The 134,827-nt window shown below is 37.3% G+C and overlaps 6 protein-coding genes and 3 non-coding genes across 21 annotated transcripts; 1 reads left to right on the top strand and 8 right to left on the bottom strand.

Moving 5' to 3' along the window:
- Window positions 1–651: 651 nt before the first annotated feature.
- tbc1d30 (TBC1 domain family, member 30) lies at window positions 652–32,332 on the bottom strand. 4 transcript variants are annotated; one of them, XM_028451456.1, is made up of 15 exons: window positions 31,755–32,332; window positions 25,664–25,828; window positions 17,423–17,484; window positions 15,407–15,472; window positions 13,788–13,913; window positions 13,527–13,712; window positions 11,690–11,759; window positions 10,640–10,738; window positions 10,383–10,551; window positions 8,448–8,553; window positions 8,261–8,367; window positions 7,155–7,294; window positions 4,584–4,808; window positions 4,411–4,473; window positions 652–2,165 (listed from the first exon to the last, which is right to left on the bottom strand). In XM_028451456.1, the coding sequence occupies exons 1-15, from the start codon at window positions 32,185–32,187 to the stop codon at window positions 1,177–1,179; spliced, it is 3,006 nt and encodes a 1,001-aa protein (XP_028307257.1). In that variant the 5' UTR covers window positions 32,188–32,332; the 3' UTR covers window positions 652–1,176. The 4 variants fall into 4 exon arrangements, with proteins under 4 accessions (XP_028307257.1, XP_028307258.1, XP_028307259.1 ...); XM_028451457.1 differs by lacking the exon at window positions 4,411–4,473 and having other exon boundaries at window positions 31,755–32,331; XM_028451458.1 differs by lacking the exons at window positions 25,664–25,828; window positions 31,755–32,332 and adding an exon at window positions 21,733–22,135.
- Window positions 32,333–37,091: 4,759 nt separating this feature from the next.
- LOC114465245 (inhibitor of nuclear factor kappa-B kinase-interacting protein) lies at window positions 37,092–45,243 on the top strand. Of its 2 annotated transcripts, XM_028450125.1 has the most exons (4): window positions 37,092–37,464; window positions 37,525–37,642; window positions 42,638–42,859; window positions 44,141–45,243. In XM_028450125.1, exons 1-4 carry the CDS (start codon window positions 37,307–37,309, stop codon window positions 44,690–44,692), a joined length of 1,050 nt encoding a protein of 349 aa, XP_028305926.1. In that variant the 5' UTR covers window positions 37,092–37,306; the 3' UTR covers window positions 44,693–45,243. The 2 variants fall into 2 exon arrangements, with proteins under 2 accessions (XP_028305926.1, XP_028305925.1); XM_028450124.1 differs by lacking the exons at window positions 42,638–42,859; window positions 44,141–45,243 and adding an exon at window positions 39,904–40,819.
- An 866-nt stretch (window positions 45,244–46,109) lies between these two features.
- LOC114465292 (cytoskeleton-associated protein 4-like) lies at window positions 46,110–49,892 on the bottom strand. Its single transcript, XM_028450214.1, has 2 exons — window positions 49,305–49,892; window positions 46,110–47,547 (listed from the first exon to the last, which is right to left on the bottom strand). Exons 1-2 carry the CDS (start codon window positions 49,860–49,862, stop codon window positions 46,372–46,374), a joined length of 1,734 nt encoding a protein of 577 aa, XP_028306015.1. The 5' UTR covers window positions 49,863–49,892; the 3' UTR covers window positions 46,110–46,371.
- A 3,848-nt stretch (window positions 49,893–53,740) lies between these two features.
- On the bottom strand, window positions 53,741–69,381 carry LOC114465847 (ADP-ribosylation factor GTPase-activating protein 3-like). 2 transcript variants are annotated; one of them, XM_028451120.1, is made up of 16 exons: window positions 69,172–69,381; window positions 65,002–65,120; window positions 63,897–63,969; window positions 63,693–63,824; window positions 62,381–62,467; window positions 62,195–62,282; window positions 62,055–62,114; window positions 61,213–61,259; window positions 60,981–61,135; window positions 60,437–60,568; window positions 60,234–60,362; window positions 59,997–60,143; window positions 58,753–58,879; window positions 58,553–58,640; window positions 57,558–57,688; window positions 53,741–55,698 (listed from the first exon to the last, which is right to left on the bottom strand). In XM_028451120.1, exons 1-16 carry the CDS (start codon window positions 69,238–69,240, stop codon window positions 55,681–55,683), a joined length of 1,602 nt encoding a protein of 533 aa, XP_028306921.1. In that variant the 5' UTR covers window positions 69,241–69,381; the 3' UTR covers window positions 53,741–55,680. The 2 variants fall into 2 exon arrangements, with proteins under 2 accessions (XP_028306921.1, XP_028306922.1); XM_028451121.1 differs by lacking the exon at window positions 62,055–62,114 and having other exon boundaries at window positions 69,172–69,380.
- A 1,698-nt stretch (window positions 69,382–71,079) lies between these two features.
- pacsin2 (protein kinase C and casein kinase substrate in neurons 2) lies at window positions 71,080–107,440 on the bottom strand. 7 transcript variants are annotated; one of them, XM_028449797.1, is made up of 12 exons: window positions 107,269–107,439; window positions 88,602–88,695; window positions 87,781–87,937; window positions 86,791–87,026; window positions 83,939–84,094; window positions 83,674–83,849; window positions 82,053–82,173; window positions 79,536–79,583; window positions 77,842–77,969; window positions 76,132–76,266; window positions 74,666–74,859; window positions 71,080–73,715 (listed from the first exon to the last, which is right to left on the bottom strand). In XM_028449797.1, the coding sequence occupies exons 2-12, from the start codon at window positions 88,656–88,658 to the stop codon at window positions 73,603–73,605; spliced, it is 1,521 nt and encodes a 506-aa protein (XP_028305598.1). In that variant the 5' UTR covers window positions 88,659–88,695; window positions 107,269–107,439; the 3' UTR covers window positions 71,080–73,602. The 7 variants fall into 7 exon arrangements, with proteins under 7 accessions (XP_028305598.1, XP_028305599.1, XP_028305601.1 ...); XM_028449798.1 differs by having other exon boundaries at window positions 74,666–74,856; window positions 107,269–107,438; XM_028449800.1 differs by lacking the exon at window positions 76,132–76,266 and having other exon boundaries at window positions 107,269–107,437.
- Window positions 107,441–108,691: 1,251 nt separating this feature from the next.
- On the bottom strand, window positions 108,692–122,755 carry ttll1 (tubulin tyrosine ligase-like family, member 1). Of its 2 annotated transcripts, XR_003674375.1 has the most exons (11): window positions 122,323–122,755; window positions 120,995–121,118; window positions 119,277–119,485; window positions 118,995–119,175; window positions 118,782–118,919; window positions 118,015–118,123; window positions 116,109–116,252; window positions 115,813–115,899; window positions 114,546–114,709; window positions 109,401–109,831; window positions 108,692–109,305 (listed from the first exon to the last, which is right to left on the bottom strand). XR_003674375.1 is itself a non-coding variant. In XM_028451437.1 (10 exons), the coding sequence occupies exons 2-10, from the start codon at window positions 121,105–121,107 to the stop codon at window positions 109,702–109,704; spliced, it is 1,275 nt and encodes a 424-aa protein (XP_028307238.1). In that variant the 5' UTR covers window positions 121,108–121,118; window positions 122,323–122,755; the 3' UTR covers window positions 108,692–109,701. The 2 variants fall into 2 exon arrangements, 1 of the variants encoding a protein (XP_028307238.1); XM_028451437.1 differs by having other exon boundaries at window positions 108,692–109,831.
- Window positions 112,331–112,417, bottom strand: trnay-gua (transfer RNA tyrosine (anticodon GUA)). Its single transcript is given in 2 exon segments — window positions 112,331–112,366; window positions 112,381–112,417. It is a non-coding gene; the product is annotated as a tRNA-Tyr (tRNA).
- Window positions 113,568–113,654, bottom strand: trnay-gua (transfer RNA tyrosine (anticodon GUA)). The gene is given in 2 exon segments: window positions 113,568–113,603; window positions 113,618–113,654. It is a non-coding gene; the product is annotated as a tRNA-Tyr (tRNA).
- trnay-gua (transfer RNA tyrosine (anticodon GUA)) lies at window positions 114,026–114,112 on the bottom strand. The gene is given in 2 exon segments: window positions 114,026–114,061; window positions 114,076–114,112. It is a non-coding gene; the product is annotated as a tRNA-Tyr (tRNA).
- Window positions 122,756–134,827: the final 12,072 nt, after the last annotated feature.

Here is a 134,827-nt window from a genome sequence, read left to right as displayed (position 1 = left end):
TGGGTAAATATTGGTGGAGTGTAGATCATGTATTAGATCATTATTGTATGTGTAGTTAATGTTGATCTTGTTATTGTGAATCCTGTTGAATAAAATGGTTTTTGTTGTTTTGGTAAAATTATGTCAGACATGAAAAAGTGGGACCCACAAAACGACAGAGAAATAATGCACAAAATGACTCGAAAAACACATAAAACAACAGACACACAAAATAAGAGGAAAATATATAAAATTACTGTACAAAAAAACTACAATGCAATTTAAAAAATCAGAGGAAACAAAAAAAAAAAATCACAAAACTGCAAATAATACACAAAAGGACTAAAAAAAAAAAACATATACGGTGACAAAAAAATGTACAACACAAATAGAGGAAATTACTTTAAACAGATTAAAAAATACAAAATGACTCCAAAAACTAAAAGCAATGACAAAGACACAAAAAACAAGATATAAATGTATAAATAATGACTCCGAAAACCCCAAAAGCAACAACAAAAACACACAAAATAGGAGGAAAATATGCAATGACAACAAAAACACACAAAATTAAAACAAAAAACTAGAAGAAAAAAAAAAAACAATATAATATACTTATATATATATTTTCACAAGTAGTTAAAAGATAAGATCAAAACATGACTCAGCAAGTCCATTTCTCGTCAAACTTACACACAGAATGAGTTTTTATTTATTATAGATCGGAAAAAAAGAACAAGTGCTTCAGGATATCATAGAAATCATTCACAGGTGTTTTTTTTTTTTAGCAGTCAGAGTTATAGACGGTTCAGCTTCAGGCTATGGATGGCTATTGTGCAAAGTTATGGGGAGAAAATACACATTATCAGTCAACGTGATCTCTATAGTGGGAGGAAATGTGTCGGGAAAGAGACGCTCGGAAAGACTCCGCCTCCAACCTGCCATTGAAGAACTTTTCTTCTGCGTAGGCCACTTTAAAGGGCTTCATATCATCCCAAATTCATCTGATTTGTTTCAAAACACTGAGAAATCAAACGTGAGCTACTTTCTTCTTGAAACAGGACGAGGGGAAACGTCGTAGGAGGCAACGTGGCGTAGGTGCACCATCGTGGAGTTTCCAGCATCACTCCCGTGTAATTCTATTTGAGTAATATGTTACGGTTTCATTTATTATAGCATCAGTTCCGTTAGCCGCCATCAGCGCGCACCCGTGACATTGCTCCGGTTCAGCTGAGGGAAGAGGACCGTGGGCGTTCTGGCCGTGGGACCGTACAGACCCAGGTTCCTCGCCGCCGTAGATTTACGCGGCTGCTTAACGCAAGGAAACGGAGAGAACACCTGCTGTTTGGGTGTGGAGGTGGCTGATGGGGGCGTGGCTATGAGGGATCTGGTGGAGGAAGAGATGGAGGAGAGGGACGGGGTGGAGGGCGAGCAGGTTTTATAAAAGGTGGAGGAAGGTGGAGAAGATAAGTCGGAGACTGACGAAGAGGATGGGAGGAAGGATGGTGGCGGAGGAGTGTTGGAAGAAGTCTGCGTGGGAGAAGGTGAGCGAGGCGGAGATGGAGGTTGAGGGATGAAGGACGTGGATGGAGATAAACGTGCATCGATGGAGGTGTTCTGGTCTGGATTTGATTGTTTGGAGACTTTGGTTCTGCTTGATGAAGGTGGTGGAGGGAGTAGAGGGACTGGAGCTACTGGGTCACACTCAGGCGAGGGTCGGGCCTGGACCTCCAAAGACTCCATCTGCAACACCACCTCCAAAATCTCCACCTCTGTCGCCTCGTCCGTAACGGAACAATCCGGGGATGGAGGCACGGAGGAGCTACTTTCTTCTTTCTGCTCATGCTCTCCATTCTCCTCAGTCTTCATCACCACCTCCTGCTCCTCCTCCTCTTCCTCACTCCCCATCACTGACTCTCCTTTCTCCTCATCTTCCCGTTCCTCCGAATCACCAAATCCCAGCTGAGCTCGAGCCCGGGCGACGTTCCTGCGATGCTGACGGACGTGAGCGCGCCACGGAGAGCCTGGAGATACTGAGCTGATGGAGGAGGAGCCCTGACCCCGGGTCAGAGGTGGGGGGCCGGTCCCGGGTCCTCTGTGTGATCTGCGTCCCAACAGGAGGTGGTTGATGACAGAGCTGGACGGGTTAAGCTGGGAGGGCAACACCCGTGTGGCGGGACATTTATCTGGAGGGTGTAAACAAACACAATCAAACATTAACGCAGGTGTTTTTAGGGGAAACTGAGCATCAACACCACGTGAAACCACAGCAGATTAGTCCCATTACCAGGATTTAGTCTTGTCCCAGGAGGAGGTTTGTGTGGTTAGTTTGTTTCTAATGGGGTTAGAAAGGGGCGGAGCATTTACAGTACATGTCTACATGAACTTAAGCTCAGGATAATTCAATATACCCAGATATAAATGTACGCATCCTCTGGAAGCCCATTTCCACCTGTAAAAAAATTATAAATGAATAAAATAATAATTAAAAAAAAATTCTTACGTCATAATTTTGAGATACTGAGTGACTTAGTATCTCATAATTATGACTTAAGATTTAAAAAACATTTTCTTATTAGCACCTTAAATGTACATATTTTTTTAATTCTTAAGTCATAATTATGAGATACTTAGTGATTTCAGATTTTTTTATTATCATTTTATTTATTTACACCTTAAATGTACGGAATTTTTAAAAAAAATTCTTAAGTCATAATTATGAGATACTTAGTGATTTCAGATTTTTTATTATTATTATTTTATTTATTTATCTTTTTTTTTACTGGTGGAAATGGCCTTTCATACCATAGCATCCATTCAAAATTTTACAATTAAAAAAAAAATACATTTCTACAAAAATTCTGGGCTTTTTTTTAAACTGGAAACTTTCCATGTGAATTAATAAGACATTTTTTAAATTAAAAGTTGACCCCTAACAGGGATGTTAAATATAGTTGGGAACTTAAATAAATAATTTCCATAGAAAGTCTATATTTTTGAATATACCCAAAAATTCCCGAGCTTACGTCGCCATGGAAATTGACATTGCTGATTAGCAACCCTAGTTCCTAGGTTGGTTTTTAAAGATTGCACACATATCTATATTAGTTAATTTTTAAAAACCTTCTGGCCTTAGATATAGCAAGAAACGGTTTTAAAACAGTGGCTTTGTTTAAATTTCAACATTCCAGGTTTAAAAAAAAAGGTTTAAAACTAGAAATAAAATCAAACTGATTAGCTGCTATTTGAACAATAACCAGCAGAGGGCGCCAAACTGAGGTTTATTTATAGTAATAATACATTTGTCACACCAGCACATGTAAAGACATTTTTACCATTTCATCAAATTCTATAGTTTCAGCATGAAAACAGATCAAAGTAAGAGATATTTTCTGATATATATTATGGAACATTTGGATTATAAAATCATGGTTTCTGCATAGATTATGCAAATTTAGTGTCATGTTTTTCTTAATCGTTGATGAGAAAAAATCAAACCTGTAGAGGAGACCCTTAAAAAATAAAACCCACCACCAGCTGCACCAGGGTGGGACCAAGCAACACCCGTAAAAAGTCATTAGCAGCAGTGTGAGAATCCAAAGAGTTGGAGTTTTGTTAATAACTTTAAATTAAAGAAACAAAAAGAGCAACTATTAACATTCCTGAGTTCTATTAGCAGATTTCCAGTATGTTATTATTTCCCTCGAAAGCTCTAATGTTTAATTTTTTTATTTATACACATGCAGTCATGGAGGAAAGTTATAGAATTTGTTAGGAATTTTTCTAGAAATGACACCATTTCTCCCAGAAATAGTTGCAATTACCAATGTTTCTGGTATAAACATGTTTATTTTCTTTACGTGCATTGAAAAAAACACTAAAATGCAGAAGAAAAAAGCCAAAATTTACATAAAAGAAGAGAAAAATCTACAAAAGAATGTAATGTATATCCTTCATTCTAACTATCCTGTGTTGCATGTTCATATTTTTCCACATTTTTTTCCAGAACCTGTTACTTACCACAGGTGAGTTTACACGAGCATCACATGCTTGAATTAAAATAATTTATCCACAGATTTGTAAGGGTGCAAACAAATTTGTCCGGTCCAGTTTTTTAAAATTTTGTGTGAAATTATGTACATTTTTGCTTTTTTCTTCTGCTTTTTTGTGTTTTTTTCAATACACATAAAGAAAATAAACATGTTTTTACCAAAAACATTTGTAAATGCAAACATTTCTGGGAAACTTCCAGAGGTTTTAATACTTTGTCTTCACTATAGTGATATTAACATGAACATTACTTTTAAAATGAATTTAATTTGACTGGAAATCTACGTCAGAACCCCACAGGAAATCCCTGGTTAGTGGTTTTTAGATTCAAACCCAGTAGAAAAGCTTAGAGTTTGATCCCAGTTTGATTATCACATGTACCGTCGGTAGCGCTCTGTTTACTGGATACTTCCTCAGGACTGGTGGCCACCTCTGGTTCAAGTTCTGTAGGTCACACCACGTATCAACGGGAGTCGGTGCGTCTCATCATGACTTAATAGTGATTTAATATCATAATAATGTTAATAAATCACACGTGTGACGCTGAAACCGACCTGTGCGTATGTAGAGCTGCATGGCCTGCTGCTGCTGCCTCCTCTTGATTCTAGCGTACTGCTTCTTCAGGGCGTAGATGTCGGTGCTCATTCTCTCCATCATCATGCTGTTGATGGCGGCCTGGTGGTCGGCCCTCGCGCTGACCCCCCCGGCCCCGCCTCCTCCTCCGGAACCCACAGCACCGGGGCTCAGCTCGGCCATGTTTCCCTGCTCTGCTCGCTGCTCTGGACCAAAGAAATTTAAAAAACGCACACGATTGGATGGAGGAAAAATACAAAAATTAAAAATACACAAAATGAAAACAAAAACACAGCAACAAAATCACAGAAAACAACTAAAAAAAACATACACAATGACAGAAAATACACAAAATTACGCCAAAACACACACACTATGACCACAAAATTAGACATAATGACAACAAAGATATAGAAAACAACAAAAAACTTACACAAAATGAATCCTAAAAACACACAAAACAATTACAAAAATACACAGTGATTAAAAAAACAGAAAATACACAAAATGACTCCAAAAACACATAGTACAACCACAAAATTAAACATAATGACAACAAAGATATAAAAAAACAGCAATAAAAATAACAGACAAAGAAAACCATGCAAAAAAACCTGAAGATTCACAAAATTACTCGAAAAAACACACAGTACGACCACAAAATTACACATACCAACAACAATGATAGAGAAAACAACAACACACTCAAAATGACTCCAAAAACACACAATAAAAAAAGTGATAAGGGAAAAACATGCAAAAAACCACAAAAAAAACCCCAGAAAGTACACACAATACGACCACAAAATTACACATAGTGACAACAAAAATATATAGAACAACAAACGTACACAAAATTACTCAAAAAACAATAACAAAATAACACAGTAATAATGAAAAACATGCAAAAAAACCAAAACACAATACGACCATAAAATGACACATAATAACAACAATGATATAGAAAACAACAATGTACACAAACTTACTACAAAAAACACACAAGTCAAAAATACAAAAAACAACAACAACAAAACCATAGAAAAGAACAAAAACAAACCAAATACACAAAATGACAACAAAAAATGCAAATACACAAAATATCTACAAAAAAACCCCACAAGACAATAAAAACACAGAAAATGACAGAAAATACACAAAGTAAAATTGCTCATGTCAGAAAAAACATTATGTGACTTTGACACATATTTACATGTTAAACAGGGAGTGGAAATATTAAGTATAAGAATCTAATTTCAGAGATGGAAGCAATCAGAGATGAAGGATTTCAGAGAAACACATTTTTAAGCTTCTTTTCACTTGTTTGTGCTTTAATCAAGGTCAGCAGAGCAGGAAAAGGCTCCACAGGGGGATGGGGGGGTTCTAAAGCCCCCAGACTCCAGATTTTCACTTATACAACATGAAACAGTTTTCAGTAGCACAAAAAAAAACATGCAAAAGTGAATATTAAAATACTCGATTTGAAAAACTACCACTTCTGTGATTTGACTTGGAATAATAAAAAAAACATCCTGTGGGAAAATTTTTCCTGTTTACCGACAGAAAATAATCAATAAAAATATTAACAGTGACACATTCTGTCCTTTCAAAATAAACCTCCAGAAGCAAACTTATGGAAACCAGCACATCTGACCTGCATTCATCCTCAAACTGGACGTATTTCTTAGAATTTTAATGTTTTTTTATTAAATCAAAAGTTACATTTATTTTTATTCTATTTCTATAGTTTAAATAAAATGTAATAAAAACAAGCAATAAAAGTATATGTTGTAAGTACAGTATATTCATAGTTAAATTTACTGAATAAATACGTCATTTAAAATAATAATTTAATAGAACATTTAAATATAATTTAGTTAATCATAGTAGTGTACCACCTGAACAATTTATTTTTAAGTGTCAGAAAATGTAGGTTAGGCATGAATAATACAATATTTTGTTATTCTTTTCCTATTTTATAGACTTTAATTTTCATCAGGATCAGAAAAGTTTTATCGTCAAGTAGAGATTTAACAATACAAGGAATATGACTTGGTGGATGGTGCAAAAAAGAAAACAGTACAATAATAATAATAATAATAATGTTAATAATAATAATAATCAGTATCAATATTATGTCATAATAATTCAAACGTCCGCGTGATAAACTCTGGTAATTAAACAAATAATCAACAGCAGGGATTCACCATCATTATCACACAGGGTTTAACCACATTTTAAAGCCGTCCCATGGGAAACGTAGCCCCGCCCCTTTACCTCATCACCCTGCTCAGCCTGTGTTGCTACGTGCTAAGCTAACTGAAACATGTGGGACTAGTCTCTGGTATGGAGATCCATGTGAAACAGTTTAATAATTAATTACACATAACACAATCTGACTTCTTTAATTATTTTGCTAAAATGAAAAATCTTAATTTAATTTGCAGGATATGTATTTTTTAATCAATTAAATAACTTTTTAGAATTTGATTTCCTTTTAATGCAAGTTTTTTTAAAGTCACAACCTTCAGTCTACTCCATCCATTCCTCACCTTTGAGGTGTCTCTGGTATCGGTGCAGCTCGGGGGCCAGGAGGCCCCCCAGGGGTCCTAGACAGCCCAGCGCCGTCACCACCGAGTCTTCATCGTCCATGTCAGCATCGTCATCACTCTCCCACCCACCCAGAGCATCACTGGGGGAGGAAGTGAGTGAATTACACACAGAGTGGGAGTAACGGGTTGATTTTAGATGAAATCATTTAATGTGTTTAGATGATAAAGTCTGAATATTATTAAACTTTTATTTTTGTTTTAGGCTCTTATTTTTGAAAACCTGTTTTCCAATTTAATCGTTTGTTTTCTTGAGTCTGATTTTATTTGGTTTTTACATTTTCAATCAGGTTTTAACCCAACAAAAATATCTTAAAATCTGTTTAAATTCATCTTTAATTTTTATTTTTCTGCGTTTATTTATTTTTATTCATTTATGTATGTTATTTTGATTTAGTTATTTATTTCACTCATACATTCAAGTTTTTTTTTTATTTTTTATACACATTGCAGTTTATTTTAAGTAAGTTTTTATCAAGTCAGAATTTTTAAAACCTAGTTTTTTTCATAAGTCCAGCTTTGGTTCAAAATGTCAAGGCTTTTAAAGTTGTTTTAAGTCAATCTTTTATTATAAAGTCTGGGTTAATTTATCTCAAGCTTTTGTCAAAGTCAGAAGTTTTGTATTTATGTCAGGTTTGTTTAAGTCAGACTTATATATATGTTTTTAATCAGCTTTTAATTTAAGACTGAAGCTTTAACATTGCTACAGGATTTGTAGCATCAGTTCTTGACAAATGCAGCATGTTCTCAATCCGTGTATCATTCGTTCATCATGATGTAACAAAAACATAAAAAATGAAATAAAAACACTCAATATTTGATATTTGTTTCCAAAACCAAAACGAAAAAATGGAAACGTTTTGTTTTTCAAATTCAAGCTCTTTTGCTTCGGTACAGAAAACGAAAAACAGAAAACTAACACCTTCCGGGTCATGATACACGGATTGTTCTCCTACAGTCTGGGATTGAGGCGTTTTATGGCGACTGCTCAAATAAACAAACTAACCTTTAAGAATGTAGTTTGAGCAACTAAAACAACAACGACAAACCTTCCATTGGATTTGACTGAGGTAGGGAAGGGAGTGATGTTGTAGGTGTATTTCTCTCTCAGCTCGGCCAGCTGAGGGAAGGGAAACACGGCCATGGAGTAAACCTCCTGGAAACAGGGACACAGGAACATATTAATGTCGCTCTAATTATTACTGTACGTGTGGGGAGGTTTAACTTCAGATTTACCTGCATGAGCTCAGAGGAGTCGACGAGGTTGTGCTCCAGCATCTCCTGAGTGAGGCAGCCCATGGTGCTGTAGAACTCGTCTGCGGTCTGGCAGTACTCAATCCGCCTGGAATCAGATCAATAGTGAAGGGTCAGAATCAGGGAAATTAATAAAAAGATATTAATCAGAGCCGTACAGTGAGAGAGTTGTGACAACTATTGTAGCGCATTGATGCTACAGCAGATGAGACAGTTTGTGATGCACAAGACGTTTAAATAATCATATTGGATATTATTATTATTATCAGCGTATCTAGACCCATTAACGTGTGGTGTTTTGTAATGACCCTCCCCCTTTTTTTTTTTTAAGAGAATTAAAGAACGTTCAAAGCAATACATACTGTATACAATACATATTAACTAATTTTTTAACCAAATGAATGTTCGCCTTAACTAGGTCAAAAAAGCAGATGAGCTAGCTTCTATGGTGAGGAATACAGATTAAAAAAACACAAAATTGAAAACAGTTACAGAAGAAAGGTGCATCATTTATAAATGATGACATCAATTATTAAACTCACTTAAATACACAAACAACTGCTGACAAATGAACAACAAAAACACAGGCAATGACTCCAAAAACTCACAAAAATAACTCCAAAAACAAAGAAACTATTTATGGAACTACATAAACCTATATCGTATATACACATACTTATGACGGAGTACTTTATAAATATTGTCAATCAATGTAGTTATTGATGACAAATTACTAAAAATCCCAGTTATGTCACTAGGAATCAATGGATTCGAATGGGCCGCCAAATAACTTCCGGGACAAAGTCAGATGAATCACATGACGGTCAAGCATTTTGGACTTCCGTTGTTGCAACTCTCTCTCTATACGGCTCTGGTATTAACCAGTCCAAACAACAAAGCCTCGCCCCTTTGACTTTAGCCGCTACGTGCTAAGTTAATCAGCACATTTACAGTACGCAACACATAAATCGCAAAAATGTTCCTCTTTGCTTTTCCGTCACCATCAAAATGACAGCATTGGTAAGAAATATGAAACAGCCACAGCGTCAAACATTGACACATTGTGACGATCATTAACTAATTCAGTGGTTCTCAACCTTTTTAGCCTGCGCCCCCAAAATAAAGGTGCCAGAGACTGGGAACCCCCACCTGAACACATCCAGAAAGTTTATTATTATTATTTGCTCTATAGTATATAGTCATCTTAAAGATGTAAATCCTCATTTTAATCGGAAATAAAATGGGTTAAAAGTCACCAAAAATGGTGGAAAAGGTGGTGAAATGGGATTTTAAAAAACTGAAATTGGTTGAAAGTTGCAAATTAGAGTGGCCAACTATGGACAGAAAAAGTGGTTATAAAAAAAACGAATGGTTTAAAGTGTCAATATTAGAACAATTAGTTTAAACTGGCAAATAATGGGCATTGCAAATTATGAATGTGGTTAAATTGGCAAAAAAATAAGCATGAAATATGGTGAAAAGAGGTTTAAAGTGACAATAATGGGTAAAAATATGTGACATTAGGCAGAAAGGTGGTGGAAGAGTGGTTATAAGTGCTGAAAATGTCTTGAAAGTGGAAAAATGTGCAGAAAAGGCATTGAAATTTTTTGATGTGGCCGAAATGGGAGTAATGTAGCAAAAATACATTAAAAGGAGCAAAAATATGGCAAGAAAAAGTGATGAAAATAGGTTAAAATATGGTAAGTTTGGTCTATAATTGCAGAAAAAGGGTAAAAATAAACAAAAATTGGCTCAAATTGTTCCAAAAATATTGTTCGTTTCTTGAAGGTATCTGGAGACCCGCTCCCAGTGTCTTGTGACCACAAATGGGGTCCTGACCCCAAGGTTGAGAACACACTCAGATGCTCAGACTAGCTAAAAACAACCATGAAGTGAAAGTGAAACATCTGCACCCACTCTCCCAGATGCTCCCAGATGGCGAGGGCGACCCGGAACAAAACCTCTGAGCCCTCAAAGAACACCGAGTCCCAGATCTTCAGTACGGTGGGGGCCGGCAGACAGGTGGCGAACATGGTGAGGAACCACTGCATAGTGAACACGTTGGTTAGGGGCGGCTCGTAGCTGCCTGCAACACACAGACGACCGTGCACGTGAAGAAAAACAAAACAAAAAAAAAAAGCAGCCCTAAATCATCAGATTAAAGAGCCGCCAACCTCCTGCTTCCCGATTGGCTGCTTTCTGCAGGTGGTGGAGGTGCTGAGATAGGCGGGGCAGCTTGAGACGCAGCAGATCTCTGAACACGGCCATGTCCACTGACACGAGGACAAAACACATGGAAACAACTCAGATTCACAATGCTTTCTTTTGAAAACCAAAGTGACAAAATAAGGAATGTTTTTTTGGCTGTATTTCTAAAAGCAGATCCAACATAATAATATCAGCTTAAATCGTGTCTTGTAGAGATGTAACGATTCACTCAACTCCTGATACGATTCAATTCACGATACGATTCTCTCACGATTTATTTTACGAAATGGGACTGTACACAAATGATGACTGAAAAATATTCTTTTTTTTTTTGGGAAAAAACTAGAAAATACTGTATTATTTTCCTTTTATTTTTCATTGTCAAAAGAATCCCTCGATAAACTATTGAAAACAATGCAATTTAACTAAAAATAAATCTTGAATGAAATAAATAAAGGAATAATACAAATGAAGAAGAAGCCTATTAATTTAAATTCTGGTTCTATAGTAAACAATGGAAAACTGCATAATAGTTCTTTTTCTTTTTAAAAGTGCAACTGAAAAAAAACAGTCATTGCACTGTATTTACATCAGATATTTGTTTAGACCAGCAGAGGGCGCTGGTAACCCAGTGATCGGTTGGCATACAGATATTCTTGCAGTGAAGAAGAGATGCTATTCGCTAGCAGACAGAGCTAATAAAAAAACGTGACTTACAGATATTCACGTAATATTACAGATATACTTTCGGTGCTAAAGGGGTAAGGAATCATTTATTAGCATGTTCAAAAGTAGAAGGCGGCCAGAAACAAAGTAGTAGCAGATTCCGCCAGCCGCCTACGCTTCTGGACAAGAGAAGGATACATATATAGCGCTCTCTGCTGTTTAAAAATAGTACTGCGATTCAATTTTCAGAGTACCGTGATACCTATGAATCAATTTTTAACTGCCTTACGATTAATCGTTACATCCCTAGTGTCTTGTGTGTGTTTGTGTGTGTGTGTGTGTGAGTTTACCTGAGAGCGCCCGCAAGTTGTTGGCAAAATAACTTTCAGGCAGCACTTTGTCGATCAGATAGATCATCACCTGAACACAGAGGAACAGGAAATCACTCATACACTCGCTCTACCAGCGTCACCACCAGGCCGTGACTCAGCGTGAAGTGAGTCAGCAGCTGATTTTAACAGAAACAAATGCATCATTCTGAACTCCACAGTGTGTTAAACAACTCATTTATTTAACACATGGAATCAGAAAATGTCTGTGTGTATTTGTGTAAACATGGTATCTACATGTGAGGACTGAATAACAGGTCCAATATCAGCCAGAAAACAAAATATCGGATTTAGACTGCATCTCCAATATATATTATAGTTATTCAATTGTAGAATACTGAAGATATTGTATTAAAGGTTAAAATGTATGTAATTAATTGGTTAATAATAAATGGGTCAGTTTTTCTCATCCCTACTGTTTCTGACTATTGTTCTCTGTTTGAGTAAAATCACTTGATCAAGCCTTTTCTAACATTCCACACTTCAAATAAGTAATAAAAGCATGTATGACTCGTGCTGATATCGCATCGTATCGACCAATACTCAAGGCAGCAATATCGGTATCGTATCGGAAGTCAAAAAGTTGTATCGGGACATCCGAACCTAATTTCTACACAATGATTCAGGTTTTCTGTTATTTCAATTTTATCCTGTGGGCTGAATTTGATGCTCTAAAGGGTCGGATTTGCACCCCGGGCTTTGAGTTTGATACATGTGACATAGGGGGTCACTTCCTGTAGCTTTAGAAAATAGCATCACTAGCTAACGGAAGTCAATCACCATCTAAAACGGTCACCACTTCAATCAGAACACCACAGCGTGAGCAAAAACACCAGGAGCTCCGACAACAATCCTGATATATAAAGTAAATAAAAACACCAACTCAAGTAATTGACTTCTAATGTCTTCTAAATTAGCATTACATTAAGTTCTACAAGCTGAAAAAATACAAATATTGAAACTTAAAATACATTTTTCATTAACAAATTAATATTCAAACCCATTTTCTTATGTATTTGAATTGTCATTACAAGGCAGAAAGCATCAATCACATTGTAAATAAGTTTCAAATTTAGGAAGATGGTACAAAAAGGGACATTTGAGAGAAATAAACTACGTTTAACTGCATTTATGAGAGCATAAAACCAATGATAAATAAGTGTCAACCTCAAGTCCCGGGGTCCAATACCGGCTCTTTAGAGCAGGGGTTCTCATCTGGTCTCACCCTGGGACCCACATTTTTCCACGGTCATTAAACCACGACCCATTTTTTTTTTTTTTTTTTTTTTAGAATTCAACCAATTAAATTTAGTTTTTCAAAAATAGCTGTTGAAAATACACACATATATAATGTTTTTTTAAAACATAAATCTATATATTTTTCCTTGCAACATGCATTTTAGAGCATGTTTGTCAAAAGAAAAGGTTCTTTCAAAATAAAAGTCCAACATGAGAGACATTAAGTATTTGCTAATTTTTGACCAGCTGTCCATGACCCACCCTATACAGGTCTGCAACCCACTTTTGGGTCCCAACCCACCAGTTGAGAATCTCTGCTTTAGAGCATCAAATTTGGCCCGCTGGAGAATTTAAAAAAACATAAAACATTTTGAAAATGACAAACTTTTTCAGCCCCTACAAATACAAAAAATAAATTAAAATCCTATATGTTTGCAAAGCTCAGTTTTCCAGTTTTTTTTATCACATGACGGCAGTTTTTTTTTATCTCATATTGTTGAAAGAACTCAATTTTTCCCAAATCTGGCAAAATTCAATTGGATTCAAAGTGTTTGGTCACCTTTAGGGCGTCACTTTCACTCCCCTCCGTTACTTCCAGGATGAGCGCAGCCAGCACGTTGAACCCTTGGCAGTATCCCACACTTTTATTCCAGCGGGCGTAGGCCAGCAGCACCCTCTTCAGCACCACCCGGTCCTGCTCCCCCTCCTGGCCGCAGTAGGAACTGCAGCCTGTCCGGTGCAGATCCTGAGGAGAAGACCACACGCAGATTGTCCTGACGTGTGTGTGTGTGTGTGTGTGTGTTGGAAACAAACAAACTACCTTCACTATTTGAATCCCGAGGGAATCATCGTCTGGGTTGCTGCGCTCGTTGAAAGCAAAGCGAAGCGTTTTGTCCCAGTCGATGGAGATGCTGTGGAGATACTGGTCAGCCAGCGTCAGCCACACCTGAGGGGAGGCGAGAGACACACACTTCTGTTTTTCCTCCTGAGCTTTAAGGAAAGCCTTGCTCACTTTTTATTGCTCCAAGAGGATGGAAACTCTTATGACAGTAGGGGGCCAAAAACATGTGATTTATCACCAATCTGAGCATTAATACAGGAAAGGGTTTTAGTGGTCATTGTGTGTCTCAATGTTGTTGTTTCATGTGCTTTAGTGTCATTTTATGCTGTTTTGCTTGTTCAGTGCATTTTTCTCTTATTTCGAGTTTTTTTGTTTGTTTTTGTTTTGTATATTTTTGTTGTCATTTTGTGTGTTTCTGAAGTCATTTTGTGTATTTTTCTGTCATTTCTAAAGGTTTTTTGTTGTTTTGTGTGCTATGAGTCACTTTATGCATTTTTGTTGTCATTTTGGAGTCATTTTTATGAATATGTGTTGGTGTGTTTCTATTGTCATTTTTAAAATGTATCAATCATTTTTTTAGTATCATCATTTGTTGTCATTTTGTGTTCTTGGAGTCATTTTTGTGTATATTTGTCATCATTTTGTGTATTTCTGTTATCTATTTTTAGATTCATCTGTCATATGTTTGTGTTTTTTGTGTGTTTGTGGGGTAATTTTGTATTTTTTCTGTCATTTTGTGTTTTTTGAAGTAATTTTCTTGTATATTTGCTGTCATTTTGTAAATTTCTCTGTCGTTATGTATTATTGTGCAGTAATTTTTCTGTACATGTGTGTGTGTGTCTGTGTGTGTGTGTGTGTGGGGCGGGGGGGTGCATTTATTTTAAGGGCCACACAAAATGCTGTAAGAGGACAGTCTCTTCTTCTATGGTTTTCACATGTCACATGTCTGACAGGATGAAAGTAATCATTTCCCTCTCAGCTCCTCCAAAGCCGACAGATAAAGCCCTAAAATGTAATGAACGAAGCTTTAGGGTTACATAATGACAGATTTCTCCCCCTCACTCACATGTTTCTGTGGGGTTTTAACCCAGAAACCCAAAAACCAGGATTGAAGAAAAAGGCTCTTCTTCAAGAAAAAGAACAGAGAAAGTTCACTGGACGTTTCCAGCTGATCACAGAACACATGAGGAAGAACAAATCTAGACTTTTTAGTTTGTCCTGGAGCTCTAGTTTTTCACCGAATTACTTTCGCGAGGCTGTGCTTGATTATTGACAGAAGTGTCTCATTAGTTCTTTGTAAATAAACACAAATAATAATGTTTTTAACCAAAATAGCAATGGTCCCTAAACACTGGGTCATTAAAACATTAAATGTTGTGTTATAGGTATTTTATTTTGGAAAAAAAAGCTCTCATGCAATAACTTTGGCAAGTATGAAAAACACTGTACTAAAGGACGAAACAGTTTGAAGTCCCTTACTTTTCTCAGCATTTATCTAAAAACCTATTCCTGTTTTTAGGAATATCAGCCAATCACGATGGGTTAAGGCCTAATGAGAGCTGGTGATTGGATGAACGCAGAGTAATGAAGCTACAAACCCTTTTCCTCCACTCCTTTGGTATCCCTGTTGGAAGCCTTGCCACAGCTTTGAGAGCATCGTACCACTGTTAGAGAGAAGAAACTATCATTAAAAACACAGCAGTGTCGTGCATCAGCTACATGACATTCAGCCACATTCAGCTTGTAGACACAGTAAAGATGGATTGCTACACTTCATATTTAGGATCTGAATTGGGAAAATGGATTTTCTTGTTGCAGGATTATTTAGGAAACTAATATATATATATACATACATAGTTTGTCACTTCTCTGAACTAACAACAACAAACAGAAGGTCCAGTTTACATAGGTTCACCAAAACTGGACGATTAAAGCTGCTCAAGATGTTTTTTGTTTTTTTTTCTTTAAATCGCATGAAGACAGCTAACCTGGCCAGAGCCAGATTGATGTGTAGCCCCTCCCCCTAACTCGAGTTCTCCACATTGATCTGGGTCTGTGTCTGGTGAATCCTATCGGAACCAGGGAGGGACATGAACAGAATGCTTGAAGCTGATTGGGCGAAACACCTGTCCACCATGATTTGTTTTAGCCAAATGATGATGTCGTCATCAGCATGTGCCGCAGAGACGCTGCTACAATAACAACAAGGCTCCGCTGGTGAAAACGTTCTTTTGGGATAGTAATGCTGAGGTCATTATGTCGTTGAGTGCCATTTTTGCAACATGAGTATGTGAGTTAAGGACACGTCAACCATCCTCCTGCATCAACATCTTTCTATTTTGATTCAGAGCGATGCTAATAGTGGTAGCCCAGCTAGTTCCTCTCCCCACAACTGCGCATGCGCCAGTTTTGCTTCGGCGCTTCTGCCTTCGTCACACCCAGAAATCCCACCCTAAACCACAACACTGTCTCATGATTGTTTAGAATCGGTTCAGTTCAGTTTTGAAAGCCAAATGCAGGAACAACACAAGATGGATTCTGGTGTTAGTGAACACCAGGAGAATCCATCTTGCAGGCAAGGTTAGAAGACATAGGCTGTGTATGAATACTGAATGTGGCTGAATGTGATGTAGCTGATGCACAATCCGTACTGAACACAACAAACTCAATGAGTATATACTGTCTGGCTTAAGTATACTTCCAAGTTTCCCAAGATGCATTTGGAACCTACGACGACAAAAACCTGAATCACACTGAGGATAAATATCTATTGATTCTTCACCTTTGAAAGTTCTGAAAACATTTTAAGTGAGAAAGTGACCAAGTAGAATATCAGCATGTGCTCATTTGATCCCTAAAACTCATGGAAACACATTTAATTCTGACGTTTCTGAGATTTTCGGAGACCCTCCATTGTGCTACTGACAAAACTTCTGGTTAACTTCAAAACAAGAGCCCTATTACAGAAGCATTAAGAGCTAATGGAAGACAAGAACAGATGCTTTTGTTTTGAAAAGGGGATGTTTGACTTTTAGCTTGAAGTCGGTCCCAAGACGATTTTACATTTTGCTCGCAATGCATCATGCGGCGGTTGAGTATGATTAGTGTGCCACGGTGCATAAACGGTCCACATATAGTACCGTATACATCCAGGTTTTTCTCACTTAATCAATATTTTCATTATTATCTAATGTGAACGCACTACATATTAATTTTGATGTCAGACTTCAATTTCAGCCACATTCTGATCTTTCAGTGAAAGCCTCAGAATAAACGTCTGCTACTGTTTTTCAGCAACTTTCAGTGAAAACACCAGAAATGTGTTAGGAAGTCACTTTGGCAGAGTTTTTAGGCAAAAACACAAGAAATCACAGTAAGAATAAAGTAAAAACACTTTGCATCTGTCTACAGGACTACACGACCCACAATGCAATGCAATGCATGACACTTTTGTGACAATTTCCAGAAATGAGGGGCAAATTCAACCATTTATATATTTTATCGAGCAAATGATCTTTGATTTATTAACATATGAGGCCTCCACCGTGTCTTCATCTGAGTGTGTGAAGTGAGAACCGTCAGATTGAGGATCGTAGAATGTTTTCCACTCTAACCTGCTGGAAGCCGTTCTTCCCCAGTGAAGGTTCAATGGTAAACTTCAGCCTCGTGTCGACACCTACAGACAAATGGAGAAGCGGTTACTCAAATAAACACAGTTTTAACATATTAGCAACAGAAAAAATAAACTTATCAGGTAGGTTCCACATATAAAAGTAGTTTTGATCAGATTCCTTCCAAAAATGAAACTTAGTTCTGTTTGGATTTTGTCCCACGTGAACATTATAGTCCAGTTAATTCAACAAAAATATTAATATATTTTCAGTTTTGTTCACGTTTGCTTTTGTTTTGGGTTTTTTATTAGTCATAGTCGAGTTCAGGGGCGTCAAACTCATTCAGGGGCCAAATACAGACAAGTTTAATCTCATGTGGGATGCAGATTATAGGAGGAAAACGAGCAAAACTATCATTCATGTGCCCTAGTATGCACTTCCACCTATAAAAGAATTTAAAGTATGTAAAACACCAACAATATCTAAGCAATAAGTGACAGATACCCAGCAGGATCTTACATTTCCTTGATTTTGTGACCAATTATTAATTAATTTTGGCAGAATTTAGAGTATTTGCAACAATTTGAAGCTAAAAATGACCGCCATCATGTGATATAAACGTGTGAAAACTGAGTCCTTGAAAAAATGTGCACTTTTATTGAATTTGTGTATTCGGAGGTACTGAGATATACTGTATACAACTGAATTAGGCAGAGTATCACCATCTTTTTGTTCCGTGTACCCCATTTTTGTTCAATAATTTGTACCCCCTCTTCATATCAAAGTACTGTAACCCCATCATTTTACATGTGTTTGTATTTCTGGAACAGCAAGCTCTCCTAAACCTTTATAAATGTGTCTCAAACATGGCTTAATCTACAAATTTAAAACAGTGAGAGGAATTTAAAGTGGAATGTAGTTCATCTACAACTTTTATGTGATTACTTCAACAGTAAATAAATACAGTCTCCTTTGTAATGGCTAATAATTGTCTCCTATACAATATCCTCTACAGCAGTGGTTCCCTAACTTTTCCCACAGTCCCGTACCACTTCAGACATTTAACCTGAAGCCATGTACCCCCTACACCTGCACGCTTAAAAACATATTCATGTAATGTCATGTACAACGTAGCCCTACAGTGAAAATCTGGATCTTTAGACCAAGGGTTCTCAACTGGTGGGTCGGGACCCAAAAGTGGGTCGCGGACAGCTGGTCAAAAATAAATAAATGCTTAATGTCTCTCATGTTGGACTTGTATTTTATTTTGACAGATGCTGTGAAATGCATGTTGCACAAGAAAATATATAGATTTATGTTTAAAAAAGATTATATATATATATATATGTGTGTTTTCAACAACTATTTTTGAAAAACAAAATTTTTTTCGATTGAATTCTTAAAAAAAAAAAAAAAAAAAAAAAAAAAAAAAAAAAGTGGGTCGCGATTTAATGTCCGTGGCAAAATGTGGGTCCCAGGGTGAGACCAGTTGAGAACCTCTGCTTTAGACCATCAAAGTCTGCCAGCAGGAGAAAATTAAAAAGACAGAAAAAACATAAATTATTATCCAGATTACCAAATAATTCTTATGCTGATAAATCAGCTCAGATATCTAAATACACAAATTCATACTATATTCCACAATATTTGGAGAATCGCAATTTTCCCATACTTTTTTCCCAATGCCTGCAGTCCATTTAAATTTAAAATTGTTCAAAGAAGTCAATTGTTCAGCAATTATTTAACATAAGTTCCACAAATTAAATAAAAGTATGTCTAAAAAAAAATAATGACATTTGAAAGAGAAAATCCTGCAAGGACTGACATGTCACTTATTGCTTGGATATTGTTGGCGCCTTACATGCTTTATGTATGATTTATACGTTGTGTAAAGAACAAACTTTGGTACATTAATCAGTTTTTTTTTTTATTTCTATTCACGTACCCCCATGACAATGAGTACCCCACTTTGGGAACCTAGACTCTACAGCATAAAATAATCCTGTTTCAATAAATTACAAGAAATTTGATTATTTTATTTAGCAATAGTGCTGTTAGTTTGTGGTGAATTTGTCAAACATATATTAATATAGACTGGAAAGGAACTTTTTAGGAACACTCCCTGATTATTTTTTAATTAATTGGTAAATTTTCCCGAGTACCCCCTGCAATGTGCTCCTGTACCCTTAGGGCAGGGGTCTGCAACCTGTGGCTCTGGAGCCTAATGTGGCTCTTTGACTCTTATGCAACGGCTCTCTATAGCTTTAAAAAAAAAACTATTGAAATAATTTTTTTTAATTTTTTTTACAGAGGCTATTAATGATTAATGACAAATAAAATCAAGATATGACAATTTATTCCTACTTCACCTCCTGCATCATCTACAGACCATCAACTTTCCTGCACCTGTAACTAACCTTACGTTTTAAATCCCTGGTAAGACAATTAAAACGACATAAACACTATTCTGGAAGTAATTACAGATTTTATTTGTGTGGGGACAGATTCATTTAACCACCAATGTGCCGGTTAAATATGCATGTTTTATGTGTGGCAAGAAATTAGCAATTAGCATGCGTTGATCACATAATAATGCCTTTTAAATGCATCAACTAAAAAAGAATCTTCTTTATATAACATTGTGTTCATGTAAACGGAGATGAGTTTGAAGATGCAAGATACTGTTTCATATCTTGATGTCAATTTATTTTATTTTAAACTATTTTAAGTTGCCATTCACATGATCGATAAAAATCAACTCAAATTAAATCAAACATTATTCTATATAATTTTAAATTTATAGAATTTAATACACTGTTATGTCTTCATTGAGAAGGTTTTTTTTTTTTGGCTCCGAGAGGACTTTAATCCAGGTGAGATGAGGTTAAATGGCTCCTTGTAGAGTAAAGGTTGCATACCGCTGCCCTGTTTGAGAACCAGTGGTCTAAAAAAAAAAAAAAAATAAACTATGTGCGCGTGTGTGTGTTCGTGCGCGACCCCATGTGTCGCTGTCCTTCCCAAAGCAGTGCTGAACCATCCTTTAAATCAAATTAAAAACCCCAAAACGCGTATTTACATGATATATGTGGTTAAAATCATCCCAAACCACAGATGGAAATTAAATTGTGATTCGTGGTGAAACAGCAGCTCCGTTTGAAAACACTTCCGTGTCCGCGGAGGGATTTTAATTCACACACAAACATCAATAAACTAAAGGTTTAAAACACAACAGCACAATAATAGTGGTCATAATGTGAGTTTAACCTGTACAGTCCGCCTCTGTCGTCTCGTCATCCGCCATTAGTGAACCGTTTATTCCCCGGTGTCCTGAGAGGATTAACGCGGAAAACACCTCCTACTTCCCGGTCAGATTATTGTAAAGTAGCCGCACTAACCCGGACCACTGGACAACCTTTTGACTACCTCCGCATCAAACTAACGTTTAAAACGATCCGCACAAATAAATAGGACTTTTTATAATGACGTCAAATTATTTTAGATGAAAACGACATTATAATCATTATTAATAATATTGCATTTTTAATAAATAAGTTACTATGGTTATAAAATTACAAATCACATGGATCTATTTAAACTGGGACGCTATTTTGAATACTCAATATCAGTACCACAAATGACAGAAAAATACAGAAAATGACCACAAAACACACACAGTTAAATAACACACACAAGGATACTCAAAAAATACACAAAAGACTCCAACAGAACCAAACAACAACAAATACACAATCACACAAAATGACCCAAAGTAAAAAAAAAAAAAAAAAAAAACAATTACATACAGAGGATACTAAATATATACAAAATGAGTCCAACAACAACAACAAAATACACAAAATGACCAGAAAACTACACACAATAGGACAATGAAAACACACAGTGATACCAAAAAACAGCCAAACCCCTTTGTTATTTCCTGTTGATGTTTGTGTGCCCTGAGTTTATACAAATAGTTTTTTTATGTTATAAAAAGTCTCAAAATGTTAAGGAGTCCACAAAAAACACCATAAGCCCAACCGAAGCAAAAAATATAACGCAAAAAAAAAAAAAAAAAAATTAATAGAAAATATGATCTGATGTGTATGTCCATTACTAATTTAAAATTGTATTAATTGTATCATTAAAGATAATTAATATATGCACACATAATGGAGGCTGCTCAGTCTTAAACGTCTTTAATCTCCAGGTGACCCCAGATGGGGTCCCGGCACCAAAGTTTGAAAAGCCCTGGATAACGCAATGTCTACGGGTTGTCCTGTGGTGTGGCCCGCGGACCTTATGTTTAGCATCACCTGGCTCTAAGGTGCACAGCAGCCGCGGGGCGATCCTGGATATTCCGTTCCGTTTCCGCAGGACGCTGCTGATGATGTTACCGACCCCTCCCGGTCCCTGCTGCCGCTGCCTCACCCCCACCCTCGGCCTCCTGCCGGCGGGGAGCCGCTCCTGTCTCATCCCGGAATCAGGCCGCCTTCAGCCGGCTTTCACCTCATCGCCTTCCGCCGCTTCAAACGTGTCCGTCAGTGCATGAAGGAGCAGTTATAGTGACGACTTTACCGAGCAGAGCCGCGGTTAAAAACCCACAAGGTTCATAAAAATAAATCAAATGCAGAAACAAAAAGTGATGATGAGGTTTAGTTTGGTGTCTAGTGTCCTCATCTTCATCCTCTGGTCGGTGCAGCGTCAGAGATGCTGGAGACGCTGATAGAGAGAGAGTGAGGGAGGGATGGAGGGATGAGGTAATGGAGGAGGATAAAACCACTCATCACTCCCTCTACTGGTGGCTCTGATACAACATAAATATTCATCCCAATAAAAAATAAAATAAAATAAATCAACCCAGTTTGTTTTCAACAGGGCCAGACCACAATAATCCAAGTAAAAAAAAAAAACGTAGAAAAATAATTTATTTGTTCTATTTATATTTTAATTATTCTCGGAAGGACATCAACGCTGATATCCATAGTTTCTGAGAAATACGTTTATGGATAATTATTTTGAAATGCGAAAAAAAATACCTAACTAGTCTTTTACTATGGTCTACTGCCAGTGGTCATTCATATACATTAATGCATATAAGTCCCTCCTTCGTCCTATAGACCCTTATACAAAAGGAAAACAATCGACGACTGCACCCAGCCAATAGGCTTCGACTTCCTGTTTTTGAGACTGTCAATCAAAGTGAATGTAGAACTGTACACGGAAACAAGGCCACGCGTCACAACAGCACACAGGTAAATATGATTTTGGCTCTTACCTGAACCATAGACCTACATCAATGAGACCCGATGCGACCTTGTTATGTTCCGCGACGCATGTGCAGAAAAGTAGAGGCGTGGCTTCAGGTAGATTGAAAGAGGCAGTGGGAGGAAGTGGAGTTGTTTAGGGCGGGACATCGAGATGTTTCTCAGAAACTCTGGATAGCAGCTTTAAGCTAAATTAAATCTGGTTTTTAAGGATGTTGAGTTAAAAAAAAACCACCCTAAACAAAAAAAAATAACAAGTAGTCATCATCATTTTTAAAACTCTTACAATTAAAAACATAATCTTCAAAAATCAATCCATCCTCAGAGTTTGGTTGAGGAAGTTTATTCCAAGGGTGGCATAGGTTTTTATAGGAAAATGCAAATGGAGAAAGTAGTGCAATTTTAACCATTTAAGCTTTATTACAACTAAGTTTATCAACACTTTTTTCTTTTATTTGTCCCCCTCAATGTGTGAAGTGCATTTCTAAAAAAAAATATAATATCCTCCCAGGCTAATCCAAACCCTGTCAGCATTTAAATCTTACATTTTCACTCTTTTAATTCAATCGATTCAATTTAGTTCCTTTATTTTTCAGTTTATTTTGTGTTGCGTGCTTTGGCCATTAGCCGTTTTTAAATGTGCTTTATAAAGAAACATATTTTAGTGATTATAACAGAGAGCAAAGCATTGTGTTACAAACGCCGGGAAATGAATTATCTCATGCTGTACCTTTAATCCCTTTTATTTCTACAATTTGCAAAGTCACGTCTCTTTCTCCGTAGCTATTGTTTCAACTGCCACTGACTAAAAAGAAGGAAAATATGCTAATATGAGGCTATTGGATGAGGCTTCAGGCTCCATGACCTGTTGATTCAGCATTAATAGGTGAAATCAGAGGCAACAGTGCAAACAGTGATAATAACACTCAAGAACCCAGTGAAATCAGGCGTGATTATGTAGCACAGGCTTTTACACGTCTGTCCATTTCTATTACACTTGATGGACATTCAGCCACTTGTTTTGAGGCAAAAACTATCGTAGAAACATGTGATATTGTTCTATAACATGATGGTGAGGGTTTAGTCTGTGTGCAGGCGTTTCCGTTTCAGAAAGTGGAGTTAGTCATCATATCATGTGATTTCATAGTGAGTTATTTTCTCTATTTGACCACTTGTTTACATTGAAAAATTGTGTGTAAATCCGTGATATTGTCTGAAATGTGAGGGTATATTCCATCCCATATTGCATTTTACGATAAATTTCATTTAGGAAGAGGAAGTGAATGACATTATTTTTTGTCCATTTTCTGTGATCATGGAAAACTTAAAATCAATATGTTAAAAAGCAGTTGTTTTTTTTTTTTCCAACCAATTTAATGTTTTTTAAGCTTCTTTTTTAACAGTATGTGCAGCAGCTGTTTCGTATTCCTTCCAAACACACATTTTTATGGGTGAGGACATTATAGGAAACTTGAAGTTTTCCATTCTCTGCGTTCCACGTATATTTGCAGACAGAAAATGTGCCGTCTGTCTCTGAGATTGTGAAGGAACTTCAAACCAGTGAGTACCAGTATTCCACATGTTTGGGTTAGCTTAGCACGTAGCGGCGCTGGCTGAACAGGATCAAATGGTAACAAAGGTTGGGATGGAACTTTATGCTACAAATTGTCTATTTGACCAAGAAAGGAAATAAAAAAAACATAATATAATACAAGGATGTCCAGAAGAGTAGGTGGCGGGCGGAATGGCCTTCTATTTTCTTTCTGGCCACCTTCTACTCTTAAACATGTTCATAAATGGTTCCTCACCCCTTTAGCACCGAAAGAATATCTGTAATATTACATGAATATCTGTAAAAGTCAGGTTTTTCTATTAGCTCTGTCTGCTAGCGCGTAGCATCTCTTCTTTACTGTGCAGAATAGCTGCATGCCAACCAAACACTGGGTTACCAGCGCCCTCTGCTGGTCCAAACAAATACCTGGCGGCTGCAACTGAAGGAAAACAATCATTCTCTCTAAACATTTCCCCAATAATAAAATAAATCTTAACACATTCACAACATTACTGAATTCAACTTAATTAAATAAACATTATCTTTAAGAAAAATTCAATAAAGAAAAGAGTCGCTGGTAAGTATAATTCACAGACCAAATTTGAAAAAAGTAGATTTTGAAGGGGTTTTTAATTCTTCTCTATGGAATTGAATATGTATTTTTTTCATTCATTATCAATATTATCATGAATTAAAAGTCCTGCGTCCAGGGTACTGGGTTACAAAACTCACAAATTTAAGGGTATATGTAATATATACAGTATTATGAATATTAATGTTCTTGTGTTAGATATATTATGAATGTTAATGTGCCTGATACAACTAAATATATTACCAAAACCAACTACAAGCAAACCACACAAAAATGATGTTAATCATGCAGATACAGTACAGCATTCTACAGAGAACTTCTAATACACCAAGCGCCTATACTACTGCTATACTATAAGTTGGTACATTTTCAACTGGAAAGAGGTATACTGATAATGATGCTCAATTCTTTGTCATCATTACCATGGATACCAGATTTCAACTTGTAAATGCATCATGTTTACAAAAACTAGGTGAGAAAATACAACATGGTAAAAAAAAAGTTCTACAAAATAGAAGAAAAGTCACAATTACACTAATATAATGCACCAAAAGCCACCATATAGCATTATTTTTGCAAAATCTACCGGGAGTGGGGCTGCCCCTCGACCCCCCTAGATGTTGCGCGTGATCGAGCAAGTTTGAACCTTCTACTTTTTTTAATTTACACCTAATACTTCTCTGATAATATCAAAGCTAAACTTTTCTGTCCCAACAACTACACTAAAACCACACAGCATGTCATGTTTAAAGCGTAGTAAAGTAAACCATCATTCCTCCATAACTCGTGACTTCTACATGAACTGCTGAGGTAAATAAAGAGCCGTGGAGTCTTACGTCGTTTCTGTGAGACGGCCTGGAGGCAGGCGGTGACGATGTCGTAGTTCTTCTGCAGTTTGTGGCAGAGTCGGTCGCGTCTCTTCAGCTGTCGGATCAGTTTAGTCGACTGCAGGGCGGCTCTATACCTCACCTCCTGGATGATGGAGCGCAGCTCTGCTGGGGCTGTGAGAGACGAGAACACAAGACAAAGGTTTGGTTCTCCTGTCTGCATTAGCTTTACACTGATTAAAAATTAAATAACCCCCAAATCATCACAAGAGATCATGAAAACACTGAATTTATTAGAGAAACAAAGAAGTGACTTAAAGGATTAAAAATCGTCCTACAAATTAAAAACAAAACATTTTCACTTTAAGTGTAAAAGTTCTCTAATCCAGTGGTTTTAAACTTTTTCAGCCCATGACCCCCAAAATAAAGGCCCCAGAGACCCCCACTGTAGCTGAAGGTGGTTGAAGACAGACATGAACATTGAAGAACAGTCATGTAGAGACAAGGTCACCTATAAGGGGGAATAAAGGGGAGAGATTTTTGGGGTCCATCCATAAAGTCAGCAAAATGATGGTCCATTGTTCTATGAATCTGTGATAACCACATTTATTTATTTATCTGAAAAATATCCACTGTTATACATGAAGTTTATTACTATTTGGGCCATAGGATAGTATGATAATATTAAATATATAAACCCTTGTTTTCAAACTTAAAAGTGACCAAAAATGGTGGAAACGGTGGTGAAATTGGATTTGAAAAACCACAGAAATTGGTTAAACGTTCCAACTTAGAGTGGTCACAAACTACAAATGGACAGAAAAAGTGGTAAAAAAAAGGTTTGAAGTGTCAATATTGGAACTATTAGTTTAAACAGGGAATTAATGGGCATAATGAATCGTGACTGTGGTTAAATTGGCAAAAAATAAGCATAAAATATTGTGAAGAGGTTAAAAGTGACAATATTAAGTCAAAATACGCAACATTGGGTAGAAAAATGGTGTAAAGGGTTGTAAAGTGCCAAAAATGTCTTGAAAGTGGAACAAATGTGCAGAGAAGGCATTGAAATGTAAAAGAGAAGTGGCAGAAATTGGAGTAACAAAAATCCATTAAAAGGAGCAAAAATATGGCAAGAAAAAGTGATGAAAAAAGGTTAAAATATGGCAAGTTTGGTGTAGTGGCAGAAAAAGGCTAAAAATCAGCAAAAATGAGCTCAAATTTTTCAAAAAAATATTCTCAGTTTCTTGAAGGCATCTGGCAAACCCCTCCTAGTATCTCGCGGCCCCAAATAGGGTCCTGACCCCAAGGTTGCAAAGCCCTGCTCTAACCTACAGAGTAACTTTTCACTGGTTTGTTCTTTTCCAACTTTTTCTCAGCAAACATATTTAAATTAAATAAAAGCCTTAGAGGTATTTGAAGGTATTTTTATTTGTCGTAGCCACATTTGAAGCATATGACACATAAATTTGACTTCTGATGATGCAGGAAGTCAGAGGAGAACATGCAAACTCCATCTAAGTACACGCTTCACAAGCCAATTACAGAACACAAAGGAATCCTACATCATTTTACATGGTTTTAATAGCTTTTATTCTGAAAATGTAATGAAACTCAGAAACTTTAACCACGTGATTATGAGAACATGTCTCACCTCATTAAATTAGAAATACTGATGGACCTCAGAGTTTATTAAATATGTAGTAATCACATTCAAATAATGTAAAAGCTGCTGTGGCTACTTATTAACACACCTCTATACTGCATGTTTTATTCTTTATCAAAGTGAGATTAGGTTTAACACTTCTCAGGTTTCTGAGCGTTTAGGTTTAAAGTTTACTTTAGATTACGGACTCTCCTCCAAACGCAACAGAAAACCCTGTTTTGCTGTATTTTGTCTGTTCCCTGAGCCGTTATCGGAGCGTTTCCTCTTCCTGAGTGGCATTGTATGACTACTAGTGCTAATGACGCTCACGTGTGCAGAGGGCAAACAGTGAAGTCTCAGTGTTTGCACTGAGGATTCCTTTTAACCAGGAAACACCATCGCAGCATTCCACCAGGCAGTCAATGACCTGGAACCATCGCAGTGAGAGTGTGGACCTTGTTTTGTATGTTTTTGGAGCCATTTTGTGTATTTTATTTGTCATTTTATGTGTTTTTATGTGTTGTTACATCTGTTTTTGTTGTCATTTTATGTGTTTTTCTGTGTTGTTACATCTGTTTTTGTTGTCATTTTGTGCACCCTGTTGTTTTGCTTGTTTTTGGAGTTGTTTTGTGTATTTCTGTTGACATTTTGTGTCTGAAAATCTGCATTCCACGTTCAAAGATGCACTGATAAGTGATCTCAGTGAACCATGGCAGAACAAAACCAGCAACGAATCAAGACAAACAGCATCGACTGTTTTAAATACAACTCTAGATCATATTCATCTCGATCCTAGGTTCCCAAAGTGGAGTACACAAATTGTCATATGGGGTACATGAATAAAAAAAAAATTAATTGTAAACTAGAATATAAATCAACCAGCAGTCCATGCATTACCACTAATTACACATTAGCCGATGTACCCATGGTGACAAAGAAACAACCTCAACAAAAAAGCACAAATTTGATGAGAGCTACATCGCTTTACCGATGTACATTCCTTACAGATTATTCTTCTTTTTCTTTTTTAATTATAAATCATTATTCCGCAACAGAATAGGTCACATTCAGAGACTGATCTTACTGTAGGGTTACATTGTATGTGACATTACATCAGTTTTTTAGGTCGTGACCCCATTTTAATATCACACATATTTTTTCTTTCTTCCGAGAATTAGCTTTTGATAATGTTTGTTGTTGCCAAGATTAGTGCATAAAATAAAAAGATGCATTTTGTTTGAACTACATTTTATATTTAAGAAAGTGAAAGCATATAATATAGTAATTATTTTGTGTGTGGTGTTATAATTTTAAAAACAATAATAATCCAAACATTTAAAAAAACAAAAAAAAATTATCAGTATTTTTTTTATTATTATTATAAATTACTAGACATTTCAGGGGACCTCATTGAATTCCAGGTGACACTACATGGGGTCACGACCCCAAAGTTGAAAAACACAGCATGTGCAGCAGTGGAGAGTACATGGCTTCAGGTTAAATGTCTGAAGGTGTACGGAACTATAAAAAGTTTGGGAACCAGATCAATCCATGTACGTTCGTCGTTCCTTGGCTATGCCATTTCAAAACCAAATCAAAATAACAAATAAACAGTGGGGTTATTTAGTTTTTCTGATTTAAAACCAAAACAGAAATACAGAAAAACCAGATAAGCAGCGTTTTTCAGTTTTTTGGGTTTTAAATAATAAAAAAAAAAAATTTGTTCTGTTTCCCAGGTCCTGGACCAGGTCTCCTCACACAATAGGACTGTTTAGGATTTATTTCAGCAGTTTTCTGATCCTGCTCATGTTTTCATTCAGTCTGTGGAGTATCAACATAATAAACTGGTGACTGACTATCAACTGTGAGGCTGATGTGATGAACAATAGATGTTAGAACTTCTACGATTTCACACTTTTGCAAAAACACTTAGAGTTTTTTTTAGAGCAGTAAAAAATGTTATTTTGCACGCTATAAATACCGCTAACAGCAGCCGTCAACACACACGGAAGTTGATCATAAGAAACGAGGAGCACCAGTAGAGTCATTACACCACCTCTGGTTCCACATATCATGTGCATGTTTTACGTCACATACATTTTTTGGTTTTGATTTATTTACATATTAATAACGTCTCAATTCACTAGTAATGTGACTTATGCGTTGCTTCTTTTTTTGTCCGGGAGCAAAAGTCCGCCCAGTCACAGTTTATCTGGTTACTACACGGTTTTGTAAAGTTAGCAGATATTCACAGATTCGGACTTCCAGCATTAATAACTCTTTAACAAAACATCATTGACACAAATTACACCTCTGCCATCAGTGTGAGGTGGACAACATGATACAAGATCATTTTTTATCAAACGCAGCAGAGTAAAAGTCAGTCTGTCGGCCGTTCTGTGTGGTGAGATTAAAACATGAAACTCTCGTCCTAGTTTCTCCCGTAAATATCCAAATATCACGCAAACAAAATTAGATTTAATTTTAAAACAGAAAAACGCTGCTTGTTTGGTTTTTGGTATTTTCTGTTTTGGTTTTAAGTGAGAAAAACTAAAAACCCACACTGTTTATTTGTTATTTTGAGTTGGTTTTAACAGGGAATAACCAAAGAACGAAGGGTAAACGGATTAGTGCTGATGAATATGATCTAGAGTTGTAATCAAAACATTTGATGCTGTTTGTCTTGATTCGTTGCTGCTGGTTTTGTTCTGCCTTGGTTCACTGAGATCACTTATCGGTGAAACTTCGAAAGTGGAATGTAGAATTTCAGACACAAAATGTCAACAGAAATACACAAAACGACTCTAAAAACAAACAAAACAACAGAGTGCACAAAATGACAACAAAAACACATGTAACAACAGAGAAAAACACATAAATAAACAAATAAAATACACAAAATGGCTGATTTAGATCAGACATGGGAAACCTTTATCACAAATATGTGATTGTATCTGATCTGAGGGCCACTTCATCAACTTTTAGAATAATGACCAATCTGAGCTTTATGACAGGAACGAAAAGAGGGTATATTATGTATTTTTGGAGTTATTTCATCTGAGTGTGTTGACATTTTTTGTATTTTTCCGTCATTATTTTTAATTTATTTTATTCACAAATTGTTTTGAGTAGTGAGACTATAATGTGATATGAAGGCTTTCAGGTGTTTTTGTGTTAGTTATTGCAGTTTAATCAAATGGTCCTTTTTATATTGTGTATGTTTTATGATTTTATACATTAGGTTATTATTTTAGATATTTTTCTTTTGTTTTCAGCAACATTTTGAGCGATTAATCATTTATTTTAAACTTCTCTAAGATGTATTATTTGTTTGGTTCATCAAGGAATAGTTTTCCATTTATTACGTTACTTTGTTAGTTATTGCAGTTTCTCTCAAACAATTGTTTAAACCAAAGAATACTTTTTATTTTGTGTACGTTTAATGATTTTATTTATTAGGCCGGGGTGTCAAACTCATTTTTAGTTCAGGGGCCAAATATGGGGCAGTTTGATCTCAAGTGGGCTGCACATTTTATGCAGGAAAACAAGTAATATAAACATTATTGTGCCCTAGTTTGCACTTCCATGTAGATATAAAACACAAAATATGTAAAAAAAAAAAAACAAAACGATTATATTTAAGCAATAAGTGACAGATATCAGTCCCAACAAGATCTTCACTTGAAATTTCCTAGATTTGTGACCAATTCCTATTTAATTAAGGAAAATGTTATATCATAATTTGAGGAAAATCAAAACATTTTGTAAGATATAAGCACCGGGAAAATTGTGAGCCTTGCAAATATTGTTTAGTTTCATTTACACAATGATTCATGTTTTCTCTGTTATTTTTAGTTTCTCCTGCGGGCCGAATTGAATGCTCCAAAGAGCCGAATTTGGCCCCCGGGCCTTGAATTTGACGCATGTATTAGGCTATAATTTATTTTGGATTTCAGCAACATTTCAATTTGTTATATTAATTATTATACATTGTTGTGTCAGTTAATACAGTTTCTATCCAACAATTGTTTTAATCAAAAACTACTTTTCATATTGTGTATCATTGATTTTACATATTAGGCCATATTTTTTTTAAATTTTATATATTTTTCTTTGGTTCGACACAGCATTTTAAGCATTTTGGGGGAAAAAATACTTTTCAAAGATGTATTATTTGTTTGGTTTGTCAGGGAATAATGTTCTCTATATTACTTTTTCAATAATAATAATATTTTTTGTGTTAGTTATTGCAGTTTCTATCCAACAATTGTTTTAATCAAATATTTTTAATATTGTGTATGTTTATGCTTTTATAGGCAATAACTTAATATATTTTTCAGCAACATTTTTAAAATTTTGTAACATTTTTCAGTTCCCTAAAATTCATTATTTGTTTCGTTATAGTCCGGGAATAGTTTTGATGTTAATGGAGTTTCCCCATGCCGCCCTGGCCCTCACCTTTCTGGGACAGGTAGCTCATCTGCAGCCTCCTGGTGTGCCTCTTCTGGAGCTCCTGCAGGAAGCCGGAGCCGGAGTTACTCCGACCCAGGAAGGCTTCGGACCCGGACGCCTCTGTGGAGCTGTCCCAGCTGTCCACCGCCCCTCGGCCGCCCTCACTGTACGTCTCGTAGAGCTCCACCAGCAGCCGGTCCACGATGGAGGTCCTGGGAGCCCAGGCTCCATCTCTCCGGGACTCCCCGTCAACGACCCCCTGCTGTATGGGGACGATCCCCTCACCTCCACCTCCTCCACCGGGACACGTCCACCGCTCTGAGCCGTAGAAGTCACTCCCTGAGCCGGTGAAAGAGTTCACAAACACTCCACTCTCTCCGCCGTCGCATATGTCAACTTCCAGAAGTTCAACGTTGTTCAGTTTCACGTCTAACGCCATTTTTTTTTATTTTATTCACGATAAAGTTTCCATAAAATGTTTTTCTGTGTTTTAAATAATTCTTCCTGTGCGACAGGTGTCATGTTGGAGACGCCACACCTGAAGTCCTAAAGTTTTTAGGAGTCAGTGGAGGAGGATGGAGTTCCTGGAGCAGTCCATTGCTCACCTGAGGAAAGGTAAACAATAAGCTCGAGCTGTGGCTTCCTTTAGGAAGGGAGTGTGGAGTGCTAAACCCCTCCCCCCCTGGTCTGATAGGAACAATGGTTCAGTCCAGCCTGTGAACTTCACAGCAGTTGATAAACTACAGCAGGTCAATGTGTCAAAAAAAAATGACAAGTAATAAGTGAAGTGTAACCAGTTCACGCCATTGTGAAAATACTTTATGTTTTTAATCTTTACACGGATTGTATACGATAGGATTTTTGTGAAATTATTATTTTTATTTTTTTTAATTGTATGAGTCAAAGTCAAAAATCAGCTTTATTGTCGATTTCCACTATATGTACACAACATGTACAGTAATTTAAATTGGTTCACTCCAGTGCAAAGCTTCTTAAAAAGGCCATATGTAGAAATTGCAAGCAATTTCTGCCACCACCAGGTAGCATATTACTTGACAGTTTTTTTTTTTTTTTTTATTGAATAGGATAAAACCTATTTTTTGTTACTGCAAGTTTGCATTTATGATTATTATCGTTAAAAATATAAAGAAACACGAGTGTTTGTGTGTGAGCTTTATTTTATTGATGTAAATCTAAACAGCAAAAAACAGTCAAAAAGGAAGCAACGTCAATTTATTTAGTGCGTATATTTCATCTAATAGACTACTACCATCTGAAAATATGGACTTGTACGCAGCGGTGATGCTAGTGAACATTACATCAAACTGTATAAAGACAAGGCTTTGACGCTGAAGATGGCTTAGTTCAGGGACAGCTCTGCTGTAAATAGGCTTATACTCACCCAACAGGTGGAAAAAGGTACTACAGGTTGGCCGGGCCGGCAGTATTTGTTAATGCATATATAAATATGTAATTCTTTTAAAAATCACATATGGCATGACAACTAAGGATAAGTTTCTTAGCACTCATACCTAGGTATTTCAGACATACTTAAAAGTTGAAAATTCACAATAATTCTACTTATGGCCCCTTTAAGGCTTAATTTGCTCTACTATGTCCTCTACAGGACAAACAATGTATAACAGGCAAATATAGCAGTTGACATTAAGTATGCAATGCATGTCTTATTTTGTCTATGTTCATGAGCAGCATTATTTGAATGAAAAATACTGGCATTATGGAAAATATAATTTTTTTACTATAGTGGAGTATCGGCAGTAAAAGTGATTGTGTAACTTTTTTAGACACTATTTTATTTATTGATGAACACGTAAAAACAATACATATAGAATAAAAGGAATGTCACAAAACAAGTTAGTTTCAAAAACAGAAAGTAAAATTTCAATAAAACATTTACACATTAAAATGTTTCCATCTATAAGCTACATATATATACATATGCACACATATACCTATACATACTGTACATATATTTATATACATAAACAATGCAAGGGCAAGGCAAACTTATTTGTATAGCGCATTTCATACACAAGGCAACTCAATGTGCTTTACATGATCAATTAGGGCAACAGACAACAGCTTAAAATCAATAAGAAAATTAAAGTCAGCAGCAAGACATTTAAAATTATCAACACATTATAACAACAACATGACCAAAAATCTATCTCTCAATCATACACAGTAGAGAAAAAGAAAAGCCTTGAACTTTGGATTAAAAATGTCCACATGTGATGTTGACTTCAGCTCTGCTGCAGTTTGTGCCACTTCTTTGCAGCATAACAACTAAAAGCATCACCACCATGTTTACTGTGAGCTGTGGGCTCCACTATCTGACCTGTGTCCATAGATCTGAGAGACCTGCTGGGTTCATACCTGACTAACATCTCACTGATGTATTCTGGACCAAACCCATTCACAGATTTATACACCAGCAGCAGAACTTTAAAGTCTAGTCTGAGGCTGACTGGGAGCCAGTGTAAAGAGTTTAAAACTGGACTAATGTGTTCTGACCTCTTTGTTCTGGTTCAGACCCGAGCTGCAGCGTTCTGAACCAGCTGTAGATGTTTGATGCTCTCTGCTGATCACTTTAAATATGTTCTTCAAGGCCTGTGTGACTGGTTTCTCTCTTTCCCAGCGCTCCGTCCATGAGGCTGGCCTACAAAGACCTGGAGCAGCAGAGGAAGCTGGGCGAGCAGAAGCTGAAGGGTTTGGAGGGGAAGAAGAGGGAGCAGGCGGAGCGTTTGGGAATGGGCATCAGGAGGTAGAGTGAAGAAGATCTGCTCTCCTCCTCTTGCCTCTAACTCACCTTTCCTCCTGTGCACAATGGCATTTCTCACTCAGTGACATCAGACATGCACATTATTGAACAAGAGAGGCAACAGACCCTTCAAGGTCTATTTGTTCTCCTCCAAGTCCCAGGATGACAGGTGGGCGGGGCTTAAGAAAGTAGAGCTCATTAGTCATCTATTTCTGTTGGTTAAAGTGCGTCTGATTCTTTTGATTTTTACACAATGGGGAAGTTATTCCTTAAAAGGATCATCCACTGTTTTTACAAATTTGGCCTAAAACCTTTGAAATGTAATTATAAAAGATCTATGCTTAATGAAACATATTGCACCATATCCAATTTTATTACCTTTAAAAACGGGACAATAGAAAACATTTCATTGTTTTCTATTGGAGTGAAGCATTCAGCCTGATTTAGAGATAATTTAACAGAAGATAAAAACAGTTAAAAACAACAAAAAATGATCTATGACCAAAGAGGGCGACAGTTCCAACTCTGAGGTTTTGGTACTAAACAATAAAGCAGGGAAAAAGAGCTCTCCTTAGCGACCTTTACTCTCCCTTACACAGTGTTCTGACATGCTCTGGTGGTTGAAGTTAGTGAGTAAATCACGAACTGTTGAAGAACTCCCACCCAGAAGTGATTCTATCCTCAGTCCGTGATTACGTATGAGGACTTTTCAAAGGTTGTAGGCCACTCTTTAAAGGTACGGTAGGTATTTTCCTCCAGATACACATTTAAAATTTTTGGTTAAAATTGTCTAATGTCCTGACAGAATTTAAGATCTTATGTGCTCTGAAAAAGGAGTGAAGAAAATCCGTCATCTGCAGCAGCTTCGACCAATGAAAAAAGACGGTTAGTTTTTTATTAACCAATCACGTCTCCCTGTCTCCCTGCTCGTTCTCGACCTCTTGCGTGCACAAGCTCACACTGATAAGTCAAAATTGAGTTTTTAGTCACGTTTTTTGATGTACAGGTATATATTGATAAAGTTTAGTGTTTACTTACCGCTGAATGAGTCATGAGACGATGTAGTGTCTACACAATAACAGCGATGAGCTTAGGTCTGGAGCACCAGCGCCCGTGCATCTGAGTGAGGGGCGTGGCTTTAGAAGGAGCACAGAGGGGAGGGGGCGGGTCAAAGCGCAGCACTCGGAGAACATTACTTTCAAAATCATGCTAGTTTTCAAAAATTGCCTACCCTGCCTTTAACAGAAAAATGTGTTTAAACTTTGATGTATCAATAATCTATTTCTCAGAAAAAAATGTAAACTTCCAACTTGTCAGAAAGCAGAAGTTTGATGCATGAAGGTCACTTTATCATTTCTTTATGTCTGTGGCTTTGAACACTTTTATATGAGACGCTGCTGTGTTAGTTTGTAACAAAGTGTGTTTTTCAGAGCCACGTCCAGGAGAAAACAGGAGCCGACGCCCTTCTCTGACTCAGGAGAAGCTTGGAAAAAGTTTGGAGATGACGTCAAAGCCATCTCATTTGACATGTACTGTATTTTATTTATTTATGTCGACGTCTTGTGTCCTTGGAGTCATGTTTGGCATTTTTGTTGTGGTTTTAAATCATTTTTGTGTATTTTTTGGAGTTAATTTGTTTTTGTGATTTTTCTTTGTTTTAAAAGTGATTTTTGATGTTTTGTCTGTGTATTTCTGCTTTTTTGCATTCAATTTGTGCTGTCTTTTATGACTCATTTTACAGTATTTATGTAATTTTGTGTATTCAAATTTTTTTTGTCATCTTGTGGGTTTTTGGAGTATATTCTGTGTATTTTCGTGTCATTTTGTGCGTTAACTTTTGACCAAGGTCATCCGGTTGTCCATGTGTGTTACAGTTTGACTGTTTGTCAAAAAAAATAAAAAATCAGAACAAATCCATGAACCAAAGAACCTCCTCCACCACTTCAAAGTCAGTGTTTTTCTACTTTAAATGAGAGAATATGTTAAAAATAAAGGAAAATAACATTTTAATGAAAAAAACTTTTTTTTTAAATAAGTATCAAGCTTCCAGCAACAATTTGATTAATCATATAAATCAATTTTTGAAGCAGATACAGACTTGTTTCAAGATTAAGGGAAGTTTTATTGGAGCAAATTAATAAAAACACTAAGTTTATACATCAAATGTTTTTATTTTCTACTTTTATGTACTATAAAACTATCACAATTCTTTTAAAAGCTCTGTTTTCTACCGAAACCACAACGTTTTTCTAAATAACTCATTTCTGTCAAGAAGTCGATCTACAGACATTACTAATCGAACCCAAATTACTCAAATGTTGGCTTACGTGGCTCTGTGATGCGTTCAAGCTACTCCTTCCGCTGTCGGAACGATGAAACTTTTTTGAAACGATAATATTAACTTACAGGATAAACTCTATGGAAAGCTAAAATTTTTCAGATAAAATACAATAAATGAACTCACTAGAGATCGAAGGTAATCAAGCTCATTTAGTTACTATAATATTATATTGGTTGGAAATGTGTTGTCATATTTACGAGCAAACAATGGGTACCTGAACGCTACGTTCCGTTAACAAACTGGGAAACAGAAAAGTATATTTTATTGCGGTTTCACGTAGAAAACGCGGCGTTTTCCCTCCTTTATCAATAGTTATTCTTTAATTATGATCTTGTTTCCAAACTGGGTATTTTTATTTACTTTAGGACGAAGAAAATAACCCGTTTTTCTCCCAGTTTGGCCTTTTAAACCTGTCCTAAAGCCCAAGGAAGGAAAATGAGTGGCGAGGTGAAGCAGAGGAAGAAGAATTCACATGTAAACTCAGATGGAAACCACAGAGACACTGGAGATAAAAGCAGTAAAAGTTCCTCTAAGGTGGACTTAAAGAGCAGCTTCTGTTTAGTGCTGCTGGTGGTGTGTGGAGCTCTGAGCTGGTGAGACATCACCTCATTTCACTTTGTTTCTTTGTTTACTAGTGTTGGTCTCTGTTTCAGGATGGTGCTCCAGCACAGCCGGAGGTTTTCCCAGATGGAGGAAGAGTTCAGATCCCTGCAGAGAAGAAGCTCCAGCCTGATGGAGCTGAAGGAGGAGATGATGGAGGTTTCTCAGAAGGTTCGACTCACCCTCAGACACTTTTAAATACAGTACTAGTCAACCATTTTTGACCTGTATCTGCATTAGTTAACGACAAGTTCCTCACAAAAGTTCACTTTCCTTTACTTTGTTCACATATGTATAAAGTAGGTGTTTTCAACCTTGGGGTCAGGACTCCATTTGGGGTCGCAAGACACAGGGAGGGGGTCGGCAAATGCCTTCAGGAAACTGAGAATATTTTCTGAATAATTTGAGCCCATTTTTGCTTATTTTGACCCTTTTTCTGCAACTACACCAAACTTGACATATTAACCTTTTTTGTCATATTTTTGCTACATTACTCCCATTTCTTACCTTAAACCCTTTCCACCACTTCTCCCACCTAATGTCACATATGTTGACCCATTATTGTCACTTTTAACCTCTTTTTACCATATTTCATGCTTATTTTTGACAACTTGTCATGTTATTTGCCATTTTAAACTAATTGTGCCAATATTGACATTTTAAATCCTTTTCACCATTTTTTTAAATTCATTTTTGGCCACTCTAATTTGCAACTTTTAACCAATTTCACCACATTTTCCACACATTTCAGTCACAGTTTTAACCCATTTTATTTCTGATTAAACTATTTACATCTTTAAGATGACTATATACTATGTAGTGAATAATGAAAAACTTCCTGGATAACAGTGGATATTATTCAGATAAATAAATGAGGTTATCACAGATTCATAGAACAATGGACCATCATTTTTACTGACTTTATGGATGGACCCCAAAAATCTCTCCTTTATTCCCCCTATAGATGGTCCTGTCTCCATGTGACTGTTCTTCAATGTCTGTGTTAAACCACCTTCAGCTACAGTGGGGGTCCCCAGTCTCTGGAACTTTTATTTTGGGGGGTGGGGGTCACAGGCTGAAAAGTTTGAGAATCCTTGATTTAAAAATAGATTTGTTCATGTCCAAGGGAAACGACTCAATGTACAAACTAGTAGCAAATAGTCTAAATACTCAACTGTAACAACAAGAACTGGAATGAAACATGTTTTTAACCTTAAAATGTCTCCTCAGCATCCAAATATCATTAAAGAACAAAAAGTTAATAAACGAGACACCATATAGTCCGATCGTAAAAATGAAAAGCGTTCCAAATATGAACAGAAAAGTATTATATGATGTTAAAAAATATCCTAAATAACTCAAATAATGCGCAGCTGTGGTATCAGCGGTACCTCCAACTAAAACAGTAGCAACCATCATCATCAAGAGGTTTTCTGAAACTTTTATGAGTAACAAAACCACATTTTTCTATTCAAAACAAATGTATTTGGTATTAACTCAACATTTTAGTCAGAGTTTTTTTAATTTGGTGAATTTTGTTGTAAAATGTCAGTGACCGCCCTCTATGTGTTAAAACCAAGCTTTTACAATTGGATTTTGCTATTGGCTAAGAACAAGATCATGTGATGTTCTGGGGACATCTTGCGTTACAAACACGCACTGTAAGCCCCGCCCCTTTTATAAAAACTAGTATCTGTGGGTTCTTCCATCTGTGGTGAATAGAGAGGCATATTGATTAATGAGCAGCTAGTTAGCATAGCATAGATTGTTCTTTGGAGATTTTATAGAATAAACTGGGCGTGTCTTAAAGTGTAAGTACACCGTAAAACCATTTTTTCTGCTGACTACATATATCAATAAGTATGAAGTAATTTAGTTTAATGATCCTAGTCCCACTTTTCACATTTTAGTGAAAGTATTTAAATGTAGTGTTTTTAGTTGTAAAATGTCAGTGACTGCCCTCTATGGGTTGAAAATTAGCTACTGCAATTGAATATTTCTATTGGCTGAGTCTAGATCAGGGACGTCATTAACCGTCACCTTTGGCCCTGCCCCTTTTATAAAAGATGGAAGGACTAGTTTCCACAGTGTGAACGTAGTCTTAGTGTTCCACATGTTTGGGTTAGTTTAGCACGTAGCGGCGCTGGGGGAGCAGGGTCAAAGGGTAAAGGGGCGGTCTTATCGAGTCAATAGGTGATAAATGAATCTAAGGAACTAAAGTTTGGATTTTAAATCACAAACTACAGAAAGCAACTTTCTACAGATGACTTTATTTACAAACACAATGATGTATAAAAGAAAAAGAAAGAACGATAAATCTTGAAAGCAGGTCTGTGACTCACATTTGGGTCCCGGCCCACGAGTTGAGAACCCCTGTGAATCCTCTGAGTGTCCACACAAACGGCTCCTCCTCTTCTGTGTTGCGGCTGCAGCTTGTCGCCTCCGAGGACGACCTGCAGGAGGCGCTTAGGGCCGTCGCCATGGCAACCAAACTGCAGCAGGAAGTGTCCGCCCTCCACGCTTCGGCGGCAGCGATGAAGACGGACGAGAACTTGGCGTCCAATGAGCTGCAGGCGGTCAACACCCATTTTATGAACGTTACAGAGACATGGCAGGAACGTTTGGCCTCCATCAACTCAGACCTGAGCGCGCTCAAAGCAGAGTCCAGGGAGGGCCACGCCTCAGCCACGGAGCAGGTGAACGAGGCCGAGCGGAGAGCCAGGCTTCTGGCCGAGAGGCTGGAGGAGCTGGAGGACAGCACCAGCAGGAACGCCCGCGCCCTGCAGCGCACTGAGGACGACGACGCCAAGAAGGCTCAGGACCAGCTGGACTGGAACACCAAGCAGATCCACAAGCTGGACCAGGAGGTGGGCGGGCTCAGCCGCAGGGAGGCGGAGCTTCACTCCCAGCTCCAGGAGCTCGTTCCTCGCGCACAACAGTGCGATGAGCAGCTGCCGCAGGTGGAGGAGGCGGTGCGCTCCATCCTGAGGTTGGGAGGAGACCTGAGCGGGGCGGAGCAGAGGCTGGAGGAGCTGACGCTGCAGGTGTTGGGGAGCGAGGACAGCATGGTGAAGGCGGTCAGCGAGATCCTGGAGATCAGGAGGGACCTGGAGGCTCTGCAGGTGCACAGCAGCATCCAGGAGATGAAGAGCGAGCTGCATGTGGTCAAAGAGGCGGTACGGGGTCTGGCCATGGTCCTGAAGGAGAGCAGGGCGGAGCAGGAGGAGGAGCCATGGATGGAAGTTCCACCTCCTGATGACCTCACTAACTGACGAGTCAATCATAATGCACGTTATTTGCAGCTCTGTTGTGTTTACATATTTATATATTAATTGTTTCCAGTATTAATGCTAGTATTCTGTTTTATAATAAATAACTCATGTATTTTATATGGTTTTTATACATAAATCTGTGACAATGCTCCAACAACGATGAATGTTTTCATTGTTTAAATAAAGTTTTAAACATTTTCAATCACTTGATGTGTTGGTTTTAAACATCTCCTCATAATGAAATCACTTTGGTTTTGTTGCCTCTCCATGCTCTCCTCTGATTGGCTGGTCTTCACAAATCCTTCGCTTTGATCGGTGCTAAGAGAGAGCTGACATCAGAGCTTGTAATTTGACACCAGACTTGTCATTTAAGCATGGATTTCGAATGTTTTACTGTAAAGCATGTACAACATGGATTTTCTGAAATAATGTACAGCAAAGAAAAGAAAAGTGAAAATTACAGAGAAAACATGAATTTTTAAATAAATCATTTAGTTCACCTGCAGATATCTTAGTCCCTTAACACTATTTTATAAAAGCTACCTCATAGTTGCACGGACATGCACTATTTCTATACAAATTTTAAAGTACAAGGTGTTGAATTTTTCTAAAATCTTGCAAACAATTGCATTGAAATCATGAAAGGACATTGCAATTTTCTCAGAAAATGGTTGAAAATTCAAGGATTTTTTAAAGAGAATGTTAAAGAAACTGTCACTTTTTCTCTGTGGTTTTTATGTTAAATGTGATTTATTAACATTGTTATCTTATTGTTTTTTTTAAGTATGAAAGGTTAAACACAGGGCGCACGGTGGGTTAGTGGTTAGCACGTCCGCCCCACAGCAAGAAGGTCCTGGGTCCTTTCTGTGTGGAGTTTGCATGTTCTCCCCGTGCTGCGTGGGTTTCCTCCGGGTACTCCGGCTTCCTCCCACAATCCAAAAACATGACTGTAAGGTTGATTGGAGTCTCTAAAATTGCCCATAGGAGTGAATGAGAGAGTGAATGGTTGTCTGTGTCTGTGTTGCCCTGTGATGGACTGGCGCCCTGTCCAGGGTGTACCCCCGCCCAGCGCCCTATGAGAGCCGGAGATTGGCACCGGCAGACCCCCGCGACCCTGTTAAACGGGAATAAGCGGGTATGAAAATGGATGGATGGAGGTTAAACACATTATTTGAGATGTGGTGTGTTTGAAACCACCCTGTTATTAATGTGACTTAATGAGTTTGCTGGGGGTTTTTTTTATTATTATTATTATTATTATTATTATTAAACAATTACATCCTTGATTGCCACAAACTTGCAAAAAAAGAAATGACAAACTATACTTGTCTTGTTTTAAAGCAACAAAAGTTTCACAGGCACAATGAGGTAGTTTAAAGTGTTTTATCAGCTGTTTATACTGTTCTAACCTTTAAAACCAGATCTAGCAAAGAAACTACACACAAAAAATGAATGCTAACATGTGGATCCAGCAACAGGGATTAGCTCATGTTAGCATCTGGATTATTTGACTTTCACAAAAAATTTTAAATTAAATTAAAGTGTGTTGACAGATGTTTATACATCTCTAACCTTTAAAAGAAACACAAAATAACAAAGCTACATATAGAACCTGATACATGATTAGCTACAGTTAGCATCTGGATTTTGTGCCTTTTTTAACAAAAAAATGGCTTCAAATGTCTCAGAAGCACCAAAGATATCCTGATGAGGAGCGTATAATGTGTAGCTGTACATACACATGTATATCGAGATATGGTGACGTTTGGGAAAAATGCTTTTGTTTAATCAGAAATATTAACTAAACTGTTTTTATTTATGATGCGGAACAAAAAGGAAAGGTTGTTCTAACTTTCCTCGATGGGTAATAAGAAATGTCTCCGACTTCTTTCAGTGTGAGCACGTCCGGCTGATGCAGCAGGAGTTGGAGGCCCAGCGAGGGTCCGTGTACCCCCAGTTGAAAACCCTTGAGCAGGACATGGGGCAGCTAAAGGAGTGGGCCTTGGGACTGACGGAGAAACGAACCCAGCTTCAGATTAGCCTGACGTCGCTGAGAAAAGCTGTGGGACTGATCGAGGAGAGGACCACGGCCATCGCCAAAGACTTCAGCAACAAGGTTTGAATGCTAACGTTAATGCTAACGCTGAGAAGTGAGGCGTTAACGACTGTTTTCTAATGCAAGCTTGTAAGATGTCTAATGCTAATAGTCAACCCTGAAGTACAAACAGAGCTTTTTCTTATCAGAGGCTAATACTAATGCTAATGCTCAAATTAAACCAATAACAAGCCTGTAGCTAAAATAATGAATCGAGAATTAACATTAGATTTGTCCTTGATCAAAGATTTATTTGGTTTAAATCCACGACACATTAGTTTTTAAAGTTTAGTTTGACTTTTACCACATGGATGTCATGGTCTCCTGCTTACCAGCAGATGCTCTCATCTGGCTCTCCCTGCACATCTGCAGTCGCTCCGTTTTTCTTGTATTCATCCTTCTCAGTTATTCTGTGCCGACTAAAATGTATTTATTCATTGTCTCAAAAGTAGAAAAGTATTTACAATAAAATAGGCAAAAAAAAAAACAGGGTTTAAACATGAGCAGATCTACAAACATATCTCAGTTCATGCAGCAATCTCAACAATGCAGCTTTATAGGCTGACAGATAATTAAGCCCCGCCTCTGCTGAAGCACAGGCAAGTTCTCTATTTATTGATTAAAACTGTGCATTGCAAATCTAACAATGTAAACACATTTCATAACATCTAGAAAATATCTACGTTTTGTTAAGTTAACCGTGTCTGTACTAAAAAACAAACAACTAATTTAGCACAATATTTAAATCAAACACCCCTCCTGCTCCTCACACGATGGTTCCTCCCAGAACCTTCTTAAAGGGATCCTCCACTGTTTTTACAAATGTGGCCTAAAACCTTCCAAATGTCCTCATTAGAAGATTTACACCAAACAAAACGCATTATTTTGCACCATATTTGTTTTATTCACTTTTAAAACTAGGACTACTTTACCCTGTACGCCGCCGTGTTGAAATGATGTCATTGGTGACGTAAATTGCCCCTTTAAGTCCATTGAGTTGTATAGGAGGTGAAGCATTTAGGTTCATTTAGCAAAAAAATAAAAAAAACTTAAATGAAGCAAGTCCATCTCTAAAAATCAGTGAAACTTAAATTTTTTTTATGTAAACCTGTTTTGTTGCATGTAAATAAAGGCAACCAGGATTCGCTGCTGCTCATTAGAATCAGTCGTGAATCCAGTAGAATTCTGTTGCCTTTATTTAATGCACACAGAGCTCTTCTTCTGTCCTTCATCATCCTTCTTTAGTTTTTTTTTCACCCCCCTCTTTAAAATAGATGTGTAACAGCTTGTGTTGGCCTCCAGGTGGCGTCAGTAAGAACCGATGTGCGCAGAATGGACGGCCTTCGGTCTGAGTTGGAGTCGTTGCTGACCCACGTCGGGGAGCTGGAGGATAAGACGGCGCAGGTGGAGCGGAGCATGATCAAACGCATTGGAGACGTGCTGGCCGGCAGCATCGACCGGGTCTCCAATCTCCGAGCCGCCTCCGAACGCAACACCCAGGCCATCGAGAAGCTCCGCGGACGCATCCCCGAACTCGTCCACGCTGACGCGCTCATCTCTGACCAGCTGAGGGAGCTGGAGAGCGGGCGCGCTCGCCTCATCAGAACCGTGACCTTTGCTAGCGATCTGAAACCCAAGGTCGCCGCCATCAGGAGAGACTTTTTGGCGTTTGAGCCTCAAATGGCAGATTTAACTCTTCGGATTGGACGATTAGCTGAAGATCTCACGCAGAGGGAGCGAGAAATCGCAGAACTTCGTCAGACTTTAGTGAATCTCACTGTAGTCAGAGGAGAATTAGGTGACACATTGCAACAAGTTACTGAAATAAGTGACTTTTCTGATATTAGAGACTGAAATGAGTTATTGACTTTAATCTGCTGTCTGTTGACGTAATCTTTTTTATTTTTTATGTGGTTAATAGTTGTCCTCAATGGTGTCATAAACAAACAGTCTTTCTCTGTGTGTGTGTGTGTGTGCGTGTGCGCGTCATCATTTTTGTGAGCAATCAGCAGGGTTGTGGTCAATTACAACCGTAATCGCAGAATTGAATGATAATTACAGTCATGACATTATAGTTGTAATTTTAATTGGAAAAACTCTGTAACTGTTGTAATTGTAATTAAGTTCAGATAATTGACTTTGTAATTGTATTTGGCATGGAAACTATACAAACGCTGTCATTAACAATTTAGTTAAATGCATGACTGTATAAGACGCCCACACCAAAAATATTAATACCGATATTTTCACGAATAAGGAACAATGTAACCAAGACATGAAAAATGAATTGCGTTATAGATAACATTTATATGTTACGGTTTTGTTTTTTCAGACAACTTTAATCTGACATGTTTCGACTATTATTTAAAAAAAGAAGACAAAATAAACTTGCCGGAACGATTGTATTTGTGTGTGTGTGTGTGTGTGTGTATTTTACAGCTAATTTAAGACGTGTCAAAACTGACCTGTTATAAGAGATGCTAACAGAAAGCTAACACAAGAAAAAGCTTATTTAGGGTTATTTAATAAAGGCTCACTAATTGTGAATGACTCTCAGGGGAAAAAACGATCATTTTAATTGTAATTGAAATTGGAAAAATTGCTGGTCAATGTAATCGTAATTGAATTATAATCGAACATGGATAATTTAAGTCATAATTGTAAATGAAAAATGTAATTGACCCCAACACTGGAGGCAGAAGAAAATCACCGGAAGTTAGCGTTTCATTTAAGTCATAAAAGTTTCAGATATTAATTATAAATCAAAGACGTAAATTAAATGTAAGATTTAAAACAAAACTAACTCACATTAAAACAGTTATCTGAATAAATATAAAGTAAAAATAATGAAGTTAAAAGAATCAACAACACATAAGTTTATGCTAGCAGGCTACCAGCTAGCCAAGTAAGCTAGCTACTATGCTAAAGGTAAATGTCAACACAGCAAAGTAGAAAAGGCAGAGTTTTTTGTTTTTTTTAACTCTTTCACAAAAGTTTAAAGTGTGTGGACAGATGTTTATACAGCTCTAACCTTTAAAAGAAACTACACACAAAAAAACAGATGCTACATATAGAACCAGATACATGATTAGCTAATGTTAGCATCTGGAAATAGTGGCTTTTTCCGCACAAAAAGTGGCTTCAAATGTCTTTCATAAACACTAAAGATATCCTGATGATGAGCGTATAACATGTGTAGCTGTACATACACTAAGATATGGTTACTTTTTGAATAAATGCTTGTGTTTGGTAAGAAAATGCTCAGTCAGCATAGATTTGACTCAAGACCGTGTTTTATTCTCGTACAAAAACAGAGTTTGTAAAGGAGTGCTACACAACAGTTCATGTTTGGGTTCAAACAGACAGCTTCAGGAGAAATACTTCAACAAAACAATAAAATTGAAACTACAGTGCAGAGTGAGTGTAGGTTTTTGTTCACAGATCAGCAACAGTCCAACTTCCACCGAATTGTGCAACGATCAAGTTTGAGGAGGATTTTGGTTTCCTGGTTCTATGGAGAAGCTCAACGCCTCCTACTCTTCTTCTTCAGCTCTTTTCTCAGCTAAAGCTGACAGTGTCTCTGTGGTCTTCTGCACGGCGTCCTGCAGGGCGGCGATGGCCTGCTCGTGGACTTCCTGTTTGACCGCTCTCTTTTCCAGCCCTGTCACGACGCCCTGTAGAATCTCCATTCTACTGCCGTGCTGTTCCAGAGTGGACAGCCTTTTCTTTAGATCCTCCACCTGCTGGTCCAGGATGGACTCCTTTGGCTCGGACTCAGCCTGGAGAGATGCCTGGATCTCCTCCATGCTGCTCCTCACCTGGTCCAGCTCCTCCTGCAGCTCCTTCTTGGCGTCATCCATGGCTTTGCCCTGGGTAGAGAGGACGCTATCATGTTCATCGTATTTGGCGAACAGCACCTCCAACTTGGAGGTGACGTCAGCGGACAGGAATTCTCCGCCCTCCTCTGAAGCTTTCACTTTGGCCTCCAGCTCATCGGACCTTCTCTGGGCTTCAGCAGCAGCCGCGCTCGACTGGTTCTCCACCTCACGCACCGTGTCCGTCACCTGCGCCATGCTGCTCTCCAGCGTCGCGGTAGAGTCCTTCAAAGTCTGGATTTCAGCCTCGGCCGCTGACAGAGACTGCCTCAGGCTGCCGGTGGTGGTTTGCACCACTGACCTCACCATCTCCACCTCCTGAGACAGCGAAGCCACTTCCTGGTTGCGCGTCTGCAGCTCATCCCTCACGGCACCAATCTGTGCCGTGAGGGAATCCGTCGTCTTTTCGGACGCGTCTTTGGATGTTTTCATTTCAGCCACAGCGTTGACGATGGCGGTGAGTTCCTGTTTGAGGAGCCCCGGGTCCTCCATCACACCCAGCTGAGCTTTGAGATTGGCCAGCTGCTGCTCCGCCTCGCCCTGGGCTTCGGTGAACACCGCCATGCTGGTGGCGATGGACTGGCTGACCTCGGCCAGGCGTGCCTCCACGGCCTTCTCCAGAGACGAGAAGTCCTCTTCTCGAGACGTCTTCACGGCTGCAATGCCCTCGGAGAGCTCCCTGAGGAGGTCGTTCTGGAGCTTCTGGAGAGCTTCCTCTACCCTCCTGGTCTCCACCTCGTTTCTCTTCATCCGGCTGATGGCTCCTTCAAGCTCCACCCGTGTGACACCCAGGGACGACTCCAGTCCATCCACGACGCTCCGCAGAGACTCCACCTGTCCACAGCGAAGACAACGTCATTGATGCAGATCTTCTAACTTCTCTGATAACCAATCATCATTAACTTTTCCATCATTTTTTAGACATTTAACAGAAGCTTAGAACTGCTTCTCATCAAACCTAAAGGGATCCTCCACTTTTTTTACAAGTTTGGCCTAAAATATTTAAAATGTACTTATTAGAAGATCAAAACACATTATTTTGCACCATATTCATTTTAGTGCATTTTAAAAATGGGATTACTTTACAGCTTTAGAGCCTGTGTTCCGCCATCTTGAAATTACGTGTTTGATGATGTCACACGGCCCCACTGCCTGTAAAGAGCAGCTCATTGTTTTCTATTGGAGTGAAGCATTCAGCCGGATTATTAGACACACAAACCCTGAGGATAAAAGTTCTTTTGGGTGAGAGTCCTTCAACAGTCTGTGATTCACTCGCTAACTTTAGCCACACGAGCGTCGGCTGCGAACTGTTTAAGGAGCAGTAAAGGTCCCTTAGGAGAGTGGTTCTCAACTTTTTATGCCAAAATAAAGGTTCCAGAGAGCGGGGACCCCCACTGTACCTGAAGGTGGTTGAACACAGACATGAACATTGAAGAACAGTCATGTGGAGACAGGGTCATCTATAAGGTGGAACATAGGGGAGAGATTTTTGGGGTCCATCCATAAAGTCAGTAAAATGATGGTCTATTGTTCTATGAATCTGTGATAACCACATTTATTTATTTATCTGAATAATATCCACTGTTATCCAGGAAGTTTAGTATTATTTGAACCGTAGTATATAGTCATCCTTAAGATGTAAATCCTTGTTTTAATCAGAAATAAAATGGGTTAAAAGTGACCAGAAATGGTTGTTGGGGGTAATGTCATTTTAAATGTAGGAAGAATCAGTTTAAACGGGCAAATAATGGGCATGATAAATCGTGAATGTGGTTAAATTGGCAAAAATAAGCATGAAATATGGTAAAAATGACAATAATGGGTCAACATATGCAACATTAGGAGGAAAAGTGGTGGAAAGGATTTATAAGTGCCAAATATGTCATGAAAGTAAAAAACATTTACAAAGAAGGCAATTGAAATTTGGTGGAGAAGTGGCAGAAATGCATTAAAGAAGCACAAAGAACATGTTGACACATTATTGTCACTTTCAACCTCTTTTCACCATATTTCATGCTTATTTTAGTTAATCACGCCACATTCACTATGTCTCATGCTCATTATTTGACAGTTTAAAATAATTGTTCCTACTTTTTTCTGACACTTTTAAGCCAAAATTGACACTTTGAACCTTTTTTTTAAATCATTTTTTCTGTCCATTTTTGGCCACTTTAATTTGCAATTTTTAACCAATTTCTGTGGTTTTTAAAATCCCATTTCACACTTTTCCACCATTTTAAGTCACTTTTGACCCATTTTATTTCTGATTAAAACAACAATTTACATATTTAAGATGACTATGTAATAATAAACTTCCTGGATAACAATTGATATTATTCAGATGAATTAATAAATGTGTTTATCACAGATTCATAGAACAATAGACCATCATTTTACTGACTTTATGGATGGACCCCAGAAATCTCTCCCCTTATTCCCCTTATAGATGACCCTGTCTCCAATGGTCCTGTCTCCAATGGTCCTGTCTCCAATGTTCATGTTCAACCACCTTCAGCTACAGTGGGAAAGTTTGGAACTAAGTGTTGGACTTTACAAAGGTGTGTGTCAGTGTAGTTATTTATCTCTCCTACCTGCACAGACACACTCTCCATCTTGCTGATCACTTCTTCGCTCCTCTGCGCTCTCTCCTCGTTCCTTCCCTGCATCTGCTTCACGTCCTCCACCAACATCTGTGCGTAAAACGCAGCCAAGCCCACAGCTCCGATCAGAGCCACGTACAGCCCGGTGGTGAGGAGGGACCCGAGGCAGCTGGGCCGTGGCCCCTGGCCTGGGGGAGCGCTCGTCCCGTTACTGTTACTGCTGTTACTGTTGCTACTCTTCGTGCTTTTCTTCGACGCGTCATCCTGCTGCGTAACGCTGCTGCTGCTCTTCTGTCGGTTCTTGGCCGTCATGGTCGGTGTGAGCAGCACAGAATGACTGTGATGGAGGCTCACTGAGGTGGATGTGGATGGTTGTGAGTCCGGAACCTCAGTGTGGACCGGCAGCGTATCAGGGAGCGCGTCGTGTCCTTCCCCGGAGCCTTTGTGCGCTGAGGTATGCGGATGGGGGCTGTCCCTGGTCGGTCCCTGTCCCAGCCTCCACTGCTCAATGAATGACTTTAGCACTTTTACGAGCCTGTTTGTGCACATTTGTCTTCACTTTGAAATAAGAACAAATGGGATGTTATGCAACTTAAATAAATGAATAAAGAAACAAAGCAGAAATAAGTTATTTATATTTGTTTGCACAATAATAACAACATACTTTTCTCATATTTGCACCAAAACAACTCACTTTTGTGTAAAAGAAAAGTGCAAATTAAGTTTTCACGTTTAAAGTTTAAAAGAGATTTTATCTTTTCAATCAGTGAAACAATTATCTAAAGTTTTTTCTCCTACTTTCATGAGCAATTTTGCACTCAACATTTCACCTTATATTTTGCACAAATAAACAGAAAATTCAATCATTTTTGTACAGAAAAAACATCAATTTCTCCAATATTTCACTGTAGTTGATCATTTATGTGAATTAAAACCTGAAGAAAAAGTGCCAAAACCAAAGCAAACATTTGAAACTGAACTTAATTTAGGTTTTTGTCCCAAAAAGATCAGTTTTCACATGTTCACTGACACCTGATCCATTAACATCTAAGTTTACAACTTTTCTGTTTCTAAGACGCTTCACTTTACAAACAAATCCTGTCTTACACATAAAAGTACAACTGTAAGCCTGTTAAATAAGCTGTGATGTAATGCGGATGCAAACAGAAGAGCAGCAGTGGAGGGAGGAGCTTCTCTCTTGGCTCCTCCCCTTCATACGTGGCAGCTTCAGGAGGCAAAAACTCACTCAGAGATGCCACATGCCCTAAAAACCAGTTTAGAAGATTACAGTAGGAATCCTCACTGTAGTTGTGGTGCTTTCACACATTGGTTTTTCTGTGCAGACTTTACTCACGTTACTGTAATTGAGTTGTTTTTATGGGTACTTGTACTTTTTTTGAGTATATTTCTAAATCAGTCATTTTACTGGTGCTTAAGAACGTTCTAAAAGAATTAAAGTCATTAGTTATATTTCTACACCCAACTGTTACTGAGTAAATTATCATTGTTTGTAATTGTTTTTTTTTATTTCCATTTCATGGTCTCACATTGAACATAATCCATATGTTCTTAATCGTGCCAGATTTCATAAATTTAATTATACTTAGAGTTTGATCGTTTTTTTTTTTTTCATTTTCAATTACATTCATTGGAGTTATTTTAGTCAAAAAATAATTGTACGTTTTGAAAAACCTTTTATTTTATACAGATGCTTTGTGCAAAAATAAATTCCAAAAATTCCAATTGTGCAAGATTTCTCCTTTTTAAGTTAATGCGTGAGATGTTTACTGTATACAAGGGAACGGTGGACAGATTTATAGATTTATTACCAAAAACAAGTTTGGATGAACGACTCCGTGCCAAATACCACGTACCACGTTCTCGAGAATTCAAATTATTTGGTTCCACTGAGTAAAAAAAGCATTCGCTCATTAACGGAGGAGTAGTCATTTGAAAATGGCGCCCCCATGGCACATACGGAGTAATGGGCCCCATTTATACATTGGTATGTGTCAATGACTCGGTACCACCAACTGTCGCAATATTTGACTCACAAATAAATGAGAAAACGACTTTAATGGAAATAGCAGCAAAAAGTGGGTTGGGCTTCTAAATGAATTGTGTAAGGCATAATCATAATCTATGTTGAATTACCTTTGAAAAGATACATCACACGACTATGTTCTCATACATTTGGAAATGACCGGAAATGGGGGGTGGGCCCCCGGCCCCCATTTCAAAAAAAGGGCTCCGCGTGTCTCTTGATATTCGTTCATAGAGTATCCATACTAAACTGCATTCTGATCTAACGAGAGCAAACGGAGGAGTAGTCGTTTGAAAAATGGCGCCCCCTGGAGCCCCCGTGACACCATTTATATATTGGTATGTGTCAATGATTCGGTACCACCAACCGTCGGAATATTTGACTCGCAAATAAATGAGAAATAAAATTTATTTTGGGGCCCCAAACCAAAAATAGGGCTCCGAGCGTCGATGCGTACACGTCCATAGATTATAGCTACCAAATTTCAGCCCGAGCCGTTCACGAATAACAGAGGAATAATGATTTTAACTAGTTTACACAAGAAGAAGAAGAAGAAGAAGAAGAAGAAGAAGAAGAAGAAGAAGAAGAAGAAGAAGAACGAAGTGAGGGCGTTTTGAGTCCGGTAGCCTGGCCTAATAATAAACATGGGGGGTGAAAGTAACGTATAACTTTTACTATTTAATTGAGTTACTTTTTACTTTAACTTGAGTATTTTTTGTATAACTTTCTTGTATTTTTACTTGAATACAATTTTAATAAAGTGAAAGTACTTCCTCTACTTGAGTAGGATGCATCAGTACTCTTTACACCGCTGGACTTTGCATCATCAAAGCCGTTTCTCTCTGTATGGGGGCTCGATGCAAGATGCTTTTGGGGTCCCAAGTTTGCATAACCACAGAAATAAATTCCCAATCCATTAAATACTCAGTAAACTGCTAAATGGTGCATAAATGCATTATCCGCCTATAGCCAGAAACACCATTTTTGAATGATTCTTTAAATGTCTAATGAAAATTATACTGTATATTATACTGATAATTTTCGTGAGACTTCCAGGTCTAAAAACACTGTTTTTGGCTCTGAAATGAGAAATAAAGGAAGAAAACAATGTTTTTTTTAATCTTACAAATATAAAATTGTTAGTTTTAATAGATCAAAATAGAATATATGGTGTACGTAGGCTTAATTTAAAATATTTAACATCTAAAAGCGTTTTGTTGACCTTTTGTTGCAAACCACAAAAATACAAAAAAAAAACCCCCAAAAAACCTACTTTTCACTATAATTTCATTTTAATCTTTTAATACAGTTTGTCACATTATTAAACACGATTTTTTCACCAATATTAAGTCATTTTTTTTGTGTATTTTTACCCGTTTATCAGTAAAAATTCTCCTTGGATAACTTAAAGCTTGTGTGTTTGGTTTCATTTCATTTTCAAGTGAAAATAATTAAATATTCCTGCTTCTTGCATTGGCACTAAAGAGAAACCACTGCCCTCTAGTGGTTATAGTTGTAATGGCGACAAATTATCCAGTTTGTGATGCAAAAAGACTATTCCTGCACGTTTTAATCTCCAATAAGTGACACTACAAGGATATTTATCAGAAATTCACTCGTGAAAAAACGTTTTTTAGTTTTTAAAAAAGCACATCTGCTAAGTTTAGGTAGAAAACTGAGCTTTTAGAAGAATTGTGATAGTTTAATTGTTCATAAAAATAGAAAATAAAAACATATCAGAGCAAAACTTTGGTAGAAAAACATTTGATGTATAATCTTAATGTGTTTTATTATTATTATTATTATTAATTAGCTGGAATAAAACTTCCCTTAACCGTGAAACTCTCTCATCTGCTTCAAAAATTGATTTATCTACGATTTATCAAAATCAATGCTTTTGTGCAACTTGGCAATGGGAATAAATCCTGAAATTAACAAAAACAAAAACAAATCATTTCTATAGTTTGCTCAAATTTCACAAATTGATTCCCAATGCTATATCTACAAATGTGCATTAAAAACTGTAAAAATGTTGAATAAAAACAGGAAATTTGAAAGAATTTACCAAATAAAAAAAATTAAGTAGATATTTTTTTTTTTTCCTAGTCTGCGTTTTTCAACCTAAGGGTCGTGATCCCGTGTAGGGTCATGTGGAATTGAAATGGGGTCGCCTGAAATGTCTAGTAAATGATCTAAAAAAAAAAAAAAAAAAAAAAAAGCAGACAAAAATATTGAAATTTTTTAAATGATTATTTTTCTGAATGAAAACACCACACACAAATGTATAAACACAAACTAGCAGTCAACTTCAGCTTTCAGTCTATGATAAATATTAATACTATTGTAGAAGATAATACCAGCAGCAGTAACTGATGAAAACAGATTTCTTCATAAAGCATTTATTCGACCAATCAGCAGCAGCTTGTGATAAACACTCCTTCAAAGCCCAAACACCAGAGTGCAGCAGCTCACAGCCTCTGTTTATACACTCTACACAATACATACAAGCCAATCAATGCATACAGTATTATTATACTTTTTATATAACAATGACTCACATTTGCCAGCAGATAGCGCACCACAGTTTTACAAAGATCTACAAAGCAGCAAAAAAAAAAAAGAAAAAAAAAGTGCATCAAAGCAGAAGCTGCCGCACGATTACTCAAAAGGGAAACTGTGCATCATGGGAATTTTTAAATATTTGTCTTTGGTGACGTAACAAACATTTGGTCACATGATGATGTAAAGCTGCTACTCGCCTGAGTGTCAGTGAAACCAACATCCTGTGTGTTTGTGAACAAATATATTCATTACCGAGGCCTGAACGTTTCAAAAACACTAATAAAAATAAAAATATTTACCTCCAAAATTTTTGACTTTATATTTCAAATTTCCTCATCTGTTATAAAGTTTTAAGTTTTTGAAGAAAAAAAAGTAATTCATTGCAATAATTAGGACAAAACAAAAATATATTCTGAATAATTTTGTTTACATTCTGTTTCTCTCCACAACATTTTGACATTATTTTCCATTTTAAAGCAAACAACCCAGTTTTTCAAACCAAAACTATTTACAAAAATAACAGTAAACTTATCACGAGGAAAAACAATCAGTGTCCTTTAACAATTTCCCTCCAGTTCATTAACAAAGGCACCGTTTGAAAAAGTTCTGAGTTTTTGAAAGAAAAAAAATGTCCCATTTATTGCAATAATTTATACAAATAGAAAAAAAAAATACATCTCGAGTAATTTTGCCAATTTAATTTACATGTCGGTATTTTCCCACAAGATTTTGACATTTTTTTATCATTTAAAGTGAACAAAACCCCATATTTTTCCCTTGTGCAAACCAAAACACAATAAATTTATCTACAAAACTCAGACTAAATTTATATCACAACATAAATCCTTCCCTCTAATTCACTACCAAAGGCAACTGTTGGTGTCTTTAATTAATGTGTCGTCTTTTAAAGAGGAAACAAAGGCACGATCACAATCAAAGACAGTCACACACGCGTCTGTAAATTAAAGCGTCTGCAAACATTGTTTGAAACGACAGAAAAATAAGCTGAGCTCGTTTCTTCTCGCCTCTGCTGCATCTCACACTTTAAAACATTTGGACGAAATATGACGACATGTAACAAAATAATGTCACAATAATACTTCAAACCAGCAAAAAATAAAGAAAATATATAGATTTATATATAGTGATGGTTTTAAAGTAAAATCCAGCTTCATATCAGTGAGAATATGTTGATAGCAAACAGAGGAACACACTGAGTGTCCACATGTTGCTAGGCTAATTAAGCTAATCTTGAAATGTATGATTGAAGATCTGCAGAGTAGCTCATTTTTAAACGTTCTTCATGTTTCTCTAATAAAACATTTCATGTAAACAACGTGTCAGATGTGATTAAACCACTGCACTGATATTAAAGGAACTTTGACACTGTTTTTTAAACCAACATTTGGACCCTAAGGACACTTCAGGGACATCAAGGACACTTCCAAAGCAGCGTCAGTGGACACTCACAATGAAACCAGAAGTTTGAACTCATTACTTAATGAAGCCAGGAGAAAAATCTCAGAGACACAAACATTTTTTAAAAAATATTTTTCTAAATTAATTTGTGTTTCTAAAAATATTTTTGATTTTTGTGATATTTTTGTTTCAAATACTCTGAGTTTATAAAAGAAAAGTAAAGTTTTCTTATTGTTCTCATTAAACCATTATCATTTGTCTCCTCTGAGGATGTTTGTGCTGGAGCATTTGTTTTTACTGGATATTCTCTCTTCTGTCACGTTAACGTTGAGCGTCAGTGATTCAGGAGCTGTAGTGATCCTGAAATAAAGCACAGACAGGGATGGTTAGCATTAGCATTAGCAGCAGCTAACCACCAGATCAGTATGAGGCCATTATTGTAGCAAAACTATTAGTGTATGCGTAATATAATCCGTGTCTGTATTAGCATCCATATGCGTGAGTCATCAAACCGGGACATTCTCGGTGCACGGGATATTTGGCAAATGCGATCTGTAACTTTTTAATACTTGTATCTCCTGCAATACCTTTAAAAACCAGCAGCTGTTGCTGGTACCAAGTGACAGACACTCCAATTAGAAGCAAATTTCATAATTTATATATATTTCTTACAAGCCGAACTTATAAGTCATATACGTCATATACAGTAACTTATTAATGAAACACATATTTATAAGACACATTGTTTGCCAACCAAACCACCTCCAAAACGCAGAAGAAGAGGAAAAAGAAACTACCGCAAAAAAAAACCTGACGAAGAAGAACAGGGGAAATGGACACTCAAAGAAATTACCTCATTGACTGCCAAAGACGTCTAAAGACGTCAATTGTGTTTTTTGGCTGGGGTTGCTAGGAGACAGTGTGACAAAGGTCTCCCGTGAATATCTAACTTATACCATGATGTAGTGACCAAGTGGTGACATGTAGCTGGCAGCAGTGCACCTTTAGATGAGAGATCACCATTATGGGCAGAGCTCAGAGGGAGAGGAAAAGAGTTTACGAGACAGAAAATGGCGCTACAGGAGTTGATGCTGAAGTTCCCAGCAGCTCACAGCAGTGCATACTCAACTAGAGCATGTGTGTAACTAAGTGGACTATTGAGAGTGTCGCGATGGTGAGAGAAAACAATAAAAAAAACGGTTCAAGTGGGAGACTCAGCATGTCCGGGAGAAGGAGGAAGTTCCGTGTGGGGAGAATGCCGGGGAGAGATTTGGAGGACGGCCAAAATACAGCATGAAATCCATTCAACTCTGACCAAGATAGCAAAATAATAATAATGTTGCATCAAAAGCCTGGTCTCAGTGTTGTTTTTGTAGTTTTATAGAAGAAAACCAATGTTGAGGTGTCCCTAAAGCAAAAAAAAAAATTGTTAATAAAGCTGATCAGTTACGAGGCATCTCATACTAGACAGTGACGGAACAGACCAACACTATCCGTGTACACAACAGTACACAATCCACGTACTGTTTGTTCTTTGGTTATTTCGTTTAAAAACTAAATTAAAATAACAAACTGTGTGATTATTTTGTTTCGCTAATTTAAAACCAAAACAGAACAATGAAAAACCACACAATCAGCAGTTTTCCGTGGTGTAATGAATCTACTGGTGCTCCTCGTATCTTGTGATCAACTTCCGTGTGTGTTGACGGCTGAACGCGAGCATCTTGTTACCGAAACATCCACAGACTGAATGAAAACAGGAGCAGAACCTGAAAACTGCTGAAACAAATCCTAAATAGTCCTATTGTGTGTGGAGACCTGGTGCAGACTTCTGTTCTAGTCCCGTTAGCTCAGAATGTGACGTGCTGAGGGTCTATCACTTGGTACCAGCAACAACTGCTGGTTTCTCGCAGTATTGCAGGATATACAAGTATTAAAAAGTTACAGATCGCATTCGCCAAATGTGTTCCAAAGGTCCCGTGCACACAGACAGCCAATAGAATGTCCCGGTTTGATGACACAGACATACAGATATTAATACAGACAGACAGAGAATGGATTACACACAGACAACTTTGTTTACAAATCCTAATTCTACACACACGAATTGAAAAACACACACGGATCAATTTACAGACACACGGATTTGTATAACGCATACAGAAACGGTGTTGTGACAATAACGGCCCCATAGATCAGGAACAAGAAGGCATGCTGACCTGGATAGAGTTGACCACGCCGCTGGCCATGACGGACAGTTTTCCCGCCACAGAACGAACTCCCAGTTTGATCTGCGTCATGTCTGGAGCGTTAGGCAGGACGTTACTGAGCCGGTATGACCCCGCCGCCACTGTAAAAAGGACACAAACTGTTGCTGAAAACTCCAACTCACCTTTAACAATAGAAAAAACTGTTGTGTACGGAGTCCTAAAGAAATCCCAATTATTGACGTTTGCCTTGGAGCTTTTGATACTGATAAAAATGGACAATTTTAGAATTTTGACCAAATAAAAAGGGACAATGATAGAATAATATCATAGATATTTGTTTGTTTTTTTCATTAAATTGTTATTTTCCTTTCATTTTTAACATATTCTCTCATTTAAAGTAGAAAAACACTGACTCTGAAGTGGTGGAGGAGATTAACTGGTTGATGGATTTGTTTTTTTAGACAAACACAGTCAAACTGTAACACACCCTTGGTCAAAAGTTAACACACAAAATGATACCTAGCACACACACACATACACAGAAAATAGCAGGAAAATACACAGACTATACTCCAAAAACCCACAATACTAAAAATTACATAAAAAATACTGTAAAATGAGTCATAAAAGACAGCACAAATTGAATGCAAAAATATACATAGACAAAAAAACATCAAAAATCACTTATAAAACAAAGAAAAATCACAAAAAGAACACAAATTGACTCCAAAAAACACACAAAATGGGAAAAAATATGCAACATTTCAAAAACACAAAATCACAACAAAAATGCCAAACATTACACCAAGGACATACAAGACAACTATAAAAATAACAGAAAAAATACACAAAACGAATACAGAAAAGACACACAAACCCTTTGTTCTTCCCTGTATTAATGCTCAGATCGATCCTTATTCTAAATGCTGATATAAATGTTGATTATGTGGCCCTTGGATCAGAAAATGACATTTTTCTGGCCCCTCACTGCAGTGCTGTCTCACCTTTCTGCTTGTTTGGATCATCGAACAGGTCGGCTGAGCTGATGGATGAACTATCAGAAAATCTTTCCAGTCGAGTTTTGGCCTCATACTAAAAAAAATAAAAACACCAACAAAGAAGAAAGTCAGATTATGTGCATGCATTTGATGACTGCGCTGAGCTTCGTACATAATAAAAACATGTACGTGTGCTAAACGCCCACCTCTGCGTTGTCCTGTTTTCCAAAGTACATGTCAGACGAGATGGCTTTGACGTCGTCTCCAAACTTTTTCCGAGCTTCTCCTGAGTCAGAGAAGGGCGTCGGCTCCTGTTTTCTCCTGGACGTGGCTCTGAAAAACACACTTTGTTACAGACTAACAGAGCAGCGTCTCACATAAAAGTGTTCAAAGCCACAGACATAAAGAAATGATAAAGTGACCTTCATGCATCAAACTTCTGCTTTCTGACAAGTTGGAAGTTAACATTTTTTTCTCAGAAAAATATTATTGATACATCAAAGCTTAAGACACATTTTCTCTACTGGTTTAACAAATGTGGCCTGAAAACATTGAAAAGTCCTTATTGTTAGATCTATGCCTAACAAAATGCATTATTTTGCACCGTATTTGTTTTGTAAAATTCCCATTGTTTCCTACTGGAGTGAAACATTCAGTCAAACTTCAACTTTTTCAGTCAAAATACCAACTTGTGCTTCTTTTGGTTGCTCTAAATAATCAGGAAAAGTTAAAGATGATGATGTAAACCTATTTTATTTACCAAAAGAGGATATGACCCAAAAAATAATCTATGACTGCAGGGGGTGACAGTTCCAATTTAGTGGTTTGGTTGTAGACAATGAAGCAGAAAAGAAGAGCTCTCCTTAGGGACCTTTACTCCCCCTTAAACAGTGTGCTGACACGCTCTGGTGGCTGAAGTTAGTGAGTAATCATGGACTGTTGAAGATAGCCCTGAGGATAGAATTATTTTTGGGTGGGAGTCCTCAACAGTCCGTAATTTACTCATTGTTTACTACCAAAACCTCAGAGATGGAACTGTCGTTCTCTGTCGTCATAGATCATTTTTCGGGTCACAACTGTTTTTATCTTCTGCTAAATGATCTAAAAAATCAGGCTGAATGCTTCACTCCAATAGAAAACAATGAAATGTTTACAGGCAGTGGGGCCGTGTGACATCATCAATCACGATGATTTCAATATGGTGGAACACAGGGTTCTAAAATGGAAAGTAGTCCCATTTTTAAGAGTTTATGGTGCAAAATAATGTGTTTCATTAGGCATAGATCTTTTAATAATTACATTTTAAAGGTTTTAGGCCACATTTGTAAAAACAGTGAAGGATCCCTTTAAGGAATAACTTCCCCATTGTATAAAAAGCAAAAGAATTAGACAGACTTTATTCAACAGAAAACGACAACTAACAAGCTCTACTTTCTTAAGCCCCGCCCACCTGTCATCCTGGGACTTGGAGGAGGACAAATAGACGTCCAGCTCTGGCTTCTTCTCCTCAGACATCCATCCTCTGTCACTAGAGTCAGCCCATTTTGAGGAGAAAGTGTCCGAGGCTTCTGTTTGAACACCAAACTTAGAGTGGGACCTAAAGATGGAGGCCAAGATTAAAACTGTCCACTGCACACAATCAGGATCAGTTTATCGTTTCCATCCTAGATTAGGAGGACGAGCTCACCTGGAGCTGAAGGACCCATTGTCCTCCATGTCCGTGTCCTTCAACAAGCTGCTCTTGAAGGGTCTGTTGCCCAACGGATTCTCCTGTTCAATGATGTGCATGTCTGACGTCACCGAGTGAGAAACGCCGCTGTGCACAGGAGGAAAGGTGAGTTAGAGGCAAGAGAAGGAGGAGGAGGAAGAGGAGGAGGTTCTTCACTCTACCTCCTGATGCCCAGGCCCATTCCTAAACGCTCCGCCTGCTCCCTCTTCTTCCCCTCCAAACCCTTCAGCTTCTGCTCGCCCAGCTTCCTCTGCTGCTCCAGGTCTTTGTAGGCCAGCCTCATGGACGGAGCACTGGGAAAGAAAGAAACCAGTCACACAGGCCTTGAAGAACACATTCAAAGTGATCAGCAGTCGCCTCTGGCGAAGACTGGCAGTTGACAGTCGAAACATGTCAGGAGATCAAAGTACATTTCCTGAGGAACAGTTGTCTGAATAAATGAAACCTTAATATATTATTCAAAAAGAAGACAAAAAGAATATTGCTGGAATTGTTAAGTGTAAGAAGTGTCAAAAATGATTTTAAAAAAACATCAAAGCGATCAGCAGATGCTTCTGACTAAGACTGACAGTTGTCAGTCGAAACATGTCAGGAGATCAAAGTGGATCTCCTGAAGAACAGTTGTCTGAATAAACTAAACCTTTATTAAGTACCTTTAGTAAAATTACAGTAACCTAAGCGTTTCAGAAAGAGGAGCTCCCTCACATTGACTCGTTGTTGGCTGAGGTGGGGCTCCGTGCAGCGCTGAATCCTTCCTCCTGCTCCCTGAGCTTCTCTGCAGCCTGAGCCTTCTTCTCCAGCTCGCTGAAGCTCTGACTGCTGACCTTCTGAGCGCCGAGGCCACCCTTCTTTGAGCCCAACTGGAAGAATATAAAAAAATTAAAAAGTGTCGACTTTCAAAACCAACACCATCACAGACAGAAAGCTTTGTACACACTGTTTTCTTGGCTCCTGCCGGCTTCTTCTTGAGGATAGATGAAGGCTCTGGGAAACATCAGACACAGATTATCGCAGGGATTCTTTTGGCATCCCATTTTCCATGTCAAAATTTCCAAAATTCTGGTTTAGGTTTTGCCCATTTCGCCTTCACTTTACATCGTCATTCCCTGTTTAGACGACTTTACTGGCTACTAAACTTCTCAACATAGTACCAAACATTATTATTATTAATTTGACATTTGCTTAGACAATTACTATATGTTCAGAGGAAGGAACTTGTTGAACCGTGAACTTTTTTTTTGCCCTTTATCTATAAACAGCTCTATTACTGTTCTAAAATATGAGATTTTAAATTTTAAATTATTTTTTACGAGAATTGAAGAATATTCCATTCTGTTTTGTTAAAAACAATTTTTTTAACCATTTTTTTGACATTTTGTTGCGATGAGGTGCGCTGAGAGTTTTTCATTGTTCAAAGTGGAGCGCAGCAAAAATACTTTGCGAACCACTGCGTTACATGTAGCCAGAGATTTTGAATGGGATTATGGGCTGAAATGGGACGTCCATTTGTCACACTTTCCATAAATTAAATCACCTTATTTTTGGTGAAAAATAGCATGTACATGTGTGATATTGTTCCAAAACATGCATGAGGCATTTCTGTGTCATTTTGGGGGCCGATTTAAAATAAAGAATGAGAAAGAGAGTTTTTCCAATCCGTTTTACGCAATTACGGAAAACTGGAGGCCCTAGTTTCTCATCAGGCATCTGAATGGACAAAAAACTACTTGTATGAAAGGGATTCAGCCATGCAGCTGAGTGTGTGTGATCAGTGATTACCTGGATTAGTTTTTGGAGAACCTACCAGCAGCTCCACATTGGGACCTTCCTCTAAGTTTCCTACAGTGTGAGCCAACATGTGATGAGCCACATGAATAAATGTGTTACATGTTAATATAATATTGTGTAGGCACTGGTACCGTTTCTGTCTTCGTCTTGTTTGGACGTCGTCTCTGTGGTGGAGGAGCTGAGGCTCATCTTGGCCATCGCCTTATTGTCAGGAATGTTCTGGTAATGAAACATGGACATGAGAAAATGTTGAAATTTGGAGACAACGATTGAATCAACAAAATAAATTTTAAAAGAAAATAAAAAACCTTACACACCACTTCTTGGGAATGAAGAGTGAAGAAATCCAGCTGTTTGTCACCTGGTGAGGTCGGGGAGAGAGGAGCCTGGCTGTCCAGCCAAAGCTGTGGTTGGAGTGAAACAGGGAACACACATTAGGATAACGTCAACCTGAAGAGATGTTTTATCTGTTACAGACTACACACATGAAGATAAAAACATCACAACAGTTTGGATTGTTCTGTGTGTGAGCTCTGATAATCTCAACACAAACACACACATAACAATATTGTCTGGGGTTGTGCATGTCATGATACGATATATCCCGATACTAAACAATACGATATATATCGTGACCAAATGGAATATAATGAAACAATTTTTCTCTTTTTAAAAATTGTTAGAACAAGTAAATGTAATTAACTGTAATTCAAATATAAATATCAAAAACAAGTGGTATGTTTATTAAACTGTCAAGTTACATTTTTCAAAAACATTTCGATTCGATTCTGATTCTGCTAAGTTATTAAATTCTTAAAAATAAGTAACCACATATATCTATAAAAGTGTCCAGTATGTTTTATGAAAATAAAGTCAATTAACTTCCAGCTAAAATGCACTGATGAGTAGGGGTGGGAACCTCAGTGTACCTCATGATACAATACGATAAATAACAATTATCTCACAATATGACGATACTGCAATTATCGATATATTGGTCAGCAATCAATCTACGATAATCTATGACACAACAAAAAAAAAGATTAAGTTAAAAAAATACAATTTTTATTTTATATCTCTGAAAAACAATAAATTGAAAAAGTGTCCTATGAACAGTGACACTATTTTAGTGCAACATTTCTGTAAATAAGTGTCAACATACTAATATAAATGAATAAATATCTCCAATAGTGCTTTTTGTAACAAAAAAACCCAAAAAAAATAGCGTCTTTCTTACCAGTGACACCATTGTAGTGGAATATTCCAGTAACAAAATATTGGTTCCTTCCACAAACAGTGACAACATTTATGTGAAGACTTACCTGCACATTTCAGTAAAAAAAGCAGAAAAGGTTTTGAAAAAAAAAATCAATAGTTAGCGTGAGCATATCGATAATCGATCGTACGCTTTCCTCACACACGTAGATTTTTGGTCGTCAATATTGAACACGTTTAGTATTTACGATTGTCGACCCCCGACCCGTTTCCAAGACAATTATCCTGACAATGTGACTCTTAACAGACCTCATCTTTTAAGACATTAGATCATGTGATTATCAGTATGTGTGTTTCCTGTTTAAGGTGAAGAAAAGAGGAAGAGAACCACAGCAACACAAGGGGATAAATAACCTCTGTGCCGTGGCGTCTGGTGGCCTGTGTAGCTGTAGTCTTTATCTTCTCCCGGTAGAGCTGAGCCGCTCGGCTGTTGTACTTGGCGTTGGCGGCGACGGATGTGCCTCCGTGTTGGTTGAAGAACGCCATCTGAAAGCAACGGGTTAAGTCACGTGTGACATCTACTTCCTGTTAGTTGACAATTGGTGCACTGGGACTCACTGCGGCGGCGTTGCCTCCCACTTGCATGCATCTGAGCTGGAACCAGGACCAGTTAAAGTCCAGCTCTGTGGACCTGCACAGAACCAGAATAGGAATGTGAAGCGTGTGAGCAGATGGGAAAACGTCTACAGAATTATACCGAATGTGTTTACAAAGAGCGCAGACCTCCGCCAAGTAGCTCATTTCCACCCATATTGTGTTTTAAAGAGTACAGCACGCACCTCCCTACCACTACTACATTACCCATAAGCCACCACGCTTAAAGGAGCAGGCACATTTACCCATACTGTGATTTCCACGAGTGGTATTTTCTTATTTTTGGAAATCCAGAACATCACCAAAATGTCATCACCTGTTCCTTGTTCCATTATCAACATTACCTTAAAATTTTATCCAAATCCGTTTTATAACTTTTCAAGTTATTTTGCTAACAAACAGACAGCACTTGGCGGAGGTAATAAAACATTTAATAAAATAAATTTTCTGAATTGTCCATAAAAAAAAAGCTTTTTTTTTTTGGCTTTTTTTTTAAAAACAAAAAAGCCAAAAAAGATAATTAACTATTTATGTATTTTGTCTTTAGTTGAAAAACAACAAAGGGGCGGGACATTTCCACTGGATCTTAAGCTCGGGAACTTTTCATGCAAATTATTTATTGGAATTAACCATAATTTGGTAGTACAGTAACTTTTAAATAACTGATGCTCTTATTTTAGATGATGCTAAAATATAACTTAACAACTACATTTAGCATCACATTTCAAGGCTAACCTTCAAATGTGAAAATTTCACATCAATTCCCATTGGAAAGTTTCCAACTTTGAAAATTCACAGAATTTTGCAACCCAAGTTAAAATGTGTGTGTGTGTTTTTTTTTTTAAATTGTAGTACTTTGAATTGATGACAATATTTATGTTTGGATATGATATAGTTATTTAAAATTACTCACAATTTCTGGTAAATTTCAATACATAATTGCCTATAAAAGCATCATATTTTTCTAATATCCCCAATGTTCCCATGGTTAACCCTAATAATCTCTGTGTTCGTACTGAGTTGGTGTTATTGTGTATTTGTGCAGCAGGTTCCAGAGCTGTCGACTGACCTGATGAATGAGAGGTGAACTCCCAGAGACCTGTGAGAGCCTGAGCAGTCGATACAGAGGAAAACTCCGTAGGTGATGCTGGCCCAGCTCGGATTCTTAGCTGCACAGTCGAAGCAGACCTGGAACACAAAGAGGTTTTACAAACTTAAAATCCTGAAACACTAACAATAAAACAACACAAATAACAAAGCAAAGTCCAAAGTCTAAATAATGTGACTTGTTTCATATTACAAAAGGAGATGTTAGCTTCCAGTTTGTGTTTCAACTGACACATATGCAACTTAAAGCCCAGACAGAAACGACATGACAACCTGTGTAAACCTGAACATCAATAGTTCTCAAATAATACCCAATAAACTACAAAGAAACCTAAAAAGCTCACGAGTTTAAAAGTCATTTTGTGTATTTTGGGAGTCATTTTGTGTATTTTTGTTGTATACTGTACGTACTACAAAGCTGAATAACAAACATTCGCCATCACAGAGTCATTTTTAAAGAGAACTGATTGGTCAGGAAGTGATCGTATCTTAACATTTAACCTACTCCTCCCTACCAGGTTAGCCGTTCAGCCTAAGTTACCATGGTGATTTATCCCAGTAAGACGTTAACCAGAGTGGTAGTACAGCACACAGAATAAATCCTGGAAGTTAGAACAATAAGAGGAAATCCAGTTTCATAGTACAGGTCCTTTGGTGTCATTTTGTGTGTTTTGGTTGTTAATTAGTGTGTTTATGTTTGTCGTCCTATTATGTATTTTTGTTGTCATTATGTGTCTTTAAACTGTGTGTGTTTTTGTTGTTTTGTGTACTTTTGGGTTCATTTGGTTTATTTTGGTTGATTATTCTGTCATTATGTGTGTTTTTGTGATCCTGTAATGTATTCTTGGGTTTATTTGGTGTATTTTTGTTGTCGTTTGAATATCTTAATTTTTTGAGTAATTTTGTGTGTTTTAGTCGGTGTTTTGTGTATTTTTATTTGTTTATTTTTTTTGTCATTTTGTGTATTTTCCTGCTATTTTGTGTATTTTTGGAGTCATTTTGTGTATTTTTCTGTAATTATGTGTGATTATGTGTGTTTTTGTCATCCTATAGTGTACCTTTGTCTTAATTTGGTTTATTTTTGTTGTCGTTGTTATGTATTTACATTTTTGAAGTCATTACGTGTGTTTTTGTCATCTATAGTGTACTGTACTTTTGGGTTCATTTGGTGTATTTATGTTTTTGTGTAATTTCATTTTTGGGTTCATTTTGCATGTTTTTGTTGTTGTTCATTGTATTTTTGGAGTCATTTTCTGTATTTTTGTTGTACTTTTTTGTGTATATTAGGCTTTAAAGTCATTTTGTGAGTTTCTGTTGCTTTTTGTATTTTGACAGTCATTGTCTGAATTTAAAGGGCAGCATAATATTAGACCGCAGGCTGCTAGTCTCCTGTGTTTGTCATAAAGGTATATCGATGCAGTTTCCTAAATATGACTATTATTTCCTAGTGTCATCCAAGGTCACCTGAACCCATCAGATAGATAGAGAACCATAAGGAGGAGGTGGAACTGGACACTGGATGTTGCTGAATCATCAGAAATAGAAACACCTGAGGGACTAACAAAGCTACAAGCCCAGCAAAGTGAACTAATGATTAGTGTTTGTGGTGCAGAATCAGGACTTTACAGGTGTTTAAGCGCAGGTTTGCTGCATCTTTCTGAGTGAGTGGGTGTAGTTTTCTCAGCCTAAGCTGGTTTTCTTTTGCCTGAAGTCATCAGCAGTGAAAATCTCAAACACTAAGAACAGGAAAAGCAGGAATACACAATGAACGACATATTTGTCCTCAAAATTTTACATCCTGTTGCAAAATTGGTCAAATATTCATACAAACTGAATATATGTTTACACATTTACATTTTATGTTATACATACAACTAGTGCATGTACATTTTAAGTAAATTTATATCTCAAAGATCTGAAATCTTCAAGTTGAAACATTCAAAGAATTGATAATTCTCATGGAATTTAGTGCTACAAATTAAGGGTGTCCCATATTGATAAATCAGTCCGATATCAGCAAAATAAATATGGCTCAGATTATATCGGCCTGCATTAAAAAATCTCTGATACAACCAGTCCATTCCAGACTCCGCTCCAGCACTTCCATCCAGCAGCAGACAGAGCTACATACTGACATTAAAAAATATAACCGAAGTGAACTTTAATTGTTATTTTGCATTTTAATTAATTTTTGTATTAGCTTTAAGGCTTTTTTAGGGTCTTCTAGTTTATTCTTTATTCATTATAGAATATTATGTTTAAATTAAACTAGTGGTTATTTTGCACTTTAAAACATAATTACTTTTTTGAGGTCTTATATCTAACTTATATTTTATTTACTCTGTTCAATTTTAGAATATTGTGTTTAAGTTAAACTAGTGGTTTGCACTTTAGAAATATATATATATATATATATTTTTTTTTTGTTTGAATTTATTGAGGGTATTTTTCTCGTACCTATTGTTGCTGTCTATTGTTCTCTGACTAATATAACTTGATTAAACCAGTTTAACTTTCTGTACAACAAATAAGTACGGTAATAAAAGTATGTATGATTTGTGCTGATATTGGAGTGGATTGATATCGGCCAATACTCAAGGCTGCAATATCGGTATCGTATCGGAATTCAAAAAGTGAAACTCTTACTAAAAATGGTGAAGATAACTCTATAGTGTAGGCATTGTCAATAAATCAAAGATAATTTACTTTTAAAAAAAGGAAGTAAAAGGTGGAAATTGCCACTTGAAGCAAAGTTTGTTTTGTTTTCCTCCTTACTGCATCTTTAATTCCTGAGTGTTAAATTCCTTTGTTTAATTCAGCCTTTGGTGACTTTTCCTGATTTTGCTTCTCCGTTGTATGAGCAGCAGCTTCTCAGTGAACTGAACTCACAATAGGACGATTCATTTATTTGTGTGTTCTGATTCAGTGCAAAGACTCGATTCTCTGACTGACAAGGCACGACTTCCAGTGTTAAGTGTTTCCGATGTTTTTCAAGTTTACACCTCTTGACCTTTGAACTCACGGACAAGAGCGTGAAAAGTTTCATTAAAAATAGAGCTCAAAACAAACTCAATATCAGCATTTTACATGTTTTTTTTTTCCAACAAATGACCTTTGATTTGATAATCTGAGGATTACACTATGTATTTATCTAATTAAAAAGCAATAAATGTTTGTTGGTGTAAGCTTTGAATAAAACATCAATAATCAGGAATGGCCTGGGAACGTCTCGGGGTCCCCCCGGAAGAGCTGGAGGAAGTGGCCGGGGAGAGGGAAGTCTGGGCCTCCCTACTGAGGATGCTGCCCCCGCGACCCGGAAACGGCTAAGCGGGAGAAGATGGATGGATGGATGGATGGATGGTTTGTGAATTGTGTTGATAAACTTTAAGGCAGTGGTTCTGAACCTTTTCAGCCCGTGACCCCCAAAATAAAGGTTCCTCCGTTTCTAGGGTGCTATGAAAGGTTCACGCAAGCAGATGTGTGATCGGGAATGAGTGAATGGCCTGCCCCCCCTCCCATTTTTTGTTTTCATTATTATTATTTTTTAATTTAATTTAATTTATTATTATTTTTATTGTTATTATTTGTATTTATTTATTTCGTTTTTTTAATTATTATGTTTTTAATATTATTATTAATATTAATATTGTTTGTTGTTCAGTTAAAATGTTATATATATATATATTCTTAGTTTCTTGAAGGCATCTGGCGACCCCCTTCCAGTGTCTCGCGACCCCAAATAAGGTCCTGACCCCAAGGTTGAGAACCGAGCTTTAATGGATGTCATCCTGGTTCCAGACAGCTGTCAGTTACACACCTGGATAACACCAGTGAAATGACATCAAATAAAGCAGAAAACATAAATAAATGTTATAATAATGTATAAAGTGTGTGTAAATAGAACAGAAGGTGTTATGAGACGCCAACAACAGGTTTGACGTCAGCTCCGCGTGCCGCTCTTTGACACTTCAACGGTTTTAACACCTATCAGGTGAACCCTGGCACGAGGCTATAACACAGCTGTACATTTTTACGTAATTTAAAGCCAAGTCTGAATGTTTGTTAAAAGTGCGACGTGTCAGACTTTCCGTCCAGACTCACTTCCTCGTTTAAAAACGTCGGTTAAACTCACCTTGTTGGTGGGAACGGCGCGAAGCCGTTTGAAAATAGCCGTGATGTCGTGTTTGCTGGGCTCTGCCATCTTTTACCTGTCCACGGAGTCCACGGTGTGGTCCACACACCTCAGTGTTTTTCCCCAAAAAATGACCCAATCCGACACGTCAGTCAGGGTAACATCAAGCTCCGCCCCTGATTGGCGAGAAACGAGCCATGGCTGTGTTATGGTTGCAGTGGCTGCTGGGTAATGTAGTTGATCAGGACAAAAGCGGTTCTTTTTACAGTCTGTTTCTGTCTGCACATAGACATTATATATATGTAGACGCCGCATCCACTCGAGCGGTGCGTCTACACGGCGGCCATCTTGGAACGGTATCATTCGCTCCTACAGTGAATTGCATCTGTAGAGGAATGATGTGCTACACTGTTCAAGTTGTCATAAAACGCTCAATACTCAAGCAATTTTCACAGTGCTTGTTTGTAATAAACGTCAGACATGAAAGATGCATAGATAGATAGATAGATAGATAGAACAAAATGAACCCAGAAAACGTTCAGATGTGCTCAGGTTTTCATTAACAACGTTGCTTAAGGCTATACATTGCATTTGACAATTATTAATGTATGATTGTACTACTACTGTATTATTGTTGTGATTTTTTTTTTTTTATGTTACTTTTGACCAGATTTACGACAATATTTGTGATAATTTTTCTCTCTCATAAAAATATAATGTCAATGTTAAATCTGGATCTAAATGTTTCATTTAAATCTAAATGCTAAACATTAAATCTAAATGTTAAATGTGAAATCTAAATGTTAAATCTAAATGCTAAATGTTAAATCTAAATTCTAAATGTTAAATCTAAATATAAAATCTAAACGTTAAATGTCAAATCTAAATGTTAAATATTTCTAAATGTCACAGGTGAAACTAAATATTTAGCTTAGTCAAATCAAATTCACCGTTTAGATTTAGCATTTGGAGCAGTGCATTAGGTTCAGTCTGGTTGGTCGGCTGTGATGTGATGCATTTGATTGTTGTCTGGTAAGTTTATGTTTTGTAGTTTCACAATGTCCCGTTGATCATTTTAAAACAAAAAATAATTTATTCAGTAACAGTTGGGTGAAGAAATATAACAAATGACTCTACTTCTCTTAATACGTACTTAAGTACAAGTAAAAACACTGATTTAGAAATATACCGAAAAAAGTACAAGTGACCATAAGAGCAACTCAATTACAGTAATGTGAGTACTTGTAATCAATTACTTTCACCTCTGGGTTTCAGTGATCCACATTTCATTTGAATTGTTTATTCTCTGGCGTTTCCATGTTATTCTATGATTTGTCTTAATCTAATGTTTACAATCCAGGCTGGAACATTGTCTGTCTCTGAAAGCCAAGGTCGTTAATCAAGAAACAAGCGAATAAATGAGAAAACGATTTTTAATCTGATTTGGAGTCAACATCAAATCTGTCAAATTTGTCCCACTTGCAAAAGTAAAAATGAACTAATTCAGATTTAAAGTTATAATCTGGCAACCAAAGGTGATAATATGGAGACTAAAGGTGATAATCTGGCAAACAAAATCCATTATTTTAGGCAGTATTATGGTGATTTAAAGTGGTAATCTGGCATAAAAAGGTAAAATTCACTATTTAAAGTAATAACATGGCGATTTAAAGTAATACTCTTGCAACTAAAGGCAATAATCTGGAGACTAAAGGTGATAATCTGGCAACCAAAGGTAAAAATCCATTAATCAAGGCAATAACATGGTGATATGGAGTGATAATCTGGTTCACTTATAATTTTGACACCCTATATGGAAGTGTAAAGGTTTTATTATGTCCACATCTGACACAAATGTCCACATTTTATGAGTAAATTAAAAAAAAAAAAACAGAACGTGACGACAGATTTGCGTCTGATAAATTTCTTTATTATGTTGTGTGTGTGAGACAACATTTACAACCTTTACTGTGCAAGAACGTCTGCTGCTTTTTGACAAGGAGACATAGCTGAACAAATATGGTCTCGCCAATAGATTCTGTTTTTTGAAGTATTTTTGCTCCCCTGCTGCATTCTAAGGCATCGAATACATTTCATCCCGTTGGTGAACTACGGTAGTTAAAAATCTCTGTGAAGAAAATAATAATAATACTAATAAACGTGTTTAGATACAGAAGTTAGATTCATTCGTGTGGAAGCCTGAAAGAGCAAATTAACATTTATTTACATAGCTGTCGATTCAATGCATACGGCCCTTTGTGAATGGAAAATAATCCTATTTACAATCACAACAAAAACGAACACCATCAAGGAACTTTTTTTTCTCATAAAACATTCAATTGATAAATCACAGCATCCTAACAAGAGAACAACCAAAAGCACTTATGGCGTCATAAATTAACAATCAATATTATTCCAAATGCATCTCATCTGCTCGTAATGCTTCATTTGTTCTAAGAGCTTTAATTCATGCTATTCACATGCATTGAAGCATTCGCTCTCATAACATTTCCTTGAAGCAAAACAAGAAAGAGAAAAAAAAAAAAACCCATGAAGATTCAAGTGAGATTAAAAATGAGAGGAAAAATTCAGTGTTGCATTAAAATGAAGTTTTACAATCAACACAAAGAGGGGAATGTGTGTGAGTGACGTGTTGCCAGAGGCTGGAAAAACAAAACCACACTGCTTTACAAGTGAGTGAGAACATGCAACTGCACCTGCAGGAGAATTAAGGAAACAAAGGCACAAACAATCCATCAAACCTCCTCCATTTTTCTTTAAAATGAGTCCAGACAAAACCAATCCGGAGAATTAAAAAAAAAGAAAAAAGTTCGAGGTTAAAATCACATCCTAACATCTTGATCTTAACGTCAAGAAATGGTTTATTAAAGTAAAATCTCATTCTGCCAACGAGATGATTTCACTAAAAAAAATGGGGAATAATCTTAATCTTATTAACAAAAGGATCCATTTTGTCGCCCAAAACGCCCGCTCATCAGTTTGTGTCCATGAAAGGTTCCTTTCCCTGCTCCAGCAGTTGGAATTTGTTAAATAAGGGATGAACAAAAGAACCAAAAATTGGAATCAGTCGACTAAAGGTGAGAATCAGTCAATTCAAAGTAATCTGGCAATCAAAGGTGCTACTCTGACAATTAAATGCGATAATCTGGTAACGAAAAGTTAAAAAAAACGGGAAGTAAAGGTGATAATTTGGTAACTAAAGGTGAAAATGTGGCAAAGAAAGTGATAGTCTGGCACCCAAAAGTGATAATACAACAACAAAAGGTAATAATCTGACAATTAAAAGTGAAAATATGGTAACCAAAGGTGATAATCTTGCAATCAGAGATGAAAAATCGGCAATTTTGGGAAATATTAGGGCAACTGAAAGTGGGAATTTATCAACCCAAAATGAGAGTCCAGTAACCAAAGGTAATAGTCTGGAGATAAAAAGTGATGTTATGACAACAAAAGATAATAATATGGCAACTAAAAGTAAAAACATGGCAACCAAAAGTGATAATCTTGCAATAAGAGATGAAAAACTGGCAATTTAAGTTGATAATACACAATTTAATGTAATATTTTGGTAGCTAAAAGTGGGAATTTATCAACCAAAAATGAGAGTCTTGTAACTAAAGGTAACAGTCTGGAGATTAAAGGTGCTAATATGGCAACCAAAAGTTAAAATTCACTATTTAATGTAATAATATGGTGATTTAAAGTGATAATCTGGCAACTAAAAGTGTGACTATGTCCACAGAAGGTTCCAGTCTAACAATTTTAGGACGACCCTTCAAATATTTGGTCCAATTGCTTCAGTAATTCATTGCTCATCACTGAACAGTTTGATAGCTTTAAGGAAATCAAAGGCAACCCACATCAAAGGCGTGACAGGCTTTAGAAACCAAAGGCAAACCTTCGTCAACACGAGGAACAGCATCGTCAGGGGATGAGTTCATTCCCACCATCACATGCATTCATGTCATTGATACAGATTACTTCTTTTACGTGAGGTCTGATTTTGTCAACATAAGCTCCGCCTTCACAAACACAAAATTAATCTGTAAATGTGACATTGAGGTGAGGTCTGATTCTGTCAACGGAAGTTTAACTGTTAATAAAAAGATGTGAAGCTTTTTCGTTTTGTTAAAAACAGCTGGATGATGAAACCTAGTGAAGCTCTTCGTGATCCCAGTGTTTGATTGAAACGAGACGTAAATTCACAAGGACGTTTCTTCTTGGATCATTTCCTGTAACAGCATAAATCAGATTCTACGTAACAGATGTTAACCTGCTGGGTTAAAGTCCATAAAGATGAAATAAATCACAAGGCTGAGTGGTTCTCCCTCCGACGCTCCCAAAGACGAGGCTCCGTCCACCATACGGACACGTGAGTCAAACGTTACTTCCTCCATCACGTTTAATTCATCACTGGATGTTTTCCACATAGTTAGCAGGATACAGGCCTGTTACCCCATCTTTGAGTCGCCCTTTGCACCAGCCCTGACCGTCCTCCTCGCCAATTTTGGTAAACTCATCACCTGAGAAATAAAAACCATAAACAGAGTGAAATACATCACAGGACTTTAACAGTTACCTGTAGTGGAAATGTATAGTATATAAGAAAAAATGTCTTTAATGTATTACAAATTAACTAAATATATGCACCTTTTTATAAAACAAAACATTAAAATAACTTTTTAGAACAATTTTACACCTTGGGACATAAACTATGGAACGCCGCCATTTTGACGTTTGATGCAAGTTCATTGATCGGCATAGGTTTGTCGCTTTAAAGAAATGTTGCTACTCTGGCAACTAAATGTGGTAATCTGGCAACCCAAGGTGAAAATATGGCAAAGATGATGATAGTCTGGCACCCTAAAGTGATAATTTGAAAACAATATGTAATAATCTGGCAACTAAAAGTGAAAATATGGCAACCAAAGGTGATAATCTTGCAATAAAAAATGATAAACTGGAAACAAAAGTTGATAATCTGCAAATTAAGGCGATAATATGGCAACTAAGAAGGTGCAAATCTGGCAACCTATTTGGCCAGTTTAGGTCACGTGACTTAGACTAAACCTAACTCTAACCCTAAAAATTGTTGCGATATTGGGTTATAACCTAAACCTGACCCTAAACCTAAGACGCTACGTACTTGTACTTCGGTAAACGTACAAATAGCACCAGGGGTTGTCCGTACAGCAACCGTACAAATAGACTTTCTTACATTTTTGAGTTGCCATAGTAGTACCATTTCTTTAAAGTGACAGGCCGCGTTGATCAACGAACGTGCGTCATATCCTGACCAAAATGGCGGCTCTCCATAGTTTATGCCCCAAGGTATACTGTAAATTCATTCTAAACAGTCCTTTTAATGTGTTTTTTTTAAATAAATATTTTGTTTATTGGTAATGCATTAAACACATTTTTGTTATATACATGTCTATTATACACATACGTTCCAGAGCACATGGTCCCGTACCTTCTTTGAAGCTAAGCTCGTCCTGCTCCTGTCCTTCGTAGTCGTAAAGCGCTTTGACGGCGACGGAAATCACCGGAGACGCCGGCTCTTCTTCGAAAGGGTTTCCTTCACCGTTTGCAGAAAACGGATTTCCACCGGCGTTGTCGTCGTCTGACCAGTCTGGACTCTTCTCCACGCTGCTTTTCTCCACGCTGCTTAAATTGGGCAGATAAAGAAAAACCACCGTTAGTGTTTTTTTCCAACAGAAGCAAGGACGTCAGGTGGAGAAGATTTGGCATCAACTTGTTCCTGACAACTTCCTGTTTTTTGAAAGAGGGAAAACGTGCCGTCTTTGGGAGGAAGGCTACAAAGCAAGGCGTCTATTTCAGGCACAACAAAACAAATGAATAAAATAAAAAATAGAGTCCATCAAACTGCTGAGAAAAAGAAAAGTTCAAAACAAGTGCAACTCAAGGACCAGGCAAAGGCAAAAATCATCACTTTGAATGCATGATTGGAGCGTTGACTTTAGACAGCCAGCAGAGGGAGCCACAGACACAAAGAGTTACAGCAGTGTTTTTCAACCTTGGGGTCGTGACCACATGTGGGGTTGTCCGGAATTCAAATGGGGTCGCCTGAAATGTCTTGATTTGAAAAAAAAAAAATAATAATTAAAATCATATTTTTGTAAAAAACCAATGTTTCAAAATAACAGCATGCACAATTGTATTCTCTAATTTCACTTCCTCAAATATAAATCTAGATTTAAAAAATATAATATATTATGTTTTTGTAATTTTTTTTTTAAATGACTATTTTTCAAATTAAAACACCATACACCATATCAAACAACTGTATTGTATAATTTCACTTCTTCAAAATAAAATCTAGTTAAAAAAAAAATATAAATATATATATATATATATATATATAAAATTTGTGAACTCAAAATTGGATCACGACCCAAAAAAGGTTGGGAACCACTGAGTTACAGTCAGACCGCTTCACAAGAGAAAATGAGCGACAATAAAAAAAGATTCCTGCGGGTGTTTACACTTGTTAAACTTTCATTAAAATGCTCTGTCACACATTGTCAGCTTTGTTTACAATTTATTGGGGGGGGAGACACACACACACGATACACTAAAGTTGTGCATCCAGGTCTGACTGTAAGACACAAACACATTGAAAATCCCACGGTAGAAACGTGCGCCTCGATACGCACGATGCTTAGTTTTGTGTAAGACATCGGACTGTTAGAGGTGAAGGACAGACACACTGGCTTTGTGCAGAGTGCCATTCAGTGACCATGCAGAGCAACAACAATGACAACAACAACAACCTTCCACCTGAGGGAGAAAAGATGAACATAAAAAAACAACAACAACAGGAGAACAAAGTATTAGAAGAAGACGTGGACGACGACCCACGTAGGAGGGACAGGAGCACAGAGCGGGGGGAGGAGTCACTCCTCCTGTGTCACCAACGTTTTTATCTCCTCATTCGCACTGATGTGGTTGTTGGTGGTCGGCTGCTCCGTGGCTGCCGCTTCCTCTTCTTCTTCGTCCTCTTCATCAAACGGGTTGGCGCCTGCTGGTGCTGTTACAGGGGGGACGGGCGGGCTGATGACAGGGGGGGAGACAGTGAGACATGGATTTGGGGACACACATGTCAAAAGAATCACCTGCGGAACGACGCACACAGTGTGGACCAGGAGACGCCACACAAACCTCGGATGAATGAACGCACACGCGCTCAGCACGTGATCGTTGTACTAAAAGAAAACTGCTGATGTGCTACGAGGGGGAAATTAATGTTTTTTTTGTTTTTACAACTAAAAATGCTAAATTTAAATACTTTGACTGAAATGTGAAGAGTGGAGGTAATCATCTAGCTGTAGTCACTCATCTGTGTGTATTGGAAGCTACTCCTGTCAGACGTGGATAATTAAATTCTGCTTCATCACGCCTCGTGTCAGCGGAAACAGGGTTTGTTTACAAAGTCACTGAGTCGTGAGCAACAACACAACTGAAGGCTCAACAAGCTGTGGTGCTTCCTCTCAACTTCATCATTACTTTAATGTAATAAGTGTCTATTCGATTCCATTCTGTCAGCTTTCTGAAGTTCAAAGGTCAATTACTTTCCAGTCCATACGTTCCCTGCATTGACGCCCCCACACACTCCTCCACATGCTGTATGTAGCACACGCCACTCACTGCTAACGTTAGGCAGGAAGCAGGTGTTTGTACATCGAATGAGGAAGACTTCATGACAAAGGAATGTCCACCGACAGAAAGTCAACGTCATCGTCAAACTGTGGTTGGTGACTCGTTTTACGGTGATTAACAGTAAGAATACTGAACTACATAGACCAGGAAGTAAGGTTGGGCATTGACTGGTCCCGGGACTAACTTTCCAATTCTACTGGAATGGTTCAAATTTTTAAATTTAAACTCCTTCTTTCGATACCCAGTCTGCCGATCGGAAGAAGAAGCCGCTGAACACCAACAAAGAAGAATTCTTTACCGCGCAACCATGAACAGTGTGCGATGGCAATGAGTTTTCATGAGGTTTAAAAATAAAGCTCTCGTGAAAAAAAAAAGTGTAATATTTATATTAAAGTTCATAGATTTGATATTAATATACTAGTTGAAAACAGCCATGTGAGAAATTCCTTGTAAAGGATTAAAATTCATGGAGAGGTTCAGACTATTTCATCCAGAAAGACCTCTGGTTAGCAGCTCATTTAAAATATGTACAACTTTTTGGTCCTGCCTCTTAAAAGAATTAGAATTGGGAAACGTTAGGAATCGGAATCGAAACGAGGAATCAAAAATCGTTAGGAATCGTAATTGGAATTGTTCAAATTCACACGATGCCCAACCCTACCAGGAAGCGCACTAAACCAGCATATGTGTGTGTGTGTGTGTGTGTGTGTGTGTTTTATTTCCACATAAACTTTGGCACAGGCCTTGTGGTGAATGTCTTCCAAACAACTTGTAACAAAGCAGCGGCCGTTGTCATGGTAACGGCCCAACTACTCCACATCACTGGCTTTGTGATCCAACAAACACGAAAGGAGCATGCCTGCATACGAGCACGCCACGTGCATGCAGAGGGCCGATGTGTTAGCGGACAATTGGGGACGTGCGTGCGCGTCTGAGGGAGGGAGTCAGGAAGTGGGCGTCGGCCTTTACCTCTTGTCCTTTGCGGGTTGTACGGGCTGGTCTGATCCCGTCTGACTGATGCCCGTCAGCGTGACGCCGTCCGCAGGTTTCTTCTTCTCTCGCCTGCTCAGGCTCCGGTTCAGGTCTATGGACCAGTCCTGATGGACGCACAAACACACTCGGGTCAAACTAAAAACCTAGCTAGATTGACTTAAAACTTTAACCTCAGGGCGTACACAGCAACACACACACACACACACACACTCAAACACACACACACACACAGCAGGACCAGGGATGTGTGTGAGCTGGAAGGAGCGAAGACACAAAACCACACACACACGCCATCCTTCACCTGTTGAAAGAAACACAGCAGCAAGAGATTTCCCATCAACCCCAGGCTGAGCAGAGGGAGCCACAACTGATGCGAGTCACAAGTTTTACATGAATTATGGAGCAAAGTGTGAGCTGAGCTTTGTTTAGTGCATTACACGTCAGTCCTCAATGATTCATCAGGCCTTTGAAACCTTTCAAGTTCTACATTTACATGCAGCACAGCGCGAGCACAGAGGGGTCAAAGTTCAAATGTTGGAAAGTCACTCGACAGCAGGAGTGTCAAACTCATTTTAGTTCAGAAAGTAGTAGGAGTAGTTTGATCTCATGTGGGCCACAGATTAGAGGCAGAAAACGACAAAAATGTGAACATTAATGTGTCCTAGTTTGCATTTCCAGATATAAATTTGCATAACTAATGTAACGTACTTAAATTTTGTGGAATAATTTGAGGAAAATTTGGATTTTGGAATTGCCATCAAGTGAAAACTGTGAGACTCTGCAAATATTGTGGAGTTTGATTAAATTTGTGTATTTGGGGGGCCGAGTTATTTACGACACAATGTTTATATATTTTCTCCTAGGGGCTGAATCGGATGCTCTAAAGGGCTTTGATTTTGACAAGTGCTGTACAGTGTTGGATCGTCCACTGTTAGTAAAAGTGGATTTAAAGACATTAGGACAGTGATTAGCAAACAGGGCTGATCAGTGCAGAATGAAAATAAAAATTCATTTCAGCTCTGTACTGAACGCCGGCGTTTATGTAAATCATGTTCTTTTTCTTAAAATCAGCAATTATTTAGTAATTTTGTAGTCTTTTTTATTCACAACTAATAACATTTATTCACCAAGGACACAAACTAAGAATTAAACTTTGCACTGTGATAGAGTGGCAAACCCGACCGGGGTGTGCTCTGCTGACAAAACGCTGGAGCCAACAGTAAAAGAAAGAAAGAAAAGAAACAAAGGTACAAAAAAGAAAGAATGAATAATCAAATGTATGTGAAAAAAACACTAAAGGACCGAACGTACGAGAGAGAGAACAAAAGGAGGACGAGAAGGAAAATAAAGGAAAGGAAGAGAAAAATAACATTTCATTACTCAAAGGCCTGATGGAGAGCTGGGACTCTGAGTCCTAACTTAGTTGGCTCCGCCCTCTGCTCATGACCTCACACTGTAATGTGGACTCTTTCCCAGCAGCCTCTGCCCACATGAACGTCAGCGCTAGCATGGAGCTCTTTGAAAGCCCACGAGGGGCCTTCAATAACCAACAAGTTTCCATTAAAACCAGCTCAAACACACAAACAAACACACACACAGGAGAGCGTCAGAGGGATCAGGATGTTCCTGATGGCTGCAGAGACAGAGCACCAGTCCCATGCACAACTCACTAAGATGGACCGTCTCTTAAAGGAGCGAGGATTGGACCAATCCAAGATCTGTCGAGGCAGGCGTAGAGTAGGGTTAGTGTGAGAGCAGAGCACGGCACACCCACATCATCAGCACCATCACTAACAAAGCCAGGCATCGTGTTCGCTTAGAGCTAATCATCACATTATGTGCACCGCACAGCTGTAGATTAGTGTTTTTCAACCTTTTTTGAAGCCACACCACCAACCAAAAATGATAAAAAATGAATCTTTGTATCCTAATTTAACAATATTCAGTCATTCTAATCAAAGTGTCTTTAATAAGAATCAAATAAACACACAAAAAAGCTTTTATGATGTTTCATATTTCTACTTTCTAATAAAAAGTGCAATTAACAATCTGCATAAGTGTTTTTTAATGGGAATCAAATGAATAACAGCAAAAAAACCTATTATGATTTTTTATATCTATTTTGCCAGCAGAAGACAGATGGATATATTAATTAACAATATGCAGTCATTCTTATCAAAGTGTCTTGAATTCAAATATAAAACAAAAAATTAAAAATGATTAGAACTGCAATTAAACTTTCTGTTAAAAAAAAATTTGTGTAATAAAATGTATTTTTAATATATTATATCATATTATATCTAAATAAATTATTATTATTCATAAATACAATTACAATACATTTTTATAGTTACATTTTGTTGAGTGTTAGCTTTCAAAAATGTTTTTTAGACCACTTAGGTGAAATTGAATATGCACGTAATGAGGCTTTGGAAAACACTATATAATTCTAGCGAGTTCATTTTTTCTTTTTAGAAAAAATAATATGTTAAGGTTTCATTTATTCACTTAATTTTTTCAGGAAAGTTACTTTGAAATTTACCTTTGATGTGTCCTCATAAGGCCACATCAAAGCAATCAGCAGACGCCTCTGAGGAAGACTGATAGTTGGCAGTCGAAACATGTCAGAAGATCAAAGTAAATCTCTTAGTTTAAACAGTGTTTTCTAAATAGTACGTTAATGTTTGATTTATTGAGACTTTTACTTTACTTTGAAATTTACTGTACTTTGATCCCTGGCATTTCCTGAAAAAAAGTTGTCTGAATAAATGAAACATTAACATGTTATTTAGAAAACAGTGATTAAACTCATACATTTATTTTGATCTCCTGGCATGTTTTGACTGCCAACTGCAAGTCTTCCTCAGAGGCGTCTGTCCTTAATCGGACAGGTCAAAGGTCAATTTCAAAGTAAATTTCCTGAAAAAAGTTGTCTGAATGACTGAAACCGTAACATATTATTTAGAAAACTAAGACTAATGCTTGTTTTTGTTTTGCTTTTAGTAATAAATTCTGAACCCTGTGTATCATATTTCATACTTTTTTTTTTAAACTTCTACATCCTCATACATTTTTTTCTCTGATTTTGATAAAAACCTGATGTATTCAATGAGAAACATGCAGTGCTCAGATAATCCACCAGAGGGTCTTCACTTAAGACATCCAACATGGTGACTGTCAGTGACACACGTGTTTTCTCTTGGATATTTTATGCCTATTTTGAAAAAGTTAAGCTAAGAAAACCTTTTAATTTTTTTTCTAAAACTTCCAAAGTAAAATTAGAGCATTTATATGGTGTAAAATTACATTTCATAATTTACTTTTTTGTAAAACTGTGTTAAAAATGTGTGTTTCTAAATAATTACATCAGGTATAAAAGGTGGTTAATTTGCCAATGAGTCAGTGAATTTATTGCATTTCATACATTATGTATTCCATAAAGGAACATAAAGACTGCAAAGATTCTAAATATTCAGGCATAATTTCATATGTTTTTCCATAGTTATGAAAAAGGTTAAAATTACCTGTTTATTTAATTATTATTTTTAATACAATCCTATTATTTCTGTGCATAAAAAAATGTTTACCATTCTTTTCATTTCAGATGATTCCACCTTGAAAAGTTTTTTTTTTTTTCATCTGAAGAACAACATTTATTAGAAGCAGTTTTTATCTCTTATTTGTGGGACTTTGCTAAAACGACCTAAATAAAAAAAGAAAAAGGATTCCCATGGTGTATTTTTCCCTCTTTAGAAGCATTAGTGTTATTTAAGAGGGAACATTTGACAGCTCCAAACACAAACTGTAATTCACTGTTATTTATCCTGCTGAATATTACATGAGGATAATTACTGCTGCTCTTTATCGCAAACGATCAACAACAACAACAACAAGAGCAGTTGGAGAGAATAAAGCAAATGGATTGTTGAAGGCTGGAGCTTTCTCTGACTACTTTTGTTTCTTTGATTTGATTATATATCACTGTTCTTACTTTTCTTGTTGGTGAATAAAACACTGATTTAATATATATTTTTAGGTGGGTTTTTTTGTATTTTGCAGCATTTAAACCTGTAGAAATGTAGTAAAACACCCTCAGAGGTTTTTATATTTCTGTCATTATCAATTTTCTAAACTGACATTATTGAGACCTATTGATTGTCCGACTCGTTCAATATGTGGGAGGTTACCTCAAACTGGGGCCAGTTCATGTGCATGCCAGGGCCATGATTGGATCGGAACCACTTCAGGTCGTCTTCAGCGTCAGTAGCAGAGATCGTGTCCTCCAGTGTGTGGTAGATGGTCTGGAATCTAAGGAGACGACAAAAAAAATAAAAAATACAGAAAAGGTTTGTTTATGTCTTTTCTCTTCTGCTGGATTAAAAAAACATTATTTTTTAATATAAAAATTCCCAAAGGTGGATGGATACAAAATCATACTGTGAATGAGTAAAATGTTTATTAGGACAAAAAGGTTTAGATGAGGGTAAATGTATGTGCTAAACGTCCATATATCTACACATGATCACATTATTGGATCACATAACTGTTCAGTTAAACTGATTTATAAATTTTTTGACTGATTGTTCTTTTCAGGGAGAAATATTTCCCCTGAGAGTCACAATGAGCTCCTCGGTAACAAAGTAGTTTTTAAAGTGAAATAATTCCTCTTTCAGCTGGAATCTGCATTTTTTCTGCTAAAACTAGTGGTGAAACTCGATTAAAAAAATGTATATAATTAATTAGAGACTTTGTAATTAATCTCAATTAATCTAAATTAATTGCATAACAATATTTGACACGAGAAGCAATGTTTTTCAATTTAAATGAATTTTGGTATATGACTGAATCATTAAAAAACAAATGAGCTTAAACAACAAAATTGTGTTTATTATTTTCATCACTGAGTGATAACAATGTTTAATATGAATAAAAGATATTATGATTGCATTGTTTACAAACCAAAAAACTTAAATTTAAGCAAGCTATATTCATGCTTTTTCTGGATTTTTTTATAAACTTTCTAAAACAAGTGTTTAATGTGTATTAGAATTAAAAAAAAAAACATCACTTAGTCCAGAACATTCCAGAAAGGTTGAAACTGTGCAACATATTTAGAATATCTGTGGATATCATGAAATAAACAGAGCAACTGATGAAGCTGATGAATTTAGTTTGAAATAGTCTTTCTATGTAGCAGTTGATAAGTTGGATCATATGATGCTATCTGTAGCAGCGTTTCTAGCCCCGCCCACATCCTCTACCACTGTCCACTACAATCATTTATCCACTGACTTCGTTCATTTGTTACTCATGGATTTATTCATTTTGGCTCTGAACCCTGCCTGAGTGTCCAGTGTGGATTGGAGACACTGTCTGCTAGAAGCATGTAGCAGCTAGCACTGTTGATGCTAGCTGCTACATGTTTAGCATTGAGGTGGTAGCGGGGGCTACAAAGCTCAGGTAATTGGCAAATTCTTTCTTGCACTATTTGCACACAACTGGGCTTTTGTTTTCCATACGGTGTTATTATTTAAACTAAAATTAACACCAACGAAGCACAGCAACAACTTCTCCTCGGCTGCTTCTGTAGTGTGTGCATCAGTATTATTGGTACACCTGAAACTCGTGAAATGAGAGGTTCCACGCTGTGTGGAGTGCAAACAAAAAAAAGAGATTATTTGCGTTATTTTTCTGTAATTAATTAATCGCAATTAAGGTGTTAATCACAGTCCTAGTTAAAACATTTAAAAACTTGTCCTGAAAAGGTTTTTGTGTTGAACCTTGGGTTCACAGTGTCTTGTGTCTGACCTGTGATTGGACGAGAGGTCCAGGTGCTGTTTCACCTCCATCAGCAGCTCTTTAAAAAAACAAATGCGTTTGTCCTCAAACTGCTGCCACTGGTCGAACGCCTGCTCCATGTTCTCCATGTACTGGGGGGTCAACTTGTCCAGCTCCTCCAGAGACTTCTCATATCGCTCCTTTGTCTGAGGGAAAGTGGGAGCTTTAATAAGACGTAAAAAAGGCCTGATGGTTTGATAGGAGTGTGGGAGGGGGGGGGGGGGAGACGTCCCACCTTCTGTGCCTCCTGCTGACACTTTTCCACCTTTTCCTGGAGCTTCTTCTGAGCATCGGGGTTGTTGTTGCTCTCCAGCTTGCTGGTGCTCTCCCTGCTGACTGCCAGCTTCTCCTCTTTACAGGCTGCGTGATAGGACTTCTTCATGGTCTCCACCTGCAGAACAGCATTAGCAACACAAGGAGAACTTTAATTTAAACCTTATATTTAGTGCTTTTACTCTTCCATCTTCACTTGCTCTGAATTTAAATGTCCTCTATAAACTGTTGTTTCTACTCTCACTCATCTACTCTCATCTGGACTGATGTTTATTCATTTATTAATGATCCTGAACAGTCGAGGCTGATCCTGCTGATCGTCCCGACCAGGTTGTACACTTTTATCACAGCGGGGGCCACAAACATTGAGTTTTCTAAGTCGGGGACCACATTATCAACGTCCATGTCAGCATTTAGAACAATGACCAATTTGAGCGTTAATCCAGGAAGGAACAAAGGTTGTTGTGTAATTTAGTTGTTTTTTTTGTCATTTGGTATACTTGTGTTGTCATTTGTGTGTCTTTGGAGTTATTTGGTGTGTTTTTTTGCTCATTTATTTGACAATAGTCATTAAAGATTTCTTTAAGGATTAGCTTTGAACTGAATAAGCTGAAATCATCCTTTGTTACAGCAGTTGTGCTTCACAATGACACAAATTCCCAAAGTAAGACAAGTGTTAGAGTTTGAGCAGGTTTTTCCATCTCTGCTTCACTTCCTTTCCCTCCTGTGAGGGGAGGAGGTGGAACGGACCGAGCTGAGGATTTATCCGGTCCTTTATCACAGACTTTAAACCTCTGTCAGATAAGTAATGTAATAAGCGCGGACCTTCAGCAGCCAAACCCAACTAAACAAACACAGCAGACACAAGCAGACGGTGCTGCCATCTAATTTCACACATGCTAGTCTAGATAATTTGGTTATGGACAAACTGCAAACTGCCCACTGTCGCTAATATTCACCGCACGCCCCTGTCTGTCCTGTTAATCAATCGTTGTGACCAGGAAACATCACCACTCAATGACAGGCTGGGGAAGTCCCCGCCTCCCTGTGACATCACACACACACAGGAAGTCAGATGAGAGGAAGGAGGCTGAAGGTTGCAACATTCTCAGCTGCTTTTGAAGGGGCAGAAACAGAAAGGAATGTTGGATCAGACGCTGAAACTCATTGACCTGATTGTGAACCGAGCCCCTGATTTCCTTCCCTCGCTCACAAACAAAAGACAGTCAGGACAAGTGAACTGGCATACTAGACACGTCTCTGCTGCTGTGTTGTTGGTTAGTGACTTAAGCTCGTTACCATGGAGAGAAAAGCAAACAGACGTGAGTCAGTAGGACGTGATTCTGACAGCTGAGAGGAAATAATGATGAGCATGACTAGAAGAGGAATCAACTGCTGCTGCTTAGTGACACACAACCTACGAAGCAGCACATAATGCATAGCTCAATGTCTGTAAAGCATTCATGAAAAGTTCCCCATTCCTAATATTCTGCAGCTGATCCAAAGGCTAGTATGAACATGCTAACATTTCTCGTATCCACCCAGAAACTTCTTACCTGCATTTACACACCAACATTAAATCATATCAAGGAGTTTCAGGCCTACATTAAATTTATTTTAAATGTTTTTTTTATTCCTACAGAAGATCCTTCTAAGCAGCTAATTAGCATCATGAAACCCTCGCCATGCTTATCGCCAAGGGCTTTATATATATAAAAAAAAATGATGCACTTCCTTCTGAAAGAGCTGGACTTTGACTTAATCCTATTAAAAAAAAAATATTAAAGCCTTCAAAAAATGTTTAGTTTTGTCCACCTTAATAAAGTTTAAAAACTTTTAAGTTAGCTCATGATTCCAAGGCCTTAAGTGTTAAACATTCAGAATAATGTAATAAATAAAGGCTTTTGTCAGTTTCTTCCTTTCTTTTAGTTTGTGGATTTTATTACAGTCATTTTTTGTAATTTGGTTGTGAGTTTGTATGTCTCTAGTATTGTGTATTTCTAGAGTAATTTTGTGTGTTTTTGTTCAAGTTTTTTGTGTAATTAGAGTGATCCTGTGTAATTTTATGTTTGTTTTGTTGTCATTTGCGCATTTTTGGAATTATTTTGTGTATTTTTGTTGTCATTTGGTATATTTTTGTTGTCATTTGTGTGTCTTTGGAGTTATTTTGTGGTTTGTTTTAGTTGTCGTGTTTTTTTTATTTGTTGTGTTTCTAGAGGCATTTGATGTATTTATTTTGTCATTTGTGAGTTTTTGGAGTTATTTTGTGTATTTTTGTTGATATTTGTTGTGTTTCATTTTGTGTACTTTTCAGCCACTTTGTGTATTTAGTTAGGCTAATGCTACTGCTAAGCTAATGCAGTGTTGAATGACCCAGGCCAGCACCTGTATTCTCACTTGTGTTTTTCCTGGTTTTATTTTGTGACAATGTGGTTAATAAATGGCTCATTACGGCTACAATGTTTGATAAGGTTGACCCTGTTTTACTAACACGTATTCCCCGCACACATGTAGCTTGATTCTGGGTCTTTGGGATGTAAACTTGCTCAGTGTTTGCTTTGAGCTAGTCTTTCTCCACTCACATTACTCACCATATGACGGTTTTTATATCCGTGTGTGTGTTTGTTTATCCTATAAGAAACAATGCACTTCTTAAGCAGCCAAAACATTAATTTTCCAGTTGATTCAGGAGTTTGAACACTCTAACGTTACAGTAAAAAAACAGGTTCTTATGCAACTATTTGCTCAGTTTGTTTGAATCTGTATTTGACTGATTGCTTTTTTTTTGTTTTCAGTACTGTGAGACGTTCCCACCTCTTTGAGTTTCTTGGCCCAGGGTTTCTGTGCTTTGCGGAAACCGTCGTCGGCCTCTTTGGTCTCTTTAAAGCCACCGATCATCTGCTTGTGGTACGAGTCCCTCTGCCAGTTCTTCAGCTTCTCAAAGTCTTCTCCCATCAGTGCCGACTTCACCTCCATGTGGAGCTCGCTCACTTTCTCCGCCTCAGTGCACAGCGCGGACCACGCCCTCTCCAGCGTTCCGTACTGCGGGCCTACAGCAACAGACATCACACAAGTTCTACCAAAAGACAACTTTTCTAACTGGGCCGTACTACAATTACGTCCTAAATTATCAATGTTTAATTAAAACTCAATTATGATTACGCTGACCAGCAGTTTTTCCAATTACAATAAAAATGACAATTATAATTTTTTCCAATGAAATTACAATTACGTTCTCAATTACTAAATTTCAAATTCACTTAATCACAAATACTGAGCCTTTAATAAATAATCCCTTCAAACGTATGTTTCCTCTTGTGTTAGCTTTCTGTTAGCATGTCTTGTCTTAAATCAGCTGTAAAATACACAAACTAAATATTATCTATCATCCAATGCGTTTTTCATCTCTTCGTCACCTTGTTAAGCTTCCTAATCCAGGAATATATTGCTTTTAATATTTATGTTGTGGAAGTTTGAGCCTTTTTTTCTGTCAGTATACCCCTAGATTTATTTATTTTTTAATAGTAAAATGACCCACAAGAGAACAGGTAAACTTGATATAAAACATAATTTAATAATTGTTAGCTATGAATGTGGGTAAGACAGAACTGTAACATGATTCCACAGGTTTGTGTTTAATTCAATTGTAATAGAATATTCATGCCAATTACATTTAAAGTAAATTATCTGAACTCAATTAAAATTCAACAACAGATTTTTTCAATTGCAATTATAATTACACCCTAATTGTAATTTAATTATCAATTAAGTGATTACAATTACAATTGACCCAAACACTGGTACCTTTATCTATGAGCTGCCTCCATCTTTTTCCCCACTCAGTGAGCTGCTGTGCGTAGGTCTTCTCTATACGAGCCCGCTCGTGGATACAGTTCATTAAGTCGTTACACAGCCGACTGCCATCGTCCACCCGTTTGACCGTCCGTTTGTAGTTACCAACCTGAAAAAAGTAAATGAATCTCTTGAAACTCTGATTAATCACAATAAAATCACAATGTAGTCTGACTAAAAACATAGGAATGTAGGCAATCTTGTATTACTTCAGCCTAAATCACTTGGACAACATCAGAAAGCTCAGAAGTAGGTCAAAGTTGACATTTCATGCTCGCCGAGTTTGTAAATTTATGACGTCTGAACTCATTCTAAAGGCATCACAAATGATAAAACTTGCCGTTTGTGAAGGCAATCGTAAAGAAATGTAAGATATGTCTGGAATTCAAAGAACCATATTAGACCTTAACACACTATGATGCACATAAGTTGAATAAAACATTTTAAAAAATGTCCCACAAAGGGGAAAATAGCAAAGGAACTGCTAAAGATATACAACCCTGAAAGGGAATAAAGAGAGAGATAAAAGTAACAGAAGAGAGAAAAAGAGAATGAAAGAGAGTAAGAATGAAAGAAATCCAGAGAAAAAAATAAAGGTTAAAAATGAAAAAGAATGAATAAGAGAAAGAAAGAAATGTAATATAAATTAAGTTATTGCTAAATGTAGTGAAACATTCAAGTCTTTAACTGTATACATATATATTTAACTAATTTCTGTGCGTTATCAGATGACTTTCTTTTGTTAGATCTTGATTGTTATTATTGCTCCTCACCTCCCAGAAACTGTCACTGGAGACGTCGGTCATGGAGTCGTCGTAGGCGCCCGACATCGCTGTTGCCTTTAGTTAAACTCTGCTGTAGCACGGCCTACAAAACACACACAAAATAAACATAAATAAATATGAGGATTGTTTAAAAGCACAAATTTACGGGAACAAAAGCAACTTCTGTCATACGACACTTGCTTTAATATTGGCAACTTAATGTGTATTGTTTTTTTTTTTTTAAGTACAGATTCTTTTTTTAGGTAATGTAAGTTGAAAGCTGAGAAGAAGCCTTGCAGAACAGCTCAATGTTGACAGGTAGTCAAGGTAAGCCCGTTAGAAGCTGCATAAAATCAGGAGTGACTGTACAAAGGGCTTTTAAAAACAACTAAAGTGGGTCATCCTAAAAAAAACACCCGGTGTTCTCAGTGAGCAAGGTTTGTAACTATGGTGAGTATAATAATAATAAAAAACATTGTGTGTGTAATTCGGAATTAAATTTGCATTAGGAATTGAGTGTTTATAAGGTCAATTTAAAGAGGATTTATTTTTTATTCTGAATTTAAGAGGAATAAAAGCTCTCACTTTTCTATAGCAAAACATACTTATTATGGGCACTGCACTCGTATATACAACGACACAATATTACATTTTCTTATGATTATGTAAGTTTGTCAGAACCAATACATTTTTAATAGTTATACAGTGTTAGAGTGCAGATTGAAACCCTGCCTCTGAGGACCAAAGCTGTGAATCAGACACAGATAAGAAGGTGTGTGTGTGTGTGTTGATAATCGCTGCAGCAGGTGTGGATTTTTAGACACCGTTATTATCCTTCCGCAAACTGACACACAGGAACCCCCCCCCCCCCGCTCTCTCTGTTCTGGCAGAGGGCGACGCTGCTTCCTCTTCTTCACACTGATGACACAGTGGAGCCTCTGTTAGTTCATCACATCAGCCTCACACAGCCTCCATTCATTCAGTCACACTGATGCTGCTGCTGCCCTCACCCTCCAACATCTCAGAGTCACTTTAATGGTACCAATGACTTCTCAGGAAAGACATGATGATATAATGAACATCGACACAGTGCATCGCAGCTTACCAAAGTAATCCCCAAAGTAAAAGCACAAAATTACAGATAATACGCAAAAAACACACTAAATGACTCCGAAAGAAATAAAATAAAATTTTAAAAAAAGACACACAAAAAAGGATAGCAGATATACTGAAAATTACTCCACAAACACAGAAGACAGCTACAAAAATACACAAACACATACTAAGACAACAAAAATAAAGGACTCCAAATACACAAAATGACAACAAAAACACACAAAATGACTCATGATACACAAAACTACAAAAACCACAAAGTCAACAAAAATATACAAACTGAACACAATATTACACAACATTATACTAAGAACACACAAGACCACAAAAATACAGAATGACAATACGACTCAAATATACACAGAAATTACTTTAAACACCCAAAATGTTTACAGAAATATACAAAATAATTCATAACACACACAAAACAACCTTCAAAAAATACACAAACTGTCCCTTTGTTCTTTCCTGTTTTTGATTTTGGCTAAAAATTTTCATTTTGGTCAAATTTGGTGCATCCCTAGTATTAATTATTTTTATAAATGCTGACATTAATGTGGCTCCCACATTTTAGCTGAAGCGACACAAAAATTGCACTATTTACATTTGAATAGCTCAGGGGTTCCCAAACTTTACCCCTTCAGACATGTGCCCCCTACTCCTGCACACTTAAAAACATAATAATGTGATGTCATATACAATGTAGTCATGCCTAAAGTGAATTTAACTATCCTCATCAGGAATAATAATAATAACTAGAATATTTGTATTTGAGGATGCAATTGAGGATGCAGGTGCTGGCCCATGTCGTACTAGATTCAACATTAACATTAGCCTAGCAATAGCATTAGCCTAGCATTAATATTAACCTAGTATTAACGTTAACATCGCATTGAATTTAGCCTAGCAATACCGTTAGCCTAGCAATATAATTAGCCTAGCATTAACATTAACCTAGCAATACCATTAACTTAGCAATAACATTAACATACCAATGGCATTAGCATAGCATTAACATTGACCTAGCATTAGCCTAACACTAGCATTAACCTAGCATTAGCATAAACCTATCAATAATAACTGAGCATTAGCATTAGCATTAGCCAAGCAATAGCATTAGCAATAATGATGCTATTTATATTCTAGTTTCCAATATTGTCAGTGTTTTAATATTCATTCACGTACTTCCATGACAATACGCGTACCCCTGGGGGTACCCGTACCCCACTTTGGGAACCAACTGAATAGCTCAACTTGTCATTCAAACAAAAAGTTCAAATTTGCACAAAGAACTTCATCAGCGTTTAAAATGATAAATGTTCTTGAATGTCCCAAACGTGGCGTACTCATCATACAGATACACACAAGACTCAGTGACCTAATACTAATACTGATAGTATTGCAACCCCTGCCACAATAGCAGACAGGGTTCAGGTAAAGTTTGAGGAACACAGAAGCCAGTTTGAAACATTGCTTTCACCTGCTCTCAAACACATTAAAGGAAAGTGCTGGGAAACCCAATCTGTTCCCTGGAAGTATTTCAGGATCTTAAGGTTTTGGACATCAGACCTGATTTACAGGGAAGGAGCACATTCACATTAATGTGTGATTTTAAATGGCTGATCATCACTGCTTATATCTTGCTTGTCAATTTAAATGATTTCTGCTTACTTTCAGTTTGCCTCTTTTTTTTCTCTATATTTGCCAATCACCTAAATTAACAAAGGTCTTAAAAGCACGCCATTATGTGCTAAGTGGGAAAGTGTTAAAAAAACACAATTTCACTTCCTAAACTAGGAAATGTCCACTTTTCATCAGATTAGAGAAGATGTAAATGAGTGCCAGGTCTGATCACACAGAGCAGCTGAGGGAGACGCTCAGAGGATGCAGGGTGTGGGTGTGTGTGTGTGTGTGTGTGTGTGTGTGTGTGTGTGTGTGTGTGTAACATCAATGGTCAGCTGCCCCCACAGGACTAGCACACAGAGCGTTATTGTGGTCATCATCACAGGCCAAGGAAGGAAAGGAATAACAATCGTCAAACAGTCAAACGCACAATGTAGCGAGTGTGACATTTACACACACGAAGGATGATCATGGTTAAACCAAATAATACTACCTTTTCATTTTTTTAAAATTAGGGACTTATGTCAATTAACTCATGGGGGCGTGTCGACACGTGTATCACAAACCAAAACGTGCAACAGGTGGACACTGTGCAGAAATGAAGTGAGCAAAACAGAGCTCTGTATGGGATAATCTCACCCAAAAATATATTGTGGTACAGCCAACGACGATTTTTGTTCTGGGCAAAGTGGGCGACTGCACATCTATGTGGGGGCGCACTAGGGTGGTTCACAATAAGATGGTATAAGTAAAAGTGTTCCATATTTTGCCAGGTCACATTTTTCCTCGTTCCTATTGACCTTTTGAACATCGGTACCAAAAATGTAGCCAATATAACGTCAGTAAAGGGTGACAGACTTTTTCACTATTTTTATTGCTTAACTGAAGAATGTACAACTTTCACGAGTATCAGAAATTTTAATGCTATTGATAAGTGATTACAGAATCTCTACTGGTCAGTTCTGGTCAGACTCCCCTAAGTAGGCCAGATACCACTGCACTGATAGCATTCACCAAGGTCTCTTCCAGAGGAAGCTCTGTCATTGTTATGACTAGCACTATCATCAGCAACATACAAAACCCTGAGAGTACAGAAAAACATTTAGATTCATTGAGAGAGACAGTGAAAGCCTCTGATTCCCTAAAACCCTTTGACAAATAAACCATGTGTCCGCAATCTGACCAGCAACCCTAAAGCTTGACTCCGTCTCATTCATACAAAACCTCCACAACAGTTGGATGCTCATCTCGAGATCTAAATAGAACAGATAATGAGGTACTTGCAGAGGTAAGTATGGTCATCAATAATAGTATCTCCCTGTATTTATACTAAAAAAACAACATTTTGACTAAGTGTTCCTCCCCTAAATTTGCAGCAATTGACTCCATTTTTGGTAAAGATGTTTACGTCAATTGGAACAAGGCAAAAAAGAAATCTGGCAAAATTTGGTGATAATTAATTTTGTGAACCACCCGAGGGAGCACGAGCAGATTGTCATTAGAACCTTTTAAATCTTAATGCTAACGGTTACTAATCTGTGAATGAGCATTAAAAAAAATGAAAAAATGAACATCCTTAATACGCACAAAAATCATAGCTTTAGTGAACTACCTCCTTTAAATTAAAGTACAGTAATAAAAACTCATGATAACAACAGACCAAGGCCGACAATGTAACCAATCAACCTTTGTTTAGCACATCTTTTTTTATCCAATTCAATTAAGCACAAAGGTCGTCACATTAAAACAAGATCAACACATACGCACACACTTTCATGCATGTATGCACACACAAAAAAAAATAAAAAATAAATAATGCATTAAAATTCTAAAATAAATTTATTTTTTCCATTTTATCATTGTATTATTTATCATTTCTATCATTTAGATTTTTTTTAATTATTTCTTAATTCATCAAATATTGGAACAGATTTCTATTTATTATTAATTAGGGCTGGGACGATACCATTTTGTCACGATTCGATTTAAATTACGATTCTGATTTTACAAGTATTGCGATTCGATATTGACGATTATCACATCAAAATCGAGCAAAACCCAAAGTATACCTGTACTTTAGATTTAAATCGCACAGGTGCAGGTTTAATCTCGGGTGTCGCTTTGTCCGGCAAAAGGCAAATCACAGCTGCTGCTCGTCTTCCTCGTGTGTGCTTTCACCTGATGGTGCATTATCGGACCGCCACTCAGCGGTCGTCCACGAAAATGTGAAAAATACAATAAGAAAAATATTGATTAAATATCAAAAAAAAAAAAAAAAAAAAAAAAAAAAAAAAAAAAGATTCTGGGAAGAAAAATAAATTTTTAAAATCGGCACCCAAAAAAAATTGCGATATATTGTAATATCAATTTTCCCCCCACCCTTATTAATATTATCAGTCGTTGGTGAATTCCCTCTAAGGCCAGATCATATTCAAAATGTAGACTTGAATTTTAAAGCACATAAATATACAAGTGTAGTCTGTAAATAAATGTGTTATCTGCATTGGTTTTAATGAGAACTGGTTTGCAGCTCGTGTCTGTGGTCAATCCCTCAAACATTTTCAGAACCAAACTGTGCAAACATTTTTCAAATAAGCCAACAGTAAGTCACTCTGCAAATTTGAACAGCTTTGCTTGTCTGCAGTTCAAAGCGATTTGTCGCTAACTTTGTGGCCTGGATGAACCTCACTTATCTTACTTTACAACCAAGCTGAGGTCATTTATTTATTCATTTGGAACACATTTTCCGAAACAGAACCTTCCTCCTGCTCCACTATGATGTGACCAAAACAACTGGGCGGACATGTTTCTACTTCAACTGCTGCCACACACGACGTGACACATGGAGAAGCCGCAGACGTTTGCAGCCACACACATCAAACACTGCAAAGAAGAAAAGAGCTACACCGCAACACAATTCACTGAGTGCAGCTACGAGCTACTAAGTGACTTAAGGTCAAATCAGTTGATATTATTAAACATAAAGACATGCATGAAGTTGATATTGGCTCGTGATGAGGAATACTCAGTGGTTTGTGTTTAAAAATCACAGTTATAGGCTTAAAGTAATGAATGCATGATTCGTTGATTTGGAGTTTGGAAAGCTATCCAAAGAAATAAAAGGTTCTTATGATCTATGTTGATGAATACGCATGGTTTATACATTTTCTAATGCAACATTTACCCTTACTTAAGTAGTTACATTACTGTAATAGAGTTGTTTTCATGGGTACTTGTACTTCTTTGAGTACATTTTTAAATCAGTAATTTTACTTTTACTTAAGTACGATTTAAAATAAGTAATTTGTTACATTTCTAAAACCAACCGTTACCGAGTAAATATTTTTTTTTTTTTACCAGACAGCAATCAAATGCATCACATCATTAGCCGACCAATCAGATTAAAGGTAATGCATAGTGCCAACACAGCATCGAATGGAGGTTATAAAGTTCATAAATGTAGCTATACTTAGAGACTTTTGAATTGAATTCATTGGTGTTATTTTATGGAAAAAAGAACTGTACATTTTGACAAACCTTTGTGTAAAATAACTTAAGCTCCAATTGTGCCAGATTTGGTCCCTTCCTTTATAAGTTTATACATGAGATGTTTACTGTATGTAAGGGAACCATAGCAAGATTTATTACCAAAGAAAAACGAGGGGGGTGAAAGTCACTACTAACTTTTATTTTGAGTACTATTTACTTGTACTTGAGTATTTTATGTGACTTACTTGTACTAACTTGAGTACAATTTCAATCAAGTAACAGTACTTTTACTTGAGTAGGATATATCAGTACTCCTCCCACTTTTGCATATCAGTGTTCTTATCTTCAGTCATAATCAAGTTAAATTAAGCAGATTTTAAACAGGTATGCTAAAAAAAAAAAAAGGTCAGAGTATTTTTTTCGTGCTTAACCCTAAAACATCATCGGCGGGTGATTTTACATTATTTTGATGAAGTTGTGTTTGTCAGAGTGTCTTGGGTTCCAGGGTAGCTTCAGCATCTTCTCTCATGTTCTCCTACTCTAAAGTCAACTTTCTCCTACAGGCACATGTTAGGGTCATTTTCACCCGGCAATATTGATAGTGTCCCGTTATTACTATCCTGTATGTACAGACTGCATCTAAGGAATAAAGAGAGTAAAATTGGTCCTGAAATTTCCATGCCATCTTTATTTAGTCTAGTAGTAGTAGTCAATACCACAAAGTGATTTCCAAGGAAATTCATATGGTGATAAAAATATTTTAATCAAGTGATCATTTTTTTCCAATGGAAAAATGTCGTTTTTTGATTCACTCTCCTGCAGCTGTTCATGCGTTAAGGAGACAATGCTTTCACCAGGGAAGCCTCAAATGCCCCAGAAATGGGTGGACCAAAGACCAAGTTTTTTTTAAAGAAATTTTTGTTCTTACATTGTCAATTTTTAAGTAATTTTGGTTAATATTTTTAGAGTTCACCGATGGTAGTTTTTTTTTTTTTTCATTTTGCTAGACATGGCACGCAACTCTAATTTGTCATCTATTGTCATTCTGATATATTTTGATTATTTTTACTTTTTATTGGGTATAATATATTGGGTAAAAATTTCCAGGCAATAGTGAGGGCTTTACTAATTTTAGCAATAGTGCTCTAGGGTTAAATGTGTAAAAACTAAAAGCATGTTACAGCTAGATTAATTTCAACACAAAGTGTGGGCTGAACAAAATCAGATTATTTTGTTCAGCCCACGACAACATTAAGAATCCAGCCCAATGAAGGATATTTAGCATTTGTTTACAGGTGCTGTTTATACTGCTAAAAACATTAATGAGATACAGTATTTTATCAGCAACAAATCAAACTGTGAACATGTAGCAACACTGTGTCCAAACTACATGTCAAACAGCCTTATGTAATGGTTAGTTTGTCTGTGAAATCTCAGATTTTTACACATGCAAAAAGCCCACAGGAACAACATCTGCACAGCCTCAGCTCTGCAGGTCATGGGGGGGGGGCGAGAACCCAAGCTAAAAAAAAAAAAGAACTGTAAACAATGCTGTTGACTAAGCTCGGGTCTGAAGTCTAATCCTAGCTTTTTGCATTGTTAGCAGAAAAAGAATACATGAAAGGTGACAGTGCATTCTATAATGTCTTTATATGATATTATAATGTTGCAGTCACTTAAAATTTCAATAATATGCAAGTTTGACCTTTTAACAAAATGCAAACTTATCTAAATGACAGAAACTTGGCTGAACCCACTTCTTAGATTACATTTTGGACAATTACATAAGCAAGAGCAACAGTGACATCCACTGAACGTTGATAACAGACAGCACTGAGCACGCAGGAATTTGGCTGCTGACAACAATCCACGATAGAAAGAGAACAAATGCATTCCTGAGTGTGCGACCGTGACTGAAGTGAGCCTTGGCATGTTCAACAATCTCCCACACTGTCCCTGCTCATTGAAGCCATAGTGCAGCAACATAACACTACAGCTAAACGTGCACATTTCAGGAAGGAGTGGAAAACAAACCCGACTATAAAGTGACAGTGAACGACAGAGTAGCACGCCGTCATTTTCAGGATTATTCTTTTCTTACCCAGAAAGCACCAGCAGCACCCTGTCTATTCACACCGTGTCTATGTTTATGTTCTTGTGGAGGCTGTCACACACACTATGGTTTCATCAATGCAGCCAACAAACAGGAAACACACACACACACACACACACACACACACACACACACACACACATCTGACAGGCACATGCACGCCTGGCCTGAAGCGGTTTGTGTTAATGTCAGTGAGGGAGGAGGACCTTTAAGACAGTCTCTGTGTGGAACACAATGATTCCAGAACAGTTGGAGACATCGTCAATGCAGGTTTAATCATATTAATAACACTTGACATTGCTATTAATCAAAAAATATATCTAAAAAGAAAACTACATGTACTATTTTGATAAACTTATTCTCGACATATTTCAAAATAAATAATGTATTTAGTTTGTTATCGGAACCAGCAAACACTTAAGAAAACTGAAAAACAAGCCTAACATTGTTGGGAAACAATGCTAAGAGATATCGAAATCAAAGGCAACATCCCATGCAGCTCCCGGCCCCCAAAACAAATACACAAAATGACTGAAAAAAAAAAACAACAAAACCATACAGAATGTAAAAAAAAACCAACAAAAAAGACACACACCATGGGCCTGTACTACAAAGCTGAATAAGTATATCCTGGATTTATCTCCGTTAGCGGGCTTTACCTAACCAAACATTCTCCGTCAGAGATCACCTGTCCTATGAAGCACGATATAAATACGTTCACTTAGGGGAGGTGATTTCAGACAGGCTACTGTGGAAATGGGCGGAGATTGCAGCATCAGACCAATCAATAATTACAGAGAAACTGTAGAGCAACTTACGTCACAATGGAGGAATAATTCTTTAAAAATATGAAGAATTAAAATACACAAGCAGGAAGATTCTGACACTGTTAATGCGTAAAAGCGTGAGATTATCAAATATTAATCCATGGACTTTATACTTTATTACAGCAGACATGTTTCTATTCAGGTAGACCTCCTCAATGTATCACACACACACTGGGATGAGACCACACTGTTTCACTGTCGTGTGTGAATGAATGAAATTATGAATTCGTTTTTTCGTCTGCAATACGGAATGTGTCAGAAACAGGCTTCATCAGCTGTATATAGATCAGTCCATCAGATGTAAATCTATACAAAGGATTAATTTATCCAATAATAATCTTTCTTTGCTAAACCCAGCTGTTAGATCTGAGCCAACCAGGATCTTCTAACAATGGGATGCTAATTTTCCAAGAGAACTGATTGGTCAGGAGGCGGGGCTTTAGTACTCACTCAGATCTTATCCACTTCATAACCTGGTCCTGCCTACAGTCCCATTTTGTAAAATAATCGTGAATCCAGTATCTTGAATCAAATCGTATCGGGAGTTGAGTGAATCGGTACATCCCTAACTTTAATACTTTCTACATTCTACAAAATAATGCAATTCTGTTGTTACAAAGTGGAACCAGCAAACACTTAGATTTTCTTTAAATTGACTGAAAAACAAGCCCCATCACTGTTGGGAAACACTTCTGAGAGACACTGAAATCAGAGGCCACAAAGCTCTCGACCCCCAAAACAAATACACACAATGACTCTGAAAACAACAACAAAAACAGAGAATGTAAATAAAAAAAGGCACACAAATTTATTCTAAAAAAAAAATCCACAAACTTACTCTAAAAACATCCACCCTAAAAGCATTAGACTGTTAACTTCACACCACATTTCTCCACATTTATCAGTATTATCAACATGAAACTATGCTTTGGAAAAGATTTCTCCTGAGACCTACTGGGGTTGTTTTTCACTTCCTTATACCTACTGGAAACTTCCCGCTTTGTGTGGAAGATTGTAACATGAAACCAACACCCTTTGGTTTTCGAGGCGAGCAGTTATTAAAAACATGAACTAAACTACGTGCAGATACTGACAAAACAGTCACGCTGAGAAAGTTTTAGTTTACTTGTCAATGTCATAAACTCAGGAAAATTGTGTATCTGGCCAGGGTGGATTTTTTTTTTCTTCCTGCTTTTCACTTCCTTCACTGAACAAAAGCCCTGTGGTACCTTGCAGGAGTGCTGTGGAGCTGATCCAAAGCTCTAAAAAGCACTTTCACAGCAGGTGTTGCTAAATCCTGACCAGGCAGAGAAAATGAGGAGGAAACATAGAATAACTCTAGTGTTTCTTTGCTGTGTGCACAGGCTTGAGGCCCAGATGAGTCCACAGTGATCACACTGAGCCGTGACCTTGGTTTTCTTTCACTGTCGATCATTCCTCATGTGAACTCGATGGCTGCTGCCCTCACAGAAAGAATGCAGAGCTTCGTTGTCAGACGTCACCTATAGGTCTGTGGCCAGCACCAGAAAAAAAGTGGATACCCCTCCCCATAATAGAACAAAACACAACTGTCATTTTTTTTTTTTTTTGAAAGATATAAGCGAGAAAACAGTTCATGTGGTCACCGGAATTGGTGGCAGGAAAGTTTTTGAGCCCATTTTACTGATATACCCTGGTAAAATAATACTTTCGGCAAAACAAAACAAATATTGTGTGAATATAGATCCCCTAACTTGATGGGTTTTCGATAAATCGCAAAAAATCGCCAAGTTAGGGCACTATATTCACGCGAGGGCTGGGCGATATGGACCAAAACTCATATCTCGAAGTATTTTCTGAATATAGTGATATACGATATATATCTCAATAATTTTATTTCAAATAAAGTCTTACCAGAAAGACAATTCTAGGTTAAATGTGATGTTACTGACAAACAGCTGCAGAATATGTGCCACTTTAGTCTTTTTCTCCTCTAAGGGACAGCACGTGTGAGTGACATCTGTAGCGTGGCTTGTTATGGGGAAGGTCTGGGTTAGAATTACCTGTGCTTTTTATGCTGTTCAGAGAAGGAAGGAAAGCAGCGACTCATAAAACAAGTATTTCAAAACAAAATATATACATATATATATATATATATATATATAGGCGATAGAAAACTCGATATATCTTGAATCTCGATATATCTCCCAGCTCTAATTCACACAATTTTTGAGTCTTCTTGTCAAAAGTATTATTGTATGATCTTGGGGGATGGACTGAAATGACTTTAAGACCTTAAATAATACTCTGCTGTGTATAATGACGATGGTATGGAGAACATTATTCCCATTTACTTTGTCACTTTTTGTCATCTGATGGCCAAAAGAGATTTAGAAGCAACATGAATTGTTTTGTTGAAGATGTTTCTCATCATTGTTGACATTTTGGTACCAAATATGACATATTTGAAGTAAATTTATTTGACAATTATGTGTTTTTGATAAATCGCTAAAATGTAGGGGTGGGAACCTCTGGGTACCTCGCGATACGATACATAGCTCACGATAACGATTATCTCACGATATGAAAATACTGTGATTATCGATATATTGGTCAGAAATCTACGATAATCTATGACATAAGAAAAAAAAAGATTAAGTGAAAAATTACAATTTGTATTTCATATCTCTGAAAGACAATACATTGAAAAAGTGTCCTATAAAGAGTGACACTATTTAACAATATATTGGTTCCTTCAGCAAACAGTGAAAAAGAAGACGTACCTGCACATTTTAGTGAAAAAGCAGAAAAGGTTTTGAAAAAAAAAAAAAAAAAACATCGCTACGTGAGCATATTGATAATCGATCGTGCGAAAAAAAAAAACACATAACGATATATCGCCGTATCGAGATATCGTCACACTCCTACTAAAATGCGTTTAAAAATATCCCTGCCAACATTCTGGAGACCAAAAGAATAATTTTCTTACTTCTTATATCTCATACTTTCAAAAAAAATACAGTTGTGTTTTGTTCTACCATGGGGAGGGAGGGGTATTGCCCCAAAAAAGGCCCTTTTGAGATATGGCCATGAACCCTGGGTTCAACTGTAGCCTGGATTAGAACTGAATATTCTTTCACCCTGTGGAACAGGAACAATAACGTTTGTTCCACATGTTCAGGCTCTTTCCACTGGGGTACGTCAGCAGCGTGAGCAGGAACATAATGGAGGGAAACTCTCTCAGGTTAGGGAGGAAAAAGGAGATTCTGACATCATTCGTGGGCAATCCCTGGATTTGTAAAAACTCTGCTTCTGACCTTTCTGTGTGATGGTGTTAAACTAACACTGCAGGAGTTTTTGGGGAAAAACATCAACATATGACATGGATAAGACAAACAAAGGCAACTTTAAGATGTGACGATTCTGAACTTACAAGACATGCAAATTAAGGCTGCACGTCACAAGCAACTCAAACACAGCAAAAACAAACATGTTGCAGCAACGTGATTGTCATTAAAACGAGCAACGAATCCCCTGCAAGTTAAAGGGCAACAAAGCAGCAAATGCTTACGGTATTTGCTGAAAAACTTGTCACTTTTTATCCATTATTATACGCTTTTATTATTACTTTTGCTTACATAAATGTGATTTTTACATATGGATGCACCAAAATAAATTCTTACCTATAATCGAAAACCAAAAATGAAAAAACCAAGGCCAAAAACCGAGAGAAATTATGCAAATCATTAGTTCCATTGCATTTATGGCTTTGAATGTGTACTAACCTCACTCAGATTGAAACATTGCAATTGTATAAATTAAACAAATAATTCAAACAATAAATTCATTAAAAATATGAAAATATTTATTGAGCACCAACATTCCAACAATGCAAAGTATGAAATAAAAAAATAAAATATTTAACTTGACCCACTAATACATCCAAAAATGTTCAATGGCCGGAGTTTTTGTGCATCGGTATTTTTACATGATGCGTTTGTTTATTTAAGGATTAATAGCCCCTTGAAATAAATCTCATGAAAATATAAACATTCAACTAAGTGATAACAAGTTAAACAGTCAGACGGGCGTCTTTTATCACAGTAGGAGCGTCATGGCTACGTCACATTATCAACATTCATGTCAGCATTCAGAATAATGACCAACGTCTTCATTTTGAATATTTTTCTGTTATTTTTGTTGTCATCTTGTGTGTTTTTGGAATTATTTTGTGTATTTTTCTGTCATTTTGTAAGTTCAAGTTACAAAAGTGTGTTTTTGATAGGGTTGTCCCAATCCGATATCGATATCGGTCCGATGTCAGCCTGAAAACAATTATCGGATATCAGATTCAAATTTCCATTTCTTTTGGTTGTTTTTTTTTTTTTTTTTTTTTTTTTGCAATTTATGTTTTGTTTATTCTATTGAATTGTAGAATACTGTAGATATTATGTTGAAGGTTAAAATGAATGTAACCAATTGGTTAATAATAAATGGGTCAGTCATACTGTTGCTGACTACTGTTCTCTGTTTGAGTAACATCACAGGATCAAGCCTTTTCTAACATTCCACACTACAAAATAAGTAATTATTATTTTTCTAGTAAAGAAAATAAAAAAGTATGTATGATTCAGGCTGATATCAGACCAATATCGGTATCTGCCAATACGCAAGGCTGCAATATCGGTATCATATCGGAAAAAAAAAGTTCTATCGGGACATCCCAACAAAGAACTTTAGAGTTTTGTGTGTTGTCCTTCATTTTTGTTGTCAATTTGTGTGTATTTCATCTAATTTTGTGCATTTCTCTCTCATCTTGTGTGTTTTTGCTGTCCTGTATGTTTTTTGAGTCAATGAATATTTGTTGTCATTTTCAATTAATTTTTATGTATTTTAGTCGCCGTTTTGAAATTTTTTATGTTTATGTTTTGTTGTCATCTTGTGTGTTTTTGCTGTTCTGTGTATTTTTCTGTCATTTTATGAGTTCAAGTTACAAAAGTGTGTTTTTGAAGAAATGTTTTTCGTCGTCGTTTATAATATTCTTCTGTTATTTTATGAGTTTTCATAATAACTATGTGATTTCTGTGTAGTTTTTCTGTCATTTTGTGGATTTAGCTCAGGTGCTGCACATATCCTGACCATGTCTGACGTTAAAGGTTATCTCCTTCCTCTCATGTATAAATCATGCTCCCCACAACAAGACCACAAAAAGAGGAACCAGCAATATTTTCACTACTGCTTTACAATCCACCTCATACACACACACACACACTTAAACATCTCCTACATGACTATCAATGGTTGACATCCTAGGTATTACGTACATCCTTTGTTGGAAAATATGGAGTAAGACTCGAAAGAATAATGCATATTACGTTACAAAAGTCCTCCAATAGAAACTATGATAAATAAACCTTTTTTGTATTTCCTTCTGTCATGTCTAACCTAAAATATTCAGTGTCACACTTTTCTTTTCCTTGTGAAAAAACTGCTGCAGTTTTTGTCATAATAATACTATGCAGTCCAATAATAATATTTTTTTTTAAATCCAGTTTGACTGGAAAGAAAGTGAAAACTGTCGTTGAGTGTGTGCGCAGTGGTTGTTTCATATTCACCCAGACCAGGGGTCTGCAACCTTTACTCTCAAACTAGGAGCCATTTAACCTCATCTCACCTGAATTAAAGTCCTCCTGGAGCCAAAACCTTCTCAATGAAGACAACAGTGTATTAGACTCTACAGTTAAAATTATAGAGAATAATGTTTGATTTAATTGGATTTGATTTGTATTGATCATGTAAAAGGCAACTTAAAAACTGTTTAAAATTAAATTCAATTAAACAACATTAAGAAATAACAACAAAACAGTATCTTGGATCTTTAAATTCTTACGCTTCTCTGTTTACATGAACACAATGTTATATAAAGAAGTTCATGTACAGTATTTGTATTGCTACAAAAAATAACTTGAATTTGATAACGCATGATCGTGTCGGTCAACACATGCTAATTGCTCATTTCTTGCCACACATAAATCATGCATATTTAACAGGTACATTGGTGGTTAAATTAATCTGTCCCCACACAATTAAAATCTCTAATTTCTCCCAGAATAGTGTTTTTGTTGGTTTAATTATCTTACCAGAAATATAACTTAAACTTAGTCACAGGTGCAGGAAAGTTGATGGTCTGTAGATGTTGCAGGAGGTGAAGGCGGCCGAGTCATTGCACAATGTGATTTATTTTAAAGTTGACAAATTGTTATATCATGATTTTATTTGTAACTAATCATTAAAAGCCTCTGTAAATATATATATATATATATTTTTTTTTTAAAGCTATAGGGAGCCATTGCAAAAGAGTCAAAGAGCCACTTGAGGGTCCAGAGCTGCAGGCTGCAGACCCCTGGCCCAGACGTTTTAATCCTAATGGTGGCTTTTCAGGTGATGGATATAGAAAGTTGGGGTTTACTTTTTTTGCTACTTTATGAAACATAATACAACAGGAAATATGTCATCTTCCTCTGAAACTCTGAAAAAACTCCTTATTAGCAACTTTATTTGGTTAGCTTGTAAGGACCGCATAGGTACCTACATGTGTGTCACCCAGCAGGGGTGAGCCAACCCTTTTTAAATGTCATTTATTGTGCAGAACCTGGTCACAGAGGATATAAAATCATTTAATTATGGTCATTTTTCTTTCGTAGTACTGTTTTATTAATGGAGCTGTAATTGTGAATGGGAGATATCATGCCTATATGAGGTGATCAGGTCGCGGGCGCGAGGGGCGCATAGTGTTGTGACGTCACACGCCAACTTGACAGCAATACCGTGGAGTTTACCTCTTTGTGGATTGTACCGTTGGGGTTTCCTCGATCATCCATTGACGGGTAGAACAAGGCTTCGCGGAGCTGCTGGGATCATCTGGTTCGACTTCGGATGCACGGGAGGGCAGCTGCTTGGTGTTTGTGAGTAACCGGGCTGCCTATGGCCCCATAGCCAGCTACCTGTTGCTACAAGTGTGTTCATTTTACCCCGTAGAACCGAGCCTGCGGTGGGAACAAGGCGTCGGGGTTTGGACTTCAGCGTGCATGGACTTTTGATGGACTGCTAAACTATAGTTTTTCTCGCGCCATAGAGCGTAGTTTTGTGTTTGTTTTTTTGTTTGTATATGGGTTTACGCTCGAGCGTTTGGGTGGGATGTGCTTTAAACTGCCTGAAATACAAGGCTAATACCTATAAGCCAAAGCTATTTTTATGTGTTAATGTGTGTGTTGGCATTCATCCCTGCTGGTAGACCGATCCGTCCGTTACCTGAAAGTGTGTTGTAGCTTTATTGCCTTGGAAAAGACAGGTGAATCGTTACAAGCTTAGCATGTACAGTAGTAGCAAAACGAGTACGACTATGGAATATGGTCGAGTTATGAGTTGAAAATGTCTTATCAGACCAAAAAAACATGATGAAATAAGGGGCTGATTATTATTGTGCATCTCTAGAATCCTCTTACAATAATTCTTTTCTATTTCAGGAAAAATGGGATAGGTTGAACAAAGAAGAACAGCAGAAAACAAAGCTTCTTTGAAGGGAATTCCCAGCACCTCTTTAAACTGGATGTGACACATTTAAGATGCAAATGTGTTTTTGTTTCGTTATCCATAGCTTTGCTTTCTGTTGTGAAGAGCCGTGTTGATATACTGCATGTGAGGAAATAACAGCTTCAGGCCACAGTAAAAGCTCCCTACCCTCTGCAGCAGGCTTAAACAATGTATACTCAATGTTATTTATCAAATTTTACTGTATATTTCATTCATTTTCTATCAGTTTTATTACATTAGCCAACAAACTGTAACTTTATTTCAAAACATCTTCATTCAAAAAAAACACGGTTGCATTTAAAGTATCTAAATAATTTCTGGTCATTTTTAAGTCTTCAATTGCAATGTTTAATCTAAATAAATTATGAGTATTGGGAAATGTTCTTTGATTTGGTTCTTGGTTTGTTTTAAAGAAGTGGTAGCAGGAGTGAAACCAGTGACCACTTTTAATGTATTTTTGCAACATTACTTACACTTATGCCACTTCTCCATCATATTATATTGACATAAACCTTTTCCACCTCTTTTCCCACCTAAAGTCACATATATTGACCCATTATTGTCACTTTTAACCTCTTTTTACCATATTTCATGCTTATTTTTGACAATTTAACCACATTCACGATTTGTCATGCCCATTGCCAGTTTAAACTACTTGTTCCTACTTTTTAAATTCCATCACCCCGTCCCCCCTCCCTCCATTTCCGCCACTTTTAAGCCAATATTGACACTTTGGACCCTTTTTACCACTTTCTGTCCATTTCTGGCAACTCTAATTTGTAAATTTTAACCATTTTCTGTGGTTTTTAAAATCTAATTTCACCACCTTTTCCACCATTTTTGGCCACTTTTAACCCATTTTATTTCTGATTATTGATGCAAATGATAATACCCTTAATGTATAAAAGTGGATGTTATTCAGATAAATAAACAAATGTGGTTGTCACAGATTCATAGAACAATGCACCATAATTTCATATAAATATATATGTTACCTTGTTAGGCTTCCTAATCAATGAAATTATAAGTTATTATTTTTGGTGTAGGTGTCTTAGCCTTTTTTGTGTTGATGTATTTATTTAAATAAAATGTGGGAAAACTTGATATGAAACATATTTTGTTAACTGTTAACTATGTGTGTGTAGAACTGTACATATAACTTACATGGTTCCCCAGTTTTGCGTTAAATTACAATTTCATAGAATTTTCATGGCAACTATAATTACAAAGTAAATTATATAAACTCAAGTATAATTTAATTACGATTATGACAGCAAGTGATTATGTAAATTACAATTACGATATAATTGTAATTAATTATCAATTCCGTGAATACAATTATAATTGACTCCAACCCTGATGTACACAATGACTCATGTTTTCTCAGTCATTTTTACTTTATCCCGCGGGCCAATTTTGACTTCTAAAAGGGCCGGATTTGGCCCGCGGGCCTTGAGTTTGACATATAAATGAACCAGAGTGGAGTCTGTCGTTATTCTGGACTTGTCAAACCTGCCCCGCCCTTCATCGGTGAGACGTTCAATGTCCCCCAGTCTGGATTATTAACCAGGTTTACCTAAACCAGAACACTTAAGCCATTGGTTTTTAATTCATTAATACATTTAAAAGCTTCACCTTTATGTGACATTTTAAAGCCTTTAACACGAATAACTCGCACGACGGGTTACAGACACCAACACTGAAAACCGTTATTTGACATTTTAGCCAAAAACTACGACACACACGAGCCTCGTTAGTCGGTTAAACTTAACATTCTAGCTCAATATTAACTTTATGTTAATTAACCTTTCCTCTCATCAGGAAGTAAAGTGAACTCAGCGTCCAGTTAGCTCATGTTAGCAGACTAGCTTCACGAGAAAAAAAAAAAAAAAAAAGTTAGTTTAACAGTCATATAAACTTCCGTGTGTTGACTTACCGGGGCGAGTTGATTCCTCTGCGCGGTTCGTGTGACGGTGAGTGGGTAAAAGTCACCGTGCTACCGGTTTCCAGCTCCTTTCTCCAGTTTTCGGCTCCACAGCCGCACCGACAGACTGATACCGCCGTCCCCGCTGCTGAGCGCGTCCCCGTGGAGGTTTTCACAATAAGAGTCGCCGGGTCGAATGGGTCTCACTTTCAACTTAGTGTCTGGGATGTTCAAATATTATTTTTTTCCCTGATGTCTTTAAAATAAAAGTCTAGTCAGTATATCTCGCGAAGGGTTTTCAGTGAATTAGGGAAACAAAAGTCTGTAAATGTACGTGCGCCCTTAATATGAAAGGTACTGTGTCATCAGTTGTTACTTTTGACAGGTGTTGTCAACCTAGGGGTCGATATCCCATTTGGGGTCGCAAGACACTGGGAGGGGGTCGTCAGATGCTTTCAAGAAACTACAAACAATTTGAGCCCATTTTTGGTTATTTTTATATTTGAGAGATGTAGAGCTCAGTACAAAGTAAATGTCTGTCTTTCGAACCGGTGTCATGGTCTGAGTTTACATCCGTACTGAGATTGTAACCTTAACCCCAACATAATCCAATAAACAAATAAAACACTTGTCAGTTCACTTTGAAAACAAAAAAGAATATATTTATTTTTAGCAAAAATTCATTTTTTGGTAGTGCGCATATATGCGCATATACAATCTCAGTACAATGCGCACTCAGCATTATTTCTCACTCTTTCTCAGACCGGAGAGATGCAGAGTTCAGCACTGCAGCAAACAATTTATTTTTACCCTTGTTTCCACCAAATTTTCCATATTTTAACCTATTTCCATCACCTTTTCTTGCCATATTTTTGCTAATTTTAATGCATTTTTTGCTACTCCCATTTCTGCCACTTCTCCATCAAATTTCAATGCCTTTTCTATACATTTTTCCTACTTTCAAGACATTTTCAACACTTATAAAAACCCTTTTCACCACTTTTCCCACTTAATGTCACATACGTTGACCCATTATTGTCACTGTAATTTTTGACAATTTAACCACATTCGTGATTTCTCATGCCCATTATTTGCCAGTGTAAACTAATTGTTCCAATATTGACACTTTGAACCCTTTTCACCACGTTTTCTGTCCATTTTTGTCCACTCTAATTTGCAACTTTTAACCAATTTCGGTGGTTTTTACAACCCCATTTCACCATTTTTTTTTGTCACTTTTAACAGCTTTTATTTTTGATTAAAACAAGGATTTACATCTTTAAGATGACTTTATACTATGGTGCAAATAATAATGAACTTTATGTATAACAATGGATATTATTCAGATAATAAATAAATGTGGTTTTCACAGATTCATAGAACAATGGACCATCATTTTACTGACTTTATGGATGGACCCCAAAAATCTCTCCCCTTTATTCCCCTTATAGATGACCCTGTCTCCACATGACTGTTCTTCAATGTTCATGTTTGTGTTCAACCACCTTCAGCTACAGTGGGGGTCCCCGCTCTGTGGAACCTTTATTTTGGGGTATACCGACTAATTATAGCTCCTAATGAAATACTTGCAGTGCATTTCAGTATTTATTTCATGATACAATTTACTCTTCCTTTTTAAAATTAACTTTTTAATGAATATAAATTTCTGGATTTAAAAACATATTCAAAATTGAAAACTCAAAAGTATTTTTTCCCCCAATTATGAGAACCTGCAAAACCTTCACAAACTGGATCCAAATCTACTTCTGTGATGAACTATTGTATCAGGATAACTATATCTTATCTTATTAAGTTAAAGCACATTTTAGGATTTTTATTTTGTGTCTCTGTGGGAACCGTTTTTCCAAAATCATGTGTGAAACTTAAGGTCTGGGGCCCAATTTGGCCCCTGCATCATAATGGACAGAGTAACAATGACAAATCCATATGTTTGTTTGTTTTTTTCAGGAAAACACAACATTGTTTAGTTCCAAATGTTAGTGACTGAACACTTCACAGAGTCTCCTGGGGTTAAAGGTCAGAATTCATCTAGAAATGATAAAATAGGACACAATATTGTTAAAATTGCAGTAGAACTGTTCTTCTTTCACATAAATCCATTAGTTTGTTCGGGTTCGACTCACTTAAAACCAATCTGAGATAAATGTGTTGCCTCTGAAGAAGGAATCGGACGCCCATGCTCTTTATGATCAACCTTCTCGTTCCTCAAACAGACCAAGATCAAATCTGTCAACATGCATCTGAATCCAGTCGATCCACCTCTGTCAGTATAAAAATGAGGAAGGACTGGACATGCAGCACACTCTGGGTTCCACAGTGAGTACTGATCCTCACTGATGATAACGGTTCAGAAGAGGAAGCATGTTCTCTGTAGTCCATGTGCTGCTGGGCTGATGTGTATGGATTAGAGTCCTTGTTGTCACATCATTTCCACGTGGCAGCAGAAGGACGAGGAGCTGCGCTAGCTTTGGAGCTCTTTGAGCCCAGAGGCTGACCGGCTCTGCTGCGAAGGTCCCGCTCAGCGCTCTCGCTCAGAGCTTGTTCCTCATCGTACCTGGGAGCACAGAGAGGGTCAACAATGAGGAGGAGAACGTTCCACACTCCAGTCCAGTAGGTGGCAGCATTCACTGAAGGTGGCTGCAAATTTAGACTTTTTAAAGGGATCCTCCACTGTTTTTACAAATATGGCCTAAAACCTTTCAAATGTCCTTATTAGATGATCTATGCCTAACAAAACACATTATTTTCCACCATATTTGTTTTATTAACTTTTAAAAATGGGACTAGTTTACCGTTTGAGAGCCTGTGAGCCAAATAAGGATATTTCAAAGGTTTTAAGTCAAAACAGTGGAGGATCCCTTTAATGCTAATACAACGGCTGTGTTGAAAATAGGGGTGTGAGAAAAAAAAAAATTGATTTCACGATTTTTTGAGTGCCAATTTTAAATCGAATAAAAAAATAAAAATCGATTTAAAAAAAGAAGATTTTTTTTTTCTTCCTGATATTTAATCAATATTTTTCTTATTGTATTTTTCACATTTTTATGGACGTGTGTTTTCTACTGCTGGAGACATTGTCACTTCTCGACGGAGCAGCCTAACTACTGGGCATGTTGACCAGCTCCTGTTCCTACATAAAAACCTTGAAAATTGTGCCACTTTCGCACCTCTACTCCGGTAAATGGCACCGTAGATATAATAAAAATAATAAATAGGATATTTTTAAGCAAATAGTTTTGACTCAATTTGTCCTCTGAATGATCAACATCTTCTGATGAACATATACAGCAACTTGTTTTTTCATCTCTACGTTTAATTTTGACATTACCTAGGAAGAATATTGCAATATATCGTGATAATATCGTATTGTGATACGTATTGTATTGCAACATCCTTGCCAATACTCACCCCTAGTTGAAAATGTCACACTCTGTACTATACACTACAAACTCATATCTATACTGTATACTATATACTATAGTATGATTAGGTTGATGAGAGTTCCCACTGAAATATAATTCCAAGTTTCCCAAGATGCATTTGGAACCTACAAAGACAAAAACCTGAATCACACTGAGGCTAAATATCTCTGTTGATTCTCCATCTTTGAAAGTTCTGAAAACATTTTAAGTGAAAAAGTGACCAAGTAGAATATCTACATGTGCTCATTGGATCCGTAAAACTCGCGGAAACACATTTCATGCCGACATTTTGGAGACTCGCCATTGTGCTACTGAGAAAAGAGTTAAAAAACTAATGCAAGACAAGAATAGATGCTTTTGTTTTGAAAAGGGGATGTTTGACCTTTACTTGAAGCCGGTCCCAGAATTATTTTACATTCTGCTTGCAATGCATCATGGGGCGGTTGAGTATGACTTGTGTGCCCACCGTGCATACTTAAAAAATGTCCTGATATAGTATGCATCCAGGTATTTTTCGTGTACTCAATCTCTCCATACTATCTAATGTGAAGGCACTACATTTTGATGTTAGACATAGTATAAGTAGTACGTTAATATGACATTTACAACACAATCAATAACTCTGCGGACACGTTGGCCAGTTTCCAGACAAGTGGAGAACCCACTATCTACGCGTTGTCCTCATCTTCTAAACACTGCAGTGTGTAAGCGGCTACAGGAAGCAAAAGGGTCAAATGTCATTGTGCACCTTTGATTTTATGTTGCTGTTAAATTCCTAACCATCGCCATTTCAAATGGAATAACATTTCTGCTTTCATACCAGTAACCTAAGGATACCAGCGTTGACCACTACAGTCCTCTGCTGTACCAACTGAGCTATCCCAAGTCCTCTGCACTTGTTATCCTTACAGCCGTACAGAAGGCTTTAAACTGATTTGGTTACAGTGGTGTTCAAAAGTTTTTCATTGTGAAACATTTCGGTTTTTCTTAATGAATGAGCTGCTATCATTATTTCAAAGTTTTAAAGACTTGAGAGATGCTGAGTTCAGCATTGGAGCACACTGAGCAAAAAACTTTCCCTTGAACCGGTGACCTAAGGATACCAGTGTGCACCACTACAGTCCTCCACTCTACCAACTGAGCTATCGAAGGCCTCTCCTGAGAGTGTTATGGTCTGTTTCCTGTTGAAAAATAGTCTCTTTTTTTCATTGGTTTACATAAAAAACAAGAAGTTTTATAGAAATGTTCAACAACACCAGGGTTGGTTGTAATGTTATGAGAAGAACTGTATCTGAATGCTCGTCACAGAGCACTGAGGATGTCACTGTTTACAAGGTTCAACCAAGTCTTTATAGCAGTTGTGGCCAATCCTGGTCCTCAAGGGCCACTATCCAGCATGTTTTAGATGTTTCCCTCTTCCAACACACCTGATTGAAATGACCAGGATCGTTATCGGGCTTCTAAATCAGGTGTGTTGGAAGAGTGAAACATCTAAAACATGCTGAATAGTGGCTCTTGAGGACCAGGATTGGGCACCCCTGCTTTATAGAGTCCAAAGTGAACCTCTATATTTAGAATTGGGTTATGGAACCAATGGTTTACACTCACAGTTTTATAGTATAAAAATCTTGTCCTTCGAACTGGAATTGAACCAGTGACCTAAGGATACCAGTGTTGACCACTACAGTCCTCCGCTCTACCAACTGAGCTATCGAAGGCCTTGTCTGATCATGAATACAATGATGTCAGAGAGTTGTATAGGCCACTTCTGACCTTGTTGTTTTAGACCTAATAATAATAATAATAATAATGATAGTGAAAAGTAGATACTTCAGGGTTTTAAAAAACACGTAATTTGACATCACATTCCAATGGGAAGAAATATAAAATTCATCACTGTAACCTCACAGCTTTGATTGTTGTAAATATCTGTATTATATTTGTAGTATTATTATTATTGTTCATCTTATTTTATTTTTTACTACTGTAGTGTGTGTGTATTTAATCATTATTTAATTAACTGTCTTTTACCTAATTATGTAAGAGTTTTCTTCTATTCCTTTCTTTCTTCTTCTTCTTTCTTTCTTTGTTTAACATTTATTCTTTTTATTTGTAATATTTCTTGAGCGGCTGAAATGCTTGTAATTTCCCCCTGGGATAAATAAAGGACTTCCGATTCTGATTTTGATTTGATGTTTTTTTTTGGCTTCCATAGGTTGTCATAGCAACCACAGAAAAATGTCCATTGTAACTAAAAAACTACAGATCGTTTACATAAACTTATTCCAAAGCATGAAAGCTCAGAGTAGGTTTGTCACTAGAAATGTTATCAAAACAATTCTAAAGCCACAATCTATCTTGAAATAAGGCAATTTGCCACTAAAATGGACAAATGTCCACCATGTTTTTCATTCAAGGCAATCAAGTTGACATTTGATTGGACTTTGAAAAGATAGAGCAGACAGCGTGGTTGGGTTTGAAAGATGGAGCAGGCAGCATGTAGCGCCATCGAAGGCCTCTGCTGTGATTATGAACATAAAGTCGATACATTTCTGTACAAACCGTGTCTGGTATTTTTCTCAGTCATTACACATGATTCTGTTATAAATTAAATATGTCAGTGTTATATTCCTTCTTAAAAATAATATTTTTTTTTCATTGGTTTACATAAAAAACAAGAAGTTTTGTAGAAATGTTCAACAATACCAGGGTTAGTTGTAATGTTACGAGGGTAACTGTATCTGAATGGATGTCGCTGTTAACAAGGTTCAACCAAGTGTTTATAGAGTCAAAAGTGAACCTTTATATTTAGAATTGGGTTATGGAACCCATGGTTTACACTCACAGTTTTATAGTATAAAAAACTTGTCCTTCGAACCGGAATTGAACCAGTGACCTAAGGATACCAGTGTTGACCACTACAGTCCTCCGCTCTACCAACTGAGCTATCGAAGGTCTTGTCTGACCATGAATACAATGATGTCAGTGAGTTGTATAGGCCACTTCTGACCTTGTTGTTTTAGACCTTAGCCTCCGTTCAACAAGTCCTGAAGATATTTTAACAAATTGCTCCTATCATTAGTCCTGAAGACAACTCTAGAAGATAAAATCATCTCCTGCCTGTTTCATTTCCCTACGAAGGAAGGTATGAACCCACATGTGAAATAAGTGAAGGTTGTTAATGATTCACTGCGAACAAACACGTGTTGAGCAAATCTGAGAGTCACATGTCTAACTGAAATTATTACATGTGGGATACAAAATGACATCACTCAGGGAATTCAAGTCAATCAGGAAAGCGTTGCAGTGTCACAAAAAAAATTCTGTCCTTCGAACCGGAATTGAACCAGTGACCTAAGGATATCAGTGTGTTTCACTACAGTCCTCCGCTCTACCAACTGAGCTATCGAAGGTGAGATATGGTATTATTTTATGAGGCCTATACCCTAAAGGCTGAATAATACCTTATAGCCCACCTGATCACTGTAGGCTGACGAAAGAACAAATCTATTTAAAACTCATGAATACATTGGATATCTTGTAATGTAGGCTTTGCTGCAGGATCCAAATATATTATTATTCAATTAAAATTTTCATTAGGCTTCTGATGGGATCAGTTGAATCTAGATTTTGTGGATCAAAATGATCCCAATCCTACTAAAAAACCCAAACTAAAGTTTTGATCCGGATCAAAACCATGATTGGACTACGTGATCTAATCCGATTACGTAATCTGGTTTTTTTTTTTTGGAAAAAACATTTTCAAGATTTGATCCAATTGTTATCCAGAATGCAAGCTGATTACTTTTGAAAAACCGGGCCCAGGATATTAAAACGGTCACTCACAGGACTTGGTAGTTGCCCAGCAACTCCCGTGGGGGACTGCGGTTCCAGCGGCAGTCCGGTAACTCCCCGTTGGGCGTGACGATGTTGAGCGTGTCGTTGATGAGGTTGTACTTGAGGATGCGGTCGTTGGCGGTGCTGGACGTCAGCGAGGGAGAGGCGTTGACCTGCAGTGATGGTTATGCGTGGAAATGATCTAAACTTTAAACACAACCTAAACACTGCACCCTATCACGCAAATTCCCTCCAAACTCATTCCTATCCCACAAACTTCCCCCTAACCTTTCAGAGGTTGAACTGGGATGTCAGGAAAGTTTCTTTCCAGCTTTCAGGACGGTGAAATAAAGGAGGAGACACACTTTTTTTTATCTCCTCACTGAGGAAACGTGATGCCCTCCAACCAACTTTGTATTGCCTAGAATAGAACTGATCTGCTCCTGGGAATAGATTTAGATTTAGAGCACACGTAGCCTAGAAACCCAGCAACACTGAGTGACTGACTGACACACCCACAGAAACCAGTACACAAGTCTGTAGATTGTACCCGATGATCTGAGAGCCACATTATCAACATTTATGTCAACATTTAGACTAATATGAGCATTAAGGCAGGCAAGAATTAAAAGCTTTTTTTCCTTTTCTGCTCTTGAATTGTTGTGTTTATTTTGTAATGTCATTGTTTTTGGTATTTTTTTGTTGTTTTGCAGGTTTTTGAAATAGTTTCTTTTCTTTTGTGTGTTTTAGTTGTCACTTTATGTGTTTTGGTTGTCATTTTACATTAGTTTAGTTGGCATGTTGTGTGTTTTTGGGGTCATGTTTTGTATTTTTCTTGTGATTTCATGTTTGTATGTTTTTTTTAATAGTTTTGTGTATTACTTGGAATCCTTTTGTGCGTTTTAGTTGTCATTTTATGTGTTTTAGTTGCCATTTTGTGTTTTTGGAGGCATGTGTTGTATTTTTCTTGTCATTTTATGGGTTTTTAAATAGTTTTGTGTGTTATTTGAAATTGATTTGTGTAGATTTGGGGTAATTTTGTGTTTCTTTGTTGTATTTGGTGTGTTTTTGAAAGCATTTTTGATGGGTTTCTAAAAAGTGTTATTAATTTGGAATATTTTTTTGTGTTTTTGTTGTTATTTTGGATGTATTTCCAGTATTTTTATTTATTTTTTCTTATGGTTTTGCATTTTGTTTTGTATTTTAAATCGTTTTGTGTGTTTATTGGAGTCGTTTTGTTCATTATCATGTCATGTTTGCATGTTTGTTCACCCACCTCAATCAGCCATGGCTTCAGCTTGTCATCGATTATGATGTCATAGCCATAACACTCAAAACAATGCTTGTCGTTGTTCATCACAGGCTGCGAGATATAAAAGCAGAAGTTCATATATTAGATGGATAGTGCTTGATCAGATGATATATTTACATTTTAGAGATGATAATATGAGAGAAATGTATATAAAATTGTGACATTAAATGGCTTCTTATGAACCAGTAACATAATGGAACCAAAGGTGTTCAGTCTTTGCATCATTTGTTTCCGAGCGTAGATGATATGAGAGCACATACCGCCACAGCCTTCAGCGACTGCACCACGATCCAGTGAATCTGGTCGAACAGGCGGTTGGTCACGTCCTTCCCTCTGGTGCTCTCCAAGTAAAGACGCAGGTTACTAACGGTCCACTTCCCTCCGTGGACGTGGTTGTAGTCGTCCTGTAACAGACATTGGTCAGAGTGGCAATATACAATTACTCACACAATAGTTTCAATTTAGTAAAACAATTGTAACTTTCTTTTGTGGAGTTGTTTTGTTTATTAAGGAGTTTTTTTATGTTTCTTTGTTGTACTTTGTGTGTTTTTGGAAGCATTTTTGTCATTGTTTTGTGGGTTTCTGAAAAGGTTGTGCTATCTATCAATCTATAAAGCAAGGAATCTCTGTCCGTCTGCCTGCCTGTCTGTCCGTCTGCCTGTCCGTCTGTCTGCCTGTCTGTGTGTACTGCAGCCAGTCAGCAGGGGAAGCTCTAAAAAAAAAAAGGTTCACTTTTGGAGGAGTTTGTTCCATCCATTCTTTTTACAGTCTATACACTGCACTAGTGAATGTAAAGCACTACCACTACTTCAATCTGAGTTATACAGAATAAAAAAGCTTTCCTTTGAACCAGTGACCACTGGATACCAGTGTGGACCACTACAGTCTGCCGCTCTACCAACTGAGCTACGAAGGCCGCAGCGATATAAAGACGATACAACATGACTGCACTCGGAACCCACAAAGAGCTAATTTATTTCCCCAGCAGGTATTTTTGCTTCTCGAAAAATATAAAAACAAAGGTCAGCTTGCTGTGGCCAGTCATGTTTTCTGAGCTTACTGAATGAAACGCATTTACCTTGGAGATCATCTAAATACCACAGTTCTCCCGCTCTTTTCCCCCCCATGATTGTCTTGTCATGTTCTCTTAAACGGGATGAAACTGAAATGAAATTTTGTTGCTCTTTTGCTCTGTAACATGTGCAATGACAATAAAGTTGATCCTAATTCTGATTGATTGCTTGCTTCCTGAAAACTATGACAGTATATTGAAAACTAATGAATGTAAAGGACTGCCACTACTTCAATCTGAGCTTTACAGAATAAAAAATCCTATCGTTTGAACCAGTGACCTAAGGATACCAGTGTGCACCACTACAGTCCTCCGCTCTACCAACTGTATTTGTTTAATTCATGACAGTTTTTATCATGGTTCCTTAAATGTCATAAATTAAAACAGGGTTCCCACACTTTTTTCACAATGATTTTTCAAAACTTTTGAAAATATTTAACCAAATTTCCATGACTTAGTTCTGAACTGCTAAAAACAGGTGTGTGCTAGTGTACCACGGTTAGTAGCAAAAATGTGGCACAGGCAAGTTGTGTCCATAACAATAAACAACAACTAAGTGCTACCATGTTTTAACACTTTTAACCAAAGCGATGTACAACACAATGTTTTAGGGTTAAGGGTTAATGTCCCATAGTAATACAAAGGTTGGGTTTTAAACATTTAATAGGCTATATTTACAAAACACTTAAATCATTCCATGAATTTCAAGCCTGGAAAATCATTTTTTTCAAATTCCACAACTTTTCCAGGAATTTTATGAACGTGGGGACCCTGTTAAAAACACAGGAGCTGAAAAATCCTGTAATTCAAACCAGATTTGAACCAGTGACCTAAGGATACCAGTGAGCCCCACTACAGTCCTCCGCTCTACCAACTGAGCTATCAAAGGTGACATTGGAAGGTGACCTCACAGGGTGGAGGGGGATGGAAAAGTAAATAACCGTGAACGTTATTCACAGCAAACTAAGGCTATTACTGTTTACAAGGTTAAACCAGATGCTGAAACCAACTTAATGTAACTTTTAAAAGTTAAAACAGTAATGGAGGCACTTAAACGACCCTTTTTACCTCCTCTATGTGGTGTGCCGACTCACCCCGTGCTTTTGGATGGCCACGTTGGTGAGGTGAACAAACATGTTGTCCAGCTCGCTGGTACTGGGCGTGTACTTCACTGTGCAGAACCGACAGAAGCCTAGTTTATACCTGACAGTCCAACAGCAGGGGGGAAAAAAAATAGCATTAGAATCACAAACTCACACGTTACACGTCATCAACAACTCAAAGAAACTTCGTTTTCGTTGGGTCGCTGACAAGGGAAAATCCAAAAAAATGATTGTGCTTTTATTTTGAAGACTTATTTGTATGCAGCAGGGTGCTTTATATACTTCATTGCAGTGCCTGTAATGTAATAACTAGTCTGTATTTACCTACTGTATTCAGCTGTCACACAAACACACATGATCTGACTGTGACAGTTTTTTAATGTTGTCTGTCAGTACACTGTCTGGGGCTGTGTGACATCATCATTTATGTGATTTCAAGATGGTGGAACACGGGCTCTAAAACTGTAAAGTAGTCACATTTTTAAAAGGCAATTAAATGAATATGGTGCATAATAATGCATTTTGTTAGACACAAATCTAATAATAAGTACATATCAAAGATTTTAGCCCAAACTTGTACAAAGAGTGGAGGATCCCTTTAAGTTTCTGGATAAGTTTATATTCATCTTGGAGGATTGTTTGTCGTAAATCTAAAGAATGATGAAATAATCTGTGAAGAACAACAGAGATAATGTGATGTACTGTATATGATTCCATCAAAGTGTGCCATTTTATTCATTTTCTGCAGGAAGACTTACATGTAGCACTTTAGAGGCCGATAAGTCGTCACCAGAACGTAGAGACGCAGGTCGAACTTCTTCCCTCCAATCAGCAGTGGGTTGTCGATGTAGAGTGAGATGACGTACGCCTCTTTCCCGCTGGACGCTGCAACAAAGCTGAGGAGTAAAGAATCTGCTCAGCTAGTGGAGAATGTGGCGGTGGAATGAGGCGCCGCTCTGTGTTTTACTCACGTGGAGGTGCGGCTGTCCCTGGACCACTTTTTAATCTGCGACAGCTTGTTGATGAGGAAAATGCCTTTTCCCTGCGCCTTCCCGCATGGCTTCATGATCCACGTGCTGGACGGGTTCTTACGAAACTCCTCCACAAACAGGTTGTAGTCGGCAGGGAGCATAAACGTGACAGGGACGAAATCTGCACAGAGGGAACATGTGTGCGTGTGTGTGTGTGTATGTGTGTGTGTGTCAGTCTGTGAAGCTCCTGTGTTTTTCTCTGTGTGTCAAACATGAGGGTACCCAGGTAGACGTATTTGCCGTTCTCGTCCTTCTCTGCCAGCGGACTGTTCTCCTTCTCCAGCTCCTTTCGGTAGCGCTTGATGTTCTTGATCATCAGATCCTTCCTGGTCAGCTCGTAGTGGTTGGGGAAGTGATTGACCATCTGCTCGTCGGACAGGCGGTAGCCGGTGTCCACGCTGAACACGTTCCTGATCGTTTGGATGCTCATCCTGCACAAGCAGAAAAGTAATGACGTAATGAAGGGAAGCAATAAAGATCGACATCTACATCATCTTTGTTGACACATGAGCTTTTTACTAATGCAAAAAGATCATGGACAAAATGCATAACAACTGTCCTCAACCAACATCTGTTCAAATTTTCAAGCACGAAAACTAAGGCACACAGAAGAAATCACTCCGATATATTATCATCACACTAACTGTCAAACGCATTTTAGTTCAGGGGTCAAATGTACCTCAAATATATTTTATGGAAGGCTGGACCAGTCAAATCACATCATAATATCATATCATTTTTAGGGATGCACCAAAATTCCGGCCATCAAAAATGGCACAAAAGTGCATTTTTGGTTTTCGGCCAAAAGACTTTTCTAACTGAAACAAGCCGAATGTTGATGTGATGACGCGAGCAAACACCACAGTCAACGCGTGTGCTTGTCTGGGATCGGGTCAACTTGTCCGTGGACTCACAGAGCAGCTGTTTTTAAATACATCTGAGCGCTAAAGCCTTTTCTGAGCAGAGCTGACAGAGCACGTAAGTGTGATTTATATTTCTGTGTCACTTAGACATTGTAGTCAAGTGTTGCCCTCCGTCAACACGGACGCATGGCTGAGCATCAGCAGCGTGGATCCGGTTTCAGTCTGTCAGTGCACGTTCCACTGTGATGATCTATACTTCATCACAACTGTACTTGGTCCACGTAATAAAGATCATTACTTGGATGGGATTAAACACAGGAAACACTGCACGCTGCAATGAAAGCACACAGAGCGTGTGCGTCTCCAAGAACACGCTTGGATAATAAATAAAGCCAATAAGCTGATTTTCATCAAGAACTTCAATGCACTTTGTGTTTTAATGAGAGAACATATTTAATTTGACTCTCTTCCAGCAGCTCAGTCTGTTATACACCTGTACATTATTATTTAATGTATGAGTGGGGTCAAGTTAAACATTTTTTTTTTACTTTATATTGTGCATCGTTGGAATGTTAGTGCTAAATTAAGGTGAGGTTAGTACACATTTATACCCACAAATGCAATGGTGCTAATAATTTGCGTCAATATATGTTTCGGTTTTTGGCCAATAATTTTCATTTCGGTCCATCCTTAATAATTTAGATATATTTCCCTTAATTTTTGTGCAAAGAATTGTGATTTTACATAAAAAGTGACCCCCGCCACCCCTTAACTCACCATAAGCAGCTATAAAATGTCATTTTCAGCAATAATCTAATCTAAGTTTACTGTTAAAGGTGCATAATGTAACTAGCAAACAAAAGAAGGTGTGTAAAAACTGTTGCTATTATTAGGTTATTACATAATTGTTGACACATTAAACAGGCTATCAGTTCAAATTGCACCATTTCTAATTACTGTATATCAGCATCAATTTCAAGCATACTATTGTTAATTGTCAATCAACAGTAGACTATAGACTCTTTTATGTGACAATCGTGTACATTTCTTGTTAAAAAGAAGGAGGAAAAGACCCACCAGTAAAAATTCCAGTCCTCGTTTTCTGTCACTTGGATCCACTCCCTTTTCTCAAAGTTGTTGATGAGCACTGACTTTTCGATGTCCGTCACCCACTTCACCTTTCCAGCCATGGTGCTTCCCACTGGAAGGGATGTGTGACAAAAAACAACAGGTGAACAAACAGGAAAAGGTGCAAAGGTAAGATCTATTGTTCTTTGGGTTGCAAAGAAGTGGAACATTTCTAGTAGATTTGATTTCCACAAGAACTTAAGCTTTGTCATTTTGGGAATACTAAAAAATTATGTTAAAACAAAGTTTTCATTGGAATTATTCAATGGCATTAACTGGAAATTGGGAGTATTTTTTTTAAATAACTGCATCAAATCCAAACATAAGTATGAGTATCCATGAAAAATAATTAAATAATTGAAAAAAAAACATATAATTGCATAATGCATAATTTGTAAGTAGAACTTTGAAGCATCTAATTTTGTAGGACTGGCAGGAAGTAATACAATGTATACAGTACATCAAAAATGTAATTTTGTCTCAATCGTGTAACCAAAATGTTCCTAAAATAACACAAAAGTCCTGCTTAAAATGTCCACAAGCTCAAATGTGGTTCTGAACTCTGATTGTTTAAGTCAAGACGATCCTAAAATATATTTTCCAAACTATAACTAACATCCCTGTTAAAGGGCCAACCTTTGATTTTGAAATGTCCTTGTTTATTCCCAGAAATTCTCATTAATTCTGATCAAAATATACATATACGGTATGAATTTATTATCATTATTCATATTATTATTATTATGAATACATCTACAAGCAGGTATATTAACAAAGATAGTATGACTATTATTATTATGATTATTATTATTAATAATCATAATAATAAATCTACAGGCAGGCGAAGATGATTTTTTTTATTTTATTATAATTATAAATATTATTTTAGATAATAATAAATATAGAGGCAGGCACACATTTGTAGTGATTTTATTTTTTATATATTTAAATTGTGGCTTGAAATAACATGAAATTTAATAGTAATAAGAAAAATATTTTAAATTGTTATGTATAATAATCTTTAATGGTAAATACATATTTTGGCCTGCAAATGCTTTGTTTTGATGTTTTGAGGAATGTTTTGAGACAGTCCTGGTGACTAATATTCTCTTATTCTGTGTCCTAAATCTTTATTTAAAACGTTCAGGTTGATTTTAATCAAAATTGGAAATGCATTGTATTTTTACACAATGGAAGTCTGGCGCATTCCTATCAACAGTAACATTATAGTGTCCAAGTAAACAAACAGGAAGCTAATGTTTAGCATCTCCAGGTACCTGCGAGTCACTGTCAGGATACAGCCGGACATCTGCAGCCCCGAGCCGGGCTGTGGCTCAGTCCTCACCGGGGCTGCTGACGGTGTCGAAGCGAGACGGACATCATCTGGTCAGGCGTCAAAACCCCTCACAAAGCAAAACATCTCCAGCACTGAGCCGCAGCTGTCACTTACTTAACGCTAGAAAGCCATTTTTCTTTAGGACAGGAGTGATGATGATGGTTATGATGATGATGCACACAGCGATGGAAAGCCTCCCACAGCGGTCAAAGTTCACGATAAACTACACGGCAATGGTGCATTAATTGTTCTAAGGTAACTAAAGTGGAACAATACAAACAGAATGGGTTAAAATGTGTTTTAAAAACGCTCAACCGACCGCGTTAAGCAAAGTAATATCGGAGGAATAACCTGGCGACGTAGGACGCGCTGACGTCACTTCAGCCTGTTATGACCCGGATGTACCAGCAGGGGCCACTGTTGTCAAAAAAACGACAAAACACGTGGGAACTTATGGAACACAAATTCCCCACATCTTCTAATATTTCCAATAAAAATCTTGTTTTTGGTGAACTTGAAAAAAGATTAAAATGAATTATTAATAATTTTATATTATTCTAATGAAAGGAACAAGCAAATAAATAAATACATAAAATAAACAAAAATAGGGACAATATTTATACGCAGATAAAAAAGTCATGAAGCACAGTTTTTTATAATATTTAAAATTTAAAAAATGAATCCGTTGCATATCTTGGTAGGAAACAAAATGCAAAATGTCCAGATATTATTAACAATTAATTTTAAAGGACCCAGCGATGGAAAAAAAATGAATGTAAATTGAACTTTCTGTTATTTCAACTGAACAGTGACATATCATTTGATATTATATGTAATTTCTCTTTTCATTGTCTTGCGGTAATTATTTAACGATTTATTATTACTATTTAATTCATCTTGTACTCTATATTGTCTTTTGTAAATACAATTATCTACTATAAGACCTGAAGGTGAAAAAGCAAACTGTGTTAATATGTTTTTTATTGCAAAGAAATCTAACCATTGGAACTTTTCAATTATTTAATTTAAATATTCAAGTTACTTTTTCATATTGTGATGCCGATTTATTTTGTATTGGTTGCCATGTTTGATGTTTCAATGTGTATTTTCCGCCCTGCTGACTTGGCTGCATCTGCGGGCCCGGGGCGGCGCCTGGGTTTGCAGTAGCGCTTTTTGCACATACACTGGTCTACAAAGCACTGGCACGCCTTGGGATGTGGAATAAAACTCGTACTGGGCTTAACTTTAGACACATTGATCCCAAATACCTGCTTTAGGTATTACCACTCACTCCTTCCCTCTGTCCACAGCCACCATCATTGTAGCTAAGCTTCACACTTGTCACCAGACTGGCTTGATTACACAATATAATAGGCACAATATGTTCTACTACAACATCACATCTCACTCTCACTTTAAAATAATCAATTTTTCCCCACCCTTTCTATTTCCTGCCCTGAGTCTCTCCTCCCTGCTCCCTTTTCCCTCCCCCACCACCCCATCACCTAGGTGTAACACTGCTCTCCCTTTGTATGTCCTCCCTATAATAAAATGTTTCTTACCCTTCCTTAGGGAGGGCTGGTGATGGTCACAATTAAGCAATAAAATAAATTAATTTGTTTTATTGCAATAACAAAACATGCATTGCTGTCTTATAATGATTGCACTTCTTGTAGTTGACTTTTGACTGCATGTGCAGACAAGTGGAAAAAAAAAGGAAGGACATGACTTGCAAAATATGACATTTTAATTATCTTTTAATACAGGTTTAACACATTTTTACACACGTTGCAGATAAAACAACTCGTTGAATGAAAATAAAAAAATTCATGGAAAGTATTTCCACATGATTAAATGGCTTTCTTTCAGCATTAAGCAATATAAGTCCAACTTAATGCACTTGACTTGGTTCAATGCCATATATTAGGGTTGATTGAACTTATTTACTAGGTTTGGGTCCTACTCAATTTAGATGTGTTAGGTCAATTCATTCATTGGGGTTGATTTAACTTGTATAGGGCTGGGACTGACTAAATATAATAGTAATGTACCCACTAATTTCACAGTAGTGAAATTACAAAACTATATTAAGTTGATCCAATTAGTTAGTACTACAGAAGCATAGAGCTGCCACAGTTGAAAATATATTTTTGATCACTATATTGTACGAACAATATACTATATTGTACGAACAATATACTTATATTGTACGAACAATATAGTATATTGTACGAAAAATATAGTATATTGTACGAACAATATAGTATATTGTTCGTACAATATAGTATATTGTTCGTACAATATAGTGATCAAAAATATATTTTCAACTGTGGCAGCTCTACGCTTCCGTATAGTGATCAAAAATATATTTTCAACTGTGGCAGCTCTACGCTTCCGTACTACAGAAGCTGAACAAAAAAGCATAAAAAATACAAAACAGGTGACAAAAAAAGCAACAAAAACACTAAAAATATGATGAAAAAGTGACAACCCTGTGAGGAAAAGTCTTAGCTCAGTTTTTAAAGTCATTAAGGCTGAAAGCTCCAGTCGAGAAGCTTTCAAATTTGGGTAAAGCTGAACTGGCGAAAATGTGCTTGGTTAAAGTGGGAGTTAATAGGTTAAGTTTCAAAATACGACAGCAGTACAGGTAGAAAAGTTTGTCTTTTTATTGTTATCATATCTGGGTTATGGGAACCATGGTGTTCTTGATTTTTCTCCCTTTTACACCACCTTTCTTGGAATACGCCTTGAGCATATTTGCAGCGTAAGCATCCAGCTCAGAGAAGAACTTTGACTGCAGATGCATTGTTGTAATTCTCTTGAATTCGGACCTCACCTACAATAACAATAAAACAAAAAATTATAATGGTAAACAAGACTCAACTCTGCTTATTTTGATATCAATGTCACATTTGATGTGGCAGTGCCGGCCATTGAAGACATGCATACCATATGTGTATTTATCTGTCTTTTCTATGGCACAAACAAGTCTAGTCTAGTTTCAGAGAAAGACAGACATCTCACCCTTAAGGAGTTTTGCATTTCTCTAATGTAGCACTGTGTATAAAATGAATATCAGTTTGTTCCATCACACATTCATTCTTACCTCACGCACATGGAAGAGAGCCAGCCACCTTATTTTGAAATCTGCAATCATGGGTGCTTCTCGGACTACCTCTTCCCTTTTGAGTGCGAAAGTTTCCTCCATCATCCTCGCCACCTTGTCGTCATTATTTCTTTTCTGTACTTCTGACAGGAGGGCCACTCTTATCACTTCTAGCGTCTCTGCTGTGTCTCCAGTTGGATAGGCTGTGCAATGATTCACTTCTGCTTTTTCTGGCCTCTTAACACCATAAGCAGGACTGCATTTTCCATCAGGTTTCTGTTTCAGGGAATTCAGTGCAACTTCAGGGCAACACATGCCCCTTGAGCTTTGTTCTGTAGTTATCGAGTTTATAATTCAAGCTTGCCTTCCATCTGCCATATCCAGAGACAGAACCTGGCTCTTTCAAGCATGGATCCTTTGATATAAGTGCTTCTGCCAAGTTGCCAGACTCTGAGTCAGAGAGGTACACTTTGTACTAAGAATTGCGGATTTTAGCTTTACGTTGGGATTGAACAATAACGATAAATACCTGAACAAAACACTGCAAAGTCAACATGAACTAATTATTTTTAAAAAAAACTGTGCAAGATGAATATTAAATACAGTAAATAAAAAAAATTTAAACAGTAAAAACGTATCAAAAATGCAACATTAACAATAACCACAGTAATTTAAACAAAATAAAATAAAAACACTTCAAAATAAACAGATATAATAAAAAATAAATAAAAAATAATAAAAATAAATAAAAAAAATAATAAAAATAATGAAAAAAAGTGTTTTTTTTCACACAAACTACTAGTTTGGTGTAAAAAGACGTCCTTACATAGTGACAGCTTTAGCGAATATGACAAAAAGTCACTTTGATAAGAGTTGCAGACTGCACCTTTAAAGTAACAGCCCACCAGTTTCCTTATTTTGAGTGTACACAAGGTACAGATACACAGATTACACAGGTCTAGCTATCACATTGACTTTTCCCGTTCTTATTAAAATAAAGTTAAATATACACAGAAAAATTTTGTTACGTATTCCAAAAAACCACACAATGGTCAAAATCCAAATAACTAAGATGAAAACCCTGATCGAATTAGACGTCGCTTTCTTCATCCTTGACATCCAAGGATCGTATACTGAGAAATACTGAGGATATGGCCGGACAAAAAAGTATCGGAAGACATTCAGGCTGATATTGATCCTAATCAGAGCCTCCAAGACCCAAATTGCATAGCTTATAAGTGTAATAGGTGCCACTTTTTTAAAAACCTTGCTTAACAATGACTCTTTTGCAGATAAAGTCATTTCTAGGGTTTCCTGGACCAAAAATGCACCAATCACTGTCAATAAAATCTTGTTGTGAATCTTGGACCGACGACACACAATGAAAAACCTCAGGAATTCTACAATAAACAGCTCATAAAAATCTTTCAGGGACACCATGGTATTTAAGTAGAATGACAATGAACACATCTGTGACGTCAAATATGTGTAGATCCCCCAAACCGCAGACAGAATGACGAAAGCCAGAATCCAAAACCAAATGGATGACAACAGTTTTAAAATACATCTTTTTAACGCTTTTGCCAAGCTTTGGAAAGTTCTCACCAGGATGCTACTCATATGAAACACTGGATAGCTTATCGTGGTTTGAATTGCAGCCCAATGACGAGACAACATTTTTTTCAGGCTACCCGTGATTAAAATGATGAGCAATAGTTGTAGGGCGAGCTTGGTATCAATGTGGTCCCAAAGAGGAGACATTTGTTGTAAAATCCACAAGCTCACAGATCGTGAAAAAAAGGCTTTGAGGATTTCCAGGATTACAACGATGCAAAACAGAGGAATGACGATCAAGAGCACAGATAAATCCCAAATAAGAGACACTGCATTTAAAATCTTCCACAACATCCTTTTTGGTCGTAGAAAACGATGTTTGCAGGTTTTAAGGAGGTCCCAGGTGAAATTCAGACAGAATGTAAGCTATATTTCTAAGCAACCTCCACAACCTTACTGGTGTCAAGATGGTTTTATGGACTCCGTGGATTCAACAGCTCACAACCAGTAGTAAAATGTTGTTAAGATCAAAGGGTCACTTCAGTGTCAGACAAAGAATGAACCAGAATTAGAACTCCTGGCACGTGATGTCACAGAGATCAAAGGCGCAACCTGCTGCAGTAGAATTCTTTGACATAAAGGTTTTTTTTCTTCTTAGTATTTTTGTCTCTACTTATTTATTTTATTAAATTATTGTCTTTATTTCCTTATTTGTTTTTTGGGGAGTTCTGTGTCTTTGTTTAATAGTTTTTTGTATTTTTGTCTCTTTTACTTGTTTTTTGTATTTCTGTCTGTATTTCTTTTTTAATGGTTGCCTACACTCCTATATTTGTTAGTTTTCTGGGGGTGTTCTTTTATTTTTATTTCTATTTGTTACTGACAGTGATCAGAATTAGAACTTGTGGGTTAATTTGCATAGTCCCGCCCACATGCAACATCACTCCGCGTGGGGGGCCGTCATAGGTTAAAAAGTAGCCTGGTGTCTTTAATGTAACCTTTATTCATCACCGCTTTACTATATCCTCAGCTAAATATTGTTGTTTTTTATTTTATTTTTATTTAATTATTTAAATGTAATGTTTCGGTTACCAGTGTACACACTTTGGCGATTTATTCTGAAATTAAGAAGGAGCAGTATTAGTATATTTGTCACAGGCAGAGTTTCAGATTCTTGCCGTTGGGGCAGCAAAACTAAATAAATATATAGGATGCCTCCAGTTTCGCTTCACAAATAAGAAATGAAAACAAATGTACTAATGTAACTGTTTTAATTATTTCTCATTTCTGTAACGTGTTTTCAAAGCTGTATTATGGACCTGTCAAAATAAATCCAAAATGAAGCTTGAAATGTTCAACAACCTCTTGTAACTTAAAGAATGAGAGAGAGTAAAGTTTCTCAAATTAAGCAGTGTCATTATTTATAATGTTCTTCATGATATATCATACAACAGTGGATACATGTGCTTTAATATGGGAGGTACACGTTAACATGGATGTTATTGTAAGAAAAACATTAAAAAAATGAAATACCAAAGTCTTTGAAGTCCGGTTGGATATGCCAATCCATTTATTGCAGATGGAATGACCAAACCAGGATGATGATATTGCAGGGGCATGAAGAACAGTATAATTCCATACGATGGTGGACGGTTGGTGCACAGTAAGAACCGTTAGTTCTCCAGCGCCACACCTGAAGCTCATTAGAGCTTTTATGGCTGATTTAGGCAAAGCCACTTTGATAAGAGTTGCAGACTGCACCTTTAAAGTAACAGCCCACCAGTTTCCTTATTTTTCAGGCTACCCGTGATTAAAATGATGAGCAATAGTTGTAGGGCGAGCTTGGTATCAATGTGGTCCCAAAGAGGAGACATTTGTTGTAAAATCCACAACAAGCTCAGAGATAGTGAAAAAAAAGGCTTTGAGGATTTCCATGATTACAACGATGCAAAGCAGAGGAATGACGATAAAGAGCACAGATCAATCAATCAATCAATCAATCTTTATTTGTATAGCGCCAAATCATAACCAATGGTATCTCAAGGCACTTTACAGTAGAGCAGTCTTAAGGATGGACTCTTCATTTTATGGATACACACATATGCATATATACGTATATACACATACATATGTATCCCACACCCAACATGAATTCATCATGGCGGCAAGGAAAACCTTCTGTTAAGCAGCAGGAACCTTGTGTGGATCCCATTCCTATGATGAACAGCCATCCACGTTATGCTGTGTTGGGTGTGTGCAGAGAAAAGGGTGGAGACAGAGCCGCTGAGTCTCTGTAACTCCACACTGAGGATCCCACGGACCTGCAAGACAAAAGCCAGAAGGAGTACAGGAGCAAACACACAAGGGAAGAAGCAGACATAGAGGGAGTGTTTGAAAGAGGAATGGGACCCTCTCCGGTCCCTCTCTAACCTAAATGACCTCTCTCTTAACGCCCTCTCCAACCTCTCTCCAACCGAGCATGCCAGACCCCCCCCCCCCCCGGCAGTCTATGCCTATTGCATCTTAATTATGAGCTATGAGCTGGTTCCTAACTAAAAGCTTTATCAAAGAGGAATGTTTTGAGCCTAACCTTAAAGGTAGAGAGGGTGTCTGCCCCCCGAACCGTGGTTGGTAGATGGTTCCAGAGAAGTGGGGCCTGATAACTGAAAGCTCTTCCTCCTATACTACTTTTAGAGATGAATGGAACAACGAGTAGTCCAGCATTTTGAGAGCGTAGTGTTCTGGGGGGATTGTATGGCACTACAAGCTCCTTGAGATAGACTGGTGCCTGTCCATTTAGGGCTTTATAAGTGAGAAGAAGAATCTTGAATTCTATTCTATATTTTATGGGAAGCCAATGCAGAGAGGCTAATACAGGAGTAATGTGATCTCTTCTCCTAGTTTTAGTCAGTACACGTGCTGCAGCATTTTGAACCAGCTGAAGTGTCTTAAGCGACTTGCTCGGGCAGCCTGCTAAAAGAGAATTACAATAATCCAGTCTAGAGGTAACAAAAGCATGGACTAGTTTTTCGGCGTCGCCCTGAGACAGGATAGATCTGATTTTAGCAATGTTACGGAGAAAAAAGAAGGCAGTTCTTGAAGTTTGTTTTATGTGAGAGTTGAAGGATAAGTCCTGATCAAATAGAACCCCAAGGTTTCTAACAGTTGTGCTTTGTGCCAGAGTATACAGATAAATCCCAAATAAAAGACACTGCGTTTAAAATCTTCCACAACATCCTTTTTGGTCGTAGAAAACAATGTTTGTAGGTTTAAGGAGGTCCCAGGTGAAATTCAGACAGAATGTAAGTTATATTTCTAAGCAACCTCCACAACCTTACTTGTGTCAAGATGGTTTTATGGACTCCGTGGATTCAACAGCTCACAACCAGTAGTAAAAAAGCATTACAGAAATGGCAATGGTACAAACAGGCACAGTACTTGCAAGAGCTCCAAAATGCAAAAACGTTGTTGAGACCATGGGCTCACCTCAGTGTCAGACTAAGAATATGATCCAGAATCCACTTTGCTTCAACAGAAGGAAGTCATTCGAAATCTGCAGAATAAAGTTGCTATTTGGACCAGAGTAGTATAGAGCTGGAAAAGAGCGAGCAATTGCCTGTTGTTATTTTGGTGTGGTCAGTAAGGGCGTGCTTGCAAAACAACTTGTTTATTAAAGAATAAAAAGGATTGATCTATTATTCAAATTTTAACAAGTTACCCCCCTCTCTCTTGATAAAGCTGAACAAAAAAGCATAAAAAATACAAAACAGGTGACAAAAAAAGCAACAAAAAGCAACAAAAACACTAAAAATATGATGAAAAAGTGACAACCCTGTGAGGAAAAGTCTTAGCTCAGTTTTTAAAGTCATTAAGGCTGAAAGCTCCAGTCGAGAAGCTTTCAAATTTGGGTAAAGCTGAACTGGCGAAAATGTGCTTGGTTAAAGTGGGAGTTAATAGGTTAAGTTTCAAAATACGACAGCAGTACAGGTTGAAAAATTTGTCTTTTTATTGTTATCATATCTGGATTATGGGAACCATGGTGTTCTTGATTTTTCTCCCTTTTACACCATCTTTTTTGGAATACGCCTTGAGCATATTTGCAGCGTAAGCATCCAGCTCAGAGAAGAACTTTGACTGCAGATGCATTGTTGTAATTCTCTTGAAATCGGACCTCACCTACAATAACAATAAAACAAAAAATTATAATGGTAAACAAGACTCAACTCTGCTTATTTTGATATCAATGTCACATTTGATGTGGCAGTGCCGGCCATTGAAGACATGCATACCATATGTGTATTTATCTGTCTTTTCTATGGCACAAACAAGTCTAGTCTAGTTTCAGAGAAAGACAGACATCTCACCCTTAAGGAGTTTTGCATTTCTCTAATGTAGCACTGTGTATAAAATGAATATCAGTTTGTTCCATCACACATTCATTCTTACCTCACGCACATGGAAGAGAGCCAGCCACCTTATTTTGAAATCTGCAATCATGGGTGCTTGTCGGACTACCTCTTCCCTTTTGAGTGCGAAGGTTTCCTCCATCATCCTCGCCACCTTGTCGTCATTATTTCTTTTCTGTACTTCTGACAGGAGGGCCACTCTTATCACTTCTAGCGTCTCTGCTGTGTCTCCAGTTGGATAGGCTGTGCAATGATTCACTTCTGCTTTTTCTGGCCTCTTAACACCATAAGCAGGACTGCATTTTCCATCAGGTTTCTGTTTCAGGGAATTCAGTGCAACTTCAGGGCAACACATTCCCCTTGAGCTTTGTTCTGTAGTTATCGAGTTTATAATTCAAGCTTGCCTTCCATCCGCCATATCCAGAGACAGAACCTGGCTCTTTCAAGCATGGATCCTTTGATATAAGCGCTTCTGCCAAGTTGCCAGACTCTGAGTCAGAGAGGTACACTTTGTACTAAGAATTGCGGATTTTAGCTTCACGTTGGGATTGAACAAAGTTCTGGTTGCTTTGAAAGCAGCATTGGCCCTGTCCAGCTGTAGCTCACTATCATAGGATAACCTGGGAACCCGGAAGACCACAAGCCATGCAGTCGATCTTGAGGTGGAGGACTCGGGAGAAGATAGTATATCTGTGTTAAAAAAGCTACCAGATGCAAGGGATGAGGAGTCATTTGGAGAGCAGGAGGAGGACGAAGCTGAAGAGAGAGATGGTGTGGAGCCACCACGCTGCGCATCTGAAAGATAGATGACCTTAATGGTACCTTTGTCCTGGACATCCGATTTTGACAGCAAGTTGCTGAATTAATTCCCAAATTACGCATCCATGAATTTAAGCCTAAAAAACACTGATAAATTGAATTAATTTCACCAAGAATTATATTTAAATAGATTTGTTATATATTAAAGTCTTAACGATAAATACCTGAACAAAACACTGCAAAGTTAACATGAACTAATTATTTAAAAAAAAAACTGTGCAAGATGAATATTAAATACAGTAAATTAAAAAGATTTAAACAGTAAAAACGTATCAAAAATGTAACATTAACAAGAACCACAGTAATTTAAACAAAATAAAATTATATATATATATATATATATATATATATATAATGAAAAAAAGTGGGGGTTTTTTCACACAAACTACTAATTTGATGTAAAAAGACGTCCTTACATAGTGACAGCTTTAGCGAATATGACAAAAAGTCACTTTGATAAGAGTTGCAGACTGCACCTTTAAAGTAACAGCCCACCAGTTTCCTTATTTTGAGTGTACACAAGGTGTAACGGCCCTTGGGTTTGAAAGAACAAGATGCTGGAGTCTCGACTGATGCTTCTCAATGCCCCTTCATTTCGATGTTGAGCATAGCAGAGCACCGTGAAAACTACAAGACAATACACAATGCAAGTTATTTAACTTTATAGTTTTGTACAGTGCAAACAATTCACAAACATACTTTATTTAATCATTTAATCATGTAAAACCAGACAGGTAATTATCAATCCTCATTATTGTAATCTATAAACAATTATTCATATTTAAGAAATAAACAAAGCAAATAAATGCAACAACTTATGTACAAACAAGACAACTCAACCCGCTTCACCTGCAGTAAGGGCCAAATAAACGATGCGTAACGTACCTCATTCCGCTCACCAAGGGCTTTAAAAGGAATCCTTTATTACGTAGGGACTCTTCTGCAGACGCACCGCTTTTACAGATCACACCGTGTCTGAGCTCACTCCTTGCGCCGACAGCCCGATCTCCCAACACACCGCTCCTCTGGAGGACTGATCCCACTCTCTCAGTGCACTGCTGGTGCTCACAGTTCAGTGTCTCCATAGGCCATGCTGTGGCTGATCGATCGCCCTCTTCTGCTGACAGCTGCTTCTCCCACTGCTATCCATACACAGAAAACGCCGCTCACCTGGGTAAACACCCCTTTTAATCCCCCCTGCACAAGTAAGCCTGCTCCTGCTGGGTCCTAAAACCCATGCTGTTTAGGGCACCGACAAGAAATCCTGATGCCCAGTGGAGACTACAGGTAACTGCAGGGATGAGTTGTCTTAACACAGGAAAATGACAGTCTGAACATATGAGAAACAAGTCCAAACTACATCCAAAATAAAACAGTGTTTAAGATTCCAAATAAGTGCGCCAGGGGTCAGTTACACAAGGTACAGATACACAGATTACACAGGTCTAGCTATCACATTGACTTTTCCCGTTCTTATTAAAATAAAGTTAACTATACACAGAAAAATTTTGTTGCGTATTCCAAAAATCCACACAATGGTCAAAATCCAAATAACTAAGATGAAAACCCTGATCGAATTAGACGTTGCTTTCTTCACCCTTGACATCCAAGGATCGTATACTGAGATATACTGAGGATATGGCCGGACAAAAAAGTGTCGGAAGACATTCAGGCTGATATTGATCCCAATCAGAGCCTCCAAGACCCAAATTGCATAGCTTATAAGTGTAATAGGTGCCACTTTTTTAAAAACCTTGCTTAACAATGACTCTTTTGCAGATAAAGTCATTTCTAGGGTTTCCTGGACCAAAAATGCACCAATCACTGTCAATAAAATCTTGTTGTGAATCTTGGACCGACGACACACAATGAAAAACCTCAGGAATTGTACAATGAACAGCTCATAAAAATCTTTCAGGGACACCATGGTATTTAAGTAGAAGGACAATGAACACATCTGTGACGTCAAATATGTGTAGATCCCCCAAACCGCAGACAGAATGATGAAAGCCAGAATCCAAAACCAAATGGATGACAACAGTTTTAAAATACATCTTTTTAACGCTTTTGCCAAGCTTTGGAAAGTTCTCACCAGGATGCTACGCATATGAAACACTGGATAGCTTATCGTGGTTTGAATTGCATCCCAATGACGAGACAACATTTTTTTCAGGCTACCCGTGATTAAAATGATGAGCAATAGTTGTAGGGCGAGCTTGGTATCAATGTGGTCCCAAAGAGGAGACATTTGTTGTAAAATCCACAACAAGCTCAGAGATATTGAAAAAAAGGCTTTGAGGATTTCCATGATTACAACGATGCAAAGCAGAGGAATGACGATAAAGAGCACAGATTAATCCCAAATAAGAGACACTGCGTTTCAAATCTTCCACAACATCCTTTTTGGTCGTAGAAAACAATGTTTGTAGGTTTTAAGGAGGTCCCAGGTGAAATTCAGACAGAATGTAAGTTATATTTCTAAGCAACCTCCACAACCTTACTTGTGTCAAGATGGTTTTATGGACTCCGTGGATTCAACAGCTCACAACCAGTAGTAAAAAAGC

Source organism: Gouania willdenowi, chromosome 6 (assembly GCF_900634775.1).
Source record: "Gouania willdenowi chromosome 6, fGouWil2.1, whole genome shotgun sequence".
NCBI classification, from domain to species: domain Eukaryota; kingdom Metazoa; phylum Chordata; class Actinopteri; order Blenniiformes; family Gobiesocidae; genus Gouania; species Gouania willdenowi.
This window is presented reverse-complemented; position numbering and strand designations above follow the sequence as displayed.

Bases quoted from the DNA above. Each gene is read 5' to 3' on its own strand.
- pacsin2 (XM_028449797.1), bottom strand. From the start codon at position 88,658: ATGTCGGGCGCCTACGACGACTCCATGACCGACGTCTCCAGTGACAGT. The intron at 87,938-88,601 runs GTGAGGAGCAAT...TACTTTTTTCAG, and splicing joins CCAGTGACAGTTTCTGGGAG to GTTGGTAACTACAAACGGAC. The intron at 73,716-74,665 runs GTACGGGACCAT...TTTATTTCTCAG, and splicing joins CGAGCTTAGCTTCAAAGAAG to GTGATGAGTTTACCAAAATT.
- ttll1 (XM_028451437.1), bottom strand. From the start codon at position 121,107: ATGGCTGGAAAGGTGAAGTGGGTGACGGACATCGAAAAGTCAGTGCTC. The intron at 118,124-118,781 runs GTAAGTCTTCCT...TTGGACTGTCAG, and splicing joins CGGCCTCTAAAGTGCTACAT to GTATAAACTAGGCTTCTGTC. The intron at 116,253-118,014 runs GTGAGTCGGCAC...TGTCTGTTACAG, and splicing joins TGGCCATCCAAAAGCACGGG to GACGACTACAACCACGTCCA.
- tbc1d30 (XM_028451456.1), bottom strand. From the start codon at position 32,187: ATGGCGTTAGACGTGAAACTGAACAACGTTGAACTTCTGGAAGTTGAC. The intron at 17,485-25,663 runs GTAAGACTCCAC...ATTTGTCTGTAG, and splicing joins GGCCGTCTCACAGAAACGAC to GTGTCGACACGAGGCTGAAG. The intron at 4,809-7,154 runs GTGAGGAATGGA...TCTTTGGTCCAG, and splicing joins ATACCAGAGACACCTCAAAG to AGCAGCGAGCAGAGCAGGGA.
- LOC114465245 (XM_028450124.1), top strand. From the start codon at position 37,307: ATGAGTGGCGAGGTGAAGCAGAGGAAGAAGAATTCACATGTAAACTCA. The intron at 37,465-37,524 runs GTGAGACATCAC...TCTCTGTTTCAG, and splicing joins GTGTGTGGAGCTCTGAGCTG to GATGGTGCTCCAGCACAGCC. The intron at 37,643-39,903 runs GTTCGACTCACC...TTGCGGCTGCAG, and splicing joins TGATGGAGGTTTCTCAGAAG to CTTGTCGCCTCCGAGGACGA.
- LOC114465292 (XM_028450214.1), bottom strand. From the start codon at position 49,862: ATGTGCACAAACAGGCTCGTAAAAGTGCTAAAGTCATTCATTGAGCAG. The intron at 47,548-49,304 runs GTAGGAGAGATA...CGCTGTGGACAG, and splicing joins TGGAGAGTGTGTCTGTGCAG to GTGGAGTCTCTGCGGAGCGT.
- LOC114465847 (XM_028451120.1), bottom strand. From the start codon at position 69,240: ATGGCAGAGCCCAGCAAACACGACATCACGGCTATTTTCAAACGGCTT. The intron at 65,121-69,171 runs GTGAGTTTAACC...TTTGTGTTCCAG, and splicing joins GCGCCGTTCCCACCAACAAG to GTCTGCTTCGACTGTGCAGC. The intron at 60,144-60,233 runs GTGAGCTCGTCC...CTCCATCTTTAG, and splicing joins AATGGGTCCTTCAGCTCCAG to GTCCCACTCTAAGTTTGGTG.